This window comes from Nyctibius grandis, chromosome 7, assembly GCF_013368605.1.
Source record: "Nyctibius grandis isolate bNycGra1 chromosome 7, bNycGra1.pri, whole genome shotgun sequence".
NCBI classification, from domain to species: Eukaryota; Metazoa; Chordata; class Aves; order Nyctibiiformes; family Nyctibiidae; genus Nyctibius; species Nyctibius grandis.
In genome coordinates this window covers 17,635,622-17,779,800 of record NC_090664.1, presented here as the reverse complement: position 1 = coordinate 17,779,800, position 144,179 = coordinate 17,635,622, and the positions used below count along the sequence as shown (strand labels likewise).

The 144,179-nt window shown below is 40.3% G+C and overlaps 1 protein-coding gene across 5 annotated transcripts; it reads right to left on the bottom strand.

Moving 5' to 3' along the window:
* Positions 1-51,059: 51,059 nt before the first annotated feature.
* SATB1 (SATB homeobox 1) lies at positions 51,060-127,317 on the bottom strand. 5 transcript variants are annotated; one of them, XM_068405229.1, is made up of 12 exons: positions 125,551-127,013; positions 122,458-122,693; positions 118,505-118,681; positions 117,562-117,688; positions 116,712-116,835; positions 98,607-98,718; positions 95,496-95,950; positions 86,791-87,003; positions 78,221-78,376; positions 55,986-56,189; positions 55,392-55,487; positions 51,060-52,763 (listed from the first exon to the last, which is right to left on the bottom strand). In XM_068405229.1, exons 2-12 carry the CDS (start codon positions 122,666-122,668, stop codon positions 52,290-52,292), a joined length of 2,349 nt encoding a protein of 782 aa, XP_068261330.1. In that variant the 5' UTR covers positions 122,669-122,693; positions 125,551-127,013; the 3' UTR covers positions 51,060-52,289. The 5 variants fall into 5 exon arrangements, with proteins under 5 accessions (XP_068261330.1, XP_068261331.1, XP_068261332.1 ...); XM_068405230.1 differs by having other exon boundaries at positions 51,060-52,760; XM_068405233.1 differs by lacking the exon at positions 51,060-52,763 and adding an exon at positions 53,419-53,572 and having other exon boundaries at positions 125,551-127,317.
* Positions 127,318-144,179: the final 16,862 nt, after the last annotated feature.

Genomic DNA, 144,179 nt, shown 5'->3' with positions numbered 1-144,179 from the left:
ATGGGGCCAGACACTCACTATAGTCTGAAAAGAATATATTGGCTCACTAGCTCATCTTCTTTTCATAGTGAGAAGTACTCCATTGATGACATTTCATGATGTTTAAAATGTGGGTAGCATTGCCTGCAAAGACAATGCTAGAGGGAGGGGAGAGAAAGAGATAATATTAGAGAATCAATGTGCAAATGTACAATAAAGGTCAGTCTCAATCCTGAACTGACACTGTAGGTGGATTTTTACAGCACTTGTGACTGTTACTAATGGGGACCAAATCTGAACGTTCTGCAACATGGCTCAAAAATAGCTTAGACCAGACGCAAAGAGTTATTTTCCTATACTTCTTGGGCATCATTTTCTAGACACTGCCATGATGGGTGCAGAAAGTGAAAGAGGCAACTGCTCCCAAGCCTTGGATGAGAAGGGACCAAAACATCAGTTAGCGTGAATTTATTTAACGTAAATAGGTTTGTGTCAGTTGACAACTGAAGAGAATCAGACTCAGAATAGACTCATAAGAGTATGATCAGCTGGGATACAAAAATATCTTTAAGAAGAAACATGTTATTTGAATGGCATCCAGCAAGAATTCAAGTGAGAAGTGCCTCTAATATATGAGAGACATGAACTCCGGATTTAAAAGATGTATATTTTTTTGCCTGTTCAATCTACTTTTAATGCCATTCATGAGCATCTCTTAAATCTGCTTGTCTTCCCTGTAGGCACTGATCATTGAAGAAAAAAATGGAAGATAATACAGCACAATATCACCTAATAATCTAATCCCCATTTTTTTAAAGGAAATTGTCAGATATCCTATTTGGTACTTGGCTATTTATGTTAATATGTTACCTGAAATGTAAGTAGATTTGTGTGTCTATTGCACTGAAGACATGACAAAGATTTATAAAGCTCCATCACAATGAGTAGAACTCTCTGAGAATATTGACAGTGACTAATGCTGCCTATGTCTCAATGGCAGCTCTCTATACCTTACCCATTTTCTACAGAGAACAATCATATTACTACCAATTAGTTCATTCAACCCATAAATGAAAACCCCCCTTGTTTATTGATTCACTTAGTTCAGTCATTTATGATACACTTGAGTAGATATATTCTAGTTAAAAAAGGTTGGGATATTTTCTTCTGGTCAGTGATGGGGTTGGAGAATCAAGTTTGCAGTCCCAAGATATTTTACGTCTCTAATAAGACCTGCACACTGTTTTGTGGCTTATAGAAAGTATTTTTGACCTTTGATCTCCATGTCACTCAGCACACATAGATCTGGCCAGGAGACAACCAAAGGAGCACATCTTCTTTTAGCTATTTGCATGTTCTTTACCAAAAATATGTAATTCATTCTGACAGATCCTTGGTTGTGGATGAACAGATAAGGAGAAGAAAAAGAAAGATATAGGAACATGAACACAATGGAAGAAAGAATAGTGAGAGAGAAAATGGGCAAGGGAAAAAAGAAATGTCATGCATGGTGAGAAGGAAAGGGAAAGAGTAAGGCTTCAGAAAACACTTTTTTAGCAGATAGTGGTGTATGAAGCCTTCTTTAAAGTGTGTGATGTGCCCTCTAAAAATATTAAATATCTCACTTTCTCCATGAGTCACATGAATTATTTTTCTCACCTAGACATGACTTACACCACTACCTACAGTTATCTGAGAACTACAACGGGATTTTCTAATCCGTTATAAAACTGGTGGACTGGGTCTGTTTTCTGAAGAGTAACTGGGAACTTCAGTAACTAAATATCTGTAGTGGGGTAGCAGAGCAGTTTAGGGGAGGCATATGGTTTCTGTTTACAGACTGCAAAAAGTACTTAGCAGGATATAGCTGACAAGCAATTGCCAAAAGCTATCTTTTGTTCATTCTGATTCAGTATGGAATTCCTTAGTCTTTGAATGCTCTGGAACCAAGACGAGAATGTGTTAAGAGGTCAAAACAACAACAAATGATAGTTTTCAATCATCAGGAGGACTCTATAAACAAGTGAAGTTTGGGGGCCCTTCCACAGCTAAAAGATACCCAGAAGCTATGTTGTGACCTTTCAAATTGTTTCCCTTGGGATGTCTGATGGGCCTAACACAGGTCCCAGGGGAACAAACCTCCTCACCAACCTTTGTCTAGTTCCACTTAAGAGAGAAAGCTGGACTTGAAGCAGAGTGTCAGAAGTAAAGGTCACTGCTTTATTTACATGAGCTTTATATGCTAGGCTTCTCCCCTCTGCTTTCTCTTTCCTTCCCCAGAGATCTCTGCTTAAATCATTCCATCCCTTGAAATACTTCTTAGTGACAATTTTTCTTCATCCGCAAGCTGGTCTTAAAGGAAGTGTTGTCTTTTAAGACACATATTCAGGCAGTAATATGCTAAATAATGGTAGGTTTTGTCCCATAATTTGTGTGCTTTTCCTCTACTCTCTGAGGTTTTCCTGGGTTTCACCATATACCGCAGAAGAAGTATATATTTGCTGCTATGAACCAGAGCAAAATCAGCATTTGGGAGAAAGTACAATTGAGTTATTTTACAGGGAAGACTGGCAAATAGCTCTGTCTTCCCAAGTATTGTGAAATCCCCAGAAGAAAAGGTCTTTATTACAAGAGCACCTATTAGACTTGAAAAACTCTCTACTCCTTCTGGAACAACCTCTACTTTCAACCATACCTGCTTTATTTTTCTTTAGTTGGTAGGCAGGGAAACTTATTTAACAAAGTTGGGGTTTCATCCAGTGAAACCTTATATCAGTGGGGATCTTTCTACTGACTTCAATGGGAGCTGTGTGCAGCTCCTGAACTGCTATAATTTTCCAACTAGTGAAGACACTTGAGCATCTGGTGCTGTTCTAGCAAGATTCTTACCCAGATTTGGTGAGAATTTTGAAGCTGACACAGAAAGAATTTTCCAGGGCTCACAAGCTCTTTGTATCTTCTTTTCTTTTTAGAAACACTCCTGACATGCTTGTGATACTGTTTGAACATGAAAAAATAGAAGAGAAAGATAAACTGAGCATTGTAAAACATTCTGGGCAAGTGTTTGCCTGAGTTTAAAAATGGACTTGCTTCTCTGTGCTTACACAATTTTTTAGCACTTTGGGAGAACTGAGATATGTGATTGCTCTTGGAACGTGGAGTTCAATCTCCTCTCCCCCCCGCGCCCCCCACCCTCCCCTGCCCCAGACTCTGGAGGTGATACGGGTCTGGGTTGTGAAGAAATAGCCGTGCTGAAGCCAATACTGGCACAGGCCTCCTGGGGCTGCTTCTTCCTGAGTTTGGGTAGGCAGTTTCTCTGTCTCCCACTGTAATGACTGATTTCTTTCATTGTGGGCTGAGGGACACTGGTGACAATCTTACCATGTAGCCAAATGATGTCTTAAGTAAAGTTGGGGTGCCCAGGTCACATCTAATGCAAGTCTAATCCTATTCATCTGTACTTTCCCTCTGGAAACAGATCTCCCATTTTTTTCGTCCTATGAAACATGCCTTGTGTTTCACTATGATGGCACTGATGATCTAGAAACTGGAAAAACATCATTTGATCTGTGTGATCAGTAACAGTTAAGGGGCACAACCAGAATTTGCCTATCCAGCATCAAATATTCACATTGAACTACCTCTGCTTTCACTCTACAGTAAAAACCTACTCAAATTGTGTGGAATGGGAATCACATTTAGGAAACAGCAGTCTGCTCACGTATGTGCCATTAGTAGAAAGACTGGCAAATAAATTATCTGCTGTGAATTACGCACTAATACAAGTGCCTATGTGATGTGTGTCTATGTGAATTCATTTACACATGTCGAGGTGTATGTATGCATATGAACATAAGTGTATCTACTCTCTCTTCACCTCTCTTTCATACATTACTACAGTAAGTGTAATAACTGCCATGTTACTTTCCAGACAACAGGAGTCCCATCTTCTGTACAGGCCTGAGTATATTTGCTTTTTTCCTCTCTTTTTAATCATTTCAGTAAAGAGGCTCTCTCCTTGATGCCCACTTCCAAAACTCCCACTCACTTACTTCAGAACAAATCCAGCCTTGCTTGTACATGTGCACGTGTTGAACAAGCCCTCATAAAATGCCTGTCAATCACATCATTATTTTGTTTAAACATTTTTATTTCTCCAGAGAATTTAAAATACACAAACATGTGATTCCATGAGGAAATGATCCAAAAGAGATTATAAATACAGCTATAAATGTCAAAGTTCTCAAAACATTTCACTGTCTCTATCTTCAGAAGAGACTGTTTACAGAGAAACCCCACGTCAGTGTGTTTTATTATTGTTATTGTGTGTTAAATGTTACAAATGCAATCTGTTTGCCTTACACGTAAACCATAGGCTCCAAATATCTTTACGAATCACCTCTAATAGTTGCACTCGGAGACAAGAGTATAATTTAGCAGGATATTAAGCAATCTCTCCACAGCAGGAAAGGTTTTTGGGTTTCATACAACTCTCATCAGGGGCACCGATCCTTAATCTCCCCAGAAATTAGAATTTTGCAGTGGATCGTCACTCCAGGTTTCATGTTTGTGAGAGGGACTGGAACACAGAAAGCTCAAAATGCAGACCTTTCAAAACCTGAGCTCTTGAAGACTTGAGAACAGGCTATTTTTATTTATCAAGAAGAATCATTGAAGGCTTTTTTTCTCCCTACGTAATTTCAAATTTCTTTCTGCATCTGTCTTCAAAGTGATGCCTTAGAGATCTTTACTACAAAACGTTCACAGTTCTTTTCTTCTTTGATGGAGGAAGCTACCTCCTAAAATGAATGAGTCTGAGTTAGAAGAATCAGACTTGATTCTTTTTACTCAAGTCTGAGTTAGAAGCAAACAAGCACAGGATCTCTTGTAAAATACAATATGCCTAAATTTGACAGTGGAAGACTAAAATCCACATCATGGAATGAATTCTAATACAGAGGACTGGAGTACCACATATCTGAAATTTGTCATGGATATTTAAGTTGCTTTAGGAAGAATGTTAAGACTGGAAGATCTTTTTCTTTGGTCTACTTGAATGTTGATCACAGCTGTTTGCTGCAATTATGGAAAACAAAGCAATATTTAAATTTCAAAATTTCTTTTTAAAGGCTGCATAGGAATGTTGGACATAATTTTGCTATAGTCACAGGAACCTGTGGGAGACATTTTGTCTGGAGGGTGGTCACAGAACTTTCATTTTATGTTTCACAAGCTGCAAAGTTTTTCCCTACATCCTCTACACTTATTTAAAGGCAACATCCACAAAATTGGAATGTGCCACAGGGGGACATCAGGAGAGGACATGGACATCACCAGTGCACTAGCCAATTGTGAGTGCATTTGTTAAAAGAAAATACCTCTGGAAGAAGCTATATCTTACTCTCAGAGAAAGAAAAATTCCTCCCAGTTCTCTAACAAACTTACATAGGGAAAAAAAAAAACCCTCCCTGACTGCAGATCAAAATTCCATTCCAAATTATGTAAATAGTATATTATGTAAATATAGACTTGTGTGTCCCCTGTCTTAATGTTATTGTCCTTCACCTTTCTTTACAACAAGAAGCAGAAAGGGTTTGAAGCACACAGTACTTCAACATGCTTCATTTCAGTGTTGTCTGGAATGAGAGTGTGCTCCTAGACCCTTGAATTTCATCAGTAGCTACAGGGTAAAGTTTTGCTCTTAAGCATTCATCCTAACTGCTCTATACTGTCAGGAGCTCTGAGGAGAATAAACAGAATATGGGAACAATCTGACCATAGCCCGCTCCGGATCTGAAGCCCTCTAGAAATAATGCACAAAAGGGAGAAAATCTGAGAGTTCAGTGGGGCCAGATCATTTGCCTTTCATTTTTAGTGGTGAAATTTATTTATTGGCTACGGCTCACTGGCCCAATAGTCCAGGATTAGAGGTTTATCTCCTGAAAGTGGAATGTTTAATTCTAGTTTTGATTTTACCCCAAAACAAAGTCTCTGTAATTCTGTTTTTATGATTTATTGGCTGCAGTATTCCCGAGATGAAAGTAGGAGTTCAGCAATCTGTTCTTGGAAATCCAGCATTTTGCAAGGATTCTCTGTCAGCAAACATGTGATAAGCAAAGACATTTTCTTGAGTTTCAGGCCAGTGGCTTATTCACAAGATATTTTACTCTTTGAAAACAGGTCTTCACTCTCACTGTGTTGCTCTATTGATCAATCTGTTTTGAGAGAGAGCGAGAGCTCAGAAAAAGGAAGTTGTTTTTTTTTACCACATCAAATCCATTGAATTTGCCTGAGCCAGACGTGATTATTCTCCAAATGGAAAGGGTTTTACCCTAAGTATCTTGTAAGCTTTTCTGGATGCTCCTGCAACACCCAGGGAAAGGAATCATCTAAGCTCCCAGAGACTAACAACTTTGCAGAACGACTCCCCGTGGCAGAGGGAGTGAACACATTGTCTCCCGACATGAGTCTTTACCCACATCAGTGAATATTTTGTGTCTGTACTGGGAAGGGAAGTAGGGAAAATGACTGGGGTTTGCCACCAAGCCTGAAGCGAAGGGAGTATGTGAAGTAACACAGCCTTCAGAGAGATCCCAGTGCTATGGCAGTCTATGCTGTTTGCGTACATGGGCACGTTTATTCTCACAGCACTCGGAGTAAGTGCTTACTCTTCAGTGGGGCAGGAAGAGGCCTGGAAAGTTTTATCTTTATCTATTTTTCCCCAAAAAATAACATCGTAAATAATTTTGAAGTCTTTGAGGCCATCCATGAAAAATTGATCCACATAGGGGAATGTCCTGTAGGTATGTGGTATATGGCAATGGTGAAAGAACATTTTCAGCTCTGATCTGTCCTCAGCTTCTTCTGGACTTCTGCAAAAGCTCATCATTTTGTGTCTTACTTGTCCACACAGAGTTAAAGCCACACTCATTTTTCATCCTGCTTGGCCTCTCTGGGGCCAAGGACTGAGAACTTTGAATAAATCTTTTCTTTGTTCTAGTTTAAAGAATTACTTGGTAGCTAGCCTGTGACTCAAAGCATAAGAGCTTTGGCCTGCAGCCTCTAATAGAGGTGCATAACATGGAAATTCTGGTAAAAAAACCCACTCATCGTGATATTGCAAGCTAAATAATTTAGTTTCCCACCTTAATGTTCAGTAATTCTGATGTTCAACACTAGCAAAATCTTGCCAGTAACAGAGAAAAATAAGAAGATTTTGATGCTTACAGAAGTCAGAGGCACATTACCAAAACCTACTTTATCTTCAAAATAGTAATAGAAATTTGTCAAGAACAGGGTGCTTTTATGAGACTGGCAGGAGTTCTTTTTGCCCGCTGGGCTGGAAGCACTAAACCAGTCATACCACTTTCCACACTGGAAGTCCAGAGACTTTCTGGGAGAAAGAACAGGGGGGAAAAAAACATGCTTTTAATCCTTCTTCCCCATTGCCATTCACAACCTTTGTATTAACTATAATTAAAACTAAATTTTCTACATTTAAAATTGTGTCCGGTTTTCACTTACTACATTTTATCAACCAAAGATTTTTAGAAATTTTTTTCTTCTCCAAATTCACAAGATGGAAGAAATAGGAGAGAATTAAATGCATTTGAGTATGTTTTTTTTTGATTCAGCTTGCAATCCTGAACAGATTATTCCATTTGCTGTACTTCAACTTTCACTCTTGTGAAAATCGGAAAGAAGAGCTATTTACTGCAATTATTTCCCTACCCTCCATTCATGTCTAAAACAGTGACAAAAACATAATGGATCACTTTGTTCATTGAATAAACAACCCACAAATGCAACTTTATAAGGTACATTCCCAGGAAACAGATCTATAAACCTGGTAAATGCACCAAGACCCCATCAGGGATGTTTGAACTAAATCTTAATTTGTCATTCATGAACACTTCACATGCCCCTCTAAATGAGTTATGTATGGCATCATCAACAGGAAATATAACAGACTGTACGTTGGAGATACCAAAAAGGGCTTGTGGGAGTGTTTTATTGAGCATTGCACAGGTGTTAACAATAGAGTGGGTAACACAGATCAAAGGATTGTGCAGAAGCCACTTGATAAGTTACAAACTGTTCTTCATCTGCTTTGTCTGATAATAAACTGCATGTCCACTCAGGCTCTTCCATTCACCCTATGAGTGCTGCCTCAACAGAAAAGAGGTGGACAGCAATGATATCACTGTTAACTTGACTCCACAGCTTCAATCCCAGATGGTTTTTACGACAACTTAGAACAAGTTTGAGGCTGACCTAAATTGTGATGATGACAATTCTGGTAAAAAAATGAGCCTGCTCTAAACCAAACTCAGTTACCTACTCTTATCAGGCCTTCTGCATGGTAGGGATGGCATGGTGCTGGCTGGCAGATAGCCCAAATAGACAATGTCTCAGCATTATGGTGAGACTGTGCACTCAGGTATCTGAAGGACCCCCTCAGCAATGGCAGCCAGCTCAGACAGAGCAGTAAGGAGGGAGTCACTTAGTTTAGAAGGGTTGCTTCCAGGCCTCCAAAGAACACCCTGTAGAAAAGCTGGACAGTAGCTAGTTTTCTGATATGGAATTTTCTTCATAACAGGCACTGATTTGTAGGACGAGGGAGTTTTGAGGTTACTAGGTGATTGACATGACACAGTGGTATCCTAACAGCTATACAACCACTTTCTTTGTCTTCTTTTCCTCCTTTTCCATCCACATTGGAGCTGTATTATCTGTCCTGATTATCAAATGAGGGTGTGAAAGACCAAATGACTGGGGTCATAGTATCTAGCTTGGTAAATTTTGTTAGACCTCTGATTTAATCTGCTCTGTTTTTATTTCAGTTTTCAGGCTCTCTCCCCAGTTTTCTGTATGCTTGAGAGCTGTGCTTCAGATCAGTAGTCATGGTGGCAAGTGCTGGGCAGTGGGCTGAAACAATTTTTTCTTGATGTGATAAAATAAAAATGCATTACAAATGGCAGTGACGAGGTTTTAGTATTGGCAGCCTCGCTGAAAAAAGGATGTGAAAAATGTCTGCCCACTGGGCCCAGAAGTTGTTAGCGTACTGACTGTGCTACAGAGGCACTTGTGTTTTTTGAGACCAAAGAAACAGATGGAGACAGAAACACTGATTTCCATGTATACATTCCGTTAACATCTTCTCAGCTTAAAGTTCACTTCACATCCTTGAGCCTTCCAAATAGCACAGTAATGAATATGGAAAAAAAGTGCATGCTTTTGACTCAGCATCAACTCAGTACTCTGTGAAAAGTACAGTGAAAGAGCCCTCCTCCTAAAGGTTATTATTCTTGACTGAAGAACATAGTCACATAGCAGACAAGGCATATCGTCTATTGTGCTAGGCATTGTGCTGACAAACGGGAAATTCTTGCTCTGAAGACCTTACAGAATACTTGGGATTGTTTTGCTTGTTGTACAAATGAGCAACAGAGGCAATGATTGAGGGACTGCATCCCATTCCAGTGTCCAAACCACGGAAATCATCCTCTTTCTCACAGCTCCCCCATGTAGGAAGTATTGGCTGATTGCTGACTCTCAGTATCTGAGCTGGAAAGAGAGGTGCTTCATTTGGAAAATCTCAACCTACTACGGGTAGGTTGGTAGGTAGACAGAGCAAACAAATGAAAATGTTGCATCCAGGCACTTGCATTTTGAATTTTTGAAAGCGGATTTTTTTTTTCTAGTCTATGAATTTGTTCTTCCAATCAGCCAGTCCCACAAAGACACAGCTCCCCAGGCACACACGCTGCTAACAAACCTGCGTCGGCAGAAGGTCTGTCCTTACGCTATATGCAAATCCTTCTGGAAGCTGGGAATCATTTGACTTATGAGCTTCCTGTCTCCTATACCCAAGTCATTCATCTAATTTACATGTATTCAGCTGCTTGTTTGTTTGCTTAGCATGCTAAGTATCAGTTTTTAGACAGAGTCACCATCTATATATGCTCTTTATAGGATGTGCTCATGTGTTACACAAAGGCTGTTTCACTGTTTACCTCCTGCTGGCTCCCTGGAGAGGATTGTGATGAGGTCTCCTATGCATCGTGTGAAGACTTATTTCCAAGCTGTGTAGTATGTATGGTATCATGTGCTTCTTTATCCACCCTTGCTGTTGGGCTGAGCCCTTTGTTCTATGGTCTTCTCTCTCTTCTTTTCTTGGCAAATGAGTTACTGACATCGTTTTTCATTCTTTATGTTCAACAAAATAAACAAATTATGAGCAGTATGCACCACAGCAGAGTGAGTGCGTCACTGAATTGTCTTACACACTGTCAGAAATCACTGAAAGAATGGCTTCACAAATCCTTCCAGGGGCAAGTTGTCTCCAGCCAGAGCTGTGATGTAACCTTTGGTGACAGATAACTTTAAAACTCAAGTTCAGTCAAACGGAAAGTTTCCCTTAAAAAAAAATACCCACCTCTTAGAGGGAAATTAAAGAGAAGAAAGACTGTTTCCTCTTTTTTCTCATAAAGAATATTTTTCAGATTTTCAGACATGGTGCTTGAAGAACACATATTTGTAATTGGGCACCTTGAAAAATGCAGCTAGATTTTCAGAGACAATGACTCAACTTTCCACTGATGATAACAGGGTTTGGATCAGGCCTTGTTTGTACATGCCTTGTAAGTAAACAGAAACTTTAACATCTCTTACTTGTAATCCCCTCGTACATGCAGAGAACAAAATTCACCATGTGAAGTAAGGAAGGAATAAAATAAACATACAGGTTATGCTTGCCAACAAAAGCAAACAGCAGGCCCTCCAAAGCAGCCTAAAAAAACCTGCCTGTGAACACTTCTGGAGTCTCAGTGCCAGTTTAACATAACAAACCCCTTCTGGGACTACCATGTTAATTGCTGCAAGAAAAATAATTTTCATCTGGTAGCTAACTATGCTGTATTTCAAGCCAGTGCCTAGATTATCCTTAAATACCTTTGACCCCAGGGAAATTGAAATTTAAGTTTTTGTAACATTGCATTTACTAGTTCCAAATTACCATTACCATTATTTTAAGTTATATGTCTGATAGACTACATGACCTAGTGTAGATAAGATATAATTGAGACTGGTCAAAAGAAAACAATTGTTTCACAAGCTGTTCTGGGAACTGATCAATGTGTTAATGTCATATCTTGCAGAGTTGATTGATCAAGTGCAAAAAATGAACAAGAGAGGTTTTCATCCATCTGCTTTCATAGGGTACCATTTCGGCCTGTACCTCAGAGTCCTCCCTATTTACTGCTGCAGATAACTCCTGGCTGACAAGAGAGGGGCAAAAGGCTTTCTCCTGAAGTAAAGTTACTCCACATATTGGACTGTAGCACATTCAGGATGAAAGCTAAGGCCTCCTTGGAATTAAACCTTGCAAGAGAGGTCAAGGACAACAGAAAGGGCTTCTTCAAATACATTGCAGGTAAAGCCAACACTAGAGGCAATGTAGGCCCACTGATGAATGAGGTGGGGGCCCTGGAGACAGAGGATAAAAAGAAGGCGGAGTTACTGAATGCCTTCTTTGCCTCTGTCTATACTGCTGGAGGCTGTCCTGAGGAGCCCCGGACCCCTGAGGCCCAAGAAGAAGTCAGGATAGAGGAGGAATCTGTCTTGGTAGATGAGGGCTGGGTCAGGGACCAATTAAGCAATCTGGACGTCCATAAATCCATGGGCGCTGATGGGATGCACGCGCGGGTGCTGAGGGAGCTGGCGGAAGTCATTGCTAGGCCACTCTCCATCATCTTTACTAAGTCGTGGGCAACGGGAGAGGTGCCTGAGGACTGGAGGAAAGCGAATGTCACTCCAGTCTTCAAAAAGGGCAAGAAGGAGAACCCGGGTAACTATAGACCGGTCAGCCTCACCTCCATCCCCGGAAAGGTGATGGAACAACTTGTCCTTGGTGCTGTCTCTAGGCACATCAAGGATAGGGGGATCATTAGGGGCACTCAGCATGGCTTCACCAAGGGGAAGTCATGCTTAACCAACTTGATAGCCTTTTATGAGGACGTAACCCGGTGGATAGATGGTGGTAAAGCTGTGGATGTGGTCTATCTCGATTTCAGTAAAGCGTTTGACATGGTCTCCCACAGCATCCTTGCAGCTAAACTGAGGAAGTGTGGTCTGGATGATCGGGTAGTGAGGTGGATTGTGAACTGGCTGAAGGAAAGAAGCCAGAGAGTGGTGGTCAATGGGACTGAGTCCAGTTGGAGGTCTGTGTCTAGCGGAGTCCCGCAAGGGTTGGTACTGGGACCAGTACTATTCAATATATTCATTAATGACTTGGATGAGGGAATAGAGTGCACTGTCAGCAAGTTTGCTGATGACACCAAACTGGGAGGAGTGGCTGACACACTGGAAGGCTGCGCAGCCATTCAGAGAGATCTGGACAGGCTGGAGACTTGGGCGGGGAGAAATTTAATGAAATATAACAAGGGCAAATGTAGAGTCCTGCATCTGGGCAAGAACAACCCCATGTACCAGTACAAGTTGGGGACAGACCTGTTGGAGACCAGCGTAGGGGAAAGGGACCTGGGGGTCCTAGTGGACAACAGGATGACCATGAGCCAGCAGTGTGCCCTTGTGGCCAAGAAGGCCAATGGCATCCTGGGGTGTATTAGAAGGGGTGTGGTCAGCAGGTCAAGAGAGGTTCTCCTCCCCCTCTACTCTGCCCTGGTGAGGCCGCATCTGGAATATTGTGTCCAGTTCTGGGCCCCTCAGTTCAAGAAGGACAGGGAACTGCTAGAGAGAGTCCAGCGCAGAGCCACGAAGATGATTAAGGGAGTGGAATATCTCCCTTATGAGGAGAGGCTGAGGGAGCTGGGTCTCTTTAGCTTAGAGAAGAGGAGACTGAGGGGTGACCTCATTAATGTTTATAAATATGTAAAGGGCAAGTGTCATGAGGATGGAGCCAGGCTCTTCTCAGTGACACCCCTTGACAGGACAAGGGGCAATGGGTGCAAGCTGGAACACAGGAGGTTCCACATAAATATGAGGAAAAACTTCTTTACGGTGAGGGTGACTGAACACTGGAACAGGCTGCCCAGAGAGGTTGTGGAGTCTCCTTCTCTGGAGACATTCAAAACCCGCCTGGACGTGTTCCTGTGTGATATGGTCTAGGCAATCCTGCTCTGGCAGGGGGATTGGACTAGATGATCTTTCGAGGTCCCTTCCAATCCCTGACATTCTGTGATTCTGTGATTCTGTGATTCTGTGATTCTGTGAAAAAGACATTATCCACTCACACTCCCTTGAGATCCAGAGGGCAGAAATGAATGGTTCATATGGTGTCTCTCTAGCTACTGAGTAGCATCTCCATAAGAATGTTGTCCACAGGGTAAATGTTATTTTTCACAATGCTTTTTTGAAAGCTGTAGTATAAACAACAGAGTAAGTTCAATAACACTCATATTGAGGGCAGTGAGAACAGGAAGAAAAACACCTATAGCTTACAAAAGCCTGGAGAAAAAGTAAAAAAAAAAATCATAGAATTAGTAAAAATCTCTATTTGCCCTTCAGCTGTCCTCTCTTTTTTCTGTTAAAGATTTGGGAAAAAAATGACAACAGTTCATCTATTTTATTAACATCTTTTCTTCCCAGGAGAATTAGATGGGTGCAGACAGAAAGGATGGAGAGGATTATTTTAGGCTAGTACCTAGGGTATTAATTATATACCTAGGGTATAATTAGGGTCTAGCTAAGAATCCTGGGATAATTATAGGAAATGGAAAACCAAGGCTGAATATTTGAAAAAATTCTTTCTGTCCGTACTGAGCTGTAGAATAGTTGCCCAAGAGTTGTTCATTGTTTTGCGTATGTAAAAAAGTGATGGACTATAAATTGGGGAATATATCTTATAAATGTCTTTGCTTTCAAAACATGCTTCTCATTTCAAGTTCCAGATGATCTACATCTGTTGGTGTCCTCTCATTTTCACTTGTACCTTGTTTATATCAGAAATAAGAGATCATGGGATTGAGGTTAAAGAGCTGTTTGTGTGCTTGAAATCCTGAATCATTTGCTTTTCCTTGCATCCCTTCTGCTGCTGTTACTGTTTCAATGACAATCGCTCAGTTTTTTTCCCCTCATAGTGTCTAACGTTGCTTAGGGAAAATGGAAAGCTCTGCTGGGAACTACATCACAAGGAGCAACCTTTCCATGGAAGGAAGATGGACAGGATGTAGACACTAGTCTCTCCTAACTCTAACCTTGGGGATTATCTGAAAATTATAAGAGAAATTCAAGAGGAGGAGCAGGAGGAGGAAGGGAGCTAGTCCCTCTACTGCTAGCATAAGAAGGCCAGCCAGAATGAAGCCACCACTCGTTTGGCTGTGAAAGAGGTTGTATTCTGGCATACCATCTATCATCTTGCTCAGCCAGCAGCACGGACATAAGCAGAAACTCTTCCAACTGCATCAGCTACAGGGAGAGAGGACTTACAGGAGCAATACCATGGTAGCTTGTGTAAATGCTTCAATGCCTCCTTTTGCTGAACACCAGCTCCAGAGCCAGCCCACCAGTAAACTTTGCAATCCACTGATCTGTCTGAACATCTCTGAGGACTTCCCATAGCATCTGCAATCATCCCTTAAAAGTGTTCAGGAGCTCACAGGCTCTGATCTGCCCCAGAGTGTGAACAAGGGTGTCCAGGTGAAGCACAGGCAAAAACATTATTTGAAATGTCCTTTTAATGACCACGGGGCTTTTGGTCTGTGCCACTAGTATTGACCAAGACTGGATTATTTGTGTACCTTTTCCCCTGGTGGTACCTGGTAGTGCGTGCCATTTGCTTAATCTGAGCTACCTGAGGGAAGAGAAAAGGGAAGACTGAAAATTACAACTGGTATTTTGAAATGCAGGAGAGTGTCCCTGTTTTTCTCTTGTTCTTTGCAGGAAGTTAATTGCTGTCATCTTTCTAGGAGAGAGTGCCCTTACAATTGAATCTCAGGAGTTTTAGAACATGTCTTAAAATGGTTTGTTTATTATTTGGGGTTTTTCCTGTTGTTCCTCCCCTCTCTCCACTGATTTGCTTCAGAGAAGCTAAGTGTACTGTACATAAACAGCCACAGCAAAAACTACTTTCTCTTTTTTCTCCAGATTTTTACATACTTTTTTAATGAGTTTCAATCAGATACAATCTGTAGTTGTAATAAAGCAATGGATGTTTATTATTATTATTGCTATTACATTATTATTATTATCCTGTACACTATTATTATTGAATTGTAAACTTGAACTCTGTGGTGCATTTTTACAATTTTTTGTGATTTGCAAGTGTTTGGGGGGATCATTTACATAAAACGCAGAACTGATGGAGTTTTCATGCGTCCTACAGTGAATTTCACTTTGTAGATTTGTTTTGAAAGAGTAATGTCACTCATTTTTGATTACCTTAGTAATTTGCTCTGCCTCTAGTTGGTCACAATTTTAATTTAAGGAAAGGATTCTATGTCTCAGAGACACTGGCGGATCCTGCCAATGAATCCCACTGCCTGTGGGAGGTGCTGATTGATATTCAGAGCTTTAACATTTCCCATTTTGCTGAAGGAGGAGCTTCATCACAGACATTCTAGCTCTTAGGGCCCTATTTTTCACTTTTTTACATCCCAACCACGTGTCTCGTGCCGTGCCACAGCTACAGTTCTGAATTCCTCATAAGAGAGCTCTCTGAAGGCAAGATAATACTCCCACAGTCTCAGCAGTTACAATGTCCTCTGGGAGGTAAAATGTCAGTTGTGGGGATTGACGAGACCTGTGTTCTCCTTGTTTTCCTCTGTTTTCCTTGGTGCAACAAAAAAAAAAAAAACTTTTCTTGAAGAGAGGGCATTTGTTTAAGGTTGTACATCTTGCTATGCCCTGAGACAAATACTAGTTAGCGAACAGACAGGTTTCAAAGACATTTGGACATCTGTATGGGTTCCTGCATGGAGGGCAGCAATCACCCCTGCTGTGAGCCCGGTCAGTAATGGTTTTGAAGGGTTTACAGGCAAACCCACACATCTGTAGGGTACAGCAAGTCACAAGGCACACAGGTATGAACTGGAGCTGAGCAAAGGCAAAGGTTATGGCTCAATACGTGAAACTGATGGTCCTGTTCTTTCAGCTCTGGGTGACAGATAATCCATTTTATAGACATTTGCCAAACGGGATCAATCAAAGGGATGTTTGAATGCCTGGGATGGTTTGACCTGTGATTGTGTCACCCCTGTGAGGAAGCTTGTCATTCTCAACTGGTCTTTTTCTGCTTTATCCACCAGCTCTTTCTCTCCATGTGCTTTTTCACTGGGTGAAGTTTATATGTTTTAACCATATGGTAACCACACATTGCTTAACTTAAAATCTTGCTGCTGAGCTGAGCAGAAAGCCAGTTGTATGCCCAGAAAGCAATGCACAGACTCTGCGTTTCACCCCAGCACTACATAGAGATGTTAGAAACATGTCCTTCATGCTCACATTTTCAGCAGCTTCCCCCAGCCAGCTAAAGGCTTAACCTCATGCTTCCTTCTGAATATGGCTGACATGAGCCACAATGGATGTGACACTGGAGCCATGACAGTTTCTGATAATCTCGGCTTTTTTTTTTCCCCTCAAGAAAGAAATTGATTCGTGTTTTATCTGCTTTTGGCAAAAGCAAGCAAACAGACAAAACAGCTACCGTGGAAAGAGAGGTGGGGCCCAAGGCCTGCAGGAAGGCAGCAGCTTCTGGCAAAGGGCTTCAGAAAAAGCCCAGAGGCCCCAGGGGTGGGAGCACTCCTTCAGCGCTTCTTGAAGACTTGAAAAGGAAAGGACAATGGATTGAATCTCCAGGCAGGTTATTTCTATTAAGGCTCACAAGACAGTAAAGGTAGGGGTGGCTCCGTGAAAAGCTTGGGCAACTTTGCTGCCCCAGAGTCCCCAAGAGATGCCACCACAGTCTGATGCCACACGTGTGCAGCCTTGAGGAGCAGGGAGGCAAAGACAGCCCTGACATCAAGCTCGTGGGAGTTAAAACAGTAAAGTGGAGAATCGCATTCACCAGAGCGAACGCTTGGTGGAGGACATGCTGGCAGCACAGAGCTCCCAGGCAGCTGTGTGGTGGACATTATGGTGAGAGCAACAGGTAGCAAATAAGGTGAGCAGCCATCGTGGGGTGAGCAACTGGATCATGACCAGTGGCTGAGACAGGGAAGCCTGACACCCAGAGTTGTGGTAGCTGAGGAAATGTTGCACCTCCATGAGGGTCAGTGGGCCGGAGGAAAGCAGTGACTTGTCACCCATGCTGTCACTCATCCTTGCTGAGGGAAGGCTTAGACGATGGCCAGCATGCTCTGGAAGCTGGTAGTTATCCATAGGGGATTATTAATATGTTTTTATTTTCTTCCTGTTTTTTTGTTTTCCTCTCCCTTTTGCAATAGATGTACTGCCGCTTAAGTCCATGTGCTTAACTCATGCGTGTGAGGGGGAAAAAGAGTGCTCCATGTGCACCCAAGCCATGGGTTTTCCTAGATTTCTGGGTTTGGAGTTTATGCCAGGGTTTAAACGCTTCAGGAAGAATTCCCTAGAGGCCCCTTGTGGCTGCCAAAATGCGTCCTGGCAGATGGGTTGCAACTCTATGATTTGATGCCAGGGAGTGGGATGACTTGCTTGCTCAGCATGTCACGGCCCTGACACCTCCCTGCGCTCATGCTGCTCTTCAACAGCAGCCATGCTGCTGGGCCCACCCTGCCTGGCGAAGGGAACGCTCCCACGGAAACTCTCCTTGCGTGCAGCTATTGATCTCACCAAGCGTTGCTGTAAATGATCAATTACGGTGTGGTCTGTAATCAGGATGAAGCTGAGATTTATTGAAATTCCCCTCCTCAAGGGTCAGGGGTATTTATCTGAATTCAGTGGGTCCTCATTTGCCTGACGACAGGACTGTGCAGATCCTCAATCACCGCCTTTTTATTTTCGCAGCAGCAGACTCTTTTCTTCTTGAAGACTAGAAGGGCAAAGCCCTCAGAAACAAAAAACCCTCATCAGTGGTTAAAAAAACCCCAAAACACTAATTAAAATAAATAACTAGGGACATAGTGAGAATGTTTTTCCACAAGGCAGGTTCTTGCAAGCTGTATTTTTCAACATTCTGGAAAATCACCACTGAAAATTTTGCTTTTTTTTTTTGCAAGCATCTACTTGCAAAGTCCTTTCAGTAGCATGCTAGTTTCTCTTAAACATTTAACACACCGTTGTTTGCAAAAAGGCAGTGAATACTTTCTTAGCACATTCTAAATTACATGAAGCTTATTGCTAAAATAACAAATTAGTGCTCACCTTAGCCAAACCCACAAATATTTGTACAATTAAACAGCAAGCTTTGTAGTCAGAGTAGGAAAAGCATTCTCTTGTAATTTGTGGCGCCAAGGAGGTATTTTTTGTCCAATTAGATTAAGTTAGATTAACCAATCAGATAAAAAGAGCAACACTAAACGCATGAAACAAAAAATTAAAGCCTTCTTTTTTAGGAATGCTTAATTTATTAGCTTTGATATTTAGGAAGACTGAAATGCTGTGGTGGTGGAATGGAGATAAGGTCTTATCTGGCAATTATACCTATGGGTTTTAGAGGATTAGAGAGGGTAATTGTAGCATGCAGGTGGGCCAAAACCAAGTGAATAGAAAGCAAGCAAGGTGGCGTGCTGCCTTCAACTATGCCTCTTAGAAATGTCTCTTTTTTAGGCCTTATGTAAGTTATTATTATGTAGGTGACCTGCACTCAGTCTTCCTTGTTTTTGCCTCCTGTCCATTGTAGGCAGCTGGGAAGAAGGTAGAGGTGAGAAAAAAACAGGTTAAAAAGGGAAAGGAGAGAGATGAGCTACTTTCTTGACCCAGAGCAGACCTGAGAAGAGCTCAGAAGGTGAGGGCACTGTGCCAGCAGGGAGATTGCAGGAGAGGATTGACATGCTAAGAAGTGCCTGGTAGGGAGATAGTTTTCCGCACAAGGAAGCAGGGAGCCTCCACTGTAGGCACAGCGCAATGTATCTGTGGATCCTGCCTCCCCTGGCCTGTAGGACACCCCTTTGGCAAAGACCTTCCTTGCTGGATCAGGACAGCAGTGGGATTTAGGTTGTGTGCCAGTGCCCACTTAATTTACTATTTCCTGTGATGACTGAGAAGTGGAAAAGGGGGTCACTGACTATCAGAAGTGGATGTGCTATTTTAGGTATGATACGTCATCCCTTTATTGATAGATATAACTCTCACTCTGTAATTCACTAAGGACAAGTGAAGGCCAAATATTTCAAAAGTCATTTTAGTGATGCAGGTAGCTGACAAAAAGGGTGTAACCCCCCCTTTTCACCCTCCCCCCCCTTCAAAAAAAAGAAACATTGCTATTTTGTGGAAAGTGTTGACATACTAGAAACTATTCCACTGCTTTAATATAGAATTTCAGTCTTTCTGTTTCCAGGGATATTTTCATAAAGACGTGGTCTTTATTGCTTGAGAGATCATCTGCTCCTGCTGCTTATTCATCACTTGCAGCCATATAACACACAGTCCTCTGTGACATCATAATCATCTCCAGAGCAACTAATTATGATGCCACAATCACAGGAGTGACTTCAAGTGAGGAATAAGCAGCAGGAGCAAATGAACTTGCTAAGTAACAAATAGTCTGTTTTCAGGCAAATGTCCCTAGTAATAAAATAGGAGGAGGGGGAAACCTACAGAAAACATGACACATGGCCAGAAATGTTCATAAATAGAACATTTTACAAAGTTTTTCACAAACGCCTCTTTGATGTCACATGCTGTAACTAGCTTCTCTGGGCCAAATTCTGAAAAACTGGAGTAACTCCAAGGATTTGAGTCACTTGTATTGTCAAGGAAACGAAATGCACCAGTTTACTTCAGATTTGCCCCAGTGCAACTGAACCTACTACGGAAATAGAATTAAAGTGACATCACAAGGGGCTTTTATGTTCAGATTAGGCAAAAGACAAGAAAATTGATCAGAATTGATAACTCTCAAATGACAATGGCTTTCAACTGGTGTAGTTAGAATTTGGCTTTGTAGAGTCAATTGTTACGCATACATAAGCGTGAAAGAGAAACCATCCTTTCACCTGTGTTACAAGGCTACCATAATCTTGAAAAGATGGCCCTGAATAAGAAGATTAAAATGGTGATGGTGGCTTTGGCAAGAAAATACCATGACAAACCTCAAGTTTCTTGTGGATCAGTTTGGTTTCAAATAAAGGGCAAAAAAAAAAGGAAAGATTTTTTGGAAACTGAAGACTGGATGAAGAAGTAATGTGGTTGTTTATTTATTTTTTTTTTTAATTTACAGAAAGCATACTCTATATTGAACAACAACAGATGTCCTAGGAGTGAATGCAGGGCTGTAATTCACTCTCAAGGCTCTGCTGCTGTTCATAAACTGCTCAGGAGCTGTCTGACATCAGCAGAGTCCCGCAAGTGAATTACAGTCCCCTACCCACACTGGGGCCATACATTATTGGATGCAATGGGCAGCCAAGACACAGTTGGCTCATGTCACCAACTGGTTTGCAGGCAGACTGGTAGTGAAGAAAAAAATTTTATTAATCAGAGGTATTTTTTCTAAACACCTTTGTTACTTATGGGTTATGTTCTGAAGTGAGTGTTGGTATCGCAGAGTTGGCTGCATTATCTTTGGGATTTGCTGCTAGAGTAGGAGCAAGAAGCTTTGAGGAGCATGTTAAACCTCCAGGAAGACATGATGTCTGAATTTCATTCATTTCTGCATGTGCGACACCATGAGAGTAAGAAAGGACATTAGTGCCCACAAAATGGTCTGGGGAACAGGTGTTACAGCTGATGGCAGGTTAAAATAGACCTGGAGGCTCCAAGAAATAGCCATTTCCCAACTACCAGAGAATAGCCCAGATGGCAGATATTCTGATATCAGTGAATCTTTAATACTATCTCATAAAGATTTAAAATGCAGTTCAATTTCAGCACAGTTATAAACTCACATCTTACAGTCATACCAACAGCTCCCTTAATACAATATGGCTGCTTGCAGTAAAAGCAACTTAAGCTAAGGATCACTAGTAAATCATTTGTTTTATGCTCAATTTCTCTGAAAAAGTATTTCCCAGATGTAGTAACTTTGTTCTCAGCATTTTTCTTCTGGGATTTAAGTAACCCACAATCCCTTCTCATCTTACTAGATACCTAAAATGCTGCATATTGGAAGAGAATTTGGCCAGAATTCTTCACTTGAAAGGAATATTCAAATTATTTTAGAATCCTTAATGACTACAGAAAACCTCCCCCGCCCCTCCAAAAAAAGCCTTTACTACCACTCTTGTCCCCAAGTCCCATTGCCTCATCTCCCATAATTACCAACCCCCAGAGGCTGATTTTGAAGCCACCTATCTGAAACAGGCGCAGCTGAAAGGAGTGGGAAGAGAGCAGTGACTCAGCACTACAGACTATAGTGCAATTTGCTTTCTTTTTATTTCCACTTCACAGTTAATAATTTAGCCAGAAAGGTTAAAATGAGGAACATGGCAAGAGTCAGGGGAAAAGTCAGAACTGTAAAGAAAATTAATGATTTTTTTGTTTACTTATTTTGCTGGGGTTTTTCTTTTGCAAAGCATTGCGGAAGGATTGGACTATAAAAAGCCTACCTTTTAGGTGAACCTATTAATATGGACCAGGTAGTTGCTAGGAATAAATTAGGGAAATCCTGTGATAGTTTTATCAATGTGTTGAAGAGTTATATTTTAACTACTTCTTTGTTTTCAACACAAAGGAGCTGGTGTTAGGCATCTAATTTGGAAGAGGAAAGAAATAGTATGCTAATATAATTCATGGTCAAATGATACAAAGTCAAAAGAAGTTGCAAATCTGAGTGAAGATACAAAAATTACAATAGGCTATAGAGAGGCTAGAAGCATCAGCAAAAACAGCATAAAGGGATTCAGTGTGGGGAAAAACAGTAACTCAGACAGAACAATAGAGGCAAGTGATCCAGAACATTGAAATTCAATGGAAAGCAAAAATATGGAAAGCAATTGCTCTGTAAAAAAGGAAATGTTGTTACTGGGCAGTAATTAGATATGGGTTTGAATTGCAAATAAATGAGCCAAACAAACAAAAAAAAAGACAAGTGCAATATCAGGCTGTATATGTCAAAGTGCAACATCAGCAGAGACAGTGGTTCTTAAGAAACTGTGTTGGAGTTGACTCTTCCTTTCTGAACGTTGCACTAGCAAAGGAAAAAAAAAATCCTAGCAAGTCATTAACTTCTTTGAGTCTTCTGTGAGGAACTTCAGATTTGTTTTATCTTTTATCCTCCAATGCCTTACAATCAGTGAGGGATTATTCCACTCTTATTTGAAAAATGCTCTTGCCCAAATTGAGTCCAATAGAAGCAGATTTGTTGGACTACCCCAAGGCCTGACTCCCCCCATCCATGTGCAAGTGCTGAGTGTTCTTCCAGGTACCTCTGTTACTAAATAACCTCTCTGCTGACATCCCCATACAGACCATTACTGTGGTTTTTTTTCTGTCTTGAAGAAATACACTAGTCTCAAACCAGTCATCTGCATGTTAAGCTGTATTTAGAACAAATCATTTTAAAGCAAAACAACAACAAAAACAACAAAAGAGCCAAGCTGATTTTTTTCTAGATTTTTAACAAAATGTTTGATGTTGTAGAGATTTCCAAACAATTAATGTGAAATTGGGGATTGTTGTTCCCATGATTTATTTACCATCTATAGAGAACTCAGCTGTGGTGCTGCTTCTATTGCTTTTTCCCTCTGCATTTAGCGTTGAAAACTGGTAAGCTCTTTGTTGGGGCATGTTTCCATCGAATTAAAGTGTGCTGGAATGTCAAGGTTCAAGCTATAGCAGTGTGAAACAATCATTTCAACAAAGCACATGCAAAAGAGGCTGTCTTGGGGTCTTTTTTGCTTCTTTCTCTACCTGACACACTGTGTAACCTTGGGAAGGCCTGAAGAATCATGTTTTTAAACATGACTTGCTTTTGTGGTAAGGAAGGTAGTGCTGTTCCCATGTGAGGAACGGGCAGATCACCTGTAACCAAGGGCTGTTCCTTGGGGACACTGTTCTCCCTGCCTGTTCGACGCTCACCCCTTGCAGTTAAACAACTCATCCTCAGAGGTCATTTCCTCTTGTAGGCTTCACACCCCCCTCTAGAAAACTGCAGCAGTGAACTAGTGACATGCTCCATTTGTGTCTAAAACGTGCAAAACAAACAAAGCAAGGCAAATAATACCCAATTTTATTTGGAGCACTGCGGGCTTGCTGTCTAAGAAGGTGTTTTTCCACAGAGGAAGAAAATGTCCAGGTTGCAACAGATGCAAGGAGTAACTTGCAGGATGCTCTGAATTTTTTGTTCTGTACAGCGTAGTAGAAAAAGAGTTGTGACAGCAATGATGCATTTAAGCCGAGCTTAAGTAGTGGGGAATATTTTCATGTCCCATCTTAGCTGAATTGCTGTAATTGTGCTCCAGTAAACCCATCTCAGCAGTGGAGGGAGGGAAGCAGGCTGGTTGTGGGTTCATTGCAGACCACACCAGCCCTCCACCCTCACCTCCAGCAGATCCCCCTGAGACACTTCAGGCAGGAAATCTTTGTCCTGGCCTAAGAAACTTCTTCGGTTACTAGTTTCCTTACAACATGATTCATCTGGAGCTGCAAATGTTGAGCTGTTTTCACTGGGCTTTCTTTTTGAAAAGGCAAATCTCAGAGGGCAGGGGTAGCTGCCGGGCCCAGCTGCTTTCTGCTTGCTCCAGCCAGAGTCAGGTCTTCCCTGTCCACATGCTTGATAAGCACCTAAATTACCAGATTTAGTTCCCCCTACACTTCGGCAGTCCCCTGAGGGGAATCAGTTGACTGACTGGTTTCTCTCTATATATAGGACAGAGGGAAGCAATGCAGAGATTTGTAGCAGAACTCGGGGGGGAAGGAGGATGTTTTGTTTGTCTGTGCTTTCCTCAGCTAGAAAAACATCTTTTTTTTTTTTTTTTACCACTGCTACTAAGAATCCTATTTCCCCTGTCTCTTGTTTTAATACTGTAGGGCTGCTTTTAATGGTGGCAATGTAGCCAGAATTAGATCTAATAATAGCCATTGTATAGAGAATCCTAGATGCAGCGCCACATAAATAAACCAGAATGGGTATTCTACAAAATTGTAAAAATGAAATAAGGAAGGTGTGAAGTTAGGGAGTTGATTTATACGTGGAAAACTAGTGCCAAGAGTATTGTTATGGGCCTGGCTCCTAGAAGCAAGATTTGTTAGCAGAAACTGTCGCTAAATATTTATGCTCAGCTAAATAATTGCTAAATAATTCCAGCTCTCAGCTGGAAATTCAGGATCAGGCCTAGCCCAAATGGGTGGCTGAGTAGGATGGTATATTGGTATTTTATACAGCAGTCCTCTTACTCAATGACACTTGTAACTTCCAGGATATAATTAATCTCCTTTTATAAAGTGCTCTTCATGGTCTGTCATTGGTACACTTCTTTTAGAAGTATTTCTTTAAAATAAATGAAGCACTTAAAAGCAATATATTCGGTGTTATTTATTTGGGAATTAGTGAAGAAAGTTGTGCTTTTCTGCTCTGATTGTGTACTCTGCTTTGCATGAACTCTATTTTTGTCAGTTAACAACTTTGTGTGTGAGAGTGAGATTATGCTATTACTGTCATTATTTAGGCTTCCACAGCTTAGGGACAAGATTTTTTTTAATGTTCTTTTTACCATGTTGGCTAATACTTACTGTGCTCAAGATTAATGGTGGGCTCCCTGTAAGGAGTTTTTTATGGAGAGACTCTAGAAGAAATTACCTCTTATGAACATACAGGGAAGAGAGAGCCTCATCACTCAATGCAGCTGGGAGACAGACATCTACAGTACAATATTCTTGTATTTTCCTCATCTCAGAGCAGTGTTACAGTGATGTGGCAAAGGGGACTATTTTGAGTTTATGATCATGAAACAAAGAAACATTTTAAAGGGACCTTGTCAAGATTGGGAATTCTGATATTGGTACAGGCCCTCCAATGGACTGGCTTTTGGTTACCTCTGTCCTCTTCCCCAGACCATCCCTTCCTCCCCACAAGACCCCTTCTGTAAATCTGTTGAAATAACACAGTTGGGATTTATAAAAAAACTGTTCACAGCAAAAGGGAGAAGAATTGCTTCTGGGGGGTTAGCACAGGAGTGCCAGGGCCTGGGAAGGAGCAGCGGGCATTGTGGGCTATTCTACACACATGTTGTGGGATCTGAGGGATAGGGACACCAGAGTGCTCTTGGTATCAATGAGTCAATGGCTTAGCATTTTTGAAAACCGAGCCCTTATCCTCAGAGGTGAAATGGCGTCGATCTCTCTTGAAAATCAGATGCTAGGAAGAAGATATTTTTTTCCCAAATAGAGGCTGGGGGATTTGTCCAGGCTTTCACGTGCATTGATCTCTAACTCACTGACACCACCAGACTTTTGAACAAACCTGCCATGGGTTGCCATAGTAGAACCAAAATCTTTCCTCATGTTCCTTTCTCTCAGATCCCTTTTCTAAAGCGCTGGACTGCCAGAAGCGCTCCCTCTCCAAAGGAGGGAGAGAGAGTTGCGTGACATTAACAAATGACTGGTCAAAAAATGCACCCTAAAAACTTAAGACTCTCAATCTTCTGGACTCCAAGACTTTATTGGATTTATGGAAGATAAGGTATCTTGTGTCACTTACATGTACAAAGCAGCAGCTATCATCTGAAGCAGATATATTTTGAATATTTATGCAGAAACAGCTCTTTTATGCATTTTCAAATGTTCCTGATCTAGTTTAATCAATTAAAACAACATTAAATGCATTTGAATATCTCAGCTCTTTCTCTTATCAGTATAATTCTCAAATGTTTTCTTTTCAGAGCCCAAGGTAATGAAAAATAGATACATTTACTCTATTACTTCTTATAATTGTGGCTCCAAGTATTTTTTTCCCTAATTTTGAAGCCACAAGAAGACTTTATGTGGCTCTAAAAATGCTGTTGGTTTTCGTACCACAATACTCAAGGGCATATCTCTCCTTCAGGCTGCTATTGTTTGCAATCTGGAGATAAAGGCACACTTGATAAAACTCTTTTAATGATGTTAATATTAATACTTTGGTGGAATACTTTATCCTCTAGTAATAGCTTTAAAGAGTTTGTTGAGATTTTGTCATCTCATACATTTTAATAGAAAATTAGGTTTGTGATTAACAAGAAAAATATATCTACCTGTTACTTTATTTTACTTACAGTGTCATATAATGGCTGCCAGTGGAATAATGTATACCTTGTACCATATGTAGCTCAGCACTCATGGTGAATACCTGATGCTTCAGACAGAAAGCGAGGTGCAAACTAGTTATGAGCATTAGCATAGGCCACACTGTTCAGTGTCTGTCCCTTGGGAGGCTCTGCACGGAGGTAATCTGCTCTGAGGGCAGGGTCTGAAGCACTTCTCTATGGAGGGAAAGCTCCCAATCTCATAGGTAACCCAGCTGCTCCGATACTCCCTTCGCAGGGAGAAAGTAATTTTCTGATCTGTAAGCCAGCAGATCTGTCTAGGCTTTGGAGCGAAGCCAGAAACTCATAGTTTGTCCCTCTCTTCTCCTTTGGAAAGTTTTTATGCTTGAGGAAGTAGGAGTGGTGGCTTGAGAGCACTTAAATGCAGGGCCATGGTGAGGAGAGCAGAGGAATCCTCAGCTGTGGAGGGCTTTGTTGGCTGGAAACACCACCGGTAACTGTGTGTGATTGCAGTTGCTAAAGCCGTGCAGTGCTCCCATGAAGAAAGCTCAGCTTACCCCCAGAGCAGGGATATCCCCCACTGGCTTCAGCTCCTGAGGGGCTTGGGCTGCAGAGTATGCAGCACAGCATGACATCCGGATCATTGCAGTGGGCTCCACCCCCATAAAACCCAGGATAAAGAAACTGTTCAGGGGCTGCTCTGTGCTTCGGGACATGCCTTTACTGCTGCATGTCTAACAGCATGTCTAATGCACACTCTGCTGACTCCTTTGGCTCCCATTTCTAACCCACTTTTGCCATACTTGTCATGGATATCCTGAGTGTCAGCCAAACCAGCCACCCTCTGCGCTTTAGGTTCAGGTAGTCACAGTCACATTTCACTACACTGCCTGCTTTAGAGATAGTAATGCTGATGACATTAGCTATTGAATCTGCATCCAGTTCTCCAGCAAGTACACAAGCAGACTAAAGTGAAGGCTTCACTAAAGGGACTTAAGTCCCTACATGAGAAGTCCTCCTACAGGCTGTAGCATTGCTCACTAACAGGATTTCTTAAGAAAGGTGGAAGCAGGCGTGCTTAAGGGAAATCTTATCAGGACATAGTCAATGGTATCCAGTGCTGTTGCTACATAACAGGAGGGAGGCAGCATTTGCCATATAGGCCAGATTTACTTGTGTGCAGTAGAGTAGGGGACAAACCTCCAGTCCCCTTTGCGGAGGGAAGCACTGCTCTGCCCGGCATGGGGCTGTATCACAGTGATGTGAGCGATATCACTATCCTTGCATGGGTCAATCACTTCAGATGCTATTGCATTCCCAGCTGCATAATTTATTGAGGCTGCCATGTGAGGGCTAGTGAAGACAGCCAGAATGAAGTGCTGTGCCAGTAACAGCCTTGGTAAATTAAGTAGTGATGGGCCTGAGCAGTAAGATTTTGATATGGATCTGAATTTTGAACAGCTCGAGTTCAAGGGGGCTGGGATCCTGGTTTTGGGCTCTGTCCCATTTAGAATTACAGCAAATGAACCCATCACCATTTTGAACCCAATGTTTCACACTGTGATAGTGGCTGTGGGAACACTTGATCAGCTGCTGTCAGTCAGAGCGATAAATTGTCCAGCTTTGCATCAGCTGATGAAAATACTGCAGGAAAAAGTGCAGGCTTTAAATGTCCTTTGGTCTTTTTACTCTCAGGCCAAAAAACAAAAGGTCTTCATAATAATATAAATAAGAATGAATTCCCCAGATTCCCCTCTCTTTCAAGCTGGTAAAACAATCATCTTTTCTTGCAATGCTCATCAGAGCTCAATTCTTTGTGTCGCAGCCAAGTATAGCAAAGCCACTGCAAATTAGGGAAAATAAACATTCTCTTCTTGCTTGTCATTTGTGGTTATCTTAACGTGATTCTAGCTGAATACGACTTTGCAGGGCCTTGTTACACAGCCCAACAATTTTTTTCACCTGAAGGAACCTGCCTTCTTCTGAAAAACTTCTCAGAGAGGAAGAAGTTTTCATCCCTCACATATGGAAGGATTTTAATCTTGATACTAGACAGTATGCAGGATTCATGCTTCATAATGAGCTTCCACCATGAATCAAGATGGGACTTTAAAGCTGTTGGGGGTGGTGCAATGTGTTGATGAAAGATAATCCTGCTTGGAGTTTCTTAAAAAGACCTAACGACTGTTGGGCAAACCAGTAGGACTGACTGTGCTGGTAGTTTGGCAAGCTCAGTCTGTATGAGTCTTTGTTTGGGCTGCTCTGAGTGTGTCTTTTTATCTTCCACGTATATTACCCAGTGTGTAACTTCCGGGTGACACTTAAGTGGTATGTTTAGCCTGAGAATAAAGTTTCATTGCAAAATTCAATATTTGTTGGTTACCTTGCAGGAGCTGCAGAGAAACTCTGCCAGGGAGTGTAGAGCAACAGGAAGTCTTCAACTTGCATTAAGAAAATACGATATAGATTACATGGTAGCCTTCTTCTGTTTAGTGAGGAGCCGGACTATTATTTCCACTAAGCTTGACAATCTCAAGTATTAAGAGTCTCCTTGACCTGCATTAGATGTCCTATAGTTATGTGCATGAGCACTAGAAATACAGAGCTAGCAAAAATGAGTGATTTCTTCCTGAATACCCAGTATTCGTGACACTTTTTCCTTTCTTTTTCTGCTGCCCCAGGATTAATTAATACTATTTTCTAGACCTCTATGGCCAGGGAAAAAAATTTATCTGTTCATTTATTGTTTGATTTTGATATTCTAGATGTAATTGTTATTCCTGCGATTTTTTTTCTTTCTTTTCAGTTTTTCTTCCAGCATCATTTCTCTTCCAGATAGTTCATGTTGCCCAGTGTAACCTTGCTATCAAAGATAACGGACTTTCTGAAAGACTCTTTAAGTCCATTTTTCTATGGATAATCCTAATTGCCTAAACAGCCCATATGGTTTCCATGAGATTACTTGTTTAACTAATGGTTTCTCTCCCTTGCCTTACTGTCTCTTTCAATCCATCTGGTAATCCAAGGTTATAATTGGTCACAAATACTTTGTTAATTTGTTTTTGCAGTTCAAAAAGAAAAAAATAATCACTGAATAAATGGTTCTTCTTTGCTCACCTTGTAAGGCTATCACTCTTTTGACAATTCAAAATTCTAATGAAAAGCTCGAAAAGCAAATAATGAAAGCAAAATTTTGAAATATTTTCATCTTCTCAGTTCTTCTCACTAGTATTTTTAAACTCCATTTTCCCTATCATAAATCTATTGGACTTACCTAATATATATGCATGACAGTAAGTCTGACAATATCAGGCTACAAATATGATTTAGTAAACATGGTTATTCTGAGAAGGCTATTTCTGTCTTGACAGTACCATCATGTATTGTGGTCCTTTACTGTCCTACAATGCCTTTTAAGCAGTCGCCTTTTTCTAGTCTCAGGAGAACTTTTCAAGTGTGACGAAGTGATAATCTATAATAGGATTTCTGCCTACAGAGTACTCGCAGGGTTTTGAAGCTAATAACTTTAACTAAAGATATTAAGCATTCTTTAAGGAAACATGCCCAAAGAAAGAGTAATCTCAATTCTGATGTAGAACAATAGATCACCAACTTAAAGGCTAACTGATGAGTGCAGATGTGCAGGGATCATGGCTAATTGCATCAAAAGCTGGCAACCACTGGATTCTAAGTACCATATGTTGTTTCTCAAAAATAAGTGATGCTGCTCCTGTCCAAGAGCCTGCCACCACTGTCAAGAAGCTAATAAAAGAGTTTAGAGTCTCAGTGGATCTGCACTGGAGCCAACGATGTAACTTTGAAGCTGCCACTTTACAGATACAGCTTAATGTTTGTGTGCCTGAGACCTAGACAGTAGTGCTCCAGTCACAAGTGTGAGAGTTGCTGTCTGTTCCTCTTGAGAACTATCTTGCTTGCTAGTCTTTGATGGGAAATTTGGTAGGGACATAGGGTGCCTACAGTAACGGTAAAATGTTACAACATTATCACAGGTATTCTGCACACACTTTAACAGTCCACCGTTTGTTCTGTGAATCATATCACCAATCAAACCTTGGAAGAATTTTATCTGTTTATTCCATTATGCACAAATATTTGGGTTGTAAGTCTTCCTCCCACAGCAGCAGGGAGTGGATCAGCTCTGTTGAGCTTTGTACTCTTAGCTGTGCCTGTCTGCAGGCAGGAGTTGCTCCTCTGTGAAGTTTGAAGCAGTTATACCTGCCCCACTGCATGGTTGTGGCTGATGTTTCAGCTCAGCCCTATTTTCTGCCCTCTCCAGGGGTGAGGTTTCCCCAGGCACAAGGGTGGCTTGTGTCAGCCAGGGAGTTAGGCAGGCTGGGCAAGTGGAGAGTCTGAGCTGGAGCACCGAGCTGGCAGGACAGTGTAGATATGTCCATGTTGGCTGAATTCCCTTTTCTTTCGGTGAATCTTGGAATGGACCCCTGGAGACCCAGGCAAACAGAGGCCAGCAGGTATTAGCTGTGAAGGAAAGAAAATATTCCACAGTTGTTTTACACTAAATTTTTCAAGTAGCCCAGTCGCAATGATCTGTATTCTGAGAGAACATTTGTGCAAGAAAAATTGCATATTCAATATAAAACAGTGACCTTTTTTATTGTTGGTTGGATGTTCTGCTTATCAATACTCACTGTTTCTGCCTCTTATATAAAAAGTTCATCATAGAAATTAAACACCTAGCAACTGTCATGAACAAAACATAGGGAAAATAAGAGTGAGTGCTGAGGGCTCTGAAGTTTCAGTTCCTAAATACAAGACCTCATCTTCTGTTTCATTACAGTAAATGGCATCTTGACCAGCAATTTGGTAAATACAGTCTTTATGAAATGCAATGTTAAACATCCATTTTTAAAAAGTCCATTCTGTGCAGTATTTATGATACATTATTTTCTCTGAATTTCAAACACGTCAGCTGTCTTATGAGGGAAACACTTTCTTTGAAACAGATCTATATGGAGAATAAAAAAATGGGTTTCTAGACAAGACCAGACATTGTAGAAATAACTATACTTCAAGTAGGAAGAGTTCTAAAAGGGCAACACAGAAAGTTACCATAATAAATTCAGTCACAAAGTTTCAATGAAACAACATGGAATTTAGTACTTAAAAAGGCAAACTTTTTATCTGTTATTAATTATGATAGTAATTTCTAGCTCATAACAGCTCATGTAAAGATCGTTATCAACAAAACCTTAATTTGGAGTGAGAGATGCCTCATCAGGTGTGCTGGAGCATTTACTACACTTGCTCCTTGCTGAAATTGCCTGTAACCATGACACTTACTATCCTGCTGTTTACTCACATTTAAGATTAAGAAATTATTCATTGTTTAATACAGCATGTAATGCCTCCTCTAGAAAACACCTCCTCTGTGCAAACATACCATGTATTTATTATGAATGAAACTCATCAATAAGTAGTGCAATCAATATTTGAGCTCTCGCAAATACCAAATGCTAGAGGTTGCCGTTTGGCTGCTATTCATCTTAATGTCAGGATTTGGAGAACAGGTTGTACTTCAGTGGAGATATCAATTTCCATAAGTCAGAATCAGAAGTCGTGTCACCTGTTTTGCCCTCTATCTACTAAATCTTTCATCTGTCTCTTAAACACATGCACACATGCTTCAGTCACTGTTATGGCTGCAATACTTACTGACTTCACTTTTACAGGAGTTTTCCCCACCACTGTGTTTATGCCCAAGTCAGGAAGATCTTTTTCAAATGACTCCCCATTCAATCGCTTTCTACTCAAATTGGTTTCCTCATTCTTAACCAGACTCTTATTGCCACCCACTCTTTATCATGTGCAAGGCATTTCAGTCTAGTCCAGCTCTCAAAAACTTAGAAAAAGTTGAAAATGTAAGTAGAACTGATCAAATTTTTCAGTGTAGACCTCTGTATATTCTTCTGTTGGCTGTTTTTCTTGCTGTATTTTTCAATTATGAACTCAATGCACGGAGACTGCCTTGTACATCCAGACAAATTCAGAGCTGATGAACAAGCAGGGCTGTAATGTGAGAGGTGAGTGAAGTGAGTGCGAGTAAACGACTAAATCTGTAGGAACTGAGAAATGATCCCACTGTCTGAGCTATCAGCAAGGTGTGAGATTTAGCATAATTATAAAATTACTACCTTTAAACCAGCTGAAGCCCTCTCTGGACGTGGCTGGAGGTCACAGAGCGAAGAAACTCTGGGGGTCCTCAGACTGCACCTGATCTTTGCAAGTCACTGCACACAGATTTTGGTCCTGGACATGTGCCCCACACCACAGAGCGAGCAGCTCCTGTGGTGAGCAGTCTGCTACCTTCCCCGTCCTTTATCCCTGCCTCATCCCAGCAGGGATGCTCACTGCCCTGCTTTGCCACTGCCCCCTGCAAGTGCCCATCCTCCAATGGGCTCACCACAAGGGACAAATGCCTCCTCCAAAGACTTCTGCTGCACTGTTTTTTCTAGTGTAACTTTTCATGAAGAAATACTCGCCTAAATAAATAAGCAGTACACTTTGCAGAATGTTTCCCAAGTACCGCTCTCTTTACTGTGGTCAGAACAAGAAATACTGCATTCAATGTAAAATCAATTCAGCTGTTTTTCAGTGTTTCTTGCGTTTCTCCTGATAAATCTTTGGACTTTGCGTAATGTCCTTTTGAGACCCTAAAAGATTCCTTTTTGTAACTTATTCTTAACCTTATAAGCTTAAATTTCTTTTCTTGAACATGAAATTACACATATTCTGTTCCTTTTTTGTTCTTTATCCTTATATGAATTCTTTCTAATTGCCTGTTCTACATCTCTTGTCGTTGTCTTTTTTTCTGAGGGAAGAAAACCCACTGCACCAAACCTTCTCCTACATAAAGCTGGGTTGGAGCCATCCTACGATTTGTTAGGGCTGATCTGTTCAGATTATTTATTTTATTCAATTTATGAGCAATGTAATACCTGACCCATTCACAGACAGACACCCAGGCATCAGGCTTCAGCCTCGCTACAAATAAATATATAATACAGTAAAAACTAAGAATGTAGCAAGATCAAGAGTGTAAGGCAGAGTTCATAATGTCCAACTGAACTCATTAGTTGTATGAAGACAGATACTTTAAACCACCACAGGAATATATATGCATGCAATTTAATTCTGTTACACAAATATTTTAAAATGTGGTTGTGGCACTTTCTAAATTGAAATTTCAGCCTTTTGTTTTGGGGCTGTTAAGCAATAAAATACCTATGTGTTCCTATAGGAAACACAGGTACAGATTTCCCAGCTCATTTTCTGCTATAGACCTAGAAACTTCCCCCCCACCCCTTATTTTTTCACATTTTTGTTTCTCTAGGTATGTAAGAAGCACATTTGCACAGCAGACCAGTATAGCCTGTGTAAATCAGTGTCACTCCATCCAAAGAAGCAGAGATATACTGATTTACACCAGCTGAGGCACCAGCTGAAGATGGTCGTAAATTTTGTGGTGGTTTTTGACTTCAGGCTTCCTCCTTTTTCAGGGATATGTGTGATGACATCTCTCATGCAGACCATGGACAAGTGCACTATGCCTTTCCTTTAGAGAAGCTGTGCTTGTGCTACATGTAACTCTTAAAGGTGTTTTTAACTGTCCTTGATTGTTCTTCTACTAAGTCGGCAGTTAATCATAGCTCTGAAGAGACAGTTTTCTTAGCCTGACTATAGTTTTCCATGGTTTTTTTTTTTAAATATTGGCACTCTTAATGAAGGACATGTTATTCAAATAAATACTACTTCAAGCATTGCATAGCTGAGCTTAATTTTTAAGGAAGAATATTCTCCTCTCTTAAGCATCACTGAAAGCTTATACACAGAAAAAAGAAGAGTTATCTGCTGAACTGTATCAGCGTCCTCTGATATAGCCATCTTTAAAGCACTCCTTTGGGTAATAGTACTAATTAAATCCTGCAATGCTTATTCAGTCTTCTGTCCATAAAAACTCCCACTGATGGGATCTGAGAGTCCTCTGAAAAGCAGGGCTAACTTTATTTGCGTGTATAGATATGGATTCAAATGCCTAACATTACACAGTCTGTTGGAAAACGTTGGCCTCCGTGCTCAAGGACCACAGAATAAGAGACTTCAGAGATGGTCTGACAATCAAATAGGGTCTTTCTCAGCCTCCTACCAGTATAAAAATGCACAGTAAACTACAGTGTATACTGCTGGGTAGAATTTCTTTCCTTCAAGGAAAAAAAAAAAAATTGAAATGATAGAAAAAGAAATCAATAGTGACTGATTCCACAGTACAGAAAGAATTTGTGAGACATGAGTTCAAGGTAATGCACAATTACAAGAATAAACTATTTCAACTATTCATACATAATGCTCTGTTCTAAAACATTTGTAACTGCTCTGGAGAAAAGCCTTACACACAAAGGTATTGATACTAGAAAAAGTGGTTTGTTGAAACATTGTTTTGATGAAAAAACACAGAAATATGAACTATACCATAATGTGAGCTGGTCTTATTGCATAGGGGTAAGTCCTTTTTAAAATTTTGCCACAGTTGGGTGAATGGCACATGACACAATGGTGATTCTTCTGCTAACTGTGGTTTAATATCTCATGTCTTGTCCTGTCCAGATTTCTGTGATTTCAGCAGTGGAGGTTTTTCCTCACTGAAATAGATCCTGTCAGGAGGTGTTTCATGATCTGCCTGGATCTTACCAGGTTTTGGGGGTGAGTCCTATATTCTCCATTGCTGTTTACAAGCTAGGTCATTGTGAATGTGACCTTCTTCAAAATGTCTTAGTAATTCCACTTAAACTTGCCAGATCCAGGCACCCCTGTTTTTAAAAGCCTGATGGAAAGTCAGTGGGACTGTGACTCCTAAGACACAGATTTTCAAAGCTGCCTGTTTACATTCTGATGATTTGGATTTCTGAATCCTGAATGTTAAGCATCTAAATCCCTTTGGCCTTGCAAAGCTAAGAGGACTGAAGAGAGATGGGGACAGTTTCTGTATAGCACTTGGAAGAATATCAGGTAGTTTATTTTTGCCTGTTCATCCAGCTGCTCAGCCATTTACCATCCTAATAAGTCTAAGTAGGCAACCTTCTGTTTCCCTAAGGAGTCTAGATTGCCTGTGGCTACGTGGATTGGTCTCTAATAGACAAAATATCCTATACGCAGAGGAGGTCGTGCTGGTGCATTGACACTTGCTTGGGGAGGGGAATTTGCCATCACTGCCCATCTCCTCAGCTGTTTTGCAGGTCACGTCTGTCCCTTCTGCAAAGGCTGTGGATCCCGCATGTTAGCTCCTCACCTTCTGCAGAGGTAAGCCTCTCCCCTCTGCAGGTGTGTGGGCACTGTCCTGTCTGGGATGTGGGAGCTCTGTACCCTGAAATGGGATCGGGGCCGATGCTGCTCAAGCATCGCCCCGGGAAGCTGCTTGGCATGCAGTGTGCCTGCTGCGCTTGGCAGCCCGGTGTTTCATGGCTAATCAGCATGTGCTGGAGCACTGACAGCACAGTTTAGAGTGACACTGACCCCCAAATGTCCCTTTTATGGAAAAAAGCAAGGGTCAGATTAAAGTAAATCTCACGACTGAGGTGGCTAGGCTAGAAGCTCTCTTTAGTCTTGCTCCTGGCTCCAGGTGGCCCCTAGCACAGCAAAGGCCAGCTGGGAGATGGTCCAAAGAGAAGGGCAAGACTGGCTTTAGACCCCGCTGGCAGCTGGCCCCCATGGCCATGCTACCCTTGTTCACAGCCTCTCTGGGCTAGCTGGTGGGCTGGCAAGCCCATGGGATAATCACGCTCACCCCTCAGCCTGCCACAGCTTCATCTCCGGGGACAGCGGACATTTATCTGATGTCAGCTATATCAGTTTGACATGAATATCTCATCAATTACTGCTTTTACAAATCAATCATGACCTGCAGTTTTAAACTGATTTTAACAACTGGAGCACACTGCCACTAGGAAATGAAAGCAAGTTTTCTGACAGCAATATTTTAATGAATAGGAAAGAGAAACAGACTGTACCTGCTAATGAGTACTTCGTATCATGTTTTAAAGAAAATAAGAGTTCTGTTGCATTTTCTCTCTTTGTTTTTCCTTAGTAGTAGAAGATCAGTTTTTCTGGCTGGACACAACACAGGAGAGAAACTTTCAGGCTTGTAATTCCCTCAAACAGGCAGAGAGCTTGCAAAGCAATTATGGGCTTCTGTGGATTAGGATAAATAACCTCTCTGAACAACGGTGTTGCTACATACCAAACTGAAGTATATCCTACAGCAATCTCTGCTGTGCTTTGGTCTAGCTTGAATCTGCCAAAGACTAATTCAATATATGACTTTCTCATAAGCTTAGCAATAAGTAGATATATTTACAAAATTTTCAGACAACTAAGACAATGCTTGCTCTTCCTCACTACTAAGGCACAATGAAGCTCAGTGCTGCTGTTTTTTCCTGAAAGGGGGTCCAATGACATTGTTTTAGCATGATGTTATGTTCTCACGAGCACCCAGAAGGAGCTGGACCTGTGTCTGGGGGTGGTGGAAGACTGGTGAGAGCAAAGCAAGAGGACATGAAGAATTCCTTTTCCCAATGAAATTTTGAAGGAATTTTAGGAAAACAAAAAACAGTCTCAATATTTCCAGGAAGATGCCAGCGTATGTGAATGACTGAAAGTTCACTTCCATCCTAGTGATGTGTGGGTACCCAGATGTCATATCCTTGGTTCCTCTTTACCCATGCATCTATCATGACATTGCTTTTATTCCCTGGTACAGAAAGAGATGTGTTAGTATCCTATCATATTTTACACAGGTTGCACACTCTTCAGGAAGAGTTTTTGATCTATACTTAGGATACTCACTATTAATAACAGGGACCTTTGCAGAGGCAGGTGATAGCTCATTAACATTCTTCCCAGGACCTTCTATGTTTAGATGTTATGTTGATAATGCTGTCTTCTGGTGCAAGTGCTCAGAAATAAAACTCTAATATAATAGCCAAATTAGCTGCCGAATAATAAGCTTCATTACAGCTAGCCAACTACTCCAGCCTTCTGCTTTTATCAATGAATTAAAAGCTCTTCATCTGCAGTTATTACCGTAACATGACACGGCAGCAATGCTGAACAGTTGAGAAGATGATTTTGCTGCGATAAGCATGGTCCCCCACAGACTCTGTGGTTCTGTAGCATGCATCCCTAGCCATGGGATTGTTCTCCATAATCAAAGATTTCATTTAAAAATAAAACTGCATTACATCCAGTGTGCCTGTAAAGGCAGCTTTTAAAATAGCCCTCCAGTGTAGGACAACGTCAGGATGTCAGTCTGAGTCTGCAGGCAGACGGAAAATTATCAAGCCAAATTCAGTCGCTGCAATCCTTCATGTATTTTGTGCAGGTGACAATGAGCAAGTGCTCAGGTCCCTGCACAACGAATAACCGTAGCAGTTGAATGCTTAGAGAAACCCTAATTTCTCTTTGGACTTCTGGATTTCCCAGTGGCTCTTTGGGGAGCATGGGGTCCTCACTGTTCACAGAATCACAGAATCAATCAGGTTGGAAGAGACCTCAGGGATCATCGAGTCCAACCATTGCCCTGACACCACCATGTCAACTAGACCATGGTGCTAAGTGCCATGTCCAGGCTTTTCTTAAACACATCCAGAGATGGTGACTCCACCACCTCCCTGGGCAGCCCGTTCCAATGTCTAATGACCCTTTCTGAGAAGAAATACTTCCTAATGTCCAACCTGAACCTCCCCTAGCAAAGCTTGAGGCTATGTCCTCTTGTCCTATCACTAGCTGCCTGGGAGAAGAGGCTGACTCCCACTCTGCTACAACCTCCCTTCAGGTAGTTGTAGACTGCAATAAGGTCACCTCTGAGTCTCCTCTTCTCCAGGCTAAATAACCCCAGCTCCCTCAGCCATTCCTCACAGGTCATACCCTCCAGACCCTTCCCCAGCTTGGTCGCCCTCCTCTGGACTCGCTCCAGCACCTCAATGTCTTTCTTGAAGTGTGGGGCCCAGAACTGAACACAGTACTCAAGGTGCGGTCTCGTCAGTGCTGAGTACAGAGGGATGATCACTTCCCTAGACCAGCTGGCTACACTGTTCTTAATAGAGGCCAGGTTGCCACTGTTGTCAGTGTCCTTTTCTGAGGTATTCGTATTTGTCCTAGGTAAAGACTGTAACTTCCAGTCCTTCTCCTTTCTGAGATTTAGAGATCTTTAAGCTGACACTTTCTTTCCATGATGGATTTCCCATGATGTTTGCTAGAATCCTATCTGGCCTTTTAGGGTTGGTATGACTAAACAAATGTATGATGAAAAATAGCTTGCAAAAGATTTTCAAAATAATTTAAAAGTAGTTGTCAGCTCAAAGGCTGATTGGAAATCCCTACTGATTTCAGCAGAAGTTACCCTGGGCTTACGTCTCTCAGGTATCTAACTACAACTTTGCTCATTTCGAAAGGGATCTTTTGGCAATAGACAAAACCTGTCTTTTCCAGGTGGAAACTCCTTTGAATGGTGGTGACCAGGCACAAGGACACAAGGGCCTTGTGGGAGTTCTGGCAGAATGGATGTCTTGGGTGCTTGATGCCCAGGCCTAAGAAACTCTGAAGCAAGAAGTCTGCAGAAACTTCTACTACATTTCTCCTATAGGAAGTCCTCCTGCATTTCTCCTGCTCTGGTTAATGGTAGCAGCAATATAGCATTGTGCTGGGTCTTCTTAGGGTTGGGAACTGCTGTGAGAAATGGGAGGAGAAGGCAAACCCAGAAGAAGACAAGAGAGAGGTGTTATGCTGAGACTAGACTGCAATCACCCTCTCCCCAATGAAACTTTTCTCAGGTTTAAAAAAAAAAGTTGCTAAGCAGCTTAATAGCACACTAGCCAAGCGGGCATTCAAAATCTTTTTCTGAGGAGCAATTTCTCTTAAAATCCTCATTCTCCCACACTAGCTCCAATAAATCTAGGAACAATGTTTTGGTTAGTCTTCTCCCCCTTCTTTCTTAAACTCTTCCGAAAGTCTTCCTGCGTGGTACATTAGCTGAGACACTGGAAGCTGTGTTAGCTAAGTACAATTTAATACTCCCTGCTGGCACAAATGAAGAGTTGACATGAAGGTGCGAATGAAGATCCAGGAGATGCTCTTTAGGCTGCATTGCAGTTCAGGAAAAGTTGTATGTACTCATATGTTACGAATATAAAACTGTGAAAAAGCCATCCCTTCAACATCTAGAAAGTCTTTCTTCCTCTTTGGAAGTTTCTAGCCTTTAAGCTTCTTTCTGCAAGGATAAGCATATGCACTGAGTGCACCCTGTGGAGTCAAGAACTTGGAATATTTTTACAAAGACCCTAAATCTTTTTTAAAATGAAAACCTAAAAGCAATCTCAGCCTGAGTCTCGGTGGTTTTTGAATGCTTCAGACACGACTACACAGTGCAGTATCTGGAAAAAAAAGCTGCCTTTTTTTTTTTTAACTGAAAATTGTATTTCTAAAATAAATGCTTTTGTTGAATTTGATTTTGTGTGTGTGAGAAAAGCATCATTTTCCAATGAAAAAGTTCAGCTGCTGTGCAAAAGTACTCAAAAAAAATGATTTTTTTTGAGTCTGCATGACTTTTTTTGTGCATGTAATTTGAAATACTAGTTCAAAATTAAATGTAATTTTGAATTTCGTCCAGACTTGCCATGGGAAAACAATGTTTTTCTAATAAAACAATTATTTTTCCACTGATTTTTTTTTGCATAAGAAAATATATGGGTTTTTTGTTGTGTTTTGTTTTGTTTTAATCAGCTTTAATAATGATTAATACAAGACATCACTTTATACCGAGTCTTTATTGGCACATGACACAAATAGCAAGTATATTACATGTTGGCTCCAAAAATAACCAATTCAATCCAGGTAACATTAGCCTTTGCAGGTGCTGATGGAAGGTAGGATGGGAAATGCTCTGCTCCTCAGACACCTCTGCTGCTCATTGCCAAGGAGCTAGTGCAGAGAGGGCCTGGCATCGCCAACTAGCCAAACTTCTCCTCAGATGAATCAGTAACACTACTGATACGCCAGCAATTGTGGGCTTCCAGGTTTTTGGTGGCCTTCCTGGTCACTGATATCCTGTGCTGGACAAAGGCCAGCTGTTTTCATCCGGGCCAGGGCAATAGTTTTCCAAGTGATGGTCCATTCAAGAGCCAGATAATATCTATTGTATTAACTCCTTCAAGGAATTTTTATTTGGCTTTATTGGGGCTGAGTGTTGGTTTGATTTCTCTTGCACATTCGTCTCTGTGTAAAGATGAGGCAGGACTATTTCTGCGCCAAGGAGAGGCCCATCATTGCAGGAGACAAGAGAACAAACATTCTCACAGTATAATCAATCTTATAGAGCAGATGGATACAGTAATTAGAGCAAAAACAATTTTGCCAAGAATATTAACATTTCAACAGTTTATCAGAAAGGGGGTGTTGACACCGGTCAATAATTTTCTGATTATTGCAAAAACATCTTAAGTTGTTGACTATTTTGTGCAAAATAGGATAGACTAATTTTGGCCTCCTGACCTTGTTTACAGCAATGGGAGGTAACATTGCCACCAAAATGTTTTTTTAAAAAAACAAACAAACAAACATGTGTTTTTCCATGATTTGAAGGTATGGTGGGCCATAAAGATGTATGGGGTTTCCAAAAAGCATATTTATTTATATTTTACGCAGTCTCATGATACTTGGGTGCATGTTGCAAAAAATTAAACAACTGTTGCCAACAGTTAGCACAAGTCAGCCTGCCCATTCCCGCCCCCTCTTCCCATAAGTGGATGAGATAAACATCATGCCTATGAGCCCAAAAGAAAGAATAATAATAAAAAAGAACTTAGAATAATCCAAGTCCATCAAAGTTTAAAACACTCCCTTCTCTGGGGAGGAAATAACTTCTATTTGGTTTCTACAAGATGAGTGAAAAACTGGCAAATCTTTGTGAGACATGGAAGGAAATACTGAAATAAAATGGGTATAGATGGGGCGGGTGGGACATTTTACCATTGCCAGTGTGTATTTCAGTCATCTATTTGTTTTTTATTTCCTTTTTCCCGTCCTCTCTTTATTGTTTCTTCCCTTTTTTTCAGTATCAAGGTGTCCTGGTTTTGCAGGGGTAAAATTTATAAAATCAATTTTCTGTTACATTTTGTTTCAGCTTGTGGCCAGCTGTGGTATGGTGATCAAGGCCATTAGCAGTGAAAGCCAGAGCAGCTGACCCAGGCTGGCCCACAGGTGTATTCTGTAACATTAACGTCAGGTTCACTATAAATGGGAAAGCTTGCTAGAGATGAGGATGTTCTTTGTTTTCCTCTCTTTCAAGGGTTGTGATCCCTGGAGGGACTTGCCACCACTCTATTGGCTGAGTATAACTTTGTGTCTTTTGTATTAGTATTGATATTGGTTTTCTTATTTTATTAAATCTGTTTCAGTTTCAACCCAGGAGTCTCCCTCCTTTTCCTAGTTCCCTTTCTCAGCTGGAAAGGGGTCTTAGGTGACAGAACAAGGGGTTATTGTTTAGCCCTGGATGTGGGCTAAACGGAGACATGAGGCAATCCTTTCCATTCATGTGTTTTCTCCCCTGAGCTGTTCTCTTTGTGCACCTTCACTGGTGGGCCACTGACTTGCTGTTACACAGCCCCAGTGGATCAGATCATTAGGCTGTGCTGAAGGACCCTCTCATCTGCCTGCTGGAAGGGATCCCTCCATGGGGCAGCAAGATGCCTTGATATGACTGCAGATTACACAGCTGGATGTGAATATTTAAGAGAATTCAGCAGAAATCCCCTGAAACAATTTCCTGCCTCTATAGCCAGCCCTATAGCTCACATTTGGGTGTTGTGAAAGGACTGGGGGTGCAGACACAAATTCACTTTGTGTATTCCTTTCCCTTAATGAATCACAGGCGTTGGGCTTTGGCAGAGCCCGGGAAGGAGAAATCAGAAGGATGGAATTTCCTTGCTGTCAGGAATGCTCTCCAGCCTATCTGCCAGACCCCAGTGCTGAAGAAGTGGATAAAAGACCGCATGGCCGGATAGAAAATGCAGTTAGAGCTGCTCATCTTGCATGTTGCAAATAACTTCTTACTAGCAGTGGTAACACTTTGCAGCTATAACTTCATAGCTCTAAACTATGGTGATAGAGGTGGTTTGACACTGATGAGCAGTGCTGGCAGCAAAACCAAAGAGGTGTGGGGTAGCATGGCCTTAAATCAAATTTGTTTAGACCCAGTCTCAGTGCTGTGTGAATATAAGGCCAATTTCTACCATGAGTCAGAGCAACACAAAGACTGTTTCAGGTCTTGCTTGGTGGCCTGTGACCTCTGTGGGGCCAAAGCAGAACTGAGGGTTCAGGTGGCTGAGCCAATGTGTTGACCACAGACTGCTTTTGCCCAAACACAATCCTGTCCTTGGGAAGAGAGGTGAAGAGGTACAGTCTGGTGGCCATGAGAGTGTCTTGGAAAGGATGAAGGTTGGTATCAAATTGTTTGATCCTCCTCAGTAGAATAACTATTTATGGCATGTGGCACTTTTGCTGCTTTGTTTTTTTTTCTTGACGGTATTCCAATGGGTTTGGTGAAGCCATGCCCCAAGGCAGCCAGTGAGGTTCAGGAGGCAGGTTTGAAACAGCCTGCTGTAGACCGTTGCTCAGCAGGTAAGTTGGAAGTCATGAGCTGTAGGATCCTGAGTCTGAGACTGCTCCAGGTATCTTTAGGTTGTAGGAATATCTGCCCCAATGCCTCTTTAACACCAAGCTGAGGTGTGAAAACTGACAGGCAGGCAGAGCTTTTCCTGTTGTGTCTTGTGCCTCTTACTTGCTGGCTGGGTGCAAGGTAGAGCTGCTCCAGGCTACTCTACATCATGACCACACTGGGTGGGAGCTGACTGTGGTGTTTGACCTCCTTTCTTACAGCAGCAGTGAGTTAAGCTTTTCTACTATAACGTCTAGAAAAGAAAGTAGTTTTTCTTCTTGCCCTAGCAAAGTAGCCAGAGACCATCAGCAGAGTGGCTCAGCAGCTGCAGTAGAAAAGGGGCAGCTGCTACTCAAAGCTCTTGCAGCTGCTCCATGCTGGACCTGGTGGGTCAAAGCCTGGACTTAAAAGTCCTTGTGAGAATAATTGTCCCATCTACTAGCTGTCTGGCAGTGGTTGTGATCAACAGCTGATGTATTGATTAAACAGGGGAGACAACGGGTAAGCAAATAGACTTATATTTGCAAAAATAAGGGCAAGTGAAATTGAAGCTAAATCACTGGAAATCTGCCCCTTTGAATCTTTATAAAGGTCAGAAGTGTGGATCAAAGATCAAGTAGTGCAGGAAGTGACAAGAGAATAAATGCACTGAAGGGCCTGTAACAGCCTGAGTTTTGGCCTTCAAAGTTTCTGCAAAGCATCTCCCGAAAGGAGGTGGAAAGGAGGAGAGCAATCTGAAGCCAAGCCCTAGGGCCGGCGGTGGCAGATGCTGCACGCTGGAGCAGTGCTCCACAGGACACGATGCCAGCCTGAGGGTCTGCCTGCACAGGAATGATACATTGGATTAGGCTAGTCACCCTGGCTTCGGGAATGAGCTGTATCAAACGTGAAATGCAATCACATTGCTTTGATCTGCTTTCCCATGGTGCTTTTTTTGTCCAACAGCGTGCTTGCAAGAGGTGTTATGCTCATGTGCTACACAGTGCCCTGGGGAGGTACCCCTGGCTGCAGCGACCGTCCCTCTGCTCATGGCTCCCAAGAGTGTGTTGCAGAAAGCCCAGCGACAACTGGAGGAGACCTGGGATCAAACCAGTACATTCCCATGATTCTTCTCCCAGCCATCCTGTAACACACCCTAAAAAGCTTGGGAGCAATGTCTCGTGAGGGGATGATACAAACATATACATCTATTTTTTTTCCAGTCATCCTAGAAGCCCTCACTTCTCTTTCCTCAGTGTGAACTTTTCCAGTGGGCTTTTGAAGAAGAGAAAGGAACAGGTAAGCTAAACCTGAATGACAGTGGGATGTGCACAAAGGAGGCTGAAAGAAAAGTGGTACCACATGAAAAAAAATGGCCCAGTTTTGTAAGCAAATGGGGTCAAAGAAGCCTTATTTAACTCTTGCTGCAGTTAGAGCATAGTTGTGAATAGTGACTGTGCTCGTACCATGGCAATGGCCAAAATGATTTGGGTATAAATTTTTATGCTGGCATGTGTGGGAGAGAATGCTTTGTAAATATGAGGTGACCTACTGCTCAAGGAAATTATTCAGATCAGTTGTTTTAACATCTGGTAATGAACAAGATGGATAGGGAATAAAGCACACAAACCTGACTGAGAACACAGTGCAAATTTCAGCCCACTCAAATTTGTCTCGCTTGTGACTATGGAGGACTCAAAGCAACCATGTACCTGGCTGGATGCTGGACACTCTCCATGTGGATACCATCACTGGGGCACAGAAAAAACAGGATAGTGTAATCTTCACATGTTGTCTGGCACTACAGAGTGGAAAGGCAGTCCTTGGCCTCTTTAAAAGAAGGTCAGATCAACCCCTTGCTTTCATAAATTCTTTGAACTTTTTTTAAGCCATTTGTGCTTTTGGTATGAATGGGATGTGTATAGCGGTGAGTTCTGCAGTTAAATGTGCAGAAAACTGCTCCCTTTTTCTGTTTTTTAATCCTGCTTGCTGATAATTTCAAACATTGCCTCTAGTTGTGTTGCAAGAAATTTTGAATTTTCTTTCTGTATTCACCTTCCATGCACCACTTACGATTTTGCAGGTATTTGCTGAAGAAGAAAGCTGCCACTACCTTTTTGCAAGCCTTCTCTATTTAATCGTTCCTCTAAAACAGCTCCGTTACTCTGTTCACTCTTTCTGCATTTTTGCAGGACATCCAGTATGTGAACCACAAAGTGCACCTCACTTAGTTTTTCCTGGTGGCTAACTCAGATCTCCTTCAATTTAAACCAGTCTTGAAATTCTCCAGTCATCTCTAGGCATGACTGCCCCCAATAAGTTTATACCTAGATATTTCTTGTTATCTTTCCTCCTTTTCTGTCTCCTTCAGTCTCTCAGCTGATATTAATCCTTGTGAGGCTGAGGATATAGCATTTTGCCTACTAAGGCAAGCCAACAACAAGACCTGTACTATTTCCCAGTCCAAGATGTCATGCTGATATTGACAAACAATCACTTTTCCTACACTTTTGAAAGGACATCCTCGTCTACCTTTCCCTGCTGTGGTTTGCTCTAAGGTAAGTTGTTTTCTAAATTGCTTTTCCCAGGTAAAAACGTTGACTGCGGATAAAGACTGTGTTTTGGTTGATGATGGGACAGTAAAGAAGAGTTAAGCCATTTTGGGGCACGCTACACGTAGGGGAGCCCTCTTGAGATGGGGCAAGAAGGGACACATGGCTGTGGACAGTGCTGCTAGTTATCAGGATGGTGTCCCACTTTAATGTGGATGTGGAAGGGCAACAACATCTGTAAGGCTGGTCCTGCAAAGGCTGTTTATTTTTGTCATGCGAATAACAAAACAGAGCGCTCTTTGCTTTAAATTCTGTTTTGGGAGAAACTCCCCTGCAAAGTTATTAGGACTCTGGATGATTTTTTTTTCTGGAGCCAACAATTTCAAATCGTTGTGACTGATGCTTTGAGATGACTATAGCAGTATGAACTCTGACTCTGAAGCCTCCTGGGGAAACTTATTTGCCCCAAAACTTCAGAACTGTGTGTGCTTATATAACTCTGTGTGCCCACAGAGGTGTCCTGGTTTGGCCTAAACCAGGCCGATTTTCCTTTCAGTGATTTTTACTTTCAGCTAAGTCTCCTCTAAGTAACTGCACTTTCTGAAACTAACTGCATGTTTTGCGGACAGTGTCTGCTTCCAGGACTGGTAACGCTCGAAGTTTGTAGTTATCGCTGAGGCACCGGTAGGGATGTTGTGCAGTAAGGCTCTTGCTGTACTTAGTCTTAGAGAAACCAAGGTCACTGCTGAGTTCCTCACTGCTTACGAGTGAAGAGTCGAAGGGGGGTCGCAGCTGCAGGGGGGAGCAGACAGGGCAGGTGACCCAAAATTGACCAACGAGGGTATTCCATCCCATACACGTCATTCTCGGTATAAAGCGGGGGGATCACGAGGGTCTCGCTCTCTTTCTGCTATGGCCGGTGTCCGAAGAGGACTCTGTCCGTTTTCCTGCTGCCCCCGATCCCGATCCGTGCATCCCTGAATCCAGCTCTCGACCGTCGCTAGGCCCAGCCTGGGCCTTCCCGGAGCCTGCCCTGCAGTGCCGGTGGTGACGTGGCTGACTTCAGGGGAGCTCAATCTTGGTTTTGTATATATATTTGTATATATTTGATTATTTCTATTATTATTATTATACTCTTTTCCATTATTATAGTTTATTAAAACTGTTTTAACTTTCCAACCCGGAAGTCTCTCTCCCTTTCCCTTTCCCTTTCCCTTTGGGGGGAGGGGCGGGTGGGAGGGGATAACAGAGAGCATCTGCCGCAGGTTTAATAGCCAGCCCAGCTTTAAACCGTGACAAGAGGTAATGGTTTTTCTGTTCTCTTGCACTATGATAAACACCTGGGCCATACAACACATTTGATTTTTTTTTTTTTTAACTCCTGTGACACATCTGGTCCAAGGAAGAGCAGGGCTGTAGGAGACAGCTTAGAAAAGTAGGTTCGAGGCTGCAAACATGCTGCTTGTGGTTGGATGTGATCCTGGAGGAAAATGAGAGGTTTTACAGCCTGGATGTTGCTTTAGCATATTGTGTGGGTAAGCAACTAATCTGGAAAGAAATTCCTAACTGCATCTGCCCTGGTAGCTGTCAGTCTGCAGCTGATGAAAAGAATCCTGCATGTCCTACACCCAGGGACAGTACCAGAGGACAAACTGTTAGGGGACCTCTTTTGCCACCGGCAGCTGAGGAGACTTTTGTGTTATCCTAGATATTGCCTGCCAAGGCAAATCCCATGATTGGAGACCATGGCACATTTCAGGTCAGGGACATTTTCCATGGAGTCTTGGCAGTACCTTGAAGTATTTCTGGGTATTTCTATAGCACTGCTTGCAAAAGGAGCCCATTCCTCCCTGCAAGGGTAGCTACTGTGACTGCTGATGCTCCCATCTTTCTCTAGCACCTTCCTCTTTCCTTTTCCTGCTCCCCTTTGGGATGCATGTCCCCTTGCCCCCTTTACTCCATCAGCTCAGAAACTACTTGCCTGCTGGTGGATTTGCTCCAGTTGTCACCCTCTTTCCAATGCAAGTGGCCTATTCTATCAACTCTGCAAGGCTCACAGCGTGAATGGTGATGGTAAAGGGTAGGTGACATCAGATAGATAGATACATACAGTCCTTGCTGCCTCATACTAAACTGTGGCACATATACCTGAGTGCTGGCATGTAACCAGGAGAGATGACATTCGGGCGAGATGACCCAGAGCAGGAAGGGTGCCTGGGCCAGGCCAGTGCAAAACAATGTGACATGGGATAGTGGGAGGACTGCCAGCAGCCGAGTGGTCGGGAAGGCTCCCATATGAACCTGAAAGCAAACAAAACTCGCTGCCAAGTAGCGCTACTCCTGCTCCAAGGAGGATCACTTATTGCAGTTTGAATTATTAGCTCATTTGTTGTAGTAAAAGACTGTGTGGACGCAAGGCACTGTGAGGAGACCAAACTAAGATTACATCTGTGTGCAAAAAAAGGCCTGGGAGTATATTTATATCCCTGCTTTGCTATGGGACTGTGGTTCAAAGCACAATATAAATCATTGTGTAAAAATCAAAATACCTTTGGTCTCTGCAATGCACCTGACATCAAAGCACAAGTTCAGTAAGTTAAACAGAATTGCTAATACTTGATGCTCAAGTAGATCTTCTGTGGTATCTAGTTTATACTGCTCTTAACATATGGGGTGTTTGCTTTAGCAAATGAACTTAGCAATGTTTAGTGCTTTCCCAGCACACAACCCAAAGAACTGACTCTAAATTACTGAAACAAAATCACTGGTTTGGGGGAACCTTCCCTTTCTCCATTTGCTGCACCTTCCCAACTTAGAGAAAAAACTAAGTGAAATAACTTACTTTAAAACCTGAACATTTTTCCCCCCATCATCTCACCAATTTAAAGTAGCTATACAAAACACAAATCTAAAATCCTGCATTGTAGGGTAGAGAGTCTTTATAATGATAAGCAATCTTTTATGTGTGACTGGGGCAGGAGACTGTCCCCAAGCCATGGACTTCTTGAAATCTGGGGCCTCTTTCATTTTCTTTCAGGCTTGAAAAGCACACACTGGGGACTCTAGCATATACACATAAATCTTGTCAGTTAAATATAGATTAATGGGAAACAGCAGGGAGTAAAAATACTCCACTTTTATGGTAAACACCATAAAACATGGTAAATACTTAACTTCAGGTTTACAGCAAAAACTAAGTCCTGCCGTCCCAACAAGCACTCAGTTCCCTCTTTTTTTTTAGGCATTTGGCTTTCTTTGCAGCTTAAATTTTATTCCTAGTAAGCAATATTCTTTCCCCATACTTCCCTAAGTATATATGAAATACTCATTTCATACACTCTCAGTGAAGTCCTGCTCATGAGTTTTACTAATAACTTCACAACTAGTAGTGATTTGATGTCTCAATGTGGTTTCTTTGTTACAGAAGTCCAGCCTGATTTCTTAATCTTTGCAGAAATGGAAAGTGGTGTTTTTTGGTTTTTTTTTTATAGGATTATGCCAGATGGTGAGAAAAAGGAACAGAACAGGATGTAAGGTAATTTTCTAGGTAGTCTAACCAGTCCATGAGTCAAGGTGGCATATGCTTGTAGGACCTTAACTCCTAACAGTATAAATCTCTTGCATCCCTATAAAGGGATCCTTAATACCTGCATCACCTTTGAACACACAGCTAAGGATTTAACGAAAATGCTTTTGGTCACTTAGGCCAAGTTAAAAGATTGTACTTGCAGCCCACCCACTGGGACACAAAAATGCATGGATTCAAACCTCTGTGCAGGTAATATGTGACTGCAGAGGCTGAACTACTTGGAAGATAACCTTAGCTAGGCTAGGAGAAAGAAAAACGAAGATAATGGAAAAGAAACAGCTATAATAACCATCTGCAAGCACACATGGCCTCTTATTTCAGCACCCATAAAACTTAAAAGGATAAAAGGAAATTGCTTTCAAAATAGCAAAGACCATTTATAAATATTTCTTCTTATGCTTTTATAGGGTGTTGGACTTGTTGCCCTGTTTCTGGTATTAGTAGTGTTGCATGTATTAGCTTTTAGTGTGAAGAGAGGTATATTCCAGGAAAGTCTTTGCTTCATTTTCCCTTCTACCCTGCAGATGCACCCATATTAGTTTAAAAGTGTACTTTTTTTCTTAGGCAGCCCTATTGCAATGGTCACTTGGCACTTCAGCCATCCCAAGGGTGCCAGTGGTGTTGTCCTGCACATCAAATCAGCTTGCATTGCCTGAGCTACTTTTTGTCCTGTGCCATGGCTGTGAACAGGGATCTGTCCTAGCTCTGAGCAGTTGTGTGGCTGTACAAAGCAATGATCCCATTTGAAATCAGTGAAGAAATCCAATAGTGACTTCCCTGGACTAGGCTTTGATTTTGCCCTTTTGCAACCAGTATCACCTTGGGCTATCAGTAGCTTTATAGCTACTACAAGTCCCTTAATCGAGGGCATAGTCTGACTGTCCTCCCCTTGGACTGCAATTGCCAAATTACACACCTGTGTCCCTCCTAAGGCTTGCTTCCCTCCCAGAGTGGTACTAATGCTCTTTTCTTTTAACTGGACTGGTTCCCAAGCCCAAACCATGGTGCAGCCCCAACACAATCCCAGCAGCAGCCAAGAGGTGCTGCAGCTGGGAGCTGCTCAATGAACACCAAGGGCACTGCAACAGAGGACCTGGGCAACCTGCAGCAGTTTTAAACGTGTGGAATGAAAACCTGCTTTGTTGCCTCATATGTATCTTCCTAAAGAACTTAATGGAGCTAAAAGGAGAAATTTGCTGCAACCTAAGAGTCATTTGTGCCTTTGAAACTCATCCTGAGTTTTGCAAACTTTTAGTCGTTTTAGAAGAGCTGTGCTGAATTCAAATCCTGAATTGCACCAGGTGGGGGTTGTTTCTCTCCTAGGAAAAGAGAACAAGGTGTGTACTTCACACCTTTCAGCTGCAGAGTTCTCTCTAGCCTAGACACGAGCTTTGCATAAATTCAGAGTTCACCAATAAAGCTTATGGCTTTATCAAGAACCTTATTAGTGATCATTAAAAATAATCTTGCTTAGAAGGGGACTGCTATGTGCAAAGCCCATCCTTCCTATTTACTTTGTGACTATTAATGGGTTTTTTTCATGTTTATACATTAGTGCAAGGAATAGTGTTAGCATAATTTTAGTGGAAAATAAAACCAGCTGTATCCATTATAAGTACATTACTGCCAGGAACTGTAAATATGTTTATGCCTGATAGCCTTTTGACTCAATAATATCCTGCTATCTCTGTTGGGCAGGCAAGTTTTTAAACCAAGAAAAGACAGGTTATGATTTTCATAACCAAACGGAGTTTCTTTTTGAAGTATGTTATCTAAATTCAAATTTTAAGAAAGTCATTAAAAAAAAAAATCTGCCTGTGATTTTAAAGGAGAACAATTGGAATATCATCTTCAAAGTGGTGGCAAGAAGGTACAACGTGCACTAAGAACAAGTTATTCCTCCCAGATACACACATATACAGACAAACGCTGCCATATCATACCATACAAACAATTTTAATTGTGTAGTTACAGTCAATAACCACTCCTAGTCAGAACATTTCTGCATAAAGAAAATTGTGATACACTTATAAAAACAGCCAGCTGTAACAAAATAACTGGTGTTTTCATAGCAATAAACTCATAAAAAAGAAATACACCTTTATACAGAAAATTTATACAGCTGTAGCTTTAAAATTGATTGTAAACCAAAGGAAGACACATTGCAAACATCAATTATTTTCACATTAATTGCATAAGTTTCTAAGGTGATCTATTAGTTTTATTTACCTAAGCTTATTTGCATGATAGTAAAAATTGCATACAACAATAAGAGTGAAGCTTATAGTATGAATTGCTTGAATAACATAGAGCACTTTTTATAGGCAACTGTGTAAAGCACATTTTCTCTATTTAAAACTTTTAAGACACTTTGTTTTACTGCCCATCAAAATACATTTATAAATAGAAAAAAAAATCAGTATGATAACAAGAGAAGCAATATTACATTTAACGGAAACTTCCAAAAAAATTAATTACAACATGATGCTGCAGGATCTACAAATAAATAATGAGGACTAAATTGTGTTTCACATTTTCTTTTTCATTTTCTTTAAAACCATGTAACAATGAGAATGGAAAAAAAAATACAGTGACCTTTATTTCCAAAAGAAAACAAATCTGAATTACGGCAGTGCCATATAATACAAGGCATTTGTTGGCATATGTTATCTTTAAACTGCATTCCACAGTCTATAGTTCTTTTGTAACATACAATAGAACAAGAGTAACAAACTCTTTTTTATTTTATTTTTTTAAATAAATGTGAGTTTCCAAAGATCAAGTGTGGAGTGCTACAGTAATAATTAAAAAACAAGAACAAAACAGAAACAAAAAACCAGTAAATCACAAAAGTTGTAATGCTTGTCTGAAGGCTCCAGAATCAAAATCACTGGTATCATGCTTATTGGGTACACTCACAGTGTATCCAGTGAACACAAATTAATATCAAACAATCCTCAACGCTTCATCTGTTGCTGCGAAGCAGTTTGTAAAACAGAGTAAAACATCTAGTGCAGTCTGCATTATCCTTTTTTCAACTTTTGTGCAAGTTTTGGAAGATTCATTGGCCAAACAATGAATAATAAACGTTTTTGACAGAACGCAAGACGGAATTTTCATTTCATTAGTAAATACCAGTGGCACTGTTGAAAGAAAATAATACTTTTAGATCAGTCTTTCAATTCAGAATTAATCTCTGTGTTCCCTTCTACTGATAACTCTTCTTCTAGTTTAACTGAAAAAAGCGTGTTTGCATTTTTGTCTTGGATGCTGTCTTCTAAATCCTTGAGCAACTCTTCTTCCTTGTACTCTGCAACATCCACCTCCAAACCTGAATTGTCCTTCAGCTTCCCATGGTGCTTGAGATAATATCGCTGGTTCTGAAAGAACTTGATAATGGTGTACTTGGGCAGGTCAAGCTGAGCAGAGAGAGTCTGGATTGCTTCTTCATCTGGATATAGGCCTACGTCTTGTATGAAACTCTGTAGGATCCCTAGGGCTTCAACAGAAATCTTTGTTCGCGGCCGGGGTTTCTGACGATTCTCATCCTCAGATTCAGCTGGTGATGCTACTGTCGGTTGCCTTGGGGGTAGTCTGGGACCTGGTTGCTGTTGCTGCTGTTGTTGCTGTTGTTGCTGCTGCTGCTACAAGACAAAGCACAGCATTTTTTTTTGTACATGTATCCTTGCTCATATTTTGTGTTACCAAGAAAATCTGCGGGGAAGTTGCAAAGCTATAAACAAAGGCTTAGTAAGTTTAAACGACAAAAAGGGGGGAAAAAAAACAAAGGCCCATTATTGCTGAACCAGAATTAAAATATGAGTTAGTAACTCTGCATATCTCGCATATGTCTGTATATGTGTGAGTAGAGATGAGGGATAAAGGGACAGTGGGATATGGACAGAGAGATAGAAGGGGAACACTGGCTTTGTCTGACTGAAAGCACCGATGATGAGACATCGGTGTGGTTTAGCTGACAAATTTTAATGAACGTGCTCCATGAGTCAAATGCAGACAAGACAAAATGCTAAGTAGGTGACACAGTATAGGATTAACTTGACCAGCTTAGCCGGAACTGTAGCAAGGGCAAAGTGAGAAAAGTGCCAGATGAGGACAAGCGCACAGGAGCTCTGCCAGCAGCAGCAGCTGCTGCCCAAAAACAAGGGCTGCAAATCTCTAGCAACAGTTAGACTAAGGGACCGAGGGGATCAGGGAGAAGGAGAGCATTTTAGCTAAGTGTGGAAATATGCCACTGCTTATCTGACCTTATCATACACTGAAGTCTCGTCAAACTTGCAAGCATTACGACAGAATGCGTTAGCTGGAAGCACCTGACGTCACGCTGCCAAACCCAGCCTCGGCAAGGACAAAGAGATCTGGAGGTAGGAAATCTCTATTTCCCCTTCTGGCTCTGACCTCTCTTGCCTGTGGTCTCTGAGCGGGTCTGTCTTGCCTGTGTTCAAGTATCCCGACATATAAACAGGGAACAAACATATTTACCTACTTCTGTGTTTGTGCTGGGGATTATTTAGTTAATATTCATAAAGCACTAAGATGCAAAGCTCTAAGTAAGTTGCACTATTATTGTTAGATGGGAAAATGCTGCATTCCAAAAACTCAGGCAATAAAAATGAGCAAGTATGCACATCAGAAAAATAAGATAAAGCAAATCATGATGTAAATAATTAACAAGAGCTTAAAATGAAGTTTTGCAAGCATAGATTCAGAAACATACTTAAAAGGTGAGGCACTGAGCCCTAGGGACAGAAATGTTTTTCTCATCCACCACTGGAGTACAGTGCACTATAAGATCATGTTTAAAATCAAAAGCAAATTTATCAGCTGCTGTTTTAGTTGACAATTCTTTTGCTTCACAGCACAGGAAGCACTGGTTAGTAAGATATTTTGGATCAGCAAATTTCTTGTCATATGGTACAAACCACGGGTTACTATTAAAAAACAAAACAGCAGCAGCAAAACAAGCAGTTGCTATCACTACATTTCATTTCCCTTCTTGAGTCTCTCCTCAACAATTTTTTGTGTGTCAGTAGTGGTTCCCAAGCTGCCAGTTGCAGCTCACTTGCAGACCCTAAGCAGCACAAAATACTGTACGAATAGTATAAACATTGGAGGAATTATAATTCTGACCATTTTGCAGTGACACTCGTGGTTGTGGAGACTTTGCTTGGGTCTCAGCAACTGGTTTAGAAGCCACTGCTTTAAGTGATCTTCTTATTGTAAGATCTGACATAAATGCTAGTGGAATTAGGGCTCTTGCCTCATCCCTATTCACATCCTTTCATGTTTTATGGTCTGTGAGCAGTCCCATTCAAGGCTTCAATCCCAAAGAGATTCAAGACTACTCCCAGCACATTAAATTCTTACAAGACTGGAAGCTTTGTATATACAGTCTGAAAACTTGTGTCCTATCTACATATTTATGCATCTACAACAATTACTGTGTAGAACAGCAGAAACAAAACTCAGGCCCAATCTCCCAATACTTAGTCTTACAAGTCATATTAAGAGATTACAATGCAACTGCTTACGTGAATAATATTTGCGAGATCAAACACAACTTTTATCAACAAGGCAAGAAAATCTAAGTAAGTGGCATAGTGGCTGAACGTTTATACTGTGCATAAGCTTCTCCTTTTATCCCTTTAAGAAGCTATTTTATTAAAAACAATGTACATTTTCAAACAAGTGCTGTTTTATTACTTAATGTAGATCTTTCTCTCTCTTTTTGCTAAATCAAACAGCAAGTTTCCAGGCTTTCACAATTATTTTAGTACTCGATATCCTAAGGGATTGTCTTATTCAGTTTGCTTTATCTTTAATATGCACTCATGTTGTTTCTGGCTGTGAGATAACTCTATCCTTCCAAGCTTTGTAAATATTTTTCTGTACAGGTAATACAAACGATACACTGGGTCTCAGCTCAGGTTGGGAAAGTACAGGGTAAGCACTGCCCTTTAAGAGTGAGCAGTTAAAAGGCTGACCTCAGGTCTTTCACGAGAAGGCATTAGAGATTCCCCAGCTCAGAGAGACAGTAGTCCACACTGCCGACCTGGCCTACAATGTTTAGCAAAACAGCCAGCCACGCTCCTGGTTCACCGTGCCCATGCGAGCAAAGCATAGGCGCAGCCCCTGGAGGAGGGGGCACCGCTGGGGTTGCCCTGAAGCAGAGGGCGGCTGTTTCCAAGCCCCGTGGCGTGGGTCCTGCATCCCCTCCTCTCTCTCCCTGACACAGTGCCCTTGTGCCAGCTCACCTGCGGAGCAGCACCCAGCCAAGGTCCAGCGGTCAGCAGGCCTGGTAAGAAAGCGCCTCTATGCTCTCCTTTCCCAAGGGTGGTGGGAGAGGGGCTCTGAAGGAAAAACAAACAAACATTGACTCACCCCAGCCTCAACTGGGGTTAAAGTGGGATGAGGAATTCCCTTCACTCCTACCCAGAGTGAGCTGCTGCCGTTGAGGGTTCGAGATCAGCTCTTGAACAGCAGCGCAACAAGGGCTTCCCGCTTTGCTGGTAAGGCGTTTGACAACTGGTGCCAAGCGCCTCTGCCTTGCCGTCCTGACGCCTGTCTAGCCAGGGCCAGCCAGCACAGAGGCTCGTCCTGCCCGGCACCCAGGTGCCTCTGTGCCACCGCGTCCACGCACGTTTTCAAAAAACCACCGAACTGAAACAAAAACCGTGGGTGGACCCACGCTCTCCTTTGAACTCCGGTGGCGGACGGCAGCATGCTCTTATCTCATACCAGGAGACCTGCATTTCGCCTGGCTGGGAGGAAAGAAACGCTAATTTCCTTTGCTCCATTTAAAGCTTTATTTACTTAGCGCTCTGCGGGATTGGCCAAGGTAAACTAACCTGAATCTGTTCTGCTGGCACATGGATAATGTGGGAAGGCCTGTCACCATGGTGATGAACTGCATTGCTTTCTTGTTCATAAATGGCATCGCGTTCAAGCTGAGGAAGACTGAGGAACCTTCGGATCATGGAGAGATTCTCCCAGAGGGTCCTGTTCTCTGGTGAGGGATCTTCTTTCCAACGTAACAGCTCACAGAGCCACCCCTTGAAGATAACACCAGCAAAATATTAGTTTTTTTCCTCACTTCATGAGGGGCGAAACATGCACTTTAGCAGCGCTGCATTCCCTCACGCTCTCCCCTGGTAAGAAAGGGCTTTCACTGTACAAGGCTGGGCTCAAAGCAAACACCGATACACTAAGAGGCTGCCGCACTGTTTCACAGACCCTCACCAACCACGACTGTTTCGGAAAGCACCTTCCCCATGGTCCCGCACCACAGCACTGTTGTTTGTTCTTTTAGAAACAAACCGGTTGATGGAGGCAGAATCCCTTACACGCTCCCCTCTGCAGGACAGGGGTTTCACTGACGCCGGAATTTTCTCTCTGCTGCCTATTTTCTTTTATGCAAGCCTACACCCATCCAAGAGCATCAACACCATGTTTCAGGAGCTGGTAGATCATCTGCTGAGCAATTTTTTAAATCCTGGTACTACTACTCAAAACAAGAAAGTACTTCAAATGTCTGCCTTGACTGTAGGTCTGCCCAATGTACATCATAGCGGTAGTGGAGCTCCCTAACGTCCTTTGAAAAGACAGGAATCCTTTGACTATATGCAGTCAAGTAATATCTTCTTCCTATCTGCTGTGAGTAGAGGTGCCTCTGCAGGAGAACTTATTTCAAGTGACAGATGATTATCTTTTTCAAGATTTTTCTCATAGACCCAGAGAAAAACAGTCTTTCATTTTTACGTACACTATTAGGGCTTGGGGCGGAGCAAGACACGCTCAAGCTTCTGATATACCCTTTATACCATTGCCAGATCACAGGACAGCAAGTTGCCTAAGAGCTTACCTACTCTAATTCAGACATGGTTTTGGGATACATACTACAAAGTTGGCTACAGGATCCCCTGCAAGAACTGCAGCAGTTGCTAATTTGCTTCCAGAAGAGACACACAAGCTCATCTTGAAAATTTAACAATTGTTTCCTTACATCTTCTTAAAATTGAATTGAGGATTTTTTTCTTAATTGTGCACTGGTAGTTTTAAAAGAAGAGCGCAAATGCTCTAGCTAGCACAGTGTACATCAGCAGCAATTTTTTTTGTATATTAAAATTTCGAAACAAAATATTACATGTATAAAACATGCATACTTCCTTTCTTTTAGCTTCACGGATCTGTTTTCAAAACTAGGTCCATGCAATTTTATTTCTTAATGCTGTAGGAAAGATAATGTGACATTTTATTGAATCAACAAATAATATACATGTACAGAAGCTTTTAGATCCTTTTTATAGGTACTGGTAGTTCAAAAATGGTTTATCCAGGCTAGTTTACTACTAGATACAATAGATACACAGATACAATATAGACACACATCTTCTTGAAGACATTCATATCTTTAGCTAACAGTTAATAAATGCAGTGTAAAAATATTGCCACGATAGGAAGAGGTGAAAGTAAACAAATAATCTTAATGCATTCATACTGTATAAGAAAATATTTAGTGAGGTGTGGATAAAAATTTGAACTATATGCTCTTGGATATAAGTGGAAAACTGAACAAATGACACAGAACAAAATGCCCTCGAGAAACAGAAATAATCAAAATGACAAACGTTAGAGAGATGGTGGCAGCAGAGCTGAGAAAGCAAAAATTTAAATGGGGCCAAAATCCACCGGGTGCTCAGTAGGTGTGCCAGGGAGGGAGGGAGGGAGGAGAGGGGCAGCAGCAGAAGGGGCTCACTGCACCCCAGCGATGGAGCGCACCCCATTCTTCGATTACACGCTAAGGACGGATGCCAGGTATTGCCTCAGGGCTTAGCAAGCTGACTGGGAAATGTGGCCAAATGCCTTCATACAGAGCGCATAATGTAAAGCCTGTCCCAGCTGGAACCGTATGGCATGTTTTCAAAGCAGTAGCAAGGGTCTGTGAACTCGCCCTCCCCATCATAAGGCACCCTGGGATGTGTTAGCAGGTTAATGTATGAACTCTCCCTGCCCCTAACAAAATTAACATGTTGCTCGCGTTTCTCTGCCCACCTTGCTTCCTGGTACTACTACTACTACTTGCTTCCACGGGGATATGTGCAGGATTATGCTCAACAGCAGTATTAATTTTCTGCAGCGAGTTAAAAGAGGTGCAATCAGGAAGCACAGGTACTTTGTTGGGGATGGAGGGGAGAGAAGATGATGAGAACCAAATCAAGATCTTTTAATTGAAATGCAGTTATAAAATTTTTAATGAAAAAGAAAAAAACAGCCCACCTCGAAGTATAAAATTTGTCCTTTGCTTGTCAGGAGCCTGCACTGCTTCACATTGAAACTGCTGGTCCCCTTTCTAATGGTGGTGAAACAGAGAGCAGAGCTGACTATCACAGCAGTTCGGTGAAAGTAAAAAAAGACAAGTCAACCTGTCCCCTCCCATGACAGCTCTCTAAGGTATACAGACGGACTGGAAAACAAATTGTACCAAGCATTTAGAAGCTGCGCATATTTTGTCTGGTGACCATGTGAATCACAGCTTTTTTTTTTTTTTGAAAAAAGACAATAGAAACTCTTTTTAGATGTCCAGTAGTAAAAATAATTCCTAAGCAATCACATTTTATGCTGATTAAACATATTTCACAACAACAGTTTTTGTTAACTAAGAAATTCCTTCTCTCCTTACTGTCTTTTCTGTTTGTATATTTACTAGATCAGACCTTATTTTTACTAATTACTGATGACTAACATTATATTTCCAGTATTTTTCTATCAACTTTTGCACTGAAATACTACTTCTAATTCCTTATCTAAAAATGACTTGATGAATTGTAACCTGAAGCATGTCTCTGCTAGCCTTTCAGGGAAGCAGCAATTTTGAGATACTGAAATCAGATGCTTCTGACATGGTACACAGAACAGACTGCTATTCCACCAAAATGTCACTTTTCTACTGGGTTCATCAAGTTTTTAAAGAAGTAGACATACTCTGATGAAACATATGATGGGCAATGTGAAAACAACCAACTGGATTATTCTAAAATTACAAGAATAGAAACAATTTTTTAGTCTTCATGGTTTATTTCTGGAAATATTTCAGGAAGTTGATCTCAGAAATTTTCTCAGAAGAGAAAGGGAATGAACAGTTATAGAGGCTATAGGGGTTTAGTTTGTTAGGAGACTACAAACTTTATACCAATATGCTTTCTTTTGGTTCAAAGCAAACAAACAAAACCATGATTATTTCATTTACTTTCAGATTCCGAATTCTGTATCTGACATAAAGGTCATTCATAAAAGTCAGCTAAATGAGAATGTATGAAATGTTTTTGTAAATTTTAGGAAAAGTGTTTATACAGACTTTTATAAAGGTGAATTTTAGGTTCCATAAAATTTGTAAGTTTTGTTTCCATTTGATGTAAAGAAGTATGAAGTGCTCTAGTTAATGCAGTTGAATTTACAAGTGAACCTAACAAGGCTGATTTTTCTCCTCTTATATTCATTTAAGTCTAGAGCAATTTCTGTCTAGTTCAAGCAATTTATTCTGAAGGGGGGCTTGGACCACTTTTTTCATGTCTTTATAATCTTACAGGAAGTGGAAAGGATCACAAAATAATAAGAAAATATTTATAACTCAGGTTAGATCACAACCGGTTTCTACAGCATATATACTACATCCCTAAAAAACAGCCTTAAAATAATTAAGCTGATACATCTACGCAGCAAGGCAACCCCCCCAAAACTCTGCAATGACATTGGGAACAAACTTGATTTTAAAACAGGGTAAATTTGCCAGGCAACATTACACTGAATATAAAGAGAGTACAAAGCAAAATATAAACATTAGCCACATGTAAATATGTTTGGAGAACTTTCAGGATGTTACTACTTTTCAAACTGACAAAGTTTAATTTGACACCTTCTGTTCTAAAACCTTTGTTTCTATTCAAAATCACGCCTTTAGCTGCTATCAATCACTATGCTCTCCCTATTACTTAAAATACTGGCATGGACCCTGGATAAGCTGAAAATGCCATGCAGATGAATTCTGAGATAATATGCTCAAACCTGTTATATACAACACAAATCCTGTAAAGTTATGTATTGTAAACCTACATTTATTGGGAACTAAAAGTCTTAAATCCATCTGCTACAAAGAAAATACTGTTATGTACTTTCAAGTAACCAAGTACCATCTGCAAAGGTCTTGCTACAGTAAGCAAGAAAATGTTGAAAAAAAAAAGATGCTAAACCTAAGATATTTAAAATAAATAAGAGTCTTCTGTCTGGTTTTCTGATAGGGATTTAGTAAAGAAACATAAGACATTAGAAGAAAAAAACCCTGTGAAATCTGAACTGCCAAACTATTGCAGGAAAAGCGCAAAGAGGATAACTGCCAAACATTAGACTCTGCAAGACCCATGAGCATGCTTATTTTAAAGAAAGCATCTATGCATTTTATCTATGTATCCAAATGCTATTTTATTCAGTCTGACCTGTGCTGTGTTTAAATAAAATCTTCTGCTCTTTCACGTAGAGTTTCTAACACTATTCCTGCATTCTGGTATCTTTCTTACTAAAAGAAAAAAAAATGATAATTGAAATCTGCATTTAAGGTGTAAATACCAATCCTACCTAGGTCAAAGAGGGTAGCATTACAATCACGAAAGATGGTTTCTGGGCAAGGCTTTCCAAATTAGCAACAAACACATCTAGTCTGGGAAGAAAGAGCTTCAGAGGTGGAGCAACTGAACTCTTTTTGTTTGGTGAATTTGTTATAGTGATAGTAATTTGCCAAATGATGAATATTTCTTACAGAATAACTAACAAAGACTCCAACATTTTTAAAAAGAGCTGTAATTTGAATCTAAGAAAGCAAAACATTTTAGAGTATCCATGCTAAGATGTGAACAGTTTTTCTTTGGTATTGTATATCTAAGATTATTTTGTATCATTCTCTGGGGCATATGGTATAATAAAAATATACGGTGTTAAATCAGTCTAAATAGGGAGGTATTTGATACAAACATTTTAGCAGAAAGTGTGAATTGCATTTCAGTATCTACTGTGAACAAAGACTAAGTACATAATCCATTAAACAGTACTTCTAACTCAAAAAAATTGAGTATTGTAGACTAAACTAAAGTAGGCATTTTGAATGAGCACATTTTCAGCAACTAACTATAAAGCTAGCAATTTATCATTCAGCAAGTAATTTTCTACTTTTAAAAGAATCTGTAAGTGTTACTTATGCTAATGAAGATTGTTTTTAATCTGCCCACAAACATGCTAATAGAGGGCAATTTTTTTTATTTACAATGCTGAAGGCACTCCAGTTTATAGAACACAGATATGAAACTACACTTGGTAAAATAGGCTCTTAATTGTCTGAGCAACCCAAATCCTTCACCTTTAACACAAAAGCTTATAGATAAAACAAAGGAAAAGGAATTTGTGAACTAAACTTTAAATATTGACTTTTTCCCCTTAAAAAGCCATCCAACTCACTTTACAAATCTCATTTTTGTTCCAAATGGCTGCGTTTGTCATAGATATTTCCATTTCTTTTCAAAACAGAATTCACATATAGAAGAGAAGAAAAAGACTGACATCACCGCTACAGTATATGCATATATTCTTAGTCTTTAGTATTAAACTTGTAAGCTGCTCGTTGTACGGAAAGGTTGCTTTTGGAAAAGTCATAATACTTTGAACGAGATACATAATGGTAGCAAAGGAGTACTGAAAGCATTTTAAATTATTTACTAGGTTAAAAGGGTGAAATGGTACTTTAAATACATCAAATTTCATCATCTGGGCCATTTTTTGGTGGCAAAGTGGTATTGATCTTTCCAAATGCTTAAAATTAACTATTTCCAGAAGGTCATTATTTGATTAAAGGCATTAAAGTTGAGGGCAAGAAATGATGCACTTTGTCTTCTTTCCCATTCAAATAATCATGTAATTTAATCAGAACTATCCCTTCATGTCCTGTAATAAAAATGTTTGTCTTAAGATATTGTTCTTTACCTAACATATTAACCTTTAAATGTTATGAAGTTCTTAAGAATAATCTCTGCTTAGAGAAGATTCTTCCATAATGCAGTGAAAGGATCTCCAGCATTTAAATTGATAAGGCCAAATTTCCCCTACACATTGACTGGAAAACGCATTAAACCCTTCAACTGAGATTTCTCAGTGTTCAACAGGATCGAAAATTCAGGGAGTTCTGAATCAGTAAGCTCATGCATATGGCATTGAGAAGCCAAATAAACAAATGTCAGTTCAGTACAAACAAATACGACGATAAGTAATGATGGACACTGCTTTAATTTATCTGGGAAATGCAGTTTGCATTACATTTGTATTATCCGTAAAAATACAGCAGGGAACACCCACCACGGGGTAAGAACAGAGCATTTAATTCAAAATTCATTTTCAGGTGGAGATTACTTAAATGTGACTTCTTTCTGGGTGAAATACCTGTGGGTTCAGACATAGGAACAAGCCTAGATGATGGGAGCAGTGCTTTTTAGCCTTAAATGTTCTTCTGGAATTTCCTGATTGCAGGACAATTTATTCTGACTGCAGGTTTATCTTTCCTAGAATACATGAATTGTCCTGGTTTTCTCCTATGCAAAGCTGAATAGACCTAAATGCTGCACAGAAGAACTAAAGTCTATTAAAAGAAGGGCCACCAGATATTTTTATAAAATTTTTGGAAAACTAATAATCTACCTGGCTTAGTAGCTTTTGATACCGAGCAACACATTTGTTGGTGAAAATCTTTTCACTTTAGCTTATATTTTCAAGTAATTTCAAGAGCTAAATTCTGTGAGTCACATACTTTCAAGGAACTTTAAAAACTGCTCCGAAAGTTCAACACTGGGATTGTCCTGTTTTGCTCACAGAATTGTGTATCTTTAATTCAGGAAGCAAATCTGGTTTTCAGCCTGTTCCAGAAGACGAGCAGAGATACCAGAATACGAACGCTTCTCCTTGACACATGGCCTAAAGTGGTAATGTCCTCAGAAAGATGGTTGCCTTAGTATTTTATTTACACTAATCAGCCTCAAGTTTCAGGCTTTGCCTCTGAGCATTCCCCTAAATCAGAGAAAGTTTGAAACCTGAAGCTGTCCTTTATCTCCAGATATTTCTGGTTTATCTATTTTACTGGCTTTCATTACTAGAACACCGAAAAGAGGAAGCCAGATGTGAATTTTAAATCTGTATCTGCCATTATAATAGATGAGATTTAGCAAAACAAACAAACTGAAAACCCCGCAACCTCATAGGGCTTTTCAGAAGAAAGGTAAACTTCACTAGCAGGAAAATCTTCCTTTGAAGAATACTGAAACAGATTATGCCATTTCCTTAAATTTCTTATCCAACCTATTATTCAGCTGCACCACCTGTCTGGATGTTGCCTCCACCTCTTCTCTTGAGTTGTGAAAAAAAAAAAAAATGACCAAACAGCTAGCAGTGGTACTGATAGTATTTCATTGCAATTTTTTGGTGATATGGTAGGGGAAAAGGATTCCTAACATCTCTTCCTCCCTCTGCTTTTTCTCCTCTCTAGCAGCAGCACTTAAAAATTAAATACAAATTTCTATTCTTGTAAACATCCAAAAAAACAAATAGGAAAAGGAAACTTGCTAAAACAACCTGTAAAATTCAATCAGCAGCAAACAAGTACAAAACCAAAATCACCTGGAGAGCTGTGGCCCTGCTCCTGCAGTCTCATCTGTCGTATTAGACCTCTCCTTCGACCCGGAGCCATGGTGAGTGGTTAAGAGCCCGCGCTACCCAAAAACTTGTCAGAAGCCGTATCAAAACTGGTGGGTACGTTCCCTGTGTATGAGCACTTGGGACACAGCACGAGCTCGTGGAAAGAAAAAACCTGACCCATAACTCTAAAACTGACTGAAAACATAAGTATCATTACTTTTTAGTTGAGTACAAAGAGAATTGAATAGTCTAAATGAAGGGCTTCTCTCAAGCTTGGGTTTCTCTGCTCTCAGCCTCCTTTGCCTTTCCTTTCCCTTGTTCAAATGTATCTTTTTTACAGTCTTGCCTTCAATTGCCTAGCAATGATAGACAGGCACAAGCCCTAACCAAAAACGTAATATGCATGCCTTTGAAAATCTTACATAACATGCAATTACAGTCATATGTAAAAAGAAGGGGAAAAAAGTAATAGATGCAAAAAACAGTGGTGAAGCTTTATCCTGTCTTCCTCTACTCTGGATCCTTCCTCTTTCACACACACTATTCAACTGGCATTGTAACCGCGAGATATGTGTGACAAAAACGGACTTAACAATAAATAAAAAAAAAAACAAACTAAACAAGAAAAACTAACTACTAATTATTAAATAAGTCAGTCTTACTCTGGTACTTTACTTTTTATAGTACAGGCATATAAAATGGGTCAGTGGGTTTCACAGAGGGTAATATATGGCCCTTTATCTTTTATTTAAGTAGAGGGAAGTACTGATTTCACTGCAATACTGATGCTTCCCTTGAAAGTAAATACAAACCTAAATCCAACCACGACCTTTAATAGCCCATATTTATTTATTCTTAAACATGCAATCAATTTTTGTATGGCAGCTATACCTACAGTTTAGTTAGAGTCTTTAATAGGAAGAGCCTGGCAATTTTAAAAATCTTTTTTAGTACTATCAATTTACAAGTGAAGAACAAATGTTTATTATTACATTGCTTACAGAGATTTAACGTTTTCTTTGGGGGAAAGACCTCCAGTAAAAAGGCCAAAGGGCCAAAGTGTCACTTCCATAATTACGTATACATGTGTATATCACATTGTTAAGATTTATCTTTTTAGAAAAGATTATAATTTCCTAGAGGGAGTAATTTAAATCTGTGGCTTCTTGTCATGTGCTTTTTCTTTCCAGAATTCATTTTAGATCATGGGAAGATCTGCCACACACCAAGGAATCACAGGCTCATAGATACTTGGACTTCATTGTAAATTCAGTTCAGCTGACAAGATTTTTCCAACAAGAGACAAAATTCCAAAACATACACAGCTCCAATCCATTCTCAGACATCCCTTTACATTTTTATGGCCTAACTAAATGTTTTCATATAGATTTGAATCGTATATTTAAATATTCTGAGGAAATTTCTTTTATAACTTTTCTCTTGCAGTTTCAGCTGGCTTCTGCAGCTCTCAGTTTCGTAGTGGAGAACGATTAACACTCTAATAACACCAAGGGTGAGGGGACTCTTAAGGGAATTAAAAAGAAACTTTTCCTTAACTTTCCTTCAGATTTTGTTAACCACAGAAACAGTCAGAAAATTAATAATGCCTATTACCTCAATGCAGTTTAAAAAAAAAAAATCATTAAAATCCACACCTGTGAAAGACAGACACCTCCAGGCAAATGAGAAGGGAGCAGCCAGAAGCATATATCTCACCCATGGAAAAATAAAGGCAGTGAAGCCCTTAGAAAACTAAAATACCCTTAACTTGTACCATGGTTGCTTGGGGCATAGACTTAAAAGAATAGGAAAGCTGGATCAAAAGGGAAGCTGGAGAGATCAGGTTTCTCCCTCCTGGCTGGCCGAGGGTGGGAACCAACACAAGAGTGTTTTCAGGTAGTTTGCCATCAGGCTGGGGACAAGAACAGCCACAAGGGAAAAGCTCCTAGAGAGAGGAGTGCTTTATGTTAGACTTTTCCTCACCGGCCAAGAAAAGTGCCAGTCAAGCCAAGCCCCAGCCCCAGCCATACTTCCAGGCAGCAGAAGCTGCTCAGAGGGGTAGGCAGCAGCTTCGGCAGCAGGTTCTGCCCTTAAATCAGGCACTCTTCTTCCTGCCCTGATCCCTCCATCCCATCCCCTTTCTCCAGGTGAAAAGGATCAATCCCTTTAGTTAGGCTCTCTCTTCATATGCAGTAAGAGTTGTAAATGCTTTCTCAGAAGTGAAGCAAACTGGCTGCCCCAAAGCAAAAATAAAATGAATCACATTTAAACCCTTCATAGCTTTTTTAAAAAAAATAACTGCTTTTATATAAACAGTAGAAAGTTCCTGTATTTGTAGAGCTTCCTCTTGCACGTTACATATACTAGAGATGCTAAGCATCAGGCTCAGCAAAATACTTAGTCACCTAAGTAAGCCCACAGATGTAACTGATATGTTTGCAAATCTTGCTCGGTTGAGGTCCAAAACTTCAGGGAATTCTGCTAAGGACCACTCAGTCCAAGCATCTTTATTTCAAAGATCCTGAAAACTATTTTCATTTGCTTCTCAAATGCCATCCTGAAGTAAGGGAACATGACACTGCACAGGAATAAAACCAAGATGACTGCTGAATAACAATGTGGATTGAGATAAAATTTGGCAGATTTGGACTGAGATAAATATTTGCAAATTGGAATTTTTGCCCACTTAGCTAGCTGTGTGCTTGCAGTAGTCTATTCACTGTATGCCAACAGTGTGGGGTAATTCATAACCAAAAATCTGAAGTTTGACTTAGAGGTTAAATTTGAGGAAAATAAAAAAAAAAAAATGAACACAATCAGAAATTATTAGGAATGGTGAAAATAAAAATTATCTGGAACAAAACATTGTCTCCTTTCTTACCTTGCACCTAGAAATCCTGTAAAATTCTTTCAGGTGTTGTAAACTGAATTATCCAGTTTAACCTTCAGGAAGAACACACTTATCTATTATTTCTCACTCCTTCCTTTGCCCAACAACCCTTCACCTGAATTGTAATCGGTTGCTCCTTTAACAAACCGCTTCTCGGACCCTTACTGTATATTTGTGTTTGCATAAGATGCCTTTATTCTTTGCAGTATCGTGTTCAGCAGCTCTCGGTTTTTCAGGAGTAATTTTACCCTGTCGTTTCCTGTTTAGTTACGGGTTGAGCTCGCTTTTGTTTGCTGCACTGTTTACTTGGTACCCTGCTTCCCCCATTGCTGGGAACCACGGGCTGCTTGCTAACTCCTGAGCCTCCCTCTCGGCTCTGGCACTACAGCTTTGTTTTCATTTCCGTACGTCATTAACTCTCGTACAGCTCGCTCAGACTTTTCCCTTTTTTTTTTTTTTTTTTAAAAGTGCTGTAGTCTCTTCATGTTAGAACAACGATATACTGAATCTTCAAAAGCCTCCTGAATCAGTGATCTGCCCACAGCAGGCACGAGCAACCTGAGAAATCAAGAACATGGCTCTTTTCCCAGATACCTCCGTGTTGCCATGCGGCGAAAGGAACATGTGAACCCATGAAGCCAGCAGTGCTGGCGACCGGCCTTCAGCTCCCCACCACCCAGCAAAGCCCAAGGGCGTGGGGTGCCCACGCTGCACCCCATGCACAAGCCGGTGCTCGTGTAAAGCTACTGGGTGCGGGGGGACGCATCTGGGGTGGGATGTCCTAGGCACAGCTCCGGTATGCAGGGGACAGCAGTAGGACAGCAGAAAGAGGCAGATGGAGAGAGAGTGGATGGTGAGGGTGTACATGGTGAGGAACAGGGTGGGGAAAAAGTCACAGAAGGGCTAAGAGGAGAGCTATAACAAAAAAAATTAGTGAAGGTGGCGAGAGGAAAACAAAACAGAAGGTGAAGATACAGAAAGCAGGAAGAGAGATTAAGAAAATCCATCCTGCCAGCCACAGCACCTCTTGTCAGGCAGACAGCAGGTGCTGCCTGAGGAAGAGCTGATTCACGCATCTAGCGTAGGAACCGAAACACCTCTACCTAAGAAAGAAAAACTAAAAATAAAAGACTGAAAGGAGACGGGAGAGGGTGCCGTGCTTTTTTTCTTTTGGCAATCCAGTGCTTCCCGACTGCACGACATTTTCCGAATAGTTTTGTGAAGAAATGAGAGCTGGATTTCCAGAGCCTTGCAAGAATCCTAACAGTTCATCTCAGCATTATCTCTTCCAACGCAAGCCCTTCCTGCCCTCCTCTTCGCTTTACTCCAAGACTCATTTTTGAGACATCTGCAGCCACAGCACCTCCAGGGCTTCGGCTGCACCTCCAGGATGAGATTTCCTATTTGCTTGTGGTCTGCACGGACCCCGCGTGAGTCTGTAACGGAGGTGGCACTGCCATGCAGCAAGGAACGCTGATGGCACACCTACACTGACCCACTCCAGCTCAGCTCTGGGGGACTAGTAATGCAGTCAGTAACTGCCGGCCAAGTGGTACGAGCACGGGTCTTTAACACCCTCTGCAGCAGTCTGGGGGGCCATCTATGTAGTCAAATTTTCTGCTACAAACTGTGCCTTCAGTGGCTTTCAAAAACTATCCTGCTCCCCTTCTTCCAACTGTCTTTGAGCACTGAGCCTTAGTTCCCTGTCTCCTGCACTTTTGATATTGCCACTGCATCACAAATCACTGGCAATGGATAAAACAATCTCTTACTAAAGCTACTTTTTTTTTAAACCTCCCCTGAAAGCCTTATTACAGATTAGATTTGATGAATTTCTATCAGATGCACTGCACCACTCCTCTTGCCTGACAATACCTGCAACAGCTTTTGGGGAATCTGCTCAGTGGCATTCTGTACACTTACATTTTTTTTTCCTTCCTGTAAGAACTGTTACAGAACCTTTTAATTAAAACTTTCTATCAAAATTGTATTATTTTTTTCTCTGTGTAGGAAAAGTAGCCAACAGTGATCTAATAAAGAGTAGATGGTTTTAAAAAAAAAAACTTAAGTATTGAAGGCTGTTTAATTAGGGCAAGCCGAACAATTTAACTGAAAAAAATGGATTTATACAAAACCCAAAACAATTTACAGACAACATTTAGTTTCCTAAAAACTAACCATAACCTGTTTTCATAAGAAACACTGGAATGTTTTCATTTAAAAAAAAATCAATTTTCCATTTGCCAAAATTCTAGACACTTTGAGGACTCTTTTTTTTTTTTTAAATAATATTTTCCCAAAGGAAGAGGTAAAGGGAAGAGTTAGCAAAGAGAAGAAAATCTGTGATGAAGAACTTTGGCAGAAAAATTTATTTCTGCTAAATTCAGGTACCAGTGAAGACCGTTTTTGGTTAGAAGCTCTTCTTAAAGCGAGGTGTTTGCTGGCGTGTTATTTTGAAAAACAGAACAGGAGGATGACTTCTTTAATAAGTGGGCATAAAACCCAGAGATTAGAAAGTCTCAGAGTGAGAGACAAAACCACCGTGCGATATCTGATTTCTTTGCCAAAGCAAGGAAGGTTTTTAATAAAGGCCATAGAGAAATAATCTCCAAAGACAGCGGTGTCTCTTTCCCCCTATATGTTTACTCTTTTATTTCACTCCTTTACAGTGAAAGGCAGACCTTAACACGCGCATGCACACACAAAAGGAAACAACAACCAAAGCGGGGGGGGGGTGGGGGGAAAAAAGGAGCCTGAAATTTTAGTTACACCACATGTGGTTTTCATTTGTGAAAAATGAACAAGCTGTTTGTGGTTAAACTGTCTAATCTGCTGTTATCAATCTAGCGCTGCATTCAAGATTTACAGGATACATCAGCTTCTGTGCCACATTAGCTGTAAAAGGGAGAGGGGGTGGGAGGAAAAAGGAGGAGGAGAGAGTTTATCCTGAGGAATAATATTTCCAATGCAGCCACACTCACACTACATCTGGTTGTGCTGGTAGCGGCAGTTAAATTGAAATATTTCACAGCGTGTGTCAGAAACATGCAGAATGGTAATTATGACAGATCTGATTAAGCCTGAGTGCCACTAGCTCCCTGGCCAGCTCCGGTTGTGCAGGTGTGACCTTGTGCGTGCCTGCGTGTGTAAATAAAATTAATTACAAGCGAGAGGGCGAAGGCTTCAGTGACATCACAAAGCGGAGAAACTCCCAAGGGGGAGACCTAATGGAATATTTTCCCTCAGTCTAATAATACAGTTCATATTGACTTGAGGTAATTAGTGGGATCATTAAAGCAGTTTTCCCGGCGTATTTGGCTGCCTGATCAGATTAGTGAAAATGTTCTTCAGAACAAGCCCTGTGTGGTCTGCCAGAGAAGGAGGAAATAAAAAGCAACAAAGCATATTTTGGAATGATAAGCAGCGCCGGACTTTTTGCATGGCATTTTGCAGGGCCGGCCTCGGGAGCCTGGGCGCCCGACTCTCCTGACTGATTCCATCTTTCATCCCAGGTGCATGTGCTCCCGCTGCGCCTCATCTAAGACTTCCTAATTTTTGTTCCTCTACCTTTCAAAACTATGCTGTCCCTACCCCTCGCTGCTTAAAAAAAATCAGATAAAAGCCTTGTGGAAGTCCTAGCCTTAGAAGAACTGCATTAAGATAACTGGGGGAAGGATGAAGAATAACTATGTGATCAGCTCCCCCCACCACCTCTCCCCAAAAAGCTAACAGAAGATTGAAGACACTGGTTTGAGAATTAGTAACGTTTTCATTTCCCAACAAGCTTACCCCAGCAAAAAAAAAAAAGGGAAAAAAAGTAAAAAGTTTAACTATGATATAAAGTCTTCCACGGTAACAGAACACAGAGCCCTCATCAAGAAATGGACCATTTGTTTAAAAACAGTCTATTGAGCATGCTCTACCTTGCAAATGGAATATGCCAAGCTCTGTCACAGATGGCAAGCTTTGACAGTTCCCATCCGTAGCGTCGATACTCGACAGTTCAGCACAAGATCAGTGACATTCTGTCTCATTAGAGCCACGCTAATTATCACAGCTAGTTTCAGGGGAAACCATGTGTTGCAATGGTCAATTTGAAGGAGTCTGTGCATCAACAAACTGGTAATAAGGATCAGACACCTTATTATATGACAGCATGCTGCCTATGATCTGATTTACTGAATCAGAGGTACTGAGGCAACACTGAAGCCTGATGGGTTATGGAATCGCGTGTACACAATGCGTATCTGAAATACGCTTTAAAAATAAAAGGCAGCAATATAGCAACAATACAAATCAAAATTTTTAAATGGTGAAGTTATAATGAGGACTTTTCATTTGTCATTAAGACATGCAGAGATGTTCAAGATCTTGTCAGCCAGTTTTATCTTTAATCAAATCATATAAGATAAATAATTCAAAACGAAAACTGTAAAATTATGGATTATGCTAAATTATAATTCATTCCATACTCTGATTTTTCAGTTTCAATAACATGTACCAAACATTCCTTATGTTGTGCCGTCTTGCTGCTTTAACAGAATTTTATATTTTGTAAAGAGCTTTCTCTACTTGGCTCTCTTTTTTTGTTTGTACATTTAATGACTTAGACTTGTACTTCTCCTAGCTCCTCCCACACACTCGTGCTCCTTCTACCAGACAAAAAAAATCATACAACCAAGAACCCCTCTTTGCTGCTTCTGGCCACCTGCAGGGCCGCATCCTGCCAGGCACTCAGCGGTCCCAGCCCCAGTGCCTCCCAGGGACGTGCTGCAGGCTGAGGCTGCGAGAGCATTAAGCATTAACTCCTGATGAAGGTCGGGCAGGTGTGTGCCGCATCCCTCCGGGGAAGCTCTCCTTAGGGCTCAAATACACAGTGTTTCCTGAAGCTGCTACCAGTTGTTTAAACGGCCTCTGTGCAGATTGTAAGCAGCGCTTGAACAGCTCACACTGCCACCTGCCCGGCTGGGAACCCCCAGCCGGAGCTGATTTGACCCCAACGTGTAAAGCACGCTCAGGAAGCACACTTTTTCATCAGTGTGTCAACAAATACAGCCTTTGCCTTACACGTTGAAAGGGCTGCCTGGCCCCAAGGAGCTGTTTGAAGAGGTCAATATAGCCCTCTTAACCAGTTAAGAATTTTCCATTCTGTACCTTTTGCTTTGGCTTGAACTACTTCAGGCTTTAATTTTTTTTTCCCTCTATACAGATTTCTGTGGGCAATTGCACACTGATATGAACCACACTGATATGCGGTCACGGGGATGCCGACCCTTCTCCAGGTCTACCCAGATCAAGCAATAAGTGAGTTAACTGAACTCAATTTTTCTACTCTTTTTCTGAGAAAGAATTTTTAAAAAAAATCCCTAAGAAAATTTCCTGAGAAAATTAACCTTTATTTTTGTGAAGACATGTCATAAAAGAAATTAAGACATGGGGCAGAGGAAGGATCTGGAGCGCTCTAAGCATTCATTTTGTTCCTGCAATAGAAACCCAAAAATCTCCTTCTCTCTCACCCGGGCAAGGCAGAACGCACTACGACTCTGCAACACGATATTTTGTGAAAGAAACAAATCAGCTCTATCTGCCAAGTTTCACAGTTTCAGTGAATGACACGTCGCTTTATGGGGCAATTCTTGATTGCGCGCAGAAGCCTATCTTGCTTTCTCAACTCACACTCTTCCTCTCCCATCCCTGCTGACACACGATCCCATCCCAACTCCTGCTACTTATGGCACCTCTTCAATTACCAGAGCAACCACCCCTGAGTAGCAGAGGGGGGAGGGAAAAAAAAAAAAATAGAGGCTGTTGTGTGGTGTACTTCTGCAGCTAATGTTTTTTAACTACTGTATCTCGCCTTCCTATGAGGGAGAAGGGCTTATTTCCAGGTGGACCCGTGAAACGACGGCAAACCTCAGAGCACGTTTTGTTTCCACATCGCGTCTCCCCGTGCAGTATCCCTCCTCACTCCACAGAGAATCCATTGTACACCAAGAGGGGGGAGAAAGAAGGTTTTAAAGCCAAGATTTAAGCCCAGGAAGTGACTCAGCTGCTCTGAGGGAGACAAAGGCGGGAGACAACGCAACAGAGAAGCGAGGTGACGGGTGAAGGACCGAGCCCTGGCCTGCCCCCTGGTCTGGTCCCCGCTGGGGCAGCCCAAGGTGCAGTGCCTCGAGGAAACAGCTTTGGAAATAAATTTCAAGACTCCCCCCCACTTAAAGCCGCATTGTTACCAGAGGGTTACTCCTGGTGATAAAAAGGTTTCTTTTCCCCTCACTGGAAAATAGTTGAATAGATCGTTCTATATCTGTGGTAATGGCACGTTACATCTTCGTGCCAGATCCACAATACCATGCTTGTTCAGCGTGGGAAGCTGCTTAAAAACGACTTTCCTATTAGAGTATATAGCTTAGTCTCTAGATGGAAAAAGCCAGATCAAAGATATAGCATTTATAAAACTGCTGGTTAAAAAGATAAAAGTGAGATAACAGACATCAATTTTTCACTATAAATATCTGGGTTTACTACAACATTAAAATTTCCAGTAAAAGCAGCGTTTTATATACCTGAATTCTAATGGCCTATTCTGAAAATATTTATGTCAGGAAAAGCATGGTATTTGCATGCCAAAAGCAATTTTAGTGCCAATGTTCATCATTCCCTTCCCATTTAACTCCTTCCCATCTACTCCTGAGTGTTAGGTGCTCTGCCTAATGCCTATCTGGTGCACCTCCTCATGCAGCGTTTCAGAGGAGGACGCTCCAGGTGTGTACTAAGGCAAAAATTTGAACATTTCTAATAAAATACCACTGCACAAAATACTTGCGTGATGGCTTAGGATGGAGTCTCTAGCATGGTCCGAACCACTGATTTTACCTTCACGCTCTGCATGCGAAACTCCTCATTTCCAAGGGGCCAACTGCCTAACAAAAGTGAAAGACGGGGACAGAAGGAGAGGAAATTGGGCAACACAGTGCAACAGCTCAGAAGTAACGGGTCAAAACCCTCCGTAATTAGATGAGGTTTCTGGAGGTATGAGTAGTACTCCATTAGTTTTATACTAAAATTAAAATCGGAGCATGATTCTGTGAGAGCCAAGGGTCTCGCCTTCAACATATAGGCATTTTTACTTGCTAAGGGAGGGCATTTGGCACCTACCTGACCACACATAGCAACTGGCAGGATTGATGCTGCAGAAAAGCATCGATTTTACCTATTTTTCTACTACAAAGTAAACTTACTTAGGTATAATAACACAGGCTAACAGCCTTACACTGTAGCGCATGGGACTCTCAGGGATACAGCAGTTGATATTACTTCAGTTTTTGCAAACTGTAATTTCCTAAATTTAAGAAAGCTTTAGCAATGTAAGCTGATTTTCAGCAAAGTTTTGCTTTCTTCCCTGCTTCATATTAGCACGTGGAGGCCACAGCTTTTCAGGATAAGCCATGAACATAAATGTAACTTCTCAAAACACAGCAAACATACAGGAGCACTACGAGTCTCTACTTGCCTTCTCTCTCGGGGCTCTTAGGTTTGGGGTTTTGTTTGTTTGTTTGTTTTTACAGAATAAAATTAGATTTCAGCATCTGTCACCATCAAGAAAAAAACTCATCCCTGGCTCCCACATGAAAACATTGTAACCAATGCACAGTTACTGAACCATGATGCCTTAATGATCATTACACAAATCAACTTTTTTTGTTTGAAATAATGAAATTAAGAATGTGCTCTCATAATTACTTGAATGAGACTGTCAGGTTATAAATTTAATAATACCCCAATATGATTAAATTACAGAAGTACTGCATACCACACAAATTTATATATGTGTGGATTCTTTTCATTTTGACTTATTCAGGTGTGCTGATTAAATTTTACCAAACAATATTGTTAGCATTGCTGTTCTACCGCTAAAAAACAACAACCTGGGAGCAGATATAAAGCACTTGGTAAACCTTTCTGTCTTCCATTTGCATGCATCTTTCTGAAGCTGTCTTTTCAACATAACCTAACAAAAAATACGTAGATGTATTAGGCAGAAAACTTGCAACGAAAATGTAAGAGTTTAAATACTGACGTTAGGTGTTTTGCCAATTACAATTCTAAAACTCTCCAATGATATGATGTATTCAAGCAATTTGAATTATAGTATCTTCCTTAGCTCCTCAGTATAACCATAGTAACTTTTAAAGTATGTATTTTGAATTTAACAGAATTTGGATTTATTCTGCAGATAATATATCAATCCTTAAAAACACAGAAACTTTAAAAATATACAGAATGCATACATTTCTGTACAGGAAAAGAATTCAACATTTGAAGGAATCTTCTGGCCAAGCCCCCAAACTCATTCAAACCCATGTGCCAGATAGTCCCTTTTCTTTGGGAAAGCCAACAAGCCGCCAGCAAAGCGCACTGTGAAACTACAAGTATGCAAATCATCACTCACCTAAGCCAGAGCACGGTCTCACTAATATCATTGCAATCTCTTCCTGCTCCCGTCACCCCTTCCTTGCCCTGTGCTACGACCTCTGCCGCACCAAGCCTCTGTAGCCACCTGGTTTGTTGAGCACCAGGCCTGTACGTGGTCCTCTATGAATCAGGTAACTGCTGCCAAAGGCACTAACACAGAGCAAGGGAAGATGCTCATCTTTTACCTCGGCGCTACCTAAATAGAAACTTCTGTAGCACATCATTTAATAGCTCTTCTGTACAAAGTGCTCTAGTCAGCAGAATGTTATCTGCAGTTTCCTGGCTCAGGCAAGCCCAGCCACCTTTCAGATGCTGGCTGCTTAGACATCCAATCTAACGTTGACTCAAATCAGTTCCTTAAAAAAGAGGCCCTCCAGCAAACAACTATCTTTGTCACCTGGCAGAGCTATTTTGTGTCACATACTGTTTTATACCATAACTCCAGACTACACTCAGGAGTTAATCAAGTTTTTATATCCAAAATAAGATAAGAGCAGCAATGTTCAATTTTAGTGATTTTAAGAACAAAACTGTTAACCAACGCATCAGTTTCTAATACGTGTCCTCCAGACTTTTCACTATAACTGGAAGTGATTATCCCAGGATTTCCAGTTCTGAGCAGGAAACCAATACCCCCAAATTAAACAAGAAAAACCCAATGGACCTCTCTCAAGAGAGGTTCTCTTAAAGAATATGTTTGAACAAACCTCTTTTTTTCTGCAAGGGAGACTTCTTTGCCCCAAGAAATATTTCTCTGTACCGTTTACAAGCTCCAATGCACAATTTTTTACAAAACAGGTATCTCCTTTAATATACGTAGCTTTGCTACATATTTAAAGCTTATTAATTGGCTGACTAGTAGTCAACTGGTTAGAGAAGACCCAACACATCCAGTTTACCTAAGAGGTTGCTTCTGTGAAGCAGCTTTCTAACACAAACGGCACTTTGGCTAACTACATACCTGAACGCTTGCTTAACACATAAATTAACATTGCATTGCTTAACTTTGGGAGAAAAATAACCTCTGAGAATACAGGCATAATCTCCACAATAAAAGGGAAAAGAACTACATGTTTGGTGGTGTTTGTTTTCAGTACTTGCAGCAAAGTTTGTACAAGAATCTAAATTTTATACCAATACTCTAAAAAAACTGCACTGCATCCTCTGGAAGCTTTTGTGCTTCACTTTGATTGCCTGTCCCTTTTAAAGTCAGCATTGGAAGAGCTGTGCCGCCTAGAAATTTTAAGACTACGTACTTAAATAAATACACTATCACACAAATCAGATCAGATCAAAATTACGTGGACTGATAGATTGGCTTCATACCTTAGTTTTGCAGAGAACTGCTATGGAAAGGTGAAGGTGTAGAAAACGGACAGTTCTCTAACCCCTTGTCTTGACATGTAAATAAAGACATCTGAGGAGCACACAGGTTGGAAGCTGCTGTAACATTCTATCATAATTAGAAACATTTCAAGAGCCCTGTAATTTCCAATCAAAATTACAGTAATTTCCGATATACAAGCCATGATTCATGACAGAATTTTTACATTCCATGGGAGATTATAGTGGCCTGATGTATGACACACTGAGCACAGCACTAACATAAACAATTCAGTTTAATGTTTAAACAGCACTTGGTGTTTAGAATCCAACAATAAAAGAAACATATTATTGTAGAAATTATCACTTTGACAGTGATTGAAGGGTAGGCAGGCATGTGGCCTATAAAGCTGTAATTTTTACAGTCCACAGCTTGAGTTTAATCATTTTGATATAACATTTCCAAAATATCCCTTTAAATGTTCCTTACAGCATATAACTTAAGAGATAACATCCTTTCTGTACAATGAAATGGAGTAAACTCCAAAACGTGAACAACACAGAAGTCAAAAGTTAAAGACTGTTAAAACGAAAATCAGCACTAAAGTGCTGACGGTCCAAGAAACATTCGTCTAACTGATCATTATCAGCTTTCACTGGAAGATGCTGTATTTTTCTATGAAGCAATTTTAGAAAAGTGGAGTAGTGACTAAGTGGACTTAACATTTAATCTAATGTGAAAATTCAGCATTGCAAGCATTGATGCCTTTACCATTTCTTTCAAGCATTGGTATAATCGTGGTTCTAGTCTTTCCCATTTTTCTATATGTTTTTTCTTTACTTGCTCCTTGAGTACAGTCTCACTTAAATCAATGCTTTTGCATACTCTGGTGATCTTTCTCAGAAGACATGTCACTTATGATAATCACACCAACAAGTGCTTGCTGATTTCCCTCTCTTGCCACTACACTTGACAGAAATTCTTCAGTTGAAGAAAACAGAACAGGAAACCATACAACAAATGCTTAAAACTGAATATGCAATATATATGTATGCGCACACGCAGGTAACCAAGCAGACATCGTATTCCACAAAGATCATACATGTTTTCTCAGATGTAACCTGTATAACTGTAATTTGTTGGAGGTGGTTTTTTTTTTGTTTTTGATGCGGACAGTGCTGCCCCACTTCCCATGCACAGAATCACCAGCGGGTCTGCTGTCCCCAGGCCCGTTTCTGACTAAGTATTTTCACAAAAAAACAAACCCCAGAGCTCCTTGTTACAACACATGTAACTGCAAAACACCAAAGCCTCGAGATGAGTTCGGCAGCATATATACAGCTCGCACACAACTTTTGGCACATCCACGCCAGCTAAGAACTGATGAACCCGATGCTTTCTGAGCCACATGAGACCCACGAGCACGCAGATGAAGCATCTCACTGGCGGGCAAGAGGGAGGGATGTGTCTTGGGAAGCCCCTTCTCAACCCTACCTGGTCAAGGGTAACCAGATGTTACCTCTGGACTCAGCAAGGAGCTCCAAGTTGTGGTACTGGGTGAGTGTGCTAACTCAGTCAGTTCTTGTAACTCACACAGAAATAAATCAAAACCAGAGGGCGGGAGGGGGGGAAGCACGCAGGACAGGGAGGCCGTTGCACCCCGGGAACTTTACCTGGCTTTTGGTTGCCGCAACCTTTGCAAACAGTGCTTGAGACACCTTAGCTCTCTTCATTTCCTGCTGAATCTCATCGTAAATGGAAGCATTAATGTTCATGGAATTATTTTCTGTTTTTCCATTCCTCTCTGTAGCAATAGTAGCAGTTTTGACCTAGAAAATATACTTTATTAGACATTTTTCATTATGAAAAAGTTGTTTTCCTCTCTTTCCCTCCCCGAGTAGTTCCTCTTTCCACTTTATTCCTTTTATTCAATCTTGCTCTGATATTCTTTCAGCTTTTCAGAGACTTAACATTATAAGTTATCTATGGTTCACGCAACTGAGAAACAAGAAATTTCAGCATATTGTAACAGGTGAGTGCATCTGAAATATGAGTTATCATTAGCTGACCACTGTGAATTTCAATGTTATAAAAAAAATTAGATGGAAACCTGTAAAACATTCACAGACTTGTGAATCCTTACATGATTTCTTTGCCCCATGCAAATTAAGTCAAAATTGTAACTGTGGCATAAAAGAATCTCTGATGAAATAAAAAACTGACAGATCTATCTTGATTCATGCCTTGTATCCAGTACACTCAAATACATGATAATGCAGAAAAGTTGTGGCTCTAGATTTAACTTCCTAAAATATTATCAGATTAATTCTTAAGCTGTTTTTAAGAAAGCAATCATTTAGAATAACGCATATTTTAACCACTCACTCAGGAAATCAAGATAGGGTTTCCTTAAAACTATTAATTCTAGTTGTATTTCACTTACATACATCAAATATTTATACTTGCAGTCCAGGTTAAAAAAAAACCACATGGAAACAAACAGAATGATTACACTACCACCTCTACGCTGCATCTGCAGCATTAAGGAAAAAAACAAAAAATACATCAGTAGTGACATGATGTGCAGAAGACTATCCTTTCCTTCATCCTCTGGAAAAGATGGAAGTGATGTTTCAACACCAAGAATCATCCACCAAGGTTACAGTGCAGTTTCTGTAATATCAGTTGAAAGGCACAAAAAATCAGCAGGTACTCAGCTTATCCTACAATATTCTCAATAGTTAATGATAACGTCTATCTTTAGCAGCTACTCTTGCAATGCTTGCCGAAGATTAGTGGACCAAATGGACCACTAATCCTAAAGTGGACCAGAGGAAAGGAAAGACTGGATTTCTGCCAAGAACCCACAAGGTGATGATGCAAAATCAAACCTTTAGATTTCAATTCAAACCTACTGGTTCATACTGAGGTTTTTGAGAGCTGAATTAGTTTAGCCATTCAGAAGTTACATGTCTAGTCTAAGTTAGTCATTCAGGCTACCTCTAAATCTAATGGACAAGGGTTGGCACTTCCAGAGGGTGATTTAGCTCTTAAGCATGTATCTAAACCCACACTTTAACTATCAGTTTAATCCAGTGCAAGTCAGCATCTTCCTGTGCTCTAAAGTCCCTCAAGGTACAAAGGGAGATCATGACAACATGATAATTTATCTTCTAATCTCACTATCTATGAGCTTTCATATGTCACAGGTCTCATGATAGGAGAGTCAAAGGGTTTGGGTGAGAGATGTACTTAGGCAAATCATCAGCCCATTTTTTCCTAGAAACATCACGCTCAATTTGTGTTAACTATCCTCCATAGTGCTTTTAAGATAAAATAATCTAGCCCAGAAACTGGGAGTGCATGCCACTTCTGCTGAGCCTGATTTTGTCTATCAGGCTTTTCAGGAGCTGTGCTAACACATGCCCATTAGTTGCAAGGGGTGAAACCCCAGCAAGAACAAGGCATCCACACACACTTCCACCTGCCTCCTTCTGGCAGGCATTAGCACTTTCTGGTGTCTGAAAATAGGAGTCCTAAATGAAAAGGGAAATGGAGAAAAATCCCAGAATGTGGCATACAGTTTATCACGTGATTTGCTTTCATCTGAAAACAACTGGTACTTTGCAGCTGTGACCTGGAGAGTGAGGCATTTCCTTTTCTGCAGTGTGACATTTTACAGGTGACACTGCAGTAGGGGATGGCCAAGCCTGGGCCAATGGCTGCTCAAAAACATTTGAGGCACCTGGCAGTGGGCAGCATGAGGAACAGCACCATGAACCTCCTTTCTTCCCATCGCCTAGTGAGAAAATGCATGCCTCCCACTTGGCACATCAGCATGGCGTCACAAGAGCAGGTGCATCTCCCCAACACCATACAGTGAAATCATTCGAAAATTACAAAATCAGTGGCAATTTTATAACCTTTACATGAAAAGGATTCACTAAAAGGTAACTGACAACCAATGAGGACGTTAATATACATCTGCAGAAAGGCTTCTCTGCTTGCATGTAAAAATCAGGCTAAGCTAAATTAGAAAATGAGAAAGTGATGGCTTTGTCAACACTCCTTCTTGGATCTTCAGTTTAAATTTTGGCAAAGTTATTCCAGTCCTTCCCAAAGAAATATTTCTAACTTGTAACTAATCTTTGAGGGTCCTGAGGGGAGGGCAAGGTGATGAAGGTATTCAGCTAGGATACACAAGTCCATGGTATCTTTTGGGAAGGAAACACTTTGCTCCTGTGATCCTGATCGAAATGCCTCTCTTCTGTAAGCACACTGCCTTTTTGATTGCTACTCAGCTTCAAAAGACAGCTTCATGTTGTAGCAACACTTCATAGACCACTTAACTGAGCTGTGAACACCCAGATCATCAAAAAACAAGACTGACACACCACGTCGGAGACATAATTTAAATTATGCATCTTGATCCACACTTTTCAATGCCCAATTTAATATGGATATGCACCTAACCCAGAGGTATTACTGAAAATCCTCATTCTGGTTGGCAAATCACATCTATCTTTACACAGGTGCAACAAACTCAACAGCATCTAATACGTCACTGAAGTCAAAAACAAAAAAAAAAGATGACTCCTATTGCCTTCTGTTGATATTGAATTAGGAAATGAACAACAGAAAACACTAATATCTGCATCAAAATGCCATATTAGCCCAATGAGCTTCAGAAGAATGAAAGTCTTAAAGTCACAACATGTTGGGTTTGGGAATTATCAAGAGATGTTGGTCACAGCCATATCCTCTCCCTCTCCAATTTACATCATTGGCCAAGAATAAAAATTCTTCCCCTGCCTCTTAACAATTTCTCTTCAAAGATTTGGTATAGACTGCGGCTGGACTAGATGGACCATTGGTCTGCTCTGGTCTGATGAGTTCCATGCAATAATGCTAATTAACCTCTCTGAGAATATCCATACATAAAACTGTTTCATAATTTATACATAGCAAGCATCTAGGCTGTTGTGCTGAATTTAGAATTGAGTTCAAGATAGAGGCTGTTTGAAGCTGGGTTGAAAAAACACCCTCCTCCTCAAAAAACCCCAAGAGAAAACAAAAAAGCCCCCAACAGTGCAACTTCAGGACTTGGGAGAGGAGGTGGAAATAAGTATTCATTTTGGAAAGAAAAACAAAACAAAACATAATCTCTTATCTCATCCACACTTAAGCACAACCTCTCACACTACCCACACTTATAGCTACATTTTCTGTTTAGGACAGAAACCATAGATCAGCTATTTTTTTTTTTTTTGACAGTAACCAAATTTTGCAAAGACTAACTGAAGAGGGGAGCATTATTTTACAAACATAACACACTGAGAATCAGAAACTCATTTGGGCATCTTCCTATCACCAATCAATTTAGTCGTTTAGAAAGACTTGAAAAAAAGAATACCACATCCATCCCCTCCTGGCCTGCCCAGATATATGTCTTCTCATCAAATAAGACTGATTACAGTAGCAAGAAGTTCTAGATTAATTCAATTTTCCTAAACAAAGGATAGGTTGTTATAGAAGGAATAACCGATCTGAAGAGGTTTTCACAAACATGGAAGCTCATCTCTTCTCCATTGAAACTGAAACAAAAAAATCTTTTATAACACATTCTCCTAAGTACTGTTTTAGCTTGGGAACAAAAATCTTCTTTAATCCTGGTTTAGCTTTTAATATTACATCGTACATTAAAATTCATAAAGTAGTTCATTCCAGGCAAAACAAACTACTTTTCAGTTCTGCTCTGCAAATAGCACAGGAGCTACAATAAATGCTGTTGCTTTCAGAACAGCTTTTATCAGGACAAGGTTTACTACTCCATTATTACAGTGGCGCCTGGAAGTGCAGTTATAGTTAAGTGTCAGAGTTTCCATTAACTCTCCTCCATGACGGTTTTGGGGGGGGGGGGGGCGGCGGTGAGAGGGTTGCATTTATTATTTTGTTCATTTTTACTTTCATTAAAATGCAACTTGGCACAAAGACTATCACGCTAAATCTCAAATTTTGCAGACTTAAAAATAAAAATTTTGCTGTGGTGACATATGGTGTGTGCATGTGTTTGAACTCCAGGGCTCCACCATCAAGTTTCACGGCAGTGGTGTTATCCAGACTTCCTTGCAATGGAGGTTCACTGGTCCTCAAATACCAGCAAAGCAGTGTCCTCCTCAAGACCAGTCTTTCAAGAGTGACATCCTATCTCTGGGACCCAAGTTGAAATGGTTTAGCATGATGGAACTGTAATTTATCTGTAGTCAGAGGGAGGCCAGGATTATATTTATGAAAATGAAGGTTTTTGTCAATTGAGTACCCAGAACCATGACTCATACACGATTTGTGGATATTTCATAAAACATTGCCTTGTTAAAATTATATTCTGCTCTTGACATTACATGTACTCTGTTTTTACACAGAATGATGACGAGCCCCAAGAGTTAGCACAAATTTTCTTTGGGGAATACAGGTGGTGAGAGGGATTTCTTCCTCAGCTCTGCTGAAATGGAGATTACTTGTCCTGAGAAGAAATTGTTCATAACTGCAGGATGGCTAACAAGCTTTAACCAGAATATTCTGGAAAATAAAAATCTGTGCCTTAGTCACCTGTCTCCATCCTGTCCCAGGTTGTACTAAGGAGGAGGGAGTCTTTTTTCCCCCCACTCCCCGAACTGCCCTCATGAGAGGGAGAGGCCATCCCTAGCACCTCCCTGCAGAACTCCATCCACCCTGAAACAACTCCACACACCATGTCCCCTGAAGTATCCCCACAACCACTTGTTCCCACACAACGTGTAATAGACTCATCCTCTGAGCTTGACTTAGGGATACCCAGAAGGACCTCTGTGGGGTGATCTGTAAGATGAAGGTGTTGAAGAGGTGAAAAAAAAATAATAAAAAAAACAGGAAAAAAAAGGGCATTTTTTAGTTCCTTCTGGGGTGGAGAGGTTAAACTATGTCTCCATGCAGTACCTACCTGATGGAGATGCTAACATTTATAAAGTCCACTGCCCGAGGAAAGAGCCTAACAGACAGGCTTCTGCCCCAGGAGGCGGCAAGATGAACAACGTCCAAGGGAAAAATTCTTGTGTACACCGTCTCCTCGCCTCAGTCCGCCAGTGTGGAACACAGTAGCAGACTTCTACAACTTGACCAGCTTAGAGGGCCATACACGTATCCCAAAAGCTCATACATTAGAGGCTAATGATTTCTTTTTTTTTAAAAAAAAAAGTAAGATTTTGCTTTTTTGTTTAAGTCAGACAGAAAGGGAGAAGTAAGGGAGACAAAGAGCTGCTTAAAGGATTTAAAGAAAAAGAATTGGAAACAATCCAGATACGTTAGCTCAAGTAGCAACTAGTAAGAACGCTGTAAAAATTAGATAAATTTAACACAGTTCCTTCTAACTCAGGCACCAGGGTTTATGCTTGGTGAGTTCCTGCTATCCTATCAGACCTCCAAGGTCACGCTGTCTGTTTTTGCATGCAACAGTATGCAAAATTCACACAGAACAAGCTCAGCTGCTAAATGGTTAAGTCTGCTCTACTGTCTGGCCACCAGTTGGCAACACAAAAATGCAAAATAGATCCTTTTCAGGATGTTTATTTTCACATCCTTCCGAAACTGATAACTTGCAATTGCAAAATAAACCTTCATGTGTGGCATATTAGCTCCAATTTTTCATGGTTTCATAGTTTAATTGTTTCAAATGTTACACTGGTCTAAAGATTTAATACTAAATAAGTTGGCGCTCGCGTAAATTCTGTTGTCAGGATAAATGGTCTGTTTTGTCTTTCAATAGCTATCCATGAAGCTCACAGCTAAGCTAGAAAAATATTATGCTGTATTCCTGTATAGTGAACTTTAAATAACTGCTTATAACAAATTTAGGAGTAAGGATGCTCGTAGTTTTATTTCCTTAGTATCAAATATTCAATAAACTCTGGACTTTTGTGGGGGTATCAGAGTAGCAGTTTGCATTAACATTTCTGCAGTATCCTGACTATAATTTATTACTGATACAATTCATAAAGTTATACTTGCCAGTGCAACTTCTGGAATAACTTCATTATTATTTCTAACATTAAGTATTGTACTTATGTTACCAACATGGATATTTCAATTTTCAAACTTAGGGCTCTGAACACTTGATAGCAAGATGTGGCAAGTGCTACATGCGTTTAAAGGTGGGTAACACTGGCAACAGTAAAAAGGTCGCACAGAATCCCAACTCAGAGGTTTCTACATCCTTGGTCCAGCCCCTAGGTAAAGTGCATTTCTTTTGAAAAGGATCAGAACAAAATGGTATGCTGTTTCCACTTTGAACTGTCACGATTAAGTTAACTGTACTCCTGACTCTCACTAAAAAAATGAAATGTAATTATGAACAAGAGCACAGTAGAGACAAATAGATCCCACCCCTCCGACCCTTAAATTTGGACTTATAGTATGTTTTGTCAGTTAAGAAAACCCTTAAGTCTCACTTTCCTTCTGGCTGCAAGGGATTTCTACAGTTTAAAGTGTGAATTAAAACCAATACAAGGACTACCTCTGACTCAACATCCTTCTGGAAGGTCCTGTAATTAACTCTGTTCTTTAGCTGTGAAATTGCCCAAGACCACTTGAGACAGTGAGACATTATCTTGGCAGAAAGAGATAAGTTAATAAGGAGGGTTAGCCTTTGCTCTGAATTACCTGGGCTGTGGGAACAGGTACAGATATTAAAACAAACTCAAATGTTATTTTAAACACAGATATCTATATTTAACTATTTTCCACTAAAGCATTACTATGTAAATAGATTCTCATCCTTTATCTTGAAGAGTATCTACAGTGGATTTCACAGACTAAACTCAGTTAGTGGTAACAAAACTAGACCATTAGCACAGTCTGTTCTTTCTGCTATCTTTTTCCTCCTCTTGTGAAAAGTACTGCAGCAGGTCAAAGTGATCTCCTGTCCACCCTTTTCCTACAATTTTGTTATTCATTACTTCAATGTGTTCCACAGCATCCATTAGCTGCAGAAAAATTAGAAAAATAACCTGGAGGAATTTATAGCGTTCAGAACGGGTAAGTAATATAGTCATACGCACATGCCTGAGCCTGGTTAGTAAAAAATTGCTCTGTGTTTATGTACTCAACCATCACAAAATTCCCACAATCCCAAAGCCTTGCTTTGTATAGCAAATTAGGACTGCGTGTACTGCACGATTCCCACATATCAGTAGATCAGTTTGCTTGGTCCTTGTATAGGTACAATCTTGAGCCACAGCAATGCAGAGTATTTCAGAAAAAGTACGCGGTGTTTTGGGTTTTTTGGGGGTTGGTTTTTTTTTTTTTGAGTGTTTCATTCACAACCGTGTTTCTTCTTTGTGGAAGGACAGGATGTGGAAATCCTATGCATTCCTATGGCTCACACCTCCATTTCTCATGTACCCTAAAACCAGCATCAGAGTTTCCTTGATAGACACAAGGACTATACCACTGAATTTCTGGATCCCACTCTATCAAACTTTATAATTTTTGGAGAGTTAAACCAATAGTCCCTTCAGATTTTACAGAAATCAACAGGAGTTTCATTTGAACAAATACTAAATGAAGCTTTAATGAACACATCCCAATCTTTCAGAGTGATGGATATAGCAAGTCTGTTATGTTATCCAGTTGCCAGTAGCTCAACCTGGTGAAAGCGTGCCCAGCATTTTGGGATGGAGTCTTCTTTCCCCCATCCCTTTAGTTTTGCCTGTTTGTTTCCTGGAAGGTAATTTTTAAGGCAATGCAATGTACTCATACTTCTGCTTTCATTCACTCATACTTCTGCTTTCATTCACTCATACTTCTGCTTTCATTCCCACTTAGTTTAGCGGTCCAAATCCTTCAAAATCCCTATTTGAACCTCTAACATTAAAACCAACACCTGAGAATTATAGGAAAAAAAGACAGCTGAAAGCCAGCATGTTCCAGGCCCAGTAAAGCTCGTATCTTAATAAAATGAGCAAAAAACTCTGTAGGGGCCATAATGGATAGAATTTATCTTAAAACTAGAAAATAGGTAGTAATAAACTGCTACTATCATCCATTCTATTTCTTAAATTTAATTTGTGATATGCAGTGCAAATAATGATTCTACAAGCTTTTAAAAAAGGCAACAGCAAAAGCTTTCTTCTTTTTAAGAAAGGTACCACCCAGCAGGACAGTGTGAAAACACAACGAGCAAATCTCAAAGACAGAGAGGGTAGTTTACTTGTGGAGGCCGGCTAGGCGGTGTGCTTATAAGAGGTGCGGGGCCCATTGCAGAGGCTGCGTTCAAGCTCCTTTCCCTTTCATCCTGGTAAATTCGATCTCGTTCAGCTTCCGGCAGCTGCAAGAAGTTCTGCATAGCCCGAAGGTTTACCAGTAAGGACTGCGAGGCGGTCTTGGGATCCTCTTCCTTTCGGAGGATTTCTGAGAGCAAGCCCTGTAAGGAGGGAAGACAAAAATACGCTGGAGAGTTAGCCTAGGTGAGCGCCTGTAAAACCGTGCTCTGCAAGGCCACTGCTTATCAGTCCTCTTTCTTCTCTCCACTGGGCTGAGAACGAGAACAGCATGTGCACTATTCACTCCACATAGGAATATATTAGTGGCATTTTAGGTAGCAGAGAGCCTCAGTTGTACCCTTAATTTTATTAAGCATCTGGTTTACATACAACATAAACAGAATCTGCCTAACAGGTCTCCTTCCTTTTACTGGCTTAACTCGCCATGAAATCTTTCACAGTCAACAGGCAATCACAAGACATTAAGAATAAGTGAAATACAGGTAGTCCAGAAGCATGACACTGGGGTGTTCTCAGGCTTCCCAGACAAAACGCATAACCAGCCTAAAAGAAAATGCTTTCCCCATTTCTAGCAACTTAAACAGCTCTTTTTGAGAAGTGATATTTCACAACTAATCTGAGATGATAAACTCGCAATGTTCCTAAAGCACTGCTTAACTGACTCAAGTCCATATTTTTTATAAGTCAATATTTTGTTTTAAGAATTCTATATTGGAGTTTAACAACAAGTGAGGAAATTCACCATTGGATGCTCCCCCTCCTTCACCTTCCTCCTCCTCCAACCATTCCTGTTTCTTCACCAGGACAACCCTAATCCTCACACAGTCCATCACCTGGGCTATTTATTTGAGCACCTGCTGTGCAGGTGCCATTTCCTAAGTCCATTTACCATTGCCGTCCTTTGACCACTTTCAGAGTCCAGCAACAATAGACAAAAGCGAGCACTGGGGAATGACAGGAAAACAGCATACCAGGCACCCACAGCAGCAAGCCAGGGATGGGCAGGCTGCAGACGATACCATACCGCCAGCGGCTTGTACAGACCACACCAGGTTTCCTACATAATCATTTCATCTCAGTTCTCAGCAATGGAGCAGGCCTGGAGGTCCGGGACACCTAATTACTCCACAAGATGAAATATTTATGAACCTGTGAGTGCAACTACAACTTCAGTGTCAACAGGTTCTTGAAATCTTCCCCCTGCCAAATTCTCTTTTTAAATAAGTCAGGCATACAAAATGCTCTACTGTCTTTAAGTAACAAGGTGGTGATAAGAAAACTAACTTGTGCAGAAGCAAATATGAACTTCATTTTAGAATAAATGCTGCTGCCATGCTGGGTCAAGGAGAGGGTTGGTATGAGAGACTTTTATTGCTAGTGCAACAAGGGAACACAGATGTGATTTTAAAGAAATAACACAACCCAGTGTTTCTTTTCCTAAAGAACTGTTGTAAGTTATTTGGGATAACGGAGGGGTGAATGGAGGGAGAGAGGCAGGCAATAAAAAAGCTAAAACTAAGAGAGGCAATCCTGACTGAAGATATCCATTCCTAAGGGAGTGAAACAGACAGCTATGGCCCAAGCATCAGCCTTCTCTGTAGGGAAGTCTGATGCTCACAACACCTATGGAAGTTGTCACTTCTCTCAAAGGTCTGACCCTATCAGGCAAAAGCCCCTTACAAAGGTGCTGCTGCAAAGCCACTGCTCTCAGGCAGCTCTGCTTAGGCAGGGTCAGAGCCCACCCAGTGCGGCTCTGAGCTCTGCATTTGCCCCATCACCTCTCCATCTCTCAGGGGCGATGAGGACAGAGGTGCTAACCACTATGCTGGGGCCAATGTGGTCCTCATGGCCCTGTCTGTGCCTGCATACATAGGGAAATGGGATGGAAAACACACGCAGTCTTTCCAGTGCTAAGCATGAAAAATAATTTGGAGGAGGATTAAAAAAATAATAATCCTGCGGGATCCCTTCTTACCACTATTCTTCATCCCTCCTCTTTTCTGGTATCCAGGCAGAAACTACTCAGAAAGTAAATAAATTAATTACTGACAAAAGGGGCATTTGGGCGGAGTATAAGTTTTAAAAATTATCTTAGTGATTAATCTAATAACAAATTTACTTATTAGCAAATATTGAAACTAAATTCTTATCTACCTGTTTTTTCTACTTCTATGTACTCAAACCCACAGTTACTATTGTTTGTCAGTGGTAGGGTTACACGACCCATCCTCCAAGGGAGGCAAAAAATTATTTTGTGCCACTGAAGACAAGGCAAAGCTGTCTGCAGAGCACAGGATGTATGATGGAGGTGTAAACACATGTGATTTCTGACTGCTACTGTGCTGAAAACAAACACACCAGGATTAAAAAGAAGAAAGAAAAACTAAACTCAAGTGGACTGACCACTGGCAGGAGAGGAGACTTCTTACTAACAGCCAGCCTACTGTCAGCCACAGGAAATCTCCTTGAAAAATACTTTAGCCCATAATAGAAAATATTTGCTAGTATAAGCCTTTGCCACATAGTGGGCAGCTAAAAAAAAGCAGAAAAGGCTGTTTTTCTTGTATAACTTTTCCACCCTCAGTGAAATAAGTAAACAAAGAAAATTGTTTTTTGTATTTTTCCTGTGTTTGTCAGTATAACCATTGCTGCAGGACACCTCTTGGTGATTAGAAATGCCATTAAGTATTCACTCCCCTCTCCTTCCCCCATCACTGCCAGGACTCTTTGCATGAGCTGGGAGCAGAGCAGAGGACACAGATGCAGACAGAGGAGGATAGATGAGAGAGCGGGGAGAAGGCAAGGAGAAGGTGTTTGCTTCTAGGAGCTTTGAACCTAAAGGTCAGAATATATGAGGAAATAAAATGAAAAATAAGGTGTAGTACCAGGCGCAGGCAAAGTCTTACAATGCAGTTTACCTGCTTCAAATATTACTTCATTGCTACTGCTTCAATTTTCTGAGCACAAAACTTCAGCTAAAGATTGTTAGACAAGATGTAAAATGGGAAAATCCCAGAAACAAAACATCAGCTCTCACATTCTGCCCCATGCTGATGTGCAGAGTTTTACTGTTCGTTTTACTAGGTTTGAACTGGTTTGCCAAGATACAAGTCTTGGTGTGATCTCCTCATATTGTACCCCAGGTTGCATAAAAGCTAAATGCTTTTTGCATAGAGATTATAAACACTGCCAGGCTCAGAGTCCTCCTCTCTGTTCCTCCTTTGTATTCTTTTTGCCCTGGAAATGTATTTTCTTAAAATGTTACCAGGTCCCATTGAAAAAAAGAAAGTTTACATGTCATCACAAGTATAATCCATTACTAATTGCACAAAAATGTTCAATAAATATTATCAGGGCTTTCAAAAGCTAATTATGTATTCTTTAAAACTGGAGATAAACGAAAGTGTCTGCCAATATGAACAAAAATACTTGCCTGTCTGGCCCCCAGTTCGTCTCCTCTTTGAACATAATCACTGATTCAAATAGATTTTATCAGCCTGATAGAACTTCAAAGCTCCCAGAAGAAAAATGCAATTTGCCCAAACCTCCCCAAAACATGCAGAACGTCCCTGGACTCTATCCCTCTCCTCTGCAGGGTGCTCCCCTCCCATGTCCAGGTGGAAGATTATTCACAAGCTCCACCTCCAATCCTGGATCCCTGCCAAGTAAGTTATAAGCAGACACATTTATCTATGTTGCTTAGTAGCAAGAGGAGAGCTGTCATGATAGTGTAATAGCACCTTTTTACCTTTTATTCAATAGTGATATGGATAGTGTGCTTTTTCTTAAATTACACTACGAGGAATTATAAGAATACAGTGGCAATTTCTGTTATACTTAAGCAGACAAATTTCTCTCTACCACATAATTTACAGAACTCAAATTCAATAAAACATTACATGATGGTCCATTACTGTTATCAATTTTGAATAATCCATCTTCATTTTTCATTTTACTGGAAAATAAAGTGTGCCAAAGACAAAGTGGAAGAAAAAAAAGTGCCTGAGAAGGTGGGTTTTGTAAACTTAGATTTTGTTTTCACAGAATCACAGAGCCGTTTACTGCATCCAAGTGTTCTCTCTCGAAACAGCAATTGCCCAGAATTAACATGAGCACAGTCCTAAATACATAGAAGTCTTCACAAATGAGAAAAGGCACTATACACCAAAGAAAGGCAATGTATCCTGGCAGCTAATATTTTAACCAAGCATGGGGGTGAAGTAGAAAGGAGGGGGAGAGAAAAGGTATCTGGCAGAAACACTGAGAAGTACTCAAAAACCTTGAGATGAAAAACTGTCACTAGTGGGAAGAAGAAAAATTACAATAGTCAGAACACGGCAGAAGCAGCAAAAAGCACTCCCCCTCCTTTCGCGAAGATGGAGCCAAGAGTCACCTCCATACAGCAGCACCCAAGTTCATGCAGCGAATGTTATGGTTGAAAGTGTACGCAGAGAGAGACGGGCAGCCCCGAGTTACAGTTCCAACCTCAACCATGACTAACACAATTCCTTGCTCGCGCAGGACACACATGTCACCCTGCTGTGCACCAGGTAAGCTACGCCTACAAGTCAAATGCCAGACTTGCTTGTGGGAACCCAAGCTTTCCACTTCCTGATTCATGTTTACGTTTACAAACGCAAGACAGAAATGGTAGAGGAGTCTATTTGTTTAGGGCTCTGAAGCTGGTTCATCCGAACAAACGCAGATGCTCCACTCCAGCTCTCTCAAGAAGAACAAAACAGAGTAGAGAACCTCCCAGTTTAACTGCAAATGTGCGGGGGCAGGCTGAGCCTCTCTGCTGATGTGAGGCTGCGTCAGAGGCTGGCGCGAGGCACCGCTCTTTGGGGGGGCTGCCCCGATGCACCAGCGCTGTCACCCCGCGGCTGCTTGGTGCCACCTGGGCCAGCGAGCTGATCACAAATGCCATTTTCTGGCCAGCAAAGCGCAGCAAAATACTGAACTCGCTCTTTCAAGAGAGCGGAGGTATCTGCACAGTGCACTGACATCAGCTGGAAAAAATATGTTTATTAACTCTGTCAAATGGCAACTGAAACATAAGCAGCTCAATTTACCAAAATTACCCTAGCAAACAGAGAGACCGGTAGACACATCTGGTAGCCATGTTTGAGGTGAAACTCAGATCCGCTAGCGCAAATCCCGACTCAACAAACTTTTCCATGATGCACTACAAAGAGGTGCTAACAGGATTCAATCTGCTGCTTTGCAGCCAGTGAGCTGGAATCGCAACTGCTGAAGGACAAATAAAACTTCAGAACCCACAGCACTCTGAAGCCTTCCTAGAAGGCCCACTGTGAAATTTCTCGTGGGGAGAGGTGCTCCACCCTCCAAAACCGCTTCTGCTCCCTACAATTGTTCTATTGTGCCTGTACAGACGTTAATTTTCATTCAAGTCATCGCTATCCGGACTCCTCTTTGATTAAACTTTGCAAGGCATATTCCTGAGAACTACACATTTTTGAAACTACCATTTTGAAGTTAAGGGTAGGGGGGAAGTTATCCAAGAAGATATTAAGGACACCCTTTCAATTTTCTGAGGTGCGGCTGAAGCTTTTTTTCTGCCTTATAAATAGATGATATTTTTTTTTAAAAAAAAAAAGACATCCTAGTTTTCAGAAGTAATTTTATGAAATTTTTTCCTTTGGGTTGGGGGGAAGCAGAAATATTTCTAGTCAACGTTTTTTTCCCTGAATCAAAAATTCTTGGAAATGAGGGACAAGTGTTGAATTACCACACTAAGCTGGTAGAACCCGCTCTTCCCACCCCAAAACCCCATCAAATTCTGTATCCATATTGCAGAGCACAAGTCTGTAAAAGAAGAGGTGCCAACATCTTTGGCCAATTTAACAGAAGTCCATTTTTATTGCCAAAACATTAAGCTAAGTTACTCTTAGTTTATAGTTCACTTCCTTCCTTAACTTTTATGCTGAAAGCAAATCTCTCCCCTCATCTGAGACCGTATCTTGACATCGGGTTTTTTTTGCGCAGAACTCCTAACCGATTTCAGCAAGATCTTCTGGCTTCAGAAACTGATGGCATGATATGGTCCCTGGACACGGCTCAAATATGCTTATGACAGTTTCAAAAATGTCAGTGGTAAGCCTGAGTTAGTTTTTTATCTCAGAAAACAGCAGATGAATTTAAACAAGCATTTTCACTTGCTCTAGCCAAAAAAAAAAAAAAAAAGACAAAATATATTACATCAATATTAGAAAATAACATCTAAATATAATCAGTTATTAAAGTGCTGCCCCATTTTTAGTTAAATGTGATGTATCCATTTAACTAAGATAAATTCCAAAGTACAGCAAGCAAAACACATTTAAATGCTTTCTTACAAGAATCACAGGTATCTCTACCTGTATTTATACTTGGACATTAGCTGTTACTGTGGGTACAATTAACAATTTTCAGTTTTGCAAAGGTGAAATTTGCCTACAACAAACTCCTCTGGATTTCAGTGGGGCTTCGTTTCATATTAAAAGTACGCTGAGATATTTCTTGGGAACACTGAGGCCAATATTGCCTAGGCTCCTAGTATTTTTCCTTTGTCTTCCCTATGCCACAATACATAACAAATACTGCAAAATCTTATGTAGTTAACTGCAAATACTAATTTGACTAGCTAACACAGTTTTTAGGATATAAGGATACTACTCTGTTTTCTTTCAAGAAGATTTCATTGAAAATTGCCAACATATATTATACATAGATTTCGTATCTCTTCACAGGATTTGTTTTCAACATTCATTTTGGGGTTTCCTCCCAGTTTTGGGTCACTTTGAACACATTTTACCAAGCTGGTTAACCACAACTTCTGTGGAAGAATTAAACTTTAAACAGATATTTAATAACATTTGTAGTAAGAAAAATATATAGAAATCAGGAATCAGTATTTGCACTAAAAATCTGGTTCTACAGTTGCATTCATCACATCTCAAGAGCATCTTCTGTGTCATATAAATTTAATGTCCAGTCAGAACCAACTGTCCCCGTGTTTCAGGTAACAAATACTGTTCATGCACAAATTGTAAGAGAGCAAAAGCCGTACACAAAACTAGATGACAAAAAATGAACAAATTACTTTGGAAGGGGGAGGAAGCTGAGAGAAAATAAGCTGCTTTTAGGCAAGTCTGAGAAAGAAGTAAATATCTAATAAACCCTTTATTTTCTGAATTATTTGCTTGGCTTTTTGCCCAGGTAAGATGGCAGCTGCAAACCATGGTAACTTGATGCTACTATCATTACTTCAATACTTTATAGTATTAGTAGTTAAAATATTAAACAATGTATGAAACAGAACTCTGTGTCACTTATTTGTAAATATAACAACTGACACCACCTGAACCTAATTTACTTAAGTAATCCTTGCATGAGTTCATGTATCCCATGAAATTTGGTATGAAAGACACAGTTCTTGAAAAGCTCCTCTGCTGTTAAGAGGAAAGACACACACACACAGAACTCTACAGAGAATTCACACCATGACTCTACTTCCTTTAAGCTAAGGGAGGATGTAAAAATTTTTAAGGCAATAATAATTCAGAACAACTACAAATGACATGCTGACTCAAACCTGGTACCAGTGGACTTGAAACAGAATTTTTATTCTCTAAGCTGTGCAGGGAGAAACATCAACATTTCAAAAGAAGCCCAAATTTTTTTACTGTATTCTACAATGGACAAATACTTGTTTCTTAAGTTTAAAAATGTCGAATCCAAAGCAAATTTACCTACATCTTTTAAAAATATTCCCTTTTAAAAAAATTCCTATTTTATTTCCTGTTAAAACAGACTTCTAAAATTCTGAGATCTTATTTGCAGTGGATACACTGACATTTCTTCCATGATTTCTGCCTGATTAAATTCCATGCAACATGGCATTAAGTTAAATTCATAGAGCAGAATAAATTATAACAGGGTTAGCTTCTAAAACAGGTGTAAAAAATAACACATTTTAGTGTTACTTATCAGCTTTGCTAGGGCTATTTTTTCTGCATTGAAGAGCTGAAGTATATGTTCTGATGTGGACATTGGCAATCTCAGCAACTACTGTTTTTACAACAAAGTACAAAAATATATGAAAAGAGTAATGATCTAAAAATAAAGCTTTGATTTTTTAATCTTTTCAGAAGCCTGAAAAGATGTTATTAAAACTGTCACAGGAAATAGTAAAAATAAATGCAAACAAGAATATAAGACCATCTCAGGTACACCTGTGAAAGAGGACAGGTTGTTCAGTGCGTGCATGTGGTCAGTACGGGTATACCTTTGCAATGCAAAAGGCAATCTGTTGGGTGACTTTGTGAATGGTTCTGCATAGAGCTGTTCATGTCCTTTTCAGGGAAGATTAAGTTTAAGATATTCATAAACCACCACAACTGAAGAGGAACCAAGGTGTTTGTAACAACAGCGGGTATCCACACAAACCAATCACTGAAGATTTCTGCACTTTATCAACATGGACACTGGTCCTGCAAGGAAGCGTGGTTCCCTCACAGGAGTTAAGTGACAAGGCAGAAATGAGGAGAGAGACTTAAAAGGTGGTAATTACTAGACAGTGAGAAAGAAGGGACTCTTAGAGTTAAAAAAAATAAGAAAAAAGACGACTGACCTGAGTTCGGTTAAAAGCCACACGTGCAAATACTGCCTGTGAGATTCCTGCTCGTTTCAGTTCATCACGGACCCACTGGTAGATTTCGGAAGACACCTCTGTGTTTGTTGAGACCTGCTGTTCCAACGGCTTGTTCATGGATCTACTGACAGGAGGAGGGTGGTTCAAGTACTGTTGGTTTAAGGACTGCTGGGCTAGAAGTCTGTTCACTGCATACTGCTGGTTCAGCAACTGGGCCATTACCAGCTGCTGATTTACCAGCTGAGGGCTAATGGGAGTAGATACAAGTCCAGGGTGCAGGTTTGGAAGCGGGGTCCGAACTGATGGTTGACTACCATGAGAAAGCTGAACAGGGGATGGAGGCTGTTCGGCTGTGTTCCCTGGGACTGGCTGCTGACCGAAGCTGACATGATTGGCACCTTGCTGGGATAGTTCAGAAAGGCTATCCATCTCAACTACGGTGGAAAAGAAACATTGAAAAAGCCAACATAAGACTGAAAATCACAAACTTCAAGCTCCTTACAAGATGTGCTAATAAAAATAAACAAATATAAAATGGCGCATTCAGGTTCAAGCTTATTGTACTCTCCAGCCTAGATCAGCAGGCCCATAACATCACTGTTGTGGCTATTTGCTTCCAAAATTTACCTACAAATAATGGTGTTCTGAATATTTAAAAAAAACCCCATCCAATAAACTGCTCATCATCGTCACTGGGCCCTTGAAGGAACTAGCAGAACATCAGAGGCAAAACCACGTGCTGGAAACCACGTACGGCAAAGGAGTAACTTCCTGAGAGTTTCGCAAAGGTGCAACGCAACGAACGGCGAGCGTGAGGCTGCAGAGCGCGACCCCGCAGAGATGGATGCAGGGGACCTCGGACAAGGCAGCAAGCAACTAGAGAGGGGGCAAAGACGAGAGATGGGAAACCACTCTGTACACTGCAGAAGGTGTGAGTGAAATGGTCAGTGCATCTGCGCAAAGGGTAAGGAGGGCTGGTATGTGAAAGCACACCCTGACCAGAGAGAAAAGCCCCTGGCGACTGATTTTGTTCCTCTCGTGGCATCCCCACCATGACATCTGCAGTTCCCAGCCACTGGAAATCTGTAACAATCGAGGTGGGGTATGGACCTCCCCATGCTCTGCTAATTTCTAGATGCTGCATCAATTGTATGGGACTGCTAGGAACTAGTATAATTTATGTAAATTACACAGATGGGCTGCTTTATCTTGCAACCATGTATGCATGGGTTTTTTCAGTGACTTGCAACATGGTTGATTTTTTTTCTTATATTAACTCATCTGCCTTGACACACCCTCCTTTTTAATTAACAACGCAGTTTTTTTAAACTACATGAGTTCTTCCAGCTCGCCTCTTGTGCATTGTAAGACAATATAAAATAACTCTAGGCTGATGTAAAGGAGTCTCCTTTTTATCAATCAATGTCACTTTATCATTTTAAACAATCTCAGTTCTGGAGCTTTAGCAATGCTGGTCTGGAAATAGCTTTAAGAAAATATGTTTTATTTAAAACTCAAAACTCCAGTATCTTCACAAAATTGTTGTAGCAATTTCTTTTCTTATACTAGTAAAGCGTATTTTTTTAAAAAAGGCAGTGTCTGAGCTTTTCATAGTAATTATGATCTTCACTAACAGTCAGTCAGTGCAAGACCACCCTTTCCTCCACAGGGATGAGAGCTGGAAGAAGAAATCAGCACCTGGATTCCCACCCGCAGCCCTGCCTTCCCCTTCTGTCCTGTCATGGGCAGAAACTTAAAAAAAGAAAAAGAAAGCGGTTTGTTCTGCAGAGAGGTCTGGTGTCCACAGCCTGGATCACAGTCCCCCAGCAGAGCACCCACTGCTCCTCACCGTGTGGCTTTGGGGGCAGCACAGCCTTTCCCCCCAGCATTAGGTTACACAGGAATACACACACACAGACGTTTCCTGTGCACTGGTTTCACTGTCCCTGAATGAATGGATGGTGAACCTGTCTTGGCAGGTCACGTAAGGCAAATTTTGCAGGGCTTGCCCCATGCAGGAGCGCTGCAGCAATGGAGGTGGGAGAGGATGCTGCGGACAGGTCACCCCCCCATGCAGGTGCTCTGCTGGCTCGCACATGGACCACCTGAAACCAAGCGAAGTCTTACCACCGACTTCGGTGGTCTCAGAAGAATAGTTCAGTGTTGCACAGAAGGTACAAAGTAGATAAAGGAAAGAAGCTGCCTTTTTTCACTAGCGGAAAGTAGAGATTAACCCAAGTGGGCCATTCGCTTGGAATAGTAATTCAAGCAATTATCACAAAAGTGATGCATTGTCTTCATTACAGCCTTAAGCTACAAAAGGAAAGGAACCCATTTTGGTAGATGAATGATTTTGCTTCAAATACTGAAAGCTAAGTCAAGCTCAAAATTCAATCCAAATTGAGGTCCCATTTCTTCATTCTGTTGAAAACTACATAGACATTTTCTGACATAAAGTGTTCAAAATTACGTTAACAGGTTTAAGAAACAGTTTTAAAAAGGGACAATACAGAAAGATAAAAGGTATTACAGAATTAATATGTCCCACTGACGGATTTTTTTCTCCAGTACTTTACTTGTGCTTACTACAACAAGCAAACAATTGTCACAACAACTATTCATAAAAAAGAATTAAAATCAGGGTCCCAAAGTTAGAGAAAGATATGAATTTATAAAATCATAGCATTCTTGTCAGGAGGCAGTGATAGTTATAGAAGCCTGTTTCTTTAAAGATACATTAGCCAGAGAAAGAAAAAAACACATATATTAAAAAAAAAAAAAAATCAATCCGTCACACTTCCAGGAACAGGTTTTTTAAACAATTATTCTGGGTGGTAGAAGATCTCTAGATCCACAGAATGACAGCTTTACATCTCTAGCAATTCAAGTCAGTTTGGCTGTTTCAATAGCAAATATTTATTTAAATGAATTCCTTCACTATATATGTACTTTCTACATCTACTCATCAAAAGCATCCTAAACTTACCGTGAAGGGACCTGGCTTCTTATATGACTGTGACAGACCTCAACGTGACACATAATGGTATGTATCCACCATCACGGTAAATTTTTATTTTTTTTTTTGCTTACCCATCATATCTTTTGCCTTCTTGAAATGTTTATACCACCTTCCAAATTCCTGACATTTTGCTGCTGAGACATTTGCATAGTAAGTGCTGTTCACAATGGAAGAAATCATACTCTGTGTGAAAAGGGGAGAAGAAAAAAAAATTCTGTAATACAGAGCAGTACAAGTCAAAGCACAAATTATTTCAATTGTTGAAACCATTATATTTTTAGAGCTTGAGAACCATATTGCATTTTTAATTCTACTGTCCAGAGCCTTTTAAAAAAACTCATTAATTGAGCATAAAAACAAACCAAGGTATATTGTAAATGGGAGCAAAAAAAGCAGATGTACTAAGGGAAGAACAAAGTTATCGACCAAGAAACGTCAGGCAAGGGGATGGGCTCTGGATGGAAGATGCTAATCTTGAAAGTGCATTTTGTTTGTACTATTTCTGCTTTTGAATTTGATTGACCCTTCACACACCCACGGAAGTTTACAGGCATACAAATCCTACACTGACTCCAAAAATGCAAGCAATGCCCCAAGATACCCATGCCCATTCCCTTTGAGCCACTTATCACAGGGCAGACCCCAGAAAATCATAGGATGAATGTTTATCTGAATGACCTATTAGTAGGATAAAATAAGGGGGTTTATAGTAGAATAAAATATGTATGTAACAACCCAAAACGAACCCAGATTTGCTTTTCCTAAACAGGGTATTTTAAGCGACTCGCAGAAACACGCTTATGAAAAGCTCTTATTGTCATGTCTAATTCTGTAACTGAATATTAGCTGTAAAATAGACCAAAGGATGAAAGAGACATTTTTTTCTGAAAGGTTCTCAAGATATCAGATAGCTACAGTGAGAAATTTACCTTCTGCTCAGTTTTGACCAATTTTAAAATAGTGGAATTTACAATGCATAGAACTTTCAGTTCCAATACATTCTTTCACAAAATCAATTAAGACCAAGCCTTGCAAAATGAGATAATTATCCAACTCGAAAATTATACTCAGTATATGATGTATGAACAACAAAATTAGCAAATGTAATTTCAATAGACTGAACTTTGCCACCCTTTAGATTTCTATGTGGAAAGTAGTTACTTTTAGCTTAACTACAGGAACGATCCAGCATATTGAGAAAACAATGACAGTCAAGAAGACAAAGCCCTGATTATTATGCTTCTTCACTATTCAGCATGTAACATCTAGCTATATTTGTGCTGTCGTAAAATCGATGTACAGCATCAACCCTTTGTTACACAAACTGCAATAACCACTGGAAGAAAGAGTTTGGAGTAAAAATGCAATATATATTACTTTAAGTCTTCTTTCATAAGGTTAATTCAGCTTCTGAGTAAAAGTACCTTGATTATCGATCTTAGTGAAGTTCATTATAACCATTTTCTAACATATGACTCAGTAACAAGCTATTTGTGGAGAACTGCTAGAGTGAGGCAGTATTATTTATGCCAAACGTGGATACCCTCTACTCACCAGGCAGCTATTTTAATGTTTCTCTGAATCACCAAAATTCTTAACCATTCCTTGGTATTAATCTGGCATTTCTGAAATTAGCTAGAAGCCTTTTGTCAGTGGCATAAAAAGAGAATGAAATCTTAATAGACTACTGCAACTCTAGCCTGACTGACCTGAACCAAGCTCAGCTGAACCCAATTTCAATTTCCAATATAATCGCAGTATCATTAATGTCTAATACTTACAAAATTATTGTTTAAGCTCTTTTATAGATTAAACCATTTTAAACATGGGCACTTGATACCTAAGGCATGATTTTAACAGTCCTTTGGATCTGAATTGGTAAATCATATGAATGCACAGTTACTGTACATCCAAAACCTGCAGATCTGCACGTGCAAAATGGGGAACTGCACATGTAATGGGCCACCACCCCATATTAGCTTGTGCATATTTTGTGGATGTCATTTAGACTTCAAGGTGGTTGTCTATCATTTTACTTTGCCCCTTTCAGATGTCTTCTCCTGCCCAAATAACTTTAGTAAGTATAAAAACATGTATATTAATAATAACTTTAGTAAGTATAAACACATGTATATTAATAATAACTTTAGTAAATTACCTATTATTGATGCAGATGTTTGTCTATGACTTCCTAGTCCTCCCTGCCATGTCATTTTACAAAAGATATGCCTATGACATGGCAGTTTGTGACATCCCCTGCTTCTTCAGGAATAAATTTAATGCAGTTACTTTACTTTACAACCGAAGAGGGGACTGGTCTGTTTAAATAACGCTGCTAGGAATTTTAGCTTCTTTGACACAACGTGAATTTCAGGCTCTGATGGCTAATATTGGGATTTTACTCCAGCTCTTCAAAGTAGATAATAAAACCCCCCCCAGACATTATCAACACATTTTAAAATGAAAATTATCCTGCTTTTTCTTTGAGAACACTTCATGCAAACATTCAAGTGATATTACCTATGCTAAGAATCCTCATCAGGAGGAATCAATGATTTATTTACTAATTCACTGAAGGCAAAATTTTACAAGCCAGATAAAATATTACTACCTTGTTAACTCAGAAAATAACTTGACAACATTGAATTTCATTGTTTCTATGCTTTATTTATTATGTTATCATCAAACGTGCAGTCACATCAGTGCAGAGAGATGCACTTTGCTACAGAAATTCCTATATAATTCCTACTGCTGTAGAATTCCTGTATGTTTTAATGGCAATCTACATATACGAACGCCCACTATGCTTAGGGCCTAAAACTGAAGATTAACCCGATGAGTTAGTGGTCTTCAGAGACCCACAATCTAGACTGGATGCACGTTGAAGTTTTTCTTATTTCCCGGGTCATTACACGTGAGGAGCTCCCCAAGTCTTGGCTTATACTTATCAACAATCAAAATGAAAATGATTGTATTTAAAGCACATCGTATTCAGGTACTGCTGTACCTAGGCATTCCTTATCTGTGAGGCACAGAGGCAGATGGTTTCCATGTACAAGGATGACGAATATAAATATATCATACAAAGAGTCAAATGCATCACATTCATCACTCATAATCTGATTTCTTTTTCACATGTCGCAAAGAAAATTGATAGAACACAAAAAACTGGTCACAGATCCGCAGTCTTAACTTATCTCCCAGAAGTTTATCCCTGAAAGTAAATTGTGAGATTTCAAGATCCCAAATTTCCCTCTTTCCCCTCTCTCCATCCCTCACCTCCCCCAATCACACCACTTGCAGTCCTGTTCTGAGAATCAGATCTCATCTGAAATGGTGCCACCTTCACAGAAACCCCACTATTCTGGAATGATACCATCTGCTGCAGCCCAAGTGCTCCTTTTTTTAGCCAAATCAGTTAATTACAATTAGGATTCCAACAACTGTGTGGAGGTAGGGGTAGAATTCGTTCAGAAGTTCAGCTGAGGTTCACCAAGAGTAGTTTGAACCAAACCCCATTCTCTCAGAAAGATTAAATACCAGAGATTTGAAAACCAGACACCATCATTCCTCAAAGAAGTTGGGGAACTCCCTGGGGAAATATCTTAAATCTCAACCAGAACTCTTCTCATATGCCCATCAAATAAAACCCGATAAAACGGTAGCATCAGACACCTTTCGTATTGTGCCAGAATCTAACGCAAGGTGCATCCTGCAAGACACAGGAAGGACCCAAGTCTTTCGTGCCAGCTGGTCACTGCAGCCACCGCTGCAGGTGCTACAAGGGAGACATTTCTGAGTCATTGCCTCTACTGCTGCTCTCCAACCAGGTGAAGTATTGTTCCATCATCGCTAAAAGTATACTGTTGTCCTTTTTGCAAAACAACAAAAACAATGTTAATCAGGTTAATTCAATCATCTAAACCAAAACTGTTCATGCTTTTCTGCCAAATCAACCAACCACAGCAAAATCTGTTATCAGTGATTGCTCAGCTTCCAGTCAAAAAAGCTTTTAACCCCCACAGTCACAAAACTTCCCCTAAATAACCTTAAAATTATTTTTATATGGGCAGAATGAGGTTGTTTTCATGCCTCATGAAGGGGTAGTTGGGCTGCAGTATTCACACAGAACAAATACATGCTAACAGACTTAGCAGAGAGTAACAGGCACAGCAGCTTCCTAAAACAACTCGGCTGAATTAGATATCGGGGATTCCTTTACACATGAAACATTTCCCTCAAAAGGAGCACTGTAAAACTTATTTGAGCCTTCCAGGTTGTTTAACCAGGAAAAAAAAATATCCAAGCTTTTTTGCAATTCATTCATCGGTGTTTAAAGCTTCAAGCCTGCTCAGTGGAAGGGGCAAGGGCTGCAACAACTTATTTACACAATTATCTAAATACGATTAAACAGCTGATGGACAAATATTAAACTGGAAAATGTATAGTCATTTCAGCTTAATGTAATCCTCTTTCTGTAAACACCCAAGATGATTTTTTTTCCAACCAGAACAGTCCTGACAACTCATAAGCCTAAGGGTGAATAGCAAGAGATTGTTTTTGATAGTTATAAATATTCAAAAGACATGCAGACCATCTGCTTTCATAATACAGGTAAAGCAAGACTGAAATGGTGACTGCTGTATAAAAATGGTTCTTTTAACAAAGTCTTCCTCTCCTTGAAAACTATAAAGACAGATGTCAAAAACTGTTTACACAGGGTAATCAGGAGCGTGCAAAATGTAATATTCCTTTTACACACAGTGCTTGCTAAAGAGATTTTTTTTTCTTTTTCTTCCCATCTGTGTGTTGCAACACATTTCTACAAGTTAAAAACATTTTTTCAAACAGAGATCTCATGAATACCCAAAAACATGCTATCTGGTTTCTGAATGCTAATTAATTTCAACTAAGGAATCTGATTTTTTTTTTCTGTAGGAAGGAATGCATGCTTTTGAAATGGAGCACTTCAACAATAACAGACACTGAAAACAGAACACCTCACAAGTTTAATTTTGCACTAGTTTGACACTGGCTATTTTCACAACCGTTCTACATTCAGACCCGCATCTGCTAAATCTGGCTATAAGACAGCCAGGAACTATTCTCCCGCTTTTCAAATGAAATTTTATTTATGTTTTACTATTGATCAAGTTTTTCAGTATAAAACCTTGTAACAACATAATGGTTTTGTCAAGTGGTAAGTAGAAGATACCTCATCTTCCAAGCAGAATATGAACAGTGCTGCCCATAAACCCTACAGTCAATTTTCAGAGCTGAAACACTAATCTTGACAGTAACCTTTTAATGCATTATATTAATGGCACAGAGGCGTTAAGCACCTTTTTTATAATTCTCAATAAAATGAACATTTACTGAACAATCTGTCAAACTACTGGCTCCATTTTTTAAAGCCAAACTTTTAAGGCTCTGTTCTATTTTCTCTTCCATAAATCCCTGGACACCAGTAGGACAACGTGTTCCAAGGCTGCAACCCCAACCAGCCTTAAAAAACAAAAAAAAAAAAAAAAAAAAAAAGGCAAAGCTACAAGCCTTTGTCCCTAGACCTAGTTTGAATACTGACAAAGTTGCAGAACAGAACAGAACTTAAAAGATTTGGAGGGGGTGGGGGGGATAGATCTTTTCAGAAAGGACAGAGGAACTTTGTTTCCCTGATCCTAGCCACTATCAGTGGCTTTTGTTTGCGTAGACATTGCAAGCATCAGTTTTAATACAAGCTGAACTCTTAGGAGTGCTTATTTCTCAGGAGGCTCTACGTTAACATTTTTCAAATGAGAAGGGAACATTCAAACCCCAACCGGATAACACAGGATTATCCCCAAATCAAAAGATTTTAGCCTGCCTGAGCCTACGCCAGCCCACATACTGCAGAAACCCAACCAGGGCAAAATGTTTCGAGTGTTCTGGTATGGTAGGGAATTATCATCTGCCACCTCGAATAAAAGCAGACCAAATATATCCAGCCACTAGCTCTTTTTTGGACAAGGAATCACGAAATGGACAGTTTAATTGCATATGAAGAACGATGCTAAATTCCTTGGTCCATTACCTTGAACTATAGCAAGTAATGTAACAGAACTTGTCGTCATATGTCCTGTAAACACATAGGATAAGGGAAAAACCCACAGATGGACAGAGAAGAAAAAAAAACTTTTGTTTGTGCCTTTGGCATCGCACTTGGATGGCTATCTAACCTCCATACTGTTGCCAGGGTCAGGAGAAGTAAGGATCTGCATGGCAAATGCTGGTCATATAAGTTAAAATTGCCTAAAGGCAGATTTAAAATGACAGCACAAGCTTTTCTTCCAATACACAAGCATGCCTTTCCTCCTTTCTCCTATCCTTGTATAGCCTAAATTATCTCCTCCTCCTTTTCTGCCTTATGTTGTCTTTAAGTATTATAAATGTACATATTAATGTAAATGTAAAGCTACATTGAATATAATGAGGGAAGATATATAGGAAAAAGAACCCTAATCATATATACATATATATACACATATTTATACATGTATAGAAATATACCCACACACGAGAAGATTTTGAAAATCAGAAATGAGGATTCAGCATCTTAAGGAACTGATCCTTGCACTATTTTTACCATTTCGTAATGTAAATTCCCACTTGCTGCATGACAGAGCAGCATTCTCCCAGTGTTTTCTGAGCATCTCCCACTGACAGATATAAATAAAGCTCAAATAAAAAGCTGCTTCCCAAGATACTAGTCTTATATCTACAAAGGTTAAAAGCTTAAAAGAGAGAAAGATAGCTAGGTGGGAAATGTTAATTCAGATTTGAAGAACTTCTTAACTGCTTTGCAAGCTTTATGGCATAGTGTCTTAGACTTAAAAAAAAAAAAAAAAAACAAAGAAAAAGCAGTCACAACATTAACCTATAAAAGATAAGGATACATAAGACATTTTTGTCTTCACTGTCAGGTGTCCAACATGAATCTTTTTAAGAATCCTGATTTTTTACCACACACTATTTGTAAATGGCAGGTACTTCATAGCAAAAGTCCTGGCTAAACCCTTCCTAAAATCAACCTGGATAAAACAAATTCCAAAATTATCAATATTTAATAAGTTAATTCTTGGTTTACTTCATGGAGTGAAAATAGTCCTATATTTTGAGGGGTGAACTATTACATCCTAAGATTTTGATTTTGCAAGTGCCTTTGCCAGAAGAGCTTTGAAACCAGAGAGGTCCATAGGTAAGGAAAACACTATCCATTTTAGCCAGGAATCTGCTTGAAAAAGCTGTTATGAAGTAACTAGATTACTTTAAACTGCTCTTTTAGCTTGAATTGGGAATGCACATTTTCAAGGGCTCTCCCCATTGCTCCTACTTCAGTGCCCATCACAAAGCCATCTCAGGACACACAGACAGAATTTTTGCTGGATGAAGCCAAACCCAGAAGCAATGCTCCAACCATGGCTGTACTTCAACTCCACAGGACCAGAGCTCAGCTATTCCAGGGTAAGCTCCATCCCTCCCTGTCAGTACCGTAACATGGAGACAGGGTCCTCAGCCCCTGTCCAGGCTGCTGCTGTTCCTATGCTGGGAAGTGCACTACATGAAGCCTTGCGTGCCTATGCTCACCTCTTCTCAGGACATACAGAACGAGACTAGAGGAAGCTGGAGCCCAGGAGGACAATCCAGATCATGTGCAATGAATGCGGACAGGGCAAACCAGCATTTCTTGTACAGGAATAAAGGTTGGGGTAGGTGGGGCCTTGGAGATCTCACAGACTGATCTGGTGAAAATCTGAAGAGAGACCTTCAGCCTTCCTCTCAGGTGGATTGCTTTTATTTCCAGATACTCTGTTGCAGCCAGGTCAGAATGCTTCTAACTTGTTTCCTATCTGGAAATGCTAATCCTAATGTACATGCTTTCAAATGCTATCCTAATGAAAATCCTTTGTGTGATAGGGGACATTTCAGGTATATTAATGCATTAAATACAGCTTTGGGCACATAAAACTCTTCCACAAAAACTAAGTATATACATTCTCCTGATGGAGATGTTGGTAATTGTTCTATCTTTAACCAGCAACAATGGCTGTTTTCCACTACAGTTTTTGTAAAAGGCTCTTCAAAATTGCTTAGCATTATCCACCATGTTAAGGAAGATTTCCTTGCTGGGAAATAGGACATGATTTTCAGCAAGTCGCTTCTCGGATTCCACTGTTCTGCTAGGCAAAGCATCAGATGTCTGGCATGAAGTTGAGCCCTAAGGCACAATGTCCAGACAAGAAGTCATCAGACTCAGTAGCACTAACAGTTGTCTTGCTGAATTTCTTTTGGTGTTTAGGATAAACCCTTTCTTTGATCTCTTTTACTACATAAGTTTTTGCAGATTTTTAAACCAAAAGGGACTATTTTGAGCATCTATTTGGACTTCACATAAAAAGATACCCTAGAAGTTCATCTAGCAATTTCTGAATTCAGCCAAGTTACCTGTGGCTGAGCTAGAGCAAACATCTGATACTGATCTGAAGACTTCTCTTGTGCTGGATCTTTCACCACATCCCATGGTAATCTCTTTCACTAGATACATACCTTTTTTTAAAAAAAATATATGACTAGCTTTTAGTTTGAAATTCATTGATTTTTGCTCCTAGGCAGTACTTCTCTCATGCCTTTGATTGCTTGCTTACACACCCCTCTAGTGCCAAATGTAACATCCTCTGACTATCCTTTGTTTAAAAGGTTAAGTGTCAGATTTATTGTTTCAGGCCATGTGCCTCTTTATGAGCCACCTGTACTTCTGATTATTCTTAATCACACAGACCCAGATCCTATGAGGATATTTATGCTGCTAAGAAGCACATGAGCAAACTTCTTTCTGTTCTAGGAAAAATGTAAAAATTTCCCAGGAGAAAAAGGAGTATAGCATGAAATTTCCTACAGATTCTTAACTTCTGCTAAGTAAAATCATACAAAGGTGACATCTTAAGCAGCTATGTTAGCCAAGATACTAGTTTCTCCTCTGTGTTGCTGCCTTTCACTGACAAGAGTTTGTGAAAAGTATAGATGCTCTGAAGAATTCATAACAAGATGTAAAACTCGATGAAGATATCTCAAAAGAGAAATGTTCCAGCTAGCTTTCCATGTGGAATATGCCGATGCACTTTGAGGGTCTACTTGTTCAAAAATTGTTCTTAGTTACCCCTCATATTAAAATAAATACATTAAAAAAATGTAGCTAGATTAGGTTTAGCCCACAAAGGCCCTCCTTACAAAAAGTGCAGAATAGGGAGCACGGCTTCAAGAGCTTGGGGACATACTAGCTAGTAAGTATATTTCGGTGGGATTTTATTGCCATATATATATTTACACACATATACAATTCTGAGAGAGCCTAGATATACTGATTCAAATACAAACACACTCGGTAAACTTAGGGAGCTGAAATCTCCTCTCCATCCCTAGAAAGGCCATGGACACTAATGTCCTTTGCGTGTGCCTCAGTTTTTCACCATCACAGAAGTCATCCTTCTCCATGCCAGTTTACTAATAAGTATCAAATCCTTTGGAAAGGTGGCACAGCCAGGCACAGGTTATGCTTTAGTGCAGTTTCCCCCCTCTTCTGGCACAAGCTTATGAAAGAACTGCAACTCTTGGTGTAGGAAATCTTAGTACTTAAAAAATAAAATAAAAATAATTAAGAGACAGGTGTATATGAGGAGAACCTTTCATGCGTTCCCACCCTGGGGAACAGAAGTTTTCCCTTTTGAGTAATTTATTCCATGGAGTGACGTTGCTGCTCTCCTGAAAAACCTGTCCTCTGATCACTGCTGCAAGGCACCAGGGGAATCTGATACTATTTGTGCCGTTCTTAAAGAAGTGTCCAAGGAAAGAGAGACAAAGCTCACCCTTGCCTTAGGTCCTCCTATCATGTGTCTTGGAAATAATAAGGAAGAACCTAATTATTAATTTAAAAAGAAAAAAAAGTGAGGAGGAAGCAAGCTTTGAGAGTTTTGCTCAGGGTCTTTTTGAGAAATGAATCTCTTTTCGTCTAAGTTATGATTAGAGCCAAGAACTGCAACAAGTCCGGTCTGACAAGGTGAGAAGCTGCTGGTCTCTTAGCATTGCCTCTCAATAAGTGGGTCCTGCTTTGCTTTCATTCCTGTCAAGTAAAAGATTATTACCAATTCAAGTAGTTCTCTCCAGACGCATCTTTATGCCTACACCCCTGCGTACCCTAACACAGACATACCTCAGCTTTAAATCTGCTGACAGTGACACTACAGCACCTACAGAATTTGCTCAGCTTTTGGGTAGGTTTTATAACCACTCTGATCTCTGTGCCTCCCACCACTGCTAGTAATAACTGAACCAGTCAGGGAAGGTCTCTGCAAACTAGTCGCAGCAGTGATTAAGATGTAGACATACGTATCTCCTCGCCCTTTAAATAGAAGGCTTAATTGGCGATGTGGATAGCAGCTTCCTAACGGACAGAAATTAAACTCCATTTAATTCCTGAGCAGACACTTCCAATGCACAAGGTTTACCACACATTTGGAGCGGGGAGGGGAGGGAGGAAGGAAGGAGCCACACGCACAACTCTCTCTACCTCTGACAATCACCGAGGAAAAGCAACGTGAGGACCAGAATGGCATAAGTGTGGCAGGTGTGAATTGACCTGCACTGGCAAAGCTGCGAGCTGGGAAACTTGCAAATCACATGGTTGCGCAATACTTGGCTCCAGTCAGTGCGATCATGTTCTTTACAAAAAAGAAAAAAAATTTTTTTAAATCTTAAAGACATGTACATCAAGTTAGGGGATTAATTGTCAAGTGACATTACTGAAACAGAGACAATATATTTCTTTATTGTTAATGAAATTCAGTTAAAAGTGAAGGAAGTGATAAAGAAAGTACTGTTTTGTAATGTATTTTACATAAGAACGTAATATAGAAAGGGAAGTGCAATTAAATCTTAATGTGGACTTTTTTATTTTTAGTTTATCATCTGGTTTACATTTTGAGCCCCTTTGCAGCAGTAAATTATGCTGCCATTTCTTAGGGAATAACTGCCACGTTAATTTAGTTTAATAAAATAACTGACAGAAAAGGGGGAAAAGAAGCAAGAAGAGACAGTATCCCCCCACATGCACTCCTTATCTTTAGCTAAGTATTCAAATGCTTTCTATATGAATTGTCCGTGGTCCAACTCCAGCACCACGTAATAATACAATACATTACAACACAGTACAATACAATCTTGGGTTTCTGTAGCGCCCTTCATGCAAGCATCCCAGGGTGCTTTACAATCATTATGAGTTAAAATTAAAACTGAAGCACATACAATTCCTAATAGAATCATTTTAAAAATGCTAAACAGAACAAATAACTTTTAAGTCTAGATTTAAAAGTCCCAACAGCCAGAGCTTTCCTTACTTCAATTGGCAATGAGTTCCAAAGCTAGGGAGCAAAGCGACTAAAGGCTCTCTCATGTTATGTTAAAGGATCTCTCGTGTTGTTTATACTTGTGCAGTACTCTACAGCCAACAATTTGCCAATAAGAAGAAAAAAAAAGACTTATTTGCAATCTGGCTTTAAAGAAAACTGGAGGAGTGGCTTGTTAACCCTCTAATAAAGTTATGGAAAAAAATATCAGGGTTCGCACTCAGTCATGACTGCGTTAAGAAGTATGTGAGAAACATGAATGAATGAATACAGAATTCTGTAGCACTGCATTACTTGACTGCCTCTTAACCACTAAATGTAAAAAGGAAAAAAAAAAGCATGGTTTTTATATATATATATATATGTTTATATATATATAAAGAACACCACCGCAAATATTTAAAATGCGAGTTATTCTATATACCATTCTCAGGACCACTGAGTGAAAACAGAAGTTGAGTAGGGCTTAGTTCTACAACACATGCACATTTTAGAAGGAAAACTTATCAGAAGAAAATGTGCTGTGTTCCTTTTTTATTCTGACACTTCCCTAAAACTTCACGTCCACATGATACAGATATTTGTTCACATGACACAGTTCTCAGAATTGCTGAGATACAACCCCGAGCAGTTAGTACACGAAGTGGGGAGGACAGTCCCAAAAATGTTATTCCCTTAAAAAGCATGAATTTTGTACTTTGTTCACGGGAGAGCCTGGCGGAAGACAGCTGCTTATACCTCCATACAGCTGACTTTAGGAGGGTAAAAAAACCCTAATAAATATGAAATCAATACTAGCACCATCCCTCTGTTGGACTCTCCTCTGTTTTTTCAGAAGCAGAAACAGAAGACCTCATAACAGCACAGATACTAAGGGACATGCTGACACCTTACAGAGTCCTCTGAAGTCAAAACCCACATTTATTTAAGAAACAAGGTAGATTCACCTCCTCCTCCCCACAGTAAGTCCAGGCCCTGTAACTGTTTTGGAAAGTGTCCTCATCATAGTTAATTCTAACCATAGAATTGTTTAGGTTGGAAATGAAGAGAGAAAAAAAAATAGCTATATATTTTCTCCTTCAATAGGGCACTGCCCAGATAAAACAGCTGTAGACTGACATAGGTCGAACACAGAGTGTTTAGATGCATCTAAAGAACATAAATCAGTGATCAAAGGATCAGGCAATTGAAAGGTTGAGTATCCTGCAAATGTCCTCATACAGCTCTCCCAACATGCATATTTCATCCGCCCCATCCTGTCAGCAAGAGGCTCTGTACTGCCCGTTCTACCTGGATGACTAAAAATCACGGGCACAAATTTTAATAGTTCATTGAAAATGTTTTTAAAATCCAGATACCACATCAGCTTGAAGAGACATCAGAGTGAATGCTCTTGAGCAACTGAGGGGTGGGTTGAAAGGCCCCGCCTGCCAAAACCTGAGCCCAGGCCCTCAAGGATTTACTTCCCTGAAATAATTAATGACATCTTTAAAATCTAAAGTACAGTAACTTCTAAAGTAGAAAAAGGAGCTGCATTCCTCACTGAGGTTATTAATTATTGGGGGAGGGGAGGAGGAGGAAGAGGAGAGAAGAGAATCACAAGCAACAAAGAAATCCAAGGACTTGATCTCAGGTCTGGGCAGGTAAAATTGAAAGGGGAGGCAAAAAACACCTTTCAGTTTTGTGAAGTATGAATTAAAAACTGCTCATAAGAAGTATGCATTTTGGCAACTCTTAATAGCTCATTCCTTGCTTATTTATAGGTCTGGAAATTTTAGTTTTAGCAAATGCAACTTTTTTTTTTGGTTGGGATTTTGGCGGGGTGGGGAAGTCAGAACAGCAGCGAGGAAATGCCAGAGGATTTCTACTACACTGCTGACTTGCTGTGATGGCCAGGTGCCTTCAGATCAGGTGAACTGAGAAACACTGATGTTCTGAGCAAGCTTTCTGTCTGGCATCTCTGCCAGATCCCATAAAGCCTGCACGGTGTCTGCATAAAGCAGCATGCAAATTCAGGGCCAGATATTTGAACAAAAAGGAAAGTATACGATCTATATTGTGCCCATGTCAGACGCAGACAGTCATTCACCACAGCACGGAAGTTTGATCAAAATGCAGTCAGGATAGCTACATTTCTCACAAGTGCAAAACTATTCAGACTTTGGTATCATACCAGCACTTGTTCTGTATAAGCATACATTTCACGGAATGCAAGTGTGTATCCCTCTAACTGAGAAAATAACCATTCCCTCATCATCAAGAGAAAAATTATGTAGACATGACTTATTAAAAAATTGAAAGACATGACAGGCATGGGGGGGTGGGCACACACAAATATCTGCAAAAAAAATTTAAAATAGTAATGCCATATCTATAAATGACTATGTCCATTAAGTATCACAGCTTCTGAATATATTCCACGGAAATGCTGCATGTCCTCTACAAAATATTTTTTAAAATATTGAGATTTTTTTCAAACCATGAGATTCGAGCTTCAACTATACATCAGGCCTGGATTTTCTCATCTATAACACACTAGCCATTGGTTGTCCTGAGACTTAGGCTAGCTATACTACAAGGGAAGAGAAAGAATGAATACCTTCCTTCAGAAGTGCTTTTGCAGTGGTTTGATAAAGTGGAAAAAAAAAAAATAAATTTGAAAAACCCAAGCCTGTTTGTGAATACTAACAGCAATCATTTAGAAAATCGTTTTGTAGAAAAAAAATCCACGTGAGATAATACCAGTGGGAAAGTCAATGTCACTTGATCACTGCCATATTTTCAAAGCAGAGCCCAGATACTAATTAATCTCTACAATCTCTTTGTTTGGTAGGTGACTTCTTATCTTTCTTTCATGGAAAAGGTTACAGGAACTCAAGATAAGGGGTACATCTAAGTGTTCAAAAGCACACGGTGAGTTTGTTCCAGAATTACAAAAAAAATTTCCAGCCTTTTCTTGGGCCAATAGCCCATGTTGCTCTCCTCTCCCTCATAAAAGCTTATCTAACTATATACATACTCAAAGAGAGAGTGAGCGAGACGATAATTCAGTAGGGATAAATAAAAAAATAAAACCAGCCTTATTACTATCAGTATAAATAAGGTCTGTAGTATTTCAGTTATTTTAACCATGGAAGTAATAACAGACTTCCGCACTAAAAAACAAAAGAGAGCAAAATTGTGAAAATCAAGTATGAAAATGCTAGGACTAAGACTGAGTAGAGAGATGGAAGGACTAGCATTAAATAAATAAATGCAACAGGCCTGCCTGCCTGATCACTTTAGAGCAGCTCCCAACAGACTGAGGTAGAGTAGAGCTTCTGTGCAAGAGGCTGGAAATAAGAATTGATGGTAGAACAATTTCTTTACAACCCTTTGGAGACTGAAGAGCCAAAACAGGAGGGAAATGAGATCTAGGCCACTTGCAAGATGTACCAATTTAATGGAATGCACAAGATGGCCCAAAACTGAGCCCTAGATTAAATTCCAAGTTGCCTTCCCCATCAAAAGAGGTCTAGAGAGGAAGCAGAAATGAAGCGATCCGTGTGTATGAAATTCAAGAAGTCTTTGACTTGGCATCTGCATATGCTGCTAGTCTCTAGCAATAAAATCTGCAAACCCGAGGTAAAGCATGAAAATACGCACTGCAGCGCGTAATTCAGAACAGGCTTGGCTTTCCCATGCAAAATTGCAGCATCCTTTTACCTTGCCTGCTTGAAAGCAAAAATTTGACACTAAATCTCTGGACGGATGCTTGTGGTTCCACGGCAATAACGAGCCATGCATTCGCTCCGGTCTGTCCCAAGCACTCCAAGTCATGTCAACGGGGACTCCCCGTGATGCAGGCTCGTATACTGACTGACAAACCTGGCTTCCGAGGGCAGCCACAGCAGTCTCAGAGCGAGACAATTACAGTAGCTTCAAAAGAGATCATATATTTAACTCTCCTAATGAGAGCAAGAGTCACAGTGGTATTTTACTGAGGAAGGCATGAGGAGTTCGTACCTGTACGCCCCAAGGTTTTAGTTGGAGAAGAAAGCAAATGGCAAAAAAAAATTAAAAGGAAAAAAAAAAGAAAACCCACTCAAGTAGATGATGCTGTTAAATTTTCAAGACTCTATAATTGAGACAAACTGGATCTCAAAGTTTGTTTGCTCGCATATTTTCAAGCTATTAAATATATCTGCACTATAAAAATAGTTTGGAGTTTTTTGCAGTACATAGAATATCACTATTCTGAATAAATATGAGCAATTTTTTAATACACAAAATGCAAGATTAACTAAGAAAATACGGTAAATTCTAAGTGAGGATGATGATTCTCAGTTTTACATGCTTAGATGGGGCTTCGGAGATGCCTTGCATAGAGCACAGCAACTTAAATACAACAAATCCTTCCACACCAATCCAAAATAGGGTGCTGCTAATGACAGTGACAGAAAACGATAACTACTCTCATTTCCACTTTGAGTCATTTTTCTGTGGTTAATAAATTATATCCATAACTATGTTAATAAGCCATGCTACGGTGTTCACTGCATTAGTTTGCATTTGTGATGAAGCACTTCATATGGCATTACCTATGCCCGTGGAAACAGATAACAGAAGAGACCACTTCTCTGGACTCAGAAGTATCTCCCATGCCAGCATTTTGATGGACCCTCTACGGAAACATTGCCTCCCGACCTCTGCCTTGCTCTTACTTCTCACCTCTGTTGCAGCAGCATGCCAGTGCAGGACAATTCACAAACTTCAACACGTTTAATAAAACACAGACACTCTTAAATCAGTGTCCCCTCCATAGGCGCAATATACAATGAGCTATTAGTTAGGCAAACATGGGAAGCATTCAGATCAATTTAGTCATGTGAAAAGGACACAGTCAGATCAACACATCCTCCCTCAAGCTCCCGGAGGGAAATGGGAAGATTTAGACTGACTGATGGGCTCTTGATCAACCGCTGTAACAGCTAGTTTTTCGAAAAGTTAAGAACAAATAAATGTATTTTAAGCTCTAATGTGATTTGGTCTTTAAAGAAAAAAGAAAAGTAGAAGCGATTTAAATTCTTGCAACCCAACTACCACAGTGCTGGTGAAGATAGAGATGACAAAAATAATAAGCACACTTTTAACAACAGAAAGAAGCTCACGGCTTTCAGTATATTCTTTTACAAATAAATAAGTGCAAAACAGTAAACAAACAGCCCCGAAACCTGGGGTTTTGGTTATCTCAAGTGCTAACTCCAAGAGCTGTTATTAGGCAAGACGTTTTTTGTCCATGAAAATTATTATATAAAAATTCAGTACAGTTTAAAAACAACTTTTAAAAAGAGTATAATTATTGAATTGCCTCCAGTACCACGATACTGTCTCTAGTGAAGTATTCCTTTTAACACATTTTTCCTGCTTTATCATTGCATCATCTACATATACACAGAAGCTGGTATGTGAAACACAATGTCCAAATAGAAACGAAATATTCCATCTTCATAGAATTTACTTGCTTTTCATCAGTATCAAGTAAAAACTAGCACTATTAGATTAAAATTGAGAAAAATCCCAAATTATCTGCAGCCTCCATAAGCCAGCAGTGCAAAAGCTCACATGCTTTTATAGTAGGTACATACAAGATAACTTTGCAGACGTATTACTGGAATGGTTTGCAACCAGTGAAGATAATTTTGATTATTTCCACTTCAAAACTTCCTATATTGGAGCCACATCACTGAAAACAATCTAACCTAGGGAAAAAAAAGTGATGGGAAAACAGCCTGCTAATATATCTGCTGGAAAGACAGACAGAGAAAGAGAGTAGTCCTCTATAGATTAACTGAAGTCTTTCGGAGACAAAGACTCCAATATTCTGAGCAAGAGAAATAAAATCCCCATAAAAATACCTTGACTTCCTTAATTTCCTTTTTCCCCTCCCTACTATAACTAGCATCATTTATTTGTATACTGAATTTGTCTCCACTGCACCAGAACAAAATACATTTTAAAATTTGAAAGGTAAAAATAAATATGTTCCCACCACAGCATCATTGGACACAGTACTCCGTAGAAAAATAAGTTGTGCCTTCACACTAATTTGACAAAAGAATGGCAAAAAGAATGGCAAAAAAGAACAATACAACTAAGGCTTCAGGAAAGCATCGGTTCAATATTTAGCAATGCATAAATTGAGGTCTCCTTTTCGTTTAGGTATATTTTGATTAGAACTAATAAACGACTGATTTTCCTTTGGTTGTTTGCAACAATAACACATCATTCAAAGAGCTTTATTCTTTATTCCCTTCTCATATAGCATGCCAAAGACTGTCTCTTTCTATGAATTAGCATTTAAAACTACTGTAGGTTATCTAACAAGCATTCAGATTGAATAGTACTTTTGACAGCAGTAAGTAAAGAGCCTTTTAACATCTTGAACACATGTGCTTGAAAAAAGTAGTTGCATCAAAGCTGTTCAAAGACTGAAGACAAAAACCAGTTAAAATCCAGTTTGCTGTGAGACAATTTTAGTGTGGTGTAAACAACCTTTCACGACTCCCCATGGGAAACGTTGCAGGACTACGTTCAAAATGAATCAGGCATATTTATAAAGATCATGAAGTGGTCAAATGAATTTGCATTTTTGGCAGATTCACTCCACGGGTACTACTTGCTACAGCCTGTAGAAATCTCAAATCTCACATCAGCGTTGCCTATAGTGCTTTATTATTTATTACATGTTATGCTAAGTACCTGTGAAAGGGGACATTCCTTGGCCAATGAACTCTGGTTCATATCCTTCAGTAAGTCCTTCAGAGCATTTCTTACTGTTGTGTGAGACCATTGTTCAGGAGGCAAGTCTTCTAGTTTAGGGCAACTATTTGAAACACAGATTAGAAAAGGGATTATTACAAGATTGCATCCTGCTGCAGAACATTCCTTTAAGACAGACAGATTTCATTTTGCGCATCAAGCAGATGCATCTGGAGATTGCTCTCGGTCTCCTGATTGTTCCGATTAGTTAATTACTTTATACAACACATCTGCTGTATTGATGCATGAATTATACATCAGCTGCATGTGGCGACTATTTTTTCATGTTACTTCTACCTTCCTGCTCTGATGCGCTTCGTAAAACAATTTAAGGTGTAATGCTTTCTCACGACTGATCATGAAAAGCATTAATATATTAACCGTTTTTTCTTTTTTGTTACCGTGAAATTTAAGAACCTAGACAGCAACAATAAGTGTGAGCAAGTCACTCTTTTACAAAATGCACACAGATGGTACTGTTCATGATATGCAAAAATATTTTTCTCTTAAGTAAACTTTATGTAAAATGCCTTCTTGTAATGCATCATTTAATTGACTAAAATGCAATATAGTTTTAATGAGGTATCCAAAGAAAATCTATGTATCAGAGCTATAAAAGTTTTCTGCAAGAGTATACTGTAAGTTAAAGAAGAATTAGAGTAACTAAAAATGAATTTAGATAAGCCTTTGTACTTTGAGCACATAGCACAGTGGGAATTAAATACAAGCAATATTAACAGTAAGAGCTGACAAGTAACAGTTCACGTCCCAGAACTGGTATGCAACTTACCTGTGTAACTGGATTTTCAGTGTGACCACATGATACACGTCTTGCAGCATGTCTGCTACTGTAGCATCAGGGGCATCTGTCACATATGAGAGTGGAACTGGATTCCACTTCCCAACCTGGATAAGCCCTGCGGGATTTTTATTTTTTGAGGGGAGGGGGAGTTGGCAAGAAGGGCAGGAAAAATTGAAAATAAGTAATTTACCTGTTAATTCCTAGGGGCAAAAGAAATATCCGATTTTAACAAGATCACCACCTTTGTTTCTAGCCTCTTAAATCTGGCAAAACAAAAGAACGCCCCACCAAAAACCCCCACCCACACGCCACCAAGAATATGCTTTATCTATATTATGAAATTATACAAATCTTTTACAGCAGAGATTTTTTTAACATGTATAGAAGTGTATTTTCCTAAGTTCCTATGAATTCAATATGAGATGACATAATAGTTAGCATTCCTCTTAATAAATCAGAAAGGATTTTGCAATGCAAGGACTGAGCACAAAAAAAAAAAAAAACAAAAACCAAAAAACAACTCTGCAGTCTATAAAACCATCAGGAACAAAATAAAAGAAGCAGAGCTAGATATTCAGTCATAAATGCAAGTTGACTCTCAACAGTCCATCTGCTCAAATATGCTTTACACTTCCTTGTGGATCCTCAGTGGAGCAGATTATTAAGGTCAATAAGCATACTAATGACTCAGTTGAAGTCTTTTTTTTTTTCTTTAAACAACAACAAAAAAAGAATCTACCTCTACATTCCCCACGAACAAAACGTGCACTAACTAAACAAAAACACATTAAGGAAAAAAAAATACAGAGACAGAATCTGCAAGAAGTTTAAGAAGTAAAACCTGCATCACATTCCTGAAAAAAATCCTGCCCCTCCCCCAAGACCCCAGAAACAAACATAATTCATTGTACAATTTCATAAACTTATTTACCTTTTGCTTGGGCAGCAGAGCTGTGAGAATATCCAAGTGATAGCAATGCCATTTCAATCAGTTGGTTGAAAAGCATATCCTTCCTCACCAATACAAATTCCGCATGCTCCTCCTTAGAATCATACTCAATGGCATTTTCATAATGTTCCACTACACAGAAAACTGGAAGCATACTTCCTATTAAGAAAAATTAAATTTAACGTATTAAACTTCAGTTATAGTAGAGTAGGTGAGTCTATACAGCGTTATGTAAATAAAACCTGTATGAACAGGCAGAGGAGGCATCAAGAATCATCACAAATATTTGATAAACATATTGCCCGAGTCCTTTCCCCTCACCCTCCCCAAAAAAGATAAAGTTCTACAAAACATACATCTCTCTGAAAAGCAGAAATGCAAATTTACCTTGCTTGATCAGATACAGGTTAAAGAATTACCTTCTATAGAAATAACAAGGTTGACTGAAGAGAAGTTGATTCCCTCGGTCCTGCCTGATTTGTTGTGAGTAGCAGGCAGCATGAGAACCTAAATACATACTGCAGATGTCTTCACTGTAAGCCACTTTAGTATCAGCTACATAATTTTGTTTGTTAACATTAAAACTTTCTTAGTCCTGCCAAAAATATTTAACTGCCTTCGACATCAACAGCAAATCACCTTGTGTGTTATACATTCGCTCTGAAAAGAGCACAAGAGGAAACAAGGCAAAAGTTAACACTAATTCATGCTTCATTCACTGAGTGCACTTGAGCACTACTTTCACTCGCATCTTTAAGAAACAAATAATGACTTGAATGCTGTTTTAAGAATTGTACCTGCAGTTTGGGCTTTTTTTGTTGTTGTTGTTGTTGTTGTTGCCTCCTGCGCTTTACCTTCCACAATTCTGGTATTCTTTGCTATTTTGGTATCCCCAAAAGTAATTACTAATTTCCAGTTTTGTAGCATCATAGGACAAACCCTTCCCTACGCTGCACAGAATATTAAGCAAATAACCCTTTTCCTTTCCTTTTGCCTCTTTTAAAAAAATTTTTTCCTCCCTTTTGACAACAGACAGAGAAGTAACACATGACCCAAGCTGTTTTAGGGACAAAGTCTTGCCCAGCAATCGTATTCCTAGACTTTGTGAAAATCCCTCCTGGCCTCTCAGATGGACACGGATGACACAATGACCTCGGACCCGCTGTTTTAGGCCCCGGTCCTGTCCCGCTGTCTCCCGCAGTGCAGGTTAGGATCTCTTAATAACAGAAGGCAAAAGGGTTAAAAGCAGATGTACAGAACTGTCTTATGGCAGCCTGCCAGAGGGGTATCATCTTTAGCATAAATGATGACAAGGGTTATTTTAACAGGGCACCCAGGAACTCCAATTAGTCCTACAATGTTAATGCCTCTATAACCACTGCCCTCTAGACTTACGGAAACCTCCTAACCTGCTAAGGTGCACCAGGCATGCCATAGTCTAAAAAAGAAGATTTACTCTTGACAATAGATAAAAGCTTTAAGACCGCGTCTGTTGATTTGTGCTCTAACGTATAGCAAGAAATCACGATTAAAAAGATACCTCTTAAGCACGTACATTTAAACTACGTCTGTTCACCAGAGAGCCAATCTCTGGCAAACAAACCCCTTCAGGCTCGCTTGGAAAAGCTCACAAACTCACTCCAGTTTGCCCAGTAGGCTCAGCATGAAAGACAAGACTAAAAGCTTGCCAATATTTATGTAGTGCAGGAAGGAGCTTTTTTTTTTTTTAATCTAAGTGAGACTGGTCAGGAAGGGAAAGAAGACCAAAGCAAAAGCAATACATGCAAACTGGTGATTTCTTCATTGGTTTGAATTAAGCTGTGGAGCGCTTTCTAAAACACACATACACTTCATCTGCAAAAAGGTGGTGCTTTTTTTTTTTCCCTTCCAGGCTCTCACAATTGATGTTTGACCTACTACCGTCTGACTCAGAGTAAGGGCTCAAAATTCTTAAGTAGTTTCACCATTAATACCTAAAGATAAAATGTAAACAAAGCTTCATTTTAACAAACAGTGCAGATACACTAAAAAACAGCTAAAGTGTATTTGTTTTTCCCCTTATCATTTCCTACAAATTAGGCTATGATCAGACACAAAACTAGCAATGCACAGGTACTTCACTGCATATCAGCACATTTTTTGCCAGGTGTACAGTCTCACGAGCTGCAGCATTCTGGAAAATGTGGTACTTTAAACAACACAGAAGAACCTCCTGGCCAAATTCTGATGTACAGCGTAGATTATCAGAGGTGGATCCTGGTAGTGTGACACAGGTATCATCTGACTACAAATCAAGCCTCTAAATCTTTTAGCAAACTGTCACTAGTGTCCTTCTGTTAATGTGAAAAATGTTGTACAGGAGAGCACAATCTCAGCTGGCTGATCACTCCTGCTAGTACTTGGCAAGACCTCCAAGTGCAGCAACTTCATAACCTTCTAGTATTAAAGGGGAGAGCATTGGTCAGTGCTCGCTGCTAAAAATACAGCATGATTTAAACCTGCAGGCAGTGTTAGAGCTTTTGCTGAAGGTTTACGAGTCTGTGTAAACAGCACGTCTGCCATAAGGAGCAGTGAAGTCTGTAGAATCCTTGTCTAAAACTGTCCTGGCATTAAAGTTTGCTGTGCAAATATCACATAATACCAGAGACAGCTGAAATCTCCTATTTAGGAATTTATGGAACTTATATGTTTGCAGGCGTCAGAAAGTCCTTTTTATATAGCCCCAGTGCTTCACTGTACAATATTAATGCACTCTGCTTGAAAAGCCGTAATAAATTATGTTTTTAATGCTCTTATCCTGGCTTTCTTAAGATGCATACATTCTTGGCAAACAATCAATAAATAGGGTAATCACGAACAGAGGCCAAAGAATTTGCTGAAGTGCTGTTTTTCCATTTTTAATAGATAAAGATCTAACAATACGGACTGCTGTGTCTGTTCATTTCAGGATCAATATATTCTTTGTTTTCACCAAACCAAGGAAAAAATAAATGATTGTACGATAAATGTTATGCATCAGACACAATGAAATTCCTCTGCCTTCTAACTTTGTGCATTTAATAGTCTTGGTTGCATTTTGCACTTTGCTTAGCAAACGCAAGAAAAATCTGGATTATAAACATACACTGATTACACTGAGAAAAGTAGAGGCAGTTTTAAAACAAATGCCAAATTACATGCAGCATATTTTGATTTAAATCAGCAAGCATGCAGGACATGGTCAAAAAGACTTACACATTTTGATAAGCAAAATTTATAGATTATTGTCCATTAAAAGTATTTTCAATGCAAACAAAAGCCATCCATATACAAACATCACTGATTCTAAATGTGCCTTTTCCTTGTGTAAATGTCTAATTACAGCAAACCAGCCACTGAAAAATATGACACCCAAGTTGTTCATTGTTCAATAATGAATTGTACTTAAGAAAATAAACTGCGAAGATTGACATCATAAATGACTTTTCCAATGTGATACCTAAAGATTTACACTCTCTTCTTTCAACCAACTTGCAACTGTTACGGAAATACTGCTGCTCTTCCAAGCTTGGACCCATTACTAAGAGGAAAGGCGAGAATTTGTTTTGGGGGTTCAGTATTTACTCTTACATATTTTTGCATTTCTTAGCCCAACACTTACTCAAAGAATTAATGCATTATATGACTTCTATTTCAATGTAGAAATTTGCTTTCATCAGGGCAGCTAGCCTTTACCTTAACAAAAATCAGACTCCACCCTGTAAAGCAAGATGCTCCACCCAAGTATGAAGCTTACATTTCCCAAATGTGATTTATATCAGAGTTGGGAATATATATTATTTTAGAATGGAGATTTAATCCTGAAATATAAATGAAGTAGAGTCTGCAAAAGTATGCTTTCCCCCAAAAATATTATAAATCATATTTCTCTAATGCAGAATTATCAAAAGTGTTACCTTTTCTAATATTAGTTTTCATCAGGTGTCCAGAGTGTTTTAAAGGCACTCCTTGCATTTTAGTTCCTGTACTTCCAAGTCTTCCTCTTCCTAATGGGCTCCCATTCTGTTCCAAGCGCGCAATTTTGGCTGGTGGACCCTTCGGATCGCTTACATTGTTAGACATTTCTGAATGTTCTTTCCCCTGAGTTGCCTCGTTCAAATGATCCATACTCAGTCCCGCCTCTAAAGATCACCTGCCATGATTCAAAAAAAAAAAAAATATATATATATGTTGTACACGTGTGCGCATATGTATACGTACACAGACTGCACATGTACAGAGAGAGATATATATATGTATCGTAAGCTCATAAAGAAGAATAATTCTCTTAACTGGAAAGATGACTTTTTTTAAAAGAAACAAACTTATTCTCAAAAAATGACCTCATGCCCCATTTTACAGAGAGATCACATCATAATCTGTTGGAATTATCTTTTAAAAGCCAACTAGAGTACCCCTTCAAAAAAATCTTCAGAGATATTCTATTAAATCTGAGAGAGACTAAGACTCATACAAACGATGATGATTGTCAAGGTATGTGCTCCAACACAGCTGTTGTTACAAATCTCACACAAAGGTCTGTTATTAATCCCGGGTGTTTTTATTGTGCTAAGAGAGACGGAGAAAGAAAAAGATTCTAGTGAAACATTTCTCGATCTACTTGACTAAAAAAAATGGATGCATAACAATAAAGAGATTGTTAAAACTTTAGTTGCGGGAGCAACAGATTTATTAGAGATGTAGAAAATTGTCCATTTACAATTCCTCCCCCCCTTAAAAGTAAAAGTTAGAAGAGAATTTAACATTTAACTTCGGAAAGCAGCGGCGGGAGATGGTTGCTTTTGAGTTTCCTAACCAATATTATACAAAGAGTTTATTAACTTTTACAAAGTTCAAAATATGCATATGAAATTTTTCAGATGTTAAGCTTTGAGTGTTACATGAAGTAGTTTATTGAATTAAAAAAAATAACTGAGAAGAGAAGGTAGCATCTCACAAAACATAATGCTGGAAAAAAACCCCACAATTTCTACAGTACTTTAGAAGTCCTTAAATACAAAAAAAAAAAAACAACCTTGGGTGATGCTAAGTTACGTGCTGGCACAGCTATTTGAAACCAAAAAACAGAAGTCATTTCAATAGCAAATTAAAAAAGGGTATATGTTAGCATGCTTATGCTTCCGTTTTTATAAACTTTTGAAACCTCCGTTCATGAGTAACAATTCCAGTTAAATCACTAAAAAACCTCCCAAGCCTGGAACATAACGGAGTAAGTTTTGAGGATTTTTGTCACTCATCAGAATCTGTTTTGCCAAGTATATAAAAAAAAAATAAAATCAGTGGCTGAGAACAGAGATATCTTTCTGGTTATGATTTCATTCATCAATACTGTTGTGATTGTTAGGTATTTTACCCTACCTTTCTCTCACTAAGAAAGGTGTGACTACATTGACAGTTATGTTATGTATATAATATAATCACCGAGGACAGGTGACTAGACATCAATTTATGAACGAGTATTTACATTAGCAAGTACAAATACTAATATTGTAGGAAGTCATATTTAGAAAGACTGGTGTGAGTCTGATAATTGCTGCTTTCTTTCAGTTGCCTAGTAATTCAATACATTTTCTGCACATTTCATAGCAAAGCTATTAAAGCCTAAACATCTTGGGATTTTTTTATATGCTTCTGTGTTGTCGGTATATATGCCAATGACAATTCTGTAAACTATTTTTTTCTTGTTTGAGCACTGTGCTGCTTTTCCCGATATGGTGAAGAAAGAGGTAATGTATTAATCTCAATGTTTACAAGCAACCTCAAGAATGCCTCTGAATAGCTGAAGTTCAGAAAATCGTTATTTTTCCTTATGCTGTAAGGTGACAGGCTAAGGTTTACCATCCATCTTGATCCCATCTGTTTTAGGTTGTGTGTCTCATTAACAGTAAACGTGCCTATTTTAGCCACTTTTCAAAAAGATTTTTTTTTTTAAACTGTGTTAACTGCAGCCTAAGCAAAGAATTACAGACTCAAACTGTTAACATCTTCCGATGTTTCTGACGATGCTAACGTACTATAGGGCTGCTTTTCTGAGACTGGTCTCTCTCAAGAATAAGAGGATTAACAAAAAAGAAAAAAAAAGGGGGGGAAAGAGTAAAACAAAACGAAGAAAAGCCTTGAACAAGAAAATCCTTGTCACTTCTGGCAACTTCAGAAGTACTTTAAGGCACAGAGGTTCTTTGCTACAAAAAGTATCTAGTCATCATGAGTCATAATCGCACTACACACGTACAGTGAATAAAAGTGATAGATCGCAGTTTAGTTAATACACTGACTACAATGAAAACACCAAATGGGTCATTTTCGCTTGGCCTGAGAATACCCACCCATCGGCATCATTTCACCGCTCAGTCATCTTGTAAAAAGCTTTATGTTACAAAGCAAAATTACATGCACATAAAACACCTAATTTACTCATTTAAACTCCATGCCCAAGGCTAAAGTTCACTGAAACCTCAGTTTGGAATAGTGATGAGCAACAACCAGCGTGGCCTGCCCAGGGAGAGGGTTGCAGGGAAGAACTATCATCTCTGCCGCTTCCAGGCCAAGAGTTTCCCCGGGTTTCACATTTAGGCATCTTTCACAACTACAACTTTTCATCACAGGCACTGAGAGAAAAGCACAATTTCAAGGCACAGTTTCCCACAGACACCGTACACGTACGGGCACACCGTGCAGTTTCTGAATGAGAGTCGGTGCAGTGCCTCCTTTTGTCGCGATGTAACGCCGCCGGTATTATATTATTTCTTTCTCTCCTCCTGAATCAGCCCCCTCCCCATGCCTTTCCCCTCCTCTTCCCTCCCTCCCCCATAAAAACCCATAATCACATTTGAGAGAGGCTCCGCACTTATCCATTCCATATGGCTCTCACAATCCAGGCCAAGCTTTCCCTGTGACCTTTTAAAGAGACAAAGAAGCAAAGTACTTATCTAGAAACAGAAACACTGCAGTTTTCTGAGTGAAATTAGCAGAACCGACCCGAAACTCACCACTTCAAAACTTGACAGCATATAAATAACAAAAACAAAGGAGGCTTCCTTTGCAGCCCGAGCTCTTGAAGAGGAAGAAGTTCAAGACTGATGTTTTCTAGGTCCCCCCCTTTTTGGAGGGGGAGAAGGGGGGGGGGGGGGGGGCAGCAGACCTGAGGACTACTTCCCCTAGTATTTTCTTATTTTTTCGTTTTTTTTTCTTCTTGCTATTTTCCTCTAGGCGAGGAGGGGCAAAAATAGATAGCGAGAAACAGAGTAGCCATGAGCAAAAATGGCAATGGACAAAAAATACAGATTAAATATCTTTTGAGAGAGCCAGTTTTCGAGGTGTAGCAACGGAAGGAGGAGCTGAAGATCAAATTGATCAGACAAGTGTAACGCTCAAAACGAGGAATTAATAATAATAATAAAGTAGCAGGTTTAAATTGAGGTGGAGGGTGACTTAAGTCTAGCTATCCTTTCAAAAATAAAACCAATGCGTAAAGGAGCAAGTGAGAAAGGGGGTTATTGAAAAAAAAAAGCAAAGGAAAAAAAACCCAGCTTTTCTATCCAGTGTGAAGAGCAGAAAGTCTACTTCTAGGTTGTCACTTACACTATTATTCTCCAATAGGCACCCAGAGGAGCAGCATACACAGAAGGAGCCCGCTCCCCTCCCCCTCCGCAAAAATACACACCGTAACAGCCCCCAAACTTTCTGCGGAAACCTCAGCCTCAGAGATCGCTACTGGAGATTTAAAAAAAAAAAAAAAAAAAAAAAAATGTGTAGAGAAAATTGCAGGAAAAGGCACTAAAATGCCACTTTTAATCTCGCCTTTGCGGTCCAGGGAGGGGGGAAAAAAAAAAAAAAAGGAAAAAGGCAGAGAGGACCTGTCTCCTCTCATTTACCGGGGGCTGTTGTGCGAGTGAGGGGGGAGAGAGGGAGCGAGAGAGAAAAAGAACATAGGAGAGGAAGGAAACACACACAACAAGGCACACCACCACCACTACAAAAAGTGACGAGGTTTCACTCCCTCCGAGTCCAAAACCGGGAGAAATTACAATGAAGAAAAAAAAACCCCAACCCTCTCTATTTAAAAACAAACAAACAAACAAAAAAAACCCAAAAAACTGGTTCTGCTTCTGCAAAGAAAAAAAAAAAAAAAGAAAATCTGGGAACTCCGAGAAGAGTTACTCGCAAGGAAGGGTAAAAATATAAAATAGAAAGGTTGCAAAAAGCCAACAACAAAAACCAAGCCAGCAAAAAAACAATAATAATTGAAAAAGAATAATAATGGTAGGCGCTTTTTTTTTTTGCCTTTTTTTTTTTTTAATTCTCGTTTCCCCTGGCTGGCTGAGTACGGTTATTATTTAGGCCGGTTTGGTGGTTGTTGCTGGATGTTACATGGATATATGTATGTATGTGTGTGTGTATGTGTGTGTGTCCCCGGACGGAGCTGCCTTGCTCTGCTCTCCCCCCTCCCTCCCCTCCCCTCTCTCTCCCTCTCTCTGTTTCTGTCCCCATTAAATTATTAGTTGACTCATCACTACTCCTCCTCCTGCTGCTGCCGCCGCCGTCCCCTCCTCACAGCCTCCTCTCCGCTACCGCTCGCTGCCGCTGCTGCCGCTGCCGCTGCTTCTTCTTCCTCCTCCTCATTTTAATACAAAATAACACCGAGGCCACCGGCTTTTTTTTTTTTTTTTTTTTTAAACAGCCCGAGACGGGAGGAGGACGCAGCCTCCCTGCTGCTGCCCGGAGCCCTTCCCCGGCGGCCCCGGATCATCCGACGCGTCCTGGGAGAGCGAGAGAGAAAGTGGCAGAGGAGGAGGAGGAGGAGGAGGAGGTGGTGAAGGAGAGAGGCGTGGGGGAGGGGAGGCCGGCGGGGATTGGGGGTGGGTGGTCGGAAGAAGAGAGGTGGCAAAGAGGGACCGCAATGAGGAGCGGGGAGGGGGCGCCGCGCCGGGCCGGGCCGGGCCGGGCCGGGGGTGGGGCGGGCAGCCGCCGGCGGTAGGTGAGCGGGGGGGCCGGGGGAAGAGGGCATGCGGCTTCCGGGCGCGCACGAATTTGCAGCCAGCTGGGTGCGGGTGAGGCGGCCCTGCCTGCGCCGCGCACAATGCCCGCCACGCCGCGCCGGCCCGCGCAGCCAGCGCCGGCTCCGCCGCGCACGCACGCACTTGGCAGATGGGGGCCTGCGGCGGAGGGGGCGAGCCGGGGGGGAGAAGAGAAGGAGGAGGAGGAGGAGGAGGGGCGGGGGGTGAAGGCTGAACAACATCCTGCCGACGCTGCGCCGCGCCAGCGCAGCCCCCGCCCCTCCCCGCGGAGGCTGCGCGGGCTGGGCCGCGGCGGGCAGGTGCATAGCGGAGCGGCGCTGGTAGCAGCAGCACCGCGCTGCGCAGGGGGATTTCCGCGCCGGGGAGGAGAGGGGGGCGGCCGGGGCGCTCGGCCCCGCGCACCCGCAGGTGGGGGCGCGCCGCGGTGGCAGCCCCCGGCCCGGGGAGCCAGCAGGCCCCCTGGGGAGCAAGAGTTTTTCCTCTCGTCTCCTTGGTATTAACAGAGGTGAAAGAAAAGCACCAGGCGCGTTTTAAGAGGCGGCAAAGGTTGAGTGAGACAGTCCCTCAGGGGAAGGCATCACCCAGGCGGCAGGGGTGAGGCGGTGGGCGCCGTGGCCAGCCGCAGCACCCAGCAGTGTACCCCGGGCAACAGAAATAAATCACTCCGTGCTCATACCGGTGAAATACTACGGCCCCACCGCGATGTGGGACGTTACCAAACTGTCCCAGTATCACATCTGCAGAGCGGGACTGAAAGCCACCGGTAAAAGGTGAAAACTAAACGGTGGTAACGTATTGACAAAATAAATAACTGTGAGACAGACATAACTTTTTCCCATCATGCACTTGGAAAAAAGTAACCCAACTAGACAAACTTGAAAGCAACAAGTTTGTACAAGCTACGAGATAAGAGAAAAATTAAACTTCTTTATTGATAAAATGCATAGTGTTTGAATATACTGAGTCTAAACGGAAAGTTGCCTCATCAACCGAAGAAAACATGAATTATTACACGGGAAGATACATAGCCAAAATGTTTAGGGTGGTAACTTAAAAAAAAACAACTAACAAAACCCCCATACCGAACTGCACGTACAAACTTGAAGCAGCAGCAAAAGTAGACAAGTGGGGAGGCTAATACTAATTCTGGAATACACAAAACAGCATGGCCCCTGAACAAAGAAAAGGTGAATCAATAAATATGAAGAGCAGAATTATCACTACACATCTATTACTTACTATAAAACAAGAGGAATCCATCGAGACTAGGTAAAGAAACAAGCAGACGTTTACCAAAGTGAGCACAAACAGCATACAGGGCATGCAGAAAAAAGAAAATGGTAATAGTGTGAAATACATGAAATATTTATCATATTCAGCAATGCACAAAATAGATTATAATCTCAGAAGCAAAGAAATGTAACGCTGGAAAATTCATACACTGTTACCTAACACTATTATTCAAAGCAGAGCAAGTGGAGGTGGCATACATAGGAAATGTGAAAAGTTGTACATAGGTTGCCTGTCCTGAAAAAGGTTACTAAGATTGTTACTGAGAGCGCTAAAAAGGAAGAAAAGAAACATGTTTCACAAAGAAAAACAAGGGAAAATGTAGATGAAATCTTCCATAACATATGATCAAGGGATAACTGTCTAGCGGGTTGTTTATTTAGAAACCAATCTTTTTCCAACAAGATAGACTGGGTATTATTCAGTCCCCCTAGAAAAAATAAGAGGAAAAAAAGTATTATTATTTCCCAACATGTTTGAACACTTGGAGGAAGAACAGTGTTAACTAGTTGAATTCAAACTTTGCAGGCACAATGGAAAATATCAGCTTTGTATCATTTTTCATCCTTTTCAGGAAAGCCTGATACAGTAAACTTTAGCAGTGAGCAAGACTGACTGCTAAAGAAGAAAATCATGAAGGGCGAGGGAGTTTCAGCTGGCAGCATGCTGCCTGCGGTATGATGGAGGAAAAGGACAGGAAAAGTAATTTGAAAGATGCAGAGCTGATTAGAATAGAGCAGACAGATATTTAAAAATATGATTTAGAACAAGATTTGGGACTAAAACACCACCTTATAAAAATGATTACCAGGTATGACGGTAGTAACAGAAACCAAAAATTAAAATCTGTTGTAAAATAACTTTTGCTTTGGTGTTCATGAGCCATTCCCTTCATGGTCAAAAAAACCTTAAAATGTTCAGATTAAAACAAAGTGATTAATCTAAAAAGCAGAGACAGTGAATTAAAGGAGCAGGGAGATAACAATCTGATAATACAGGAGCACAGAAGGCCTAATAATGATATTATTATGCACACTAACCAAACACTGGCAAACAAATATTCTGTTAATTATATAATCATGCATATGCTTCCTATGCTTGAGATAAATGATGATGGAAAATAACTCTCTTCTTGAAACTGCATATATGTACTAAACCTTATAAACTCCCTACAACATGGATTAATCTAATTCTTGTACATCACTTATGACTGGTAAAGTATTTACTACAGACTTGGAAGGCTGAGCGTGGAACCTTTGCTTTGACTAGAAAGCACGAATTACTGAAGGCTGCTACGTCTTGACATACAGACAACAATCAGATTTCTCTTATCAATACCAGACTACTTGGAATAAATTCAAGATACAGATATCTGATTTTCATTTGACCTATTCCAATTTGCACTTCACTGTGTCAACTTTGATATTAAAATGTTCCACTAGAATAAAGATATTTATAATAAAAACATATATAAAGAACAGAAGATGAATAGATATTGTCATGGATACATATGCAGGCAATCATTTAAATATGCGGCAACAGTAACATCACATTTTTCATGGCTTCTAGTCAACATCCAGCAGACAAATATATGCGCAATAAAGCTTATTAATCCTTAATAAAGTTGTTGCACTGTGTTTATGATCTATAAATGCATTTTGCACTAGGTTGTGTTGAAATAAGACAAATACTTTAAAAGTTGGACTGCGTTTTTTCAACCCCACGGTGAATTAACTCTCGAGCAGCAGTCTCAGTAGCTGCAAAACAAAACAAATTCTCCAGTGTGGCATGCTGCCTCAGTGCCTCCTAAGGTCTCTATTCTAATCTTTTCTTGTTCAAAATAAATTAGGAATTGCGGGCCCAAATCCTGAGGCTTGGCTCTTGTGCAATGCAAACAGAAATGACCTGGCAGCAGAGCAAAACCAGCATGGCTGTGCATTCTCTTTTATCAGATTTCTTTGGGGAGATCAGTCTGATTGGGTTTTATAGGTACATACTTCTGAAAGCTCTGTGGCCGTTTGGGTAACTCCAGCCTGTGCTGGAGGTGATGCAGAGCTGTGCAGCGGCAGCAGGACTGCTGGGAAGCTCACTTCAGTGGGGATTTGCATGCGTTTTCCCCACTGCAAGGGGTGATGCGTGCACATCTATGGCTGATGGTAACTGCTGGAGAGCAAGGCAATGAAAATACCAACTCATGGCTTTCTGAACGCAAACATCTATGGCCAAAAGGTGGATGGGTCCCTGGTGGGATTGTGCCTAATTGACACATGGGTTAGACAGAAGTGTGGGTTAAGGTGAAGGATGCGCCCTACTGTCCTTTCCCATATCTACCTGTGCAAGCCTTGGCCCAGCCACCACTGCGGTGCGGACACAGTCCCGCGGCGCTACGAGTTTTGCACCTCGGATTGAAGGTGCTTTTTATTCTCCTCAGACTGACTTCCTCCCCGTTTTGCCCTGAACAACGATAGTTGCCTGACACCGCTCAAACACCTCAACCAACCTGACTGCAATCTCAATTTACATACGACCCACAAATCCGATGCGCACCGATGTGAATCACAGCATCCTGCAACATCCCCCACGCTGAACTCAAAAGTTACATACCAACCTAAATTTTTTTGATTGCAACCTGCCCCAGCCTGGCTAGGATGCCTGTCAAAAAGCAGAAGTGCTATGAAATGAAATTCATAGCACTGAAAGGCATCACACACAAGCTGTCGTCCCCTCTCACATTTTGCATGAGCAATTTCTGCTCGTTTGTGTTCTCTCACATATGATGTCCTGAAACAGTTACGTAAAATGAATATTTAACTTACAATAGTCAGCTGTATTGAACTGCACTTAATTGCTTATTAAGTGAAGTAAATTATCCTTACCATATTCGTCAGAGGTGAAAAACCTACATATATGGCTACATGTAGTGCATTCATTAGTTTACGGACCCCAAATCCCTTGGAAAGTATCAGATATCTACACAGTGTCCCATGGTGCCGCATTTTGTAGTTCGATGTCTCAGCTAGCTTGCAGATATGTAAAATCATATACAAACAGACATCTCCCTATTGATTGCCTCTGTGACGAGGCTCCTGCAAACTCCTGCAAACATTTTCTGCAGTGTATTTCAATCACGGAATCTTCTTTTAAAAATAGAGTTGGATGAGAATATGCAAAATGCAGTTTTGGATAAAACAAGTTACTTTTAGTCAAACTACCGCACAATTTTGCGTAAGTCACTTTCATAGCTGTACGTCTATTTTGACTAAGATGCTTGTACAACTGAAGTAAATGCATACACTTGCTGGTGTGGCCCTGACAGTCATTTCAGTTCGCCCCTTGGTGCCAAATGAGTCACAGAGAGGCAAAATGCTGGAAGAAAATTATGGAGTAAAACCCAACAAAACTGTTTGGCATGATGAAATGAAGGGTGAACATGACCGCTAATGAGAATAGAAAGTCTTTCACCTCTGGTTGCCATGAGAAATCCTACCTGGTTGAAACTGTAATAGACAGGTGTCTGCTTTCCCATAAAAGATCACAGCAATGAATATTAATAGATTAATCACATAAATCTTGCTCTGTAGTTGCACAATCTCTTCCTGCTATGTGGACAAGCTGAGTTCACTTCCTAAGTGTATCAGCCTTGCAACTTCCACAATCTACATGTTATTTAATATAAGGCAATATCTTTTATGACTATGGATTTCAGAACTACTGTAAATAAAAAGCTTCAACTTAAAAAAAAGCATTTTGTGGACCATATCCTCTTCCATCTGTAACAGTAGACTAGATCCTTGATGAGTCATGCTCGTAATTTCCATGTGGCAGCTAGAGCCAACTACTTCCACAAAAAAGAACAAACAAACAAAAAATGCAATAGAACTTTATATAATAATGTTTAATGCAATTAGGCAGCTGGAAGAAAGGAGGAAAGCTGCATCTTAGGATCAGCCAAGTGACCTATGTCATAAATGTATGTTCAGCAGGTCACTTATTTCACAGCTTTCTCCCCAGTGATATAATTTTTAGGCCTATCACGTGAAGATGCTTAATGTTTCAATGTGGAATACGGGGAGATGAAAAAAGAGTGGTTCTTGTTAAAACCCTGATCATCACAGCACTAGATAACTCCTAGGCATGAGACAGACATATAATTGTTACCTGAAAGAAGAGTCGGTTGATAAGCAGTTATTTTAGGGATGTGTCAGAATAGAAGCTCTATTAATTTAATAGTATGTAAACCATGATCCCCAGACATATAAATCAGTAGAGCTTCAGTTATTTTTACTTGTTAAAAGCAAAGTAACACCAAGTTATCTTTGAAATGTTTTGCAATGTTGTTGACCGATTCTGTTTCTCTTCCCTTTCCCGACTCCTTCCAATCACTGCATTTCTCTCCCAGTCAAAAAAAAAGAACGCTTTTAGGAATACAGAAGTTTAATCCAACAATTCTGGATGAGGATGAGTTTCACACAGCCCAAGCAAAGCTGCACATTATGGTAGCAAACAGGCTGAACCATTGTGGTTAGCACTGCAGAAGGATTATTCAAGCATTATTAGCTAGAGTTTAGATGCTCGCGCTGTTGAGCTCAAACTGCAGTGACTTGTTACATAGGAATATTTCATCAACAGGACAATAATCTTTTTCTTTGACCTTATAGTCAAAGTATATGAATAAAAGCTACTGATAAAAATTGAAAACATGGAAGAGTTTAAGTCTAAGGAAATGGTTAGAACTGATTGATGACTTGAACTATGTCAAACTTTCATTATGAAACTCAAAACCACATGAAATGTCCTGTTTCCAGTTTCATTGTTAACTCAGAACTCTGCCCAGATTCTGCTACACTTTTTCTAAGGTTCAAAACCTTTTAAGTAAAACTGTGCATCTAATTACGGCCAAACTTGACAGGAGTCAATATTCATTGTACATGAAATACATGCAAAATGTGTGGTTTTGGTGTAAAACAAATTGAAAGTTGGTGGTTTTGGCCGAATTCGCTTTTTCTTCTAGGGCTCATTCCAATCTCAAGCTCAGATGATTCCACAATAACAAAGACTACATGAATGAGTTTTTCACAGTTCTTTTCAGGAACAATTAGCTGTTAATATTTACAGTTCTTTTAAGGAACAAGGTGCCTGTTAATAATACTCAGGCACTAACAAAGAAAAGGTTTAGCATACGCAGTGTCACTAAGATAAAGGTCATTTATACATGTGTCAGAGTATGCTTAGATTAAATGGAAACAACATAAGGCAAAATCAAGTCACTTCAGAATGTTACTCCAAGTACCCTGTAGATGTTCAAAATACTTGTCCTGATTTAGAAAAACAGCAACAAAGGGAGAAATTAACAAAGATGTATTCAAGTATTTAATGTATTTATCTGCTAAAACAACTACATTTCTAGATTTCCTGCTAAGCGCCTACAATGGAAACAAACTGAGATGGAGAGCAGCCATTGTGAACCCACTGGAATACAATATTTTTAGGGCAACATGAGGTTAATATTTATGATAGTTCATTTATACTCATGAAAGCACTAAAGGAAATGCTTCGATAAGTGTTTAAAAATTATTTCCTGCATTAAATACAAAGATTTGGGGGAAAAGTTTGTATTTTATGTTAACAGAAGAATAGCTGAGTGAGAAGAAACTGAGGCATGCACATGAAGTTTCCTAGCAGAGCTTCAGCTGTAGTAGAACAAATAACATTTGTAACTGATTATTTTCACAGTGTCTGTGTTCATTTCGTCAGGATCTCTTTTCTATGTAACCTGTTTCTGGCAGGTTATACTACAAACTCCTTCCTGTATTGTATTTTTTTCTTCAGAAATGTTGGTAAGATGCTCACGAGAAATTTTGAAATACTCTGCTCATGAAGAAGATGCGGTGCGTTCTCTCAACTAATTTTTCTTTTATTGGTATAGAGATGGAAAATCTCTCTGTGTCACATCTGAAAATGTGCAGCTTCAAAGGTGGATGGAGCCAGGTGAAGAAATGCTCCAAATTATTGCAGTCATAGAAAAGTAATGTCCAAATCAATTTACCCCATGTTTCTGAAACACAGGACACCTTCAAATACAAGCATCCCCCAATACACTGCCATGAATGAACTACACAAAAAACCTGTCATCTCGTATCCAAGCCCATGCTTAAAGCTCTTTCAGATTTTTTTTTTTGTGTGTAAAGAGAGAGAAGACTTATTTAGCTCTTCTTATACTTAATACGAATGGGTAGTTGCTGTGGGCATATCGCAAAGAGTTATCATCTTTTTTGCTTGATTTAGGTTTGTGCAAATCTTTCTATGACCAAAATAAATATTATGCCCAGTCCATACTGAACTTTTTACTAAAAAGCAGTACAGCAATCTGCTTTGTGTCACATGATTGAAAGAAATTTAATTAATGCCTTTGGCGGGAACGCCTGTATAAGTATCACAATCACAAGAATGCGCGTACATGCATATATGAATACATATGCACAGCCGCAGTCTACCCTGTTGCTTTAATGTCGTAACACTATAGGACATGAGCAGCTGAAGGCAGAAGTGAACTCATACAATTTAAAATATCGTGCTGACACAATTTTAAGGTTAAATGACATTGTGTAATTTATTAGAACCTTAAATGCTGGCTTCATCACCGGACAGTTTAGCCCTTGAAAAGGAAGGCAGTAGAGAAATGCTAGCAGACAAACAAATTAAAAATAGCAAGTTAGAAACAGGGGAAAACGAGTTTATGCCACATCGACAAAACCAAAAAGAAACAAAAAAAGCCCAAACCCAAAAAGCAAAAACCACAAAGATGCATGAAAAGCAGTATGCTATGTTAGATGTTTATCTATACATAAGAGACAGGTGTCACAAAAACAAAACAAAAAAATCACGAAGCTAAAGAGAAACTTTAACTCACCAGTTTCCATCTGTTATATCTGAATTCATGCATAATTGATTATCCATGACTGGTAAGTTCTTTTTTTTCACTAGCCTAACACAGTTTTCTAAACATTATGTGTTAAATCACCACCAAAGTAAAGAGTGTTTGAGAAACCGTAAGGGCAGAATAAAAATTTTTTAATGAAAAATAACATGTCAGTTAATAATAGAGCTGACCTATGTTTAAGAGAGAAATTTTAATCACGTGCATATTAAATATTAATAACCTATTCTGTTATTGTTATATTAAGGTTAAGTAAGCTTCTCCATGCTTAAGGAAAGAGAAAAAGTAGGAATATGTAACAGTGAAAAAAAGCGCTGAGAATCAGAGACATAAGGAAAATGTGTCAACAATAAACAAGAGGAAATGAGAAAGAAGGAAAAGATGAAGGTGGAAACTAATCTCTATGTGTTATTATGACTGCCAGAGTACTGGCAAAGAGGCAGCATCCTTTTATTTCAATTTTAATCATTTCTGAATTTTAATACCCTGCTCCTTTTGTAATTCTCCTGGCATTCCCTATATGCATCCATCCCAGCCAAAACACCAGTGTAAATTAAATGGCACGCAACCACACCACTGATGTAGTTCTCCCAGTAGAACCAATTGAGTGACCAAAAAGCAGAGAAGGTATGACTACTTTGTGTCCCTGTAGACCACTGGCCAATTAAGTGACTTAATGTTCTTCAATTCCTTTCATTTTGAAAAGAAGGGCAGTGGTTAGGTAACCCAGCAATATAGAGCCATTAAAAAAAAATAAAGCAAGCCAGTAGTAATACAATAATCAGTGACCATCAGGGCCTGGAAAAATGAGTTTGCTCTCACTGGCACTAAGGAGCATCACATGATTATTTAATTACAGCTCTAATTTTTGTCTCGTGGATGGCAACATATCAACAATTAATAGGGCAAATAGAGGAGACTGCATTTTTAAAGAGACAGAACCTATATGAAACACTGCTTGAAAATGTAATTTATCAGACAGTATAATGCTTCTTAAGGCATATCTGTCATCAGGCCACACATAACAAAAAATTCTACTGGTTCAATTGTCTTGCATGGTATCTATAAAATTTTTCTGGAATGCTTAGAAAATAATAACTACACCTATGAGTATCCTAATTGTAATTCTAAGTGGCAATGCAGAAGCCAGTTTCTCATAGGACATGCAGTCCAAATAAAGAAAGTAGTAGAATCACAAGTCTCAAATATAAAAATGTTATTATAAAATTATCACATCCTTTCTCTTAAAAAGATGATAAGAAAATTCTTCAGGAATGGCCGAAAGGATTATAGTATTCATTGAGTCAAGTGAAGAAAAAAAGAAAGTCAATAAACTACAGTCAATGGGAGAGAGATTGATTTTGATTGATTGATTTTACTGTGAGATTTTCTTACAAAGCATACTGAAACTAGGGGCTCAACACCAATATTGCATCATTCCTGCACAATACTTCTAGTTAAGAAGCGAAAAACAAAACCTGAAAGAGGACATAGATCTGATCGATTGAAAAGCTCTGCTCTAAAATGGCTGGATGCAGTTCCCATTGTGCCTCATCCTGCAATGACCGCAGTGCAAAACACGGGGAACTGTGGGAAGTTCAGTATGTGGACGAGCACTTTTCATAAGCTGCACAATTACATGTATCTGCAGATATATCCAAAGAAAAACTCTCATTTTATGCACCTGATCTTTCTTGCAAACGTACTCACTTTTCCACAGAAACGTGTGGACCAAGTTATGAATCCCACAGATTTACATTACCCACAATGTGTTTCAGACAATATTCCGTATCTGACATGGGAAAGGCAAGCTCCAAATTTCCTCTAAACATTAAGCTGTACATGTGAAAAACCTACAAAACTACTCTTATTTTTTTTGATTCTTACTTCTCAATATACAACTTAAATACGCTTTTTTGTTTGGTGTTCTAAAATCTATCCTTTTAACATGCAAAGAAACGCTGAGTTTGGGCCCTTGCACAGAAGAAAGACCCTGCTAAACAACAGTTCAAGGATGACTGCAATAAGAAATGTAACTACAGAAGAAATACTATTACAATAAATGCCCCATTGCTCCTGAAAATTGTGTAAAATTAAGCTGCTTTCACTGAAGACATGAACATTCTGGATTGGAGATCTTAATCTATAATCTTAAAAAGAAAACTGGCAAGCAAGAGCTTGTACGTAAAAGCATGTATCATTCTTTTTATGCAGTGGTTACTATACAGCTAGCATGTATAGTCACAAAGACTGTAATTAAATGTCTAGTGCAGAAGTAACACTAAAGAGCATAGAGTATATTATTATATTACAATGAACCCTTAGAAGCTAAAACTGTCATTTTTTAAGTTTTAAGATGCCTTTAATTATTCTTGAGACTTCTTACATTTATCAAGGAAGCCCACCTATGATGAAAACTGTTAATGATTTTAAATCTTTCCAATAAGGCTCTCCACAAAACTATTAATTTAATACTTGATTATAAACATTTTAAAACTCACTCTGCAATTTCTCTCCACTTTGTTTTTTGCCTTTGGTCCTTCTATAAGTTTGCGTGCACGCGCACTCTCGCACTCTCTCTCCCCTCCTCTCTTTCTGTCTCTTATTTAATGTATTAGAATTGGGAACATAGGGCGTGTATGATATTTAGAATTTTTCTCCTGTTCATTACAAATGTTTTTCATTACCTGACTGTTACAAGCAGACATACATTTTAAGTGCAGTTACTGAAAAGGAAATACCTTTGTCGTGGGTTTGAGTTCAGAGGAGCAATTCTTTGCACTTGTGCTGTACAATGTTTTCCACTCTAGGACTGATTTACAAATATAAAGAATGAATTAATCCTTCAGTGTTCTATGAAACATATATATTACAAATTTTATACCTGGGTAAATAAACGAGGGGCATATTAAGGCCTTGTTTATAGAGGGATTGTGTGCTGCAGCTTCTTTTTCTTTCATACGAAGTTGCAAGTGCTGCGCATTTTCAAAATCAGGCTTTTGGCATTCAGGATTGCAAACGTGGCATGGTCAGTTATTTACCCCAAAGATTACGAGACAATCCTCCAGGTATATATGATCTGAGTGGATCACCACTTCTAGTGAGCAGCAAGTGGAACGGCACACAAATGATTGCTGCTGGCCAAATAAATCCTGTCAGAGCAGGATCCTGGGAAGATGAGATGCACTCGAGGTTTAAAGCACTTCCCTCATCTCCGCAGGTCATATCATGTCATAATGTGCCAAGGGAAAGAGATAGAGCAGATAGTCGCTGGGAGTTACGCAAGGCCAACACAGCTGATGGATAGACGTGGCCCATCCTGATGTTCTGCACCAGGTGCAGCTGGGGTGACTGAGGTCCTTCTGCAGGCGGGCAGACTGCCTATCTATCTAACCTGCAGTTCACAACAGAAAAGCACGAGGTGGCGAGAGCTAACTCCTGTGAACCTACAGCTGTGGAGACGTGTTTCCAATGATGCTTTACAACAACTCAGAGAGAGGAGCTAGGCTATGCTCCAGTGAAAGGAAGCCTTCTTACAGCCTATCCCTAATCCCGGTATACATAAATGCACACAGTCTACAGGAAAATTGATCTCCAAAGAGATAGCTGCATGTTGGTATTCTAAAGAAATAGCTAAAAGGGGACCCTGGCATAAATACTAAGTGTTATTGTGTCCCTCAGCCCATCTGAACACCTTATGCTGATCCCCCACCAGAACTGTGAAAACGAAGATCTACCAACCTCTGCAGTGATACACCAGTGCGCATGGGAGGAAAGTCAGGCCCAGCAACTTTAAAAGGAGATATTTACAATTCAGACGGTGCCTGAGGTATGTTACTATGCTCTACTACTGTACTCTACTATTACTATGCCATTCCTACCACACTGCACCAGATTACACAGATTAAGGGTAAATTACAGCTGGTACATGGCACAAGGACCAGGTCAGAGCATATGAACAAGATCAGTACTGGGAAGTCTCTTTAAAATTAATCTCTGTCAAGGTTTATACCTACTGAGAGCAATGCAGTGCAGAAACCATTAGAAAGCTGACATCTGCAAAGCAACAAAACGGATATCAATTAAGTAATGAAGTGTTGTTGATAACTGTGGTAAACTTAGATGCCACAGGATGGCAAATGTTTGAAAACACCTACATTTTTGAAGGGAACATTATAGTATATCCTTTTTGAAGTAACAGTTACAAGTTGTGGTCAGGGCTGTTGAGAGTTCATGATACCACTCACATGGGAACTGACATACAAACTAACAATGTTAAACATAATCATTTCAGAATCTGAGGAAAAAATGGACCTCTCAGGTAGAGGTTATTAATGGAATCCTCTGACGGAGAATTTAGGGAAGCTTTCTGCAAATTATGGGTTATTCTGACTGCAGTTATCTTCAGTTCAAATCCCAGCTACTTGGACGCATTAGTCCAAGATTAAAAGTAACATCAATAGGGTTTTCTGACATGGACTTTATAAAGTTGCAGAATTTCAGTATAACAAGCAATAAGAACTGTAAACTACTCTTTAACCGTCAAACTGTTTTACTTTTTTTTTTACTTTTTTTTTTTTTTTTTTAGAATCAGTAGCAACTTTGTGACAACTAAAGTTTAAAAAATGCACTTGATTGCATAGTGACAGATTTGCAGAACATTTTTCATCACACACACATATGTGCTTTCAGTTATTAATAAAATGCTTCTGCCCTTAATCTGCCGTTGCCTGAATATACAATTTCAGTGACTTGGATAGACAAATACTGTTAAGGAATTCTGTTTTCCCTGTTTGAGATGCAATTCAAATACACCAAGTAAAACTGAATACTATGTCTTTAAAACTGGCTTCTGCATGCCACAGAAAGGAATACTGAATCACTTTTCTATTAAGTTCCTCTTGGGGTGGAACGATAACAAAACTTTCTTTTCTTCCTCACCCCCCTTCCCTTTTTTCCTCATTTTAAACAAGGAAGAGACAGCTGCCCTGGATAACACCACAGGTAGATATTAAAATGGAGACAGTCATTATTTAGAGGCGACAGGAATATAAATACATGCACTAACCTATAAACTGGTGTTTACTTCAGGAAAGTAAGTCATATTTTTCCCCTGATTGCCGTGCTGTCAGTTTAATGCAGCGTAAATAAACAGTAGGTGCATGATAGCTTTAAGTAGAAAGTGTTCATTCCACAAGAGGAGCAGATTACTGAAGCCTGATGCTTATAATGGCAAAAGCAGAACTTCCATTTTACCTGAATATATAGCCTCCCGTGCTAAGAGACTTGTGGCTTTTCTATTAAATTAATTTGTCAGAATTCTATGAAAAATATTACGTACTCAAAGAACTTTACCAAAAACATTCATTTTTGCAGCCCTCAACTTGAACCATTTGAAAAAACAAAAGCCAATCACTCCTCTGTAATTTCATCATCCCATTGCTCTAAATGAAAGCTTTATATAATCAACCTAATATAACAGAAAATAAAATGATATATAGAATTGCCTATACTTTGAGTTATTTTGTTCTTATAAATATATTCCCTGACTGAAGGTAAAAAAATTCCCCTTTGGAAAAAGCAATGATTTCCGAGAAGATTGTGTATACACTCTACATCTATTAACATAAATTATAAGAAAGTAAAATGTTCCAGATGTGTTTAAACTGTTGTAGAAGGAAAGTTTGTGGCTTCATTGGATATATATTAAATATATCTAGAGAGAGCAATGGCAGTTATGTACAAGAAGGCAATAAAATGCTTCAGTAGTATCTACGTTAAAGTAGCGTAGTTCCTAGACTAAATATGACTAAAACATTTCAGAAGTCATCTTTCCTCCAGTTCTAATGCAGAAATCTACTTGTAATATATTTTTTCTATATATTGCAAACTATTTTATTAATAAAATAATCTCCTTGATTTTTTTTTTCCCCTAATACAGCTGGAAACCTGAAGAAGGACTTCAAATTTATCTGACAATGCTTAGATTAAAAAATAGGTGACAATAAAAAGGTGACAATACTTCCAAAAATTGAGCAGTTGATACAATTAACAGATTTGGGTATTTTTTTAAGAACACCAGACTTCAGCTGGTCATCTTCCAAACGGCAGCTGACACATATTTAAAGCCCTCTCTATCCCAAACCTGAAATGGGGGATGATTTAGTGCTTATTCAGGACTTTCCTACCCTAAAGAGGTTTTTGTGCTGAAGGGGTGGACGTGCCTGTGTTCCCCGCAGGACTGAACGTGGGGGTGCCGGTGGGATGCTGGCAGGGCTGCAGGCAGGGCTGCAGGCAGAGCTGGCGCTGCCTGCCCTGTCTTGGGAACCACAGCAACAGAGGGCAGGTGCTCATCAGCTGACCCCCTGGGCCTACGCCGCAAACCAAAAGGGTGCCCTGCTCCCGTACGTCCTATTAGCGAGTTACAGATCAACCCTGTCTGCTTTACCGTGCTTTCACGAGAGTGCGCAGCGGCAGGTTAGGATTCACGTGTATCGCTACAACAACGGGAGAGGAGAAACTGTGAGAGTTACTTTCCTATTTAAAGTATTGAGAACAAAGAATATAAAAAGGAAATGGCCAGTTTTTCAAAATGTATGCACAAAAAGCATTCCATTTAAATAATTTTTGTTCCAGTAAACTCTTTTGCATACAAAGGACTTATTTATTACATATTTGAACTTGTGGGAAAAAGGGAAGGAATGCACTGATTCCTGAAATAACTCTACAGTCTTTTTGGAGACTTCACTCTTCTGTGCTCTTGTTCTCTCAGAACAGTTTTATTCCAGGGACGGAGGAATGCCTTGGAGTCAGTTGTTTCTTTTCCACTAGCTGTTTGTATTCAAGAGTGGGCACACATAGCATACTAGCCGTGATTTTAATTTCTCTTCTATTGCCTTATTATACGTGTGTGCTATCTGTTTAGTCGCATGCTTATATATGAACACGTTACATTTTCTGCCTGCTCATTTTGTTACTTACTCTACGTTATTACACATTTCTGTGCAAACTGTTGCTTCAACTTGAAAAAGCAAGGTAATACCAATAACAAATAGAAAATAAATTAGAAAATGGGAGTATGTATAAATGTACTAAAGAGCATATAGGAATACGGGACTGAAAAGAGCACTCGAAAATTCTACAAATAGTGCTGCAGAGTAATTAGAAGATAGAAATTGCAGAGAACATCCTACATTCATGTCTTTACGCTCTACGCTTACTGTTTCAAGTTGGTTTTGAATAGTGCGCCTGATTTGACACATTTCTATCTGGTGATTGTGTTAAATGCTTGAAGAGATAGTGAAATATCTACGCATTCCTTGTGCTAACTACAGCTGAAATTTTACACTTATTGTAACCTTTCCTAACAATGTGAGAAAAACAGAGTAAATATATTAAATTTGTTTCACAACAGATGCTTAGGTTGTTAATATTTAAGATGCCTATTCATGCTATTCCTGTCTGCACATTTGTCAAAAATGTAAGCTTGAATGCTAATGTTTGCCAGCAGACTACAGCAGACAAATATACGAATGCACTGTACCAAAATAATATAAAGTACAGATAAGGGACCGCTGCTAACTCCCACCCAAGTAGCATGGACCAGAATGAAAGGGCACTACCAGATCATACGCCCTGGAGTCCCTGCATCTGAATTTGTGAATCATATTCACAGAAGAGCTGCGCTCAGTTGGACTGACTAAAACCAGTGGAGAGATTTCGTCAGTTTAAACTCATTTCAGCTTAGGAGCTGGTGCAAAGTGTTTCACCAAACTTGCATTTTAGCGAAGTTTCTCTCGCGGTCAGAGAAGCTGGAGACTGGCAGAGGGAAACTCCGGAGCGGGCAGGTGCCTGTCAGGAGCGCTCCCGCGGGGCAGCGAGCGGAGACGGCGACAAAAGGACGGCGGTTTGAGCGAAACCTCGGGTGGCGGGTTTGGAGACGGAGCGGAAAAATCAAAAATAAAATCCTGGAGCACAGAGGCGAGTTCCTGGCACTCCTCCCCGTGACAGCGGCAGCGCCGGGTCGTGCCGCGGCCGGCCGGGCGGCCGGGGGGGGACGTGCCACCCACCGCCACGGGCGCGCCCCCGGCGGGGCGATCTGCCGCCGCAGCCGCTCGGGGGTGCGCGGCCCCGCGCCGGGTTCCCGCGGCCGCCCGCGCAACCCCCGCGCCCCGCGGAAGCGCCACCCCACGACCCCCCCCCCCCCCCCCCCCCGCTCCGAGCCGCCGCTTCGCCCCGCGCCCCCCTCCGTCGGGGGTGCCGCCGCCCCGGAGCTCCGGGAGGCGCGCGGGGCCGGGGAAGAAGTTTGCCAAAGTTTTAGTTTTTTTTTTTTCCCTCTGCCCCCCTCCCCCGCTCCCCGCCGTGTCGGCGGCGG

What these genes read in the sequence shown, in the direction of transcription:
- SATB1 (XM_068405229.1), bottom strand. Translation starts at nt 122,668, where the DNA reads ATGGATCATTTGAACGAGGCAACTCAGGGGAAAGAACATTCAGAAATG. An exon ending in GAAAACTAATATTAGAAAAG is followed by an intron (nt 118,682 to 122,457) that starts GTAACACTTTTG and finishes TTTTCTTAATAG; the next exon opens with GAAGTATGCTTCCAGTTTTC. An exon ending in TTGCGGCAACCAAAAGCCAG is followed by an intron (nt 56,190 to 78,220) that starts GTAAAGTTCCCG and finishes GTTATCTTCAAG; the next exon opens with GGGTGGCTCTGTGAGCTGTT.